This window comes from Vidua chalybeata, chromosome 2 (genome assembly GCF_026979565.1).
Source record: "Vidua chalybeata isolate OUT-0048 chromosome 2, bVidCha1 merged haplotype, whole genome shotgun sequence".
Lineage (NCBI taxonomy): Eukaryota > Metazoa > Chordata > Aves > Passeriformes > Viduidae > Vidua > Vidua chalybeata.
In genome coordinates this window covers 114,434,946-114,554,078 of record NC_071531.1, presented here as the reverse complement: position 1 = coordinate 114,554,078, position 119,133 = coordinate 114,434,946, and the positions used below count along the sequence as shown (strand labels likewise).

At 39.8% G+C, this 119,133-nt stretch overlaps 1 long non-coding RNA gene across 3 annotated transcripts; it reads right to left on the bottom strand.

The window, feature by feature from the left end:
* Positions 1–22,826: 22,826 nt before the first annotated feature.
* On the bottom strand, positions 22,827–69,072 carry LOC128784712 (uncharacterized). Of its 3 annotated transcripts, XR_008429588.1 has the most exons (8): positions 68,770–69,072; positions 33,511–33,814; positions 33,273–33,416; positions 32,373–32,515; positions 31,393–31,468; positions 29,673–29,761; positions 27,830–27,925; positions 22,827–24,975 (listed from the first exon to the last, which is right to left on the bottom strand). It is a non-coding gene; the product is annotated as an uncharacterized LOC128784712 (long non-coding RNA). The 3 variants fall into 3 exon arrangements; XR_008429587.1 differs by lacking the exon at positions 31,393–31,468; XR_008429589.1 differs by lacking the exons at positions 31,393–31,468; positions 33,273–33,416; positions 33,511–33,814.
* Positions 69,073–119,133: the final 50,061 nt, after the last annotated feature.

Genomic DNA, 119,133 nt, shown 5'->3' with positions numbered 1-119,133 from the left:
AATAAAGCACTTTACTCTTCTGGATGCTTTCTGGACAAACTCAGTTTGGGAACAAGCTGGTAGCAGGGGCACTTTTTCTTCCTCCTATCACTCAGTCTGGGTCACAGCCTGTAGCCCTCACAGGTGACCCCACAATCATAACCACAGTGTTCTGCCATTCCCAGGACTGGAGATCTCAGTCAACATCTTCAGGACATTCAATGACTAAATTGATTACAAATCCATTACAAATATGCAATTTTTTTTTTCAAGGCTGTAAATGTAAACACTTTTGTAGAGTTTTGGTACATGAAGAGAAAGAGTGTTCATCTGAAACAAAGGCTACCACCTTTTTCCTCTGATAACTTTTCGCCCTCACCCCAGACTTTAGGAGAGACAGGTTTACCACAGTGCTTTGAAGTCTTTTTTGTACCTTGAGAGCGCTGTTTAACAGCCTCACCTCTAGGATGGCTCTCTGCCAGAGAAACTGCCAGAGAGCCGAGCCCCGTGGAGACAAAGGCAAACTCTCACACAGCTTCAGAGCTGCTGGGAGAGGAGAATCTGATCCATTGACTTGTTCCCAAAATAGCACCCGCTGGGAGGTGCCTGACTGGCCAATACCTGTGGCGTTTCCATCACCGATTTTGATGAAGTCCAGTGCCAGGAGTCCTGGGGTGGTTTCCTTGACAACCAAAAGAAATGCACAAGGGGCGTGCACATGACTTTTCAGGCTGTGTTTTAACTCTGAAACAATGAGCTGCACCATCAGAACTCAGATAAATAACACCTAGGTGTACAGCCAAATGGTGAATGGCATTTATGTTCAAATTTGAGCTGAGCCTGAAATCTGCCATGAAAAAAACCCTCAAGAGAGCAAGCAGGCTGGAAGTCTTTCTCCTATTCAATAAGGCAGAGATCTTGCAAGATTATCTACTCTGTTATTTTATAGCCTTTAGATGAGAAATTTCAAGAGATGAAAGGTATTTCTATGAGATAAATCTAACATTGAATTAATTTGAATGTCCCAGCTAAATCCAAAGGTTTCAAATTTCAAAGTTGATTGCAGACTGTTCATCAGAAGCACTAGGGGCATTTATTAAAATCAGAATGTATTTTGAAATTGTTTTAACAAAACAGTGTAAATTTTAAGCCAAAGCATACAACACCAATAGGAGTAACAGTATATTGTTACTCATTGTTTGTATGTAGGCATGGCCACAAATTTTCTATGGACAGTAAATTCACTGAAAACTTCATATTTTCATGAATTCAAGTTACACTGAGAAGCATTTTAAGTCCTATTATGGCCAATATTTTTTCAAGGAAGAATTCCATTATAAAATATCAAAATACAGAATTTCAAAAGGAAATATGTGCTTTTAGGTTTCATAGTTTTGGCATTTTGTTTTACAAATTACCTACTCTTTGAGGAAAAAAAGGAAAAAAAAAAAAAAAAAGAACCCCAAGAAGTATCATGTACAATAGATTGACAAGTAGTGTTAAGACTGAAAATATGTTTGGGATGTTTTTGGCTTCTGTTTTTAACTCTTTTAGATGAAGGACCAAAATATTGTTATTCCAGTTCAACACAGAGTTTTATTTTTCAGCTTAGTAGATAGTCATAAACATCCATTTCCTTGCTTTGTGCTTGGAAGGAATAAGCACATGTGAGGAAGCTAGGGAGAAATTGAAGGGATTGTCATGGATGAAATAAGGAAAGCAGAGGGAGTAAAGAAAGGACTTATCAAAGGTGACAAGCCAGATGACCAATGTAAATGTTTTTGAACTCTCTGCTGACATCAGGATACCTCATAATAATTTCATTTCAGACCTTTCTGATAACTCTGCTCTTTCATTAATTCCTTTTTACTGAGGTAATAGTGAGTTACGTTGTTTGATGATTCTCTAAAGATCCAAGAAGGCAAAATATTCTAATAAGGCAACTTTATTTCACAAATAATATTGCATTCACCAATATAATTGAATTCTAGTGTATTCTGCAGTAGGCCATGTCCCCAGCAATGGGGTATGCAACACCCTAATTCAGAGGAAATTTTGGAAAAATGAGTTTGTCCTTTCCTAGAGCTAAGTATCAGTTAGTGGAAAATCATCAGACAGATGGTTTACTCTGAGAGAATATTTAATAACCCAAGAAAAAGAGAGAAGAACCTGATCATCACTGACTTCCTCTGGAGAAAAATTCCCCATGCCTGGGGTTTTGCAATAGTTGGTATCCTACTTTGATTGTAGGTGTAGCCTCAGGAAAGGAAATTATTCTCAAATTGTCTTCCTCCTTATCAAAAGCTTCCCTTCTTCATGACAAGAGATGCAGACTCTGAACGAGGGTGTCAAAGATGTCTTGTGGTTAAATGACTCTCTGATGCAGCATCAGAAAAATCTTGCAAATAACTTAATCAGCTGTTCTTTTACCTATATTACTTAACAACTACTTAAACATGTAATATGAAAGTGGCCTTTAATTTGCTGGCATTCAGGAGATGTTTTAGGGCAAAGCAAATTTTCTGCTTAGTCCAGTTTACAGCAGGTTACTGCAGCAGGCACTGACTCAAACCCTGACAAAGTGCACTGCCCCATAACATCCTGAAACAAGCACTGAGAGGTCCCACAAAACCCCTTCAATTTCTATTTCTGTGGATCCCAATGGTTTAGAGAGAAATTAATATGTGCTTTTCCCTCAGTGTTAGGGCCTTCTATTCATTTGCAGAATGAAAAGCTTTTAATGTAGGTCAGACTCAGCTCTTCACAGCGTATTCAACCAAGATGCAGCTATTAAGCTTCCCTTTAAAACATTCTCATTTCCCAAGCCAAGAGCCCTGGCTCAGTGTTGTAATTATAAACTGCAAGTTCCAAAATTAGCAAGTGGTAAAGGTGAAAAAGGATGGAAGCACAACACACCCACAATTCATTATTTGTTGAGTGAGGTCCAACATTGGATGGGAAAACTAACAAGCACTTTGTGCTTTGAGCTGACTCAACAAAATAAAAATTTTCTTTGGATGCACAGCGAGCAGAGCTCCCACTCCAAAGGCAAAGATGCTCCTCTTGCATCAGTGTGGAACTCCAGTGGCTTCAGCAGATGAGGGACCTCTGCCAGATCTCTGCAGGCACAGACACTGCAAGTGCAGGCATCAGGTGTTCAGGCAACTCAAGTGTCTGGCAGAGACCAAAGCAACGATTTCACAGAAACAATAAAACTTCTGTACACTGGCAGCTGAAATATTGTGGTATTTTTTCACTTAAGACAGCAGCTCTTTCATAGCAGAAGAGTTCAGGCAAAATACAACAATATATCCTGGGAAACGCTGATGGATGTGATGGAGGCCTTTTCCTAATCTAGAAGTGAGATTTCCTAATCTCTCCTTTATTCTTCCACAATAAACCGGCATTGTTAAAACAACAAGGGAAATGCATTAATTTCATGTTTTCCTTTCTTGCTGCTTAACTGCATTCCTTTGCTTTTATCATGAGCAATAATTCCTCCTCACACACCCCCTGCTTCAGCCAGTGAGTTTCCACATTAGTATCATAGGGCTTGAGTGTTGTTTAGCATGGAAATAGCATCAGATTACCCAGCTTAAAATAATATTTTGCCAGCATTCAATAATTGTAGTCAAAGGATGCTTTATTTGTATTTCAGGTAGTAAAGTACTAATTTTTCCTCTTTATACTTGAGGGGAATTTTAAAAACCTGGGTTCAGAACAAGCTAAGCCTTTGTGTTCCTTGGGAGATCTGAAGTGTGTTTAAAAAAAAAAAAAAAAAACCCAACACAACCACCCAACATTAAGAATCTTCAAGGGTCCAAGTCATACCTGTCCTGTCAGAGCTGGGGCTCAGCACAGAGAGCAGGAGGCAGCATAAAGGAGCCATTGTGTGGGGAGCAGCAGGACACAATCCTGCATTTATGGAGGATTGACTGTGCTCTCCGTTTTTTAATCAAGCTTCGTCTCAGAGCACCACGGTCAAATATCCCAGCGGCACCTTGGCCTTTCAAGTGCATCCTTCACTTGATTGTCAACACAATCCATCCTTCTTAAAGACACTCCAGGCTTTGTTTTATTAATGAGATCACCTTCTCTCCTCTCCACCTACCACCCTCACTGCCTTGACCTAGGCTGCTTTTTCAAGTTACCAGACTGGCTTCTAGTGCCATCTATTATAAGACATTTTCTCTTTCTCAGCATAAGAACAATGACTAAATAGAGCTACATTTTTTAAAAGTTTAACTTTTGTGTCCTTACAAATTATCAGTTTCTGGAGGCATCTTGGAACTTAAAAAACAAAATAAAAAGGGAGGGGTAATTGCTATGTTGCTTCTTTCTAAGCATTCTTTTTCATAAGCAAATTTGGGAGAAAAAAATGTGATGAGAAAAACCTGCTTTCCACAGGTGCTGAGTGTCAAGGTGCTTATTACCACAACTTTGAAAATTTGATTGTTTGAAACTGATTTTCTATCTCTCTGCAAATATTCTGTGATTCATGAGTAAATTTTCTGTATATTTCTTGATCATGCTACCTACCTACTACCTGTATGAACACACAGTCCCTGCTCAGTTAATGCAGTTCTGCTTAATTCTGTCTTTAACTACAGACAGAAAAAGCAAAATTTCAGCCATCACTTTTTTAGAGGGTCATGCCATGGTTTGGGAATGGTATTCTCCGATTTAGTTCTCCTAGTAAAACCACTCCGTCCTCCTCGGGGTGGGATGGAGAGGAGAACTGGAGGCACAAAAGGTAAAACTCTCAGGTTTTTGTCTTCAGCTTTGAACTTAAATTATATTAAACATTATGCTTTTAGTTTCAGCATCAAGAAACCGTAATTAAAAGAACAATTTAAATTATATTGTGAAGATACAAAATAGCTATGTGTAATTTCTTAACACGCCTGGGTTTAACTGATATTTTTCACAAAGTTTGCAATAGAAGCATGAAATAATTCCAAAGAGTTCCTCTACAGTGTGTTTATCATGGGCCAGCCTCCCTCTCTCATAAATAGGCTGTGCCTGGAAACTGGAATTACTCACTTAACACAGCTTTGTTTAAAAGCCTTTCCTTGGCACCTCCATCCCCCCTGAACCTTCCAGCAGGGAGAACGAAGATGTTTTGGCCTCATTTCACTCAAGAATATGCCTAATTTCATCATAGTCAGCAAAATACTTAGGCACATGCTGTGCTTTATCTTTTATTTTCTTTTTAAAGTGGCCTCTTTAACTTTGTTAGCCCTTAACTCCTTTCTCAGAAAGTAGAGGGATTTACAAGTGGTTTTATATCCCTTGGAGTTCTGTTAAAACATAAATGAGGGTTTTACTTGTGTGAATCAATCCTGAAAGTGAAAAAAAACCAACCAAAACAAACAACATAAATACACTTTTTTTTTTCTTTTTTTTCCTGAGGAGAAAGATTTGCAGGAGATAACAACTTTTCCTAGAGCAGCTGGCATAGCAGGAGAAAAAAAAAACAAACAAAAAAAAACAAAAAAAAAAAAAAAAAAAAAAAAAAAACAAAAAAAAAAAAAAAAAAAAAAAAAAAAACAAAAAAAAAAAAAAAAAACATGGACAAGCTTTCCAGACTGCAAACACTTCTTTAATTCCAAAACAGGAGTCCTGAAAAGCACAAGGAGTTTTTCAGTTGAGTTTTATTAAGTCAGACATTGAGACAGATCCTGTAATACCTCAGGAGCCCCAGGGTGTTCCATGGACCTGGAGGTTTTGTGTGTGAAGTCTTTCTCTCCCATTTCTGGAGTAGGTTCTACAGTTCCTTTTCTTTTATTTTCTTTTTTTCCCCTTTCCCTCCCCTGCCCCGCCTTTTACTAGAAATAAAACTCTTATGCCTTCCCTTGAACATTTTATAATAATTTTACAAAGCTGTGCTTTGGGCCTCTTTCCTCCTTACTCCCCTTGAAAAAATGAGTCATAAATGGGACGTACAAGCACCTGGTTTCCCTGAGAGAACACAAATTTTAGGTAGCTGCTGCTAATTTCACATGTCCTAAAGTGCAACCCTTATCAGATTTAGCTGAAGTAAATCAAGGTGCAGACAGTAGGAAATAGCCTTGTTTTGACAGGAACAGGAATAACCTGGAGTGTGTTTGTTCCTGGATAAAGCAAAGGCAGCTATTGATTGAGTCCAGCTCACTGGGATGATTCAAATTAAGCACAGATTTAGGTCTTGCTGCTCAGACCTGTCGTAGAAACTTCTCTAAGAGCTTGCATGCAAAGCTGCTTGTATCACTTGCAAATATGCACTCAGGGCCGTTTTTCTGCTTGTCAGAAGACAGAAACAGCTCAGAAATAGCTCAAAGACACAAATAAATGCTGCCAAAATTGTGTTTGAAAGACACAAATAGAGGATGTCAATTGTTTGTTTGTTTCCAAGAGGGCAAACAGGGACAATACAAGCCTGGGATAAGGGTCCGAGAGAAGGGTTGGGAGAAAAAGGCAATGAGAGGAAACTGAAAACAGCAAAGTTCAAAAGAAAATAAATTTGTAACCCTAAAGGAGATATTCATCAGAGCTGAAATTAATGCAGAACTCCTAAAACTCAGCAGGCCTTTGCTCTCTATTCATTTATTAAACCCAGTGAGAAAAGGCACAGCTCATTTCCCTTGAAGGTCTGGGCTCGCATCTGTGCTGAGCAGTAAAGACAAAGAAATTCCTACTCCTGGTCTGGAGCTGCTAAAGAATTAGAACAATCTTATTAGCCAGCATGCCCTCAAAAAGCTTATGAAATGTCATAGAAAGAACCTAACTTATATTTCTGACTGTAAAGATGTTTATTTAAACAGATACCATTATTCAGGATTTATTTTTTTCAATGGGAGTAAGAAACATAATCAAACCCATTGTAAATGGCATATTCTCTTAACATACTCTCGCAGTTGTTCCATGATCTGCTGTTCAAAATTCTCCAAATTTCAAAAAGGCTACATGCTCTAAAACTCTAAGACCAGCCTTTGTAAAAAGGTTTTGAAATACTGAATATTTTCAAATATATGATCTGCTTTTCCCACTTACATTTTTGCATTCATGGACTATAAATATCAAGGAACTCTTGCTGCTTTTGCTTGTTTCTGCCAAAGTTTCTGTGTGTGAGTGTGACACCTAAAATTAGGTTAAGGAAAGAAGATGCAATCCCTTTTCCCTCCTTGTCAGGGAGTTTCCCTTCTCAGGAATATAAGAGCTATTTTCATTCTAGAAATGATTGACTTATCCCCTTCAAGTGGTAAGTATCAACTGGAAACAATTACCTTTGGAAAGAGGAAGTTTTCAATTGTAGGATGAGTGAGCACCATCTGTAATTTTGTGCCTTCAGGCTGCCTTAACTAAAAAGTTCAATAAGTTAAAGCCAGGAAAAGGGAAGAGGGGGAAAAAAAAACCCAAACCAAGACAAAAAAAGCCCCCAAGACTTTAATTATTTCCAGCAAAATGAGTCTTTTAGCCTTTTGTTTGCACACAGATAGTATGCTTGTGGAATGGTTGTAAGTTGTGCTTTTTTTTTTTTTAGTGTTTTCTGAGTTTGTTTGAAGTGTCAAAGCTACAGCATTGTGAGGATGAAGTCCAGATGTCATCATTTTGAAGTCCAGGGCAGATGATGGATGATCCTCAACACTGTTTATAAACAGAGGGCAAACACAGAGCCAACATAACAGCCTGGCTTGTCTTGCATTCTAGAAACATTAAAAAATACAAAAGATATTGCTTCATTCAGAAGAGAGTTCTAGAAATTCCATTTTTAAAAAATATCATTTTACATAAGAAAAAAGCCCCAAATATTCACAGAGAATTACTTGCCCCTCACACAAAGGAAACCTTTCTTTTTTGATCTTCATACAAAGCATTTCAGCAACTGGCAAACTGCAAAACCCATCACTTTAATTAGAAGAAATAATTGAAAGTGGGGGTTCTTATCTGAATTTTATCCTAACCCCAGAATATAAACATATTGTTGGTCTGCAAAGAGGGCCTGGCAATATCACAAAACACAAAACCTGATTTTCTGAGATGGCTTTCAATCCCACTGTTTAGGACAGGACTGGAATTACCATTTTCATACACAGAGCATGGTTTTGAAGTGTTTTAACCCTTCACATCACCAGAGGTAAAACAATTTTTATTTTCTTTTTAAATAGATGCAAAGAAATTAGCTGAATTGTATGCAGTAAGGCAAAGGTGTTTGTTAATATTTTATATTATATTATTATGTTATATTATTACCTTATAATTGCCAATCTTATTCAGGCCTTATTTACACCTTAGAATTGCTGATTTTATTCAGTCATCAGTAGTATTTTCCCCCCATCTATTGTTTGCTTACTTTTTCTAAGAACGTTTTAAATTTCTGGATGTCTTATAAATCCCATTCACCCTCTACTTTCTCCAAATGCAATTCTTAGTTAAAGAACTGCATAAAATTGGTTGACATCAAGGTTTTGATGCTACATCCAAGCATTCTTTATCTGATCATGCATGAAATTCAGCTGGTTTGGATTTTTGTTGGGGTTTTTTTGGGGTTTTAGGTGTTTTTAATTTATTGTATTGTTTTTCCTGTAGAATTGATCATATTGTCTCGCTCCCAAGGGTTTTTTAGCACAGCCACAAAGTGGAGTTCCCAACCCTCAGACATTCAAGGGTGGGGAGCATGAAACAAGAGGCAAGTACAGAAGAGATGTGACCCAAGGGCTGCACAGCCCTGTTCTTTCCTGGGGAAGTGGAAGACCTTGATCCACAATTAGGTACAGAGACCTTGTAACTTGGCAAAGAAAACAAGGCCAGAAAAGATAAAGAACTAGGCAGGATTTCTCTGTTCCTTTTGTTTGCATGCCATTGTGTGGCCTGATATATTCCATTTTCTGCCAGTACTTTGCTTCATCCTATTATCATTACCCTTGAACTTAATGGTGTTCATCCCATAGCAGCAGTGCCTCTAAAGGAACACCTCTGCACATCAAGACACGATTTGCTCTTTTGCTGATGGTAAAAGCCTCTTAAGGGAACCAGGAAGAAGCTTCTTAAAACACATATGGAAAGATTAACGTGTCTGAATGAAAGGAAACATTCTGAAATTTTCAAAAGCTTAGTTCACATTTTAATCTGATTTGGCTGTATAGTAGCTTACTTGTCATTAAAATAATGCAAGAAAAGCATCAAAATATTTTTTTTAAGGTTTTATCCTGCTTGCTTTCAGTGAGAGCTGCTTTCTAACCTTCCAAGTCAGCTGTGAAAGAGTATAATGTTACCATCTGGATAATGCCTTGAGATTCAGCTCTCTAACTCCCTCTGTCTCCACAGCAGCTCTCCCAAAACCCCAACAATGCCCTTTGGGTCCTTCCCAAGGACCCCTTACCCCGTTCCCAGGAATGGTTTGGGGTGGTATAGAATAAACTCCAGGCCACTCGTGGCCACTGCAAAAAATGAAACCTCTCCTGGCTGGAACCAGGACTCCCTGTTTTATAATTTTGCATTTTCACACAACCCCAAGAAAGGTTTGGGACAGTCCTTCCAGACTCCCTGCCTCCCTCTGAGCCACTCTGTCACCGTGCCCTTCCTCACCCAGACAATAAATTGGAAAAATTCATTGGGCTGACATTAGGACAGGGAGATTACCAGTTACCATCACAGGCAAAACAACCTGGGAAAAATTAAATTTATTGCCAAATAAAATTCATTTGGACAGAGAGAAATCAAGACAAATTGAAATAGCAGCTTCCACCCACTCCATACCCACAGCTCCTTCAGGGATGTTCACCTGCTCCACCAGGGTCTTCAGGCAGCTGAGGCAAAGCTTTCAATGTATGAAAGCAGTGCTTGAGCTCAGCAGTGCGTTTTAGTGCTTTTATCAGAGGCATCTGAGAACAGACTGCACCATGAACACAGCCCCGTTAACACCACTCTTCTCGCCTCCCAGTCAAAGTGCGGGGAGAAGAACAAAACCAGGGAACTTTCCCTTACTTTTTACTCTCAGCATGCCTGGTTTACATGAATTCCTTTTTAAGAACCGAGTATCAGCTGAGACAGAAGATCTGACACTTCAGAGTGACCCAGCATTCAGCTCTTACGTAAGTTTTCACTTCTGTTTACACGATTTTCCTCTCCTCCTCCTCTGCATCACTCATCCATATCCTTCTGCAATTCAATTTGGTTTCAAGTTATGTAAAATGTTTTCATCACTTACTGCTATGAGCTATCATCTGAGTGTACAATCCTGTTCCAGGCCACAGGGTCCCTGGAGAACACAAACCCTCAAGAGAAATGGGATTTCTTTGATGTCAGTGCACCGGGAGGAGGAAAGTGGCCAAGGCATCCTTTGAAACCGCCCCATTCAACCAGGGTGCTTCATTTCCAAGTGTCCTATATGCAGCCAGCTCACAAGGACATGAGGCAGTTCTGAAGCCCTGGGTATTTTCTTTTTGAGTACACCACATTTATTCAAACCAGCCAAATATTTTTCTCTTATTGATAAGCGCTGAAAAAATTAGAAAACTTGCTACAAATAAGGATGCAATGAACAGTGAGCAGACAATCCAAATTCCATGGAAATTTTAGTAGTAATAAGGACATTAATAATCCTCTCACAGAATTCTAAAATCAGTGAATTTATTGCATTTCCTGAGTAGCTAAGATTCCCAGGAAGCACAAGTTACAACACGAACATAAACTGTGAGTGAAGATTAAGACATTAGACTGAAAGTTCAAAAATCTGTTCTCTGTGTTTTTCTTTTTTAAAGGATTAATTTGACAAGATCAGCTTTAACACAACGATCTTAAAGACAGGGACACAGATCATGAACTCCAGAATCTCCTCACAGAAGCTACTCTGGGCATTTTATTCAGGAGCAGAAAACATCTATTCAACACGTCCTTTTACCTGTTGCTAAAGTACAGCCTCCTCCCCAGTGTAACAGCACAAAAAGCAGGAAAAGACCTGGCTCTGTATGAGCCCTGCTCAGCAATAACAAAAACATTTCTATATCATCAACACTGTGCTCTGCACAAATGCAAAATGCAGCCCCACACCAGCCAGTGGGAAGAAAAGTACCTCAGCCAAAACAAGCACACATGCAAAAAAGCTTCAGAGGATGAATAATACATGTACATAAACACGTGCATATATATATATAAAAATATCTAGGATTTGCTGGCTCTTTAAAATGCTTTAACCTTAAAAAAGGCTTTCTGTTGTTTTTGTTTTGTTTTGGTTTTGGTTTTTTTTTTTTTTTTTTTTTTTTGTTTTGTTTTGGTTTGGTTTGGTTTTTTTTTTTTTGTTTTTTTTGCATATGCCAAAGGCTTGAAAAGGCTGGTCTGATTCATGCCCTCCTAAGAAAGAGCTGATCATATTGTGAGGTCTGAGTGCCTCCTCGAGAGCTGGCAGTGGTGCAGAGACCCAGGCAGGGATGCAATGAGCTGTGCTGCTCCAGCCCTGCTGTCCTGGCAGAGGATGCTCTCCTGCCCATTGTCCCGCTGGCAAGGAGCAGCTGTTCTCCCAGTTCGTGCTGGCCTCTCAGCTGGACACCAGCCCAGCCTGGACAAACCAAGTGAGTTCCAGCCTCCCAACACATTTTACATTGTCAAAACTGAGGAAGAGACCAAGTTTCTGCATTTCAACCTGGGCAGTTCACAGCTATTTCAGTAAAGCCTGGGCTCATTTGTGATGCAGATCATCTACTTGGTGTTTTCAGTTGGCACCCTTTACAGTGGAGAAGAATCAGCCTTTAGCAAAGGAGAGTAGAGGCCAGAAGTAACTTCAGTAGGCACAGTGAGAGTTACCTGAAGTCACAACTTCAAGTGGAATGAACTGTGCAATTACAGGAGAGAAGTTGCTAAATTGGGAGATATTGACTCCCTCCGAGGCAGAGACACCTTGCAGAGACACCCAGACAAATGAGAGGGCTGGGAATCCCAACTGTGATTTTAGGAAAAGTTTCTTCACTGACAGGGTGGCTAAGCACAGGGACAGGCTCCCCAGGGAATGGTCACGGCACCAATGTGACAGAGCTCAGGAAGTGTTTGGACAGCGCTCCCAGGGATGCACACGGTGGGACTGTTGGGGTGTCTGTGCAGGGCCAGGACCTGGATTCAACGATCCTTGTGGGTTCCTTCCCACTCAGGATATTGTATGTTTCTATAATTGCATGATTCTCAGTTTTGGGAGCAGCCCCCCTGAAACTTAACCAGGAGGATTTTTTGTTGCTGTACGGAGTTTTGCATCATGAGATTGTTGTTATTGAGTGTTATAGATTTGTTTATCCAAAAGAGAGGCCACTGCCCTTGGCACTGCCCAGAGTTTGCCCTGGTTTGCCTGGAGCAGGATGTATGTGCATACCTCTTGCAGAGAACCCACGTGCTCCCACCTGGCACAAAAGCAGAATGTTTCATCCGGGATCTTGCTTCACCCACCAACTTGCCATGTTGACAGGAATTATCTTGTTAGAGGAACAGGCAACAAAACCATAAATCTTGTCTTGCAGAGAGAGCTCCATGCCTGAGGAAAGCTGTGTGACCTCTCTTTCTGCCATGAAGGATCCCATGTTTGGGCAAAACATCTGCTTGGAATGGCTGCCTGCATGTCAGAGTCCTTTCCCCACACTATTTCTTGAACATTTTGACAGGCTATTATTTTTTCCCTCATCCCATAAGATTTTATGGTGAGAAGAGGGGGAGAAGAGGTGATTATGTGATTTTGTTTGAAATTTCAGAGCATATTTAATACTGATGAATTTGCCAAGAAAATTGTATGACAGCAAATATAACACAGCATTTTTCCCCAGGTTTCATACGAAATAACATAAAACAAATTTCTAACCTGCTAATCCATGTCTGACTGCCATTCCTGGGTCTGAACAAGCAGGACACAGTGCTGTGGAATTCCAAAGTGCCTGATGTTTACAAGCAACCTGTGTATGACCTTTTGCCCTGTAATTTTTCACAAGAAGAAAATGCATTTTCTTCTCAGCTGGTAAAGATGTTTCTGCAAACACTGAACTCTTTGCCAATCTTTTAATCTAGTAAAACCCAGTAGAAGGTCGTTACCTTGTTATTGTATATGCACATCAGCTACTGTAAATTATAATGTTTATAAATACTCAATTCTTTCATTTACTCTCTCAAGTTTGAGTGATGAAAACCCAATGATGACTGCACACGCAAGTAGATCAGCTGTCTAATAAGTCTGGAAATTGCAGGAAATTTATGACTTCACTTTCTCCTGTGCTTTTTGTGTTTTTATTCCCGTTAACAAACTCTCTGTTTTCAATAGTTACCACTCACCTCATATTTGCCACTGCAGACAAGAGGAAACTACAATTCCATCATCATCCATTAACCAAACTGCCTTTCTCCCTTGCAGTGATTCTTAACACATTGTGCAAAAATAAAATATTACCAAAGATCTTCTCTAAAGCATGGTTTAACATTGAAAAAATACCACTTTTAAAAATATTAACATTATTAAAGCATGGCTGAGCGAGGTCTGGTTTCCCAGGCAAACTCCAATTTTGAACCACCTCATTTAAATCCACATAGGCCAAGAGATGTCAGTGGGAAAGAAACCAAGCACAAGAGTGGAGCTTTATGAATTTTGATCTGTGATTGAAGCTGTTATTTTACTTAAGTTTTCAAAATATTTGGTCACAATGCATAAAACAAATCTGGCATTTAAAGTGCGGGGCCTTCCACACTGGGCAGATCTCCTGAGGCTGACATAAGAATACATTATTTCAAGCCTCTTTTCCTTCCCTATTTCAATTCATTATATGTATGTATTTTAATGTACCATTTAATTTTTAATGTGGAGACTCTATGGTTACTGCAATATGAGTTTCATTATCAATACTGAATTAATTCTAATTAATTAATATAAAATATGAGGAACAAAAATACTGGGAAAAAATAAAAGCTGCTGGTAAAATGGATGAGGCAAACTAAATATCCATAGAAGACAGATTTAACCTCTATCTCCATGGCTGTGATAGCAATACTGGCCATAAATCTCACTTATGAGATTCCTAATAAGGGATATCATTTGTTGATGGTTTGAGCAAATTAATTAGGAGCAAGTGAACTGATGATGTGAATGGAGCACCTCTAAAACTAAGCTACAGATCAATGACAGAAAAACCATTTGAATTGCTACTCCTCTCTGTGTGATGAAGAGCAGCTGGCCCTGCCAAGGATCACAAAAACAGACTGGTATCATTTTAAACAATGCCAAATGCTGCAACTCAGAGCAGGATGGATGGAAGGTGTTCCAATTGTGAAGAAGGAAGTTACAGACAGAGCATTCTTTGCTCAAGGATGAAACATGGAACTCTATGAGAAGAAGATTGCCCATAAAGAATTATATGGAGAAGGAGAACAGAGCAATTCTGGGGCTCTCTACCAGCAGGATCTGGGTCTGTCACTTAGGCACTAATTCATGCTCTCCAGTGGCTCTCCAGAGGTTCTGAGAGTTATGGAATCAGAGGTGGCAATGGTCAGTGTTCTACATCCCCCCATCAATAATCAGTGTCCTCTATCCCCCCATCAACTTGCATCATTTATACACTTTGTATTTTCACCTGCACAGGTCAGTGGTTTCAGGAAAGAGATAGCAGTCAGTAGGAACCTGTCTATAAAAACATCACTATTACTCCTGTAGATCAATCTAATATATGATTTCTTTCTCAGGAGAAAATGAAAAAAGTGTGTAAGACTTTGCTTTAGATAAAGGGGGATAATTTAGATATAAAGTTCATAGGGATGGTGCCAATCTCCTCAGTTTTGATATCTGACCTGAAATATTCTTATATACAATGACACATTTATGATCCAGGGACATGTTAGGGTGGTCCTCTCTGAGATAGGAAATCACGTGTCTATTCTATCTTCCAGGCTAAACATTTTTCAAAACTAGGGGAAGAAAAAATCTTCTTTAACCTCTTCCTGTGCTCACAATTTAAATCTACCCAGTTTTATTTCTTTCTCCCTTAAAAGCACTTGAGCTCTGCCATCTTTGCTTAGGATGAAGTGCAGTTGACTTCATTAATAGTGCCAGTTATTTTCCATAGAGTGAAACACAAGTAAGACAGATTATATTGCCTGTCCTCAGCTGCACTTCGTACTGCAGCTTTTTTTTTCCTCTTTTCAAATGCAAGGTGTGAATGCAACACAATTGCTGAGTGGACTGTTTTGTATCCTAACAAAATATAGCAAGTGACAAGGGAGTTTTATGGTATAAAGGGAAAATAAATAAAAGAAACATACAGTTTGGAATGGAAGGCGCTATAGAGCAGCAGAGAAAGGAAATTGTCCTTTAGGAATCTACCACGTGTACTGTTATGCTGTAAGTATTTAATAATATTTCTGGGGAGAAAGAAAATTACATTTTTCCAGTCATTTTGCTGGCATCTCATATTTCCAATTAAATTTTAATAACAAATGGAGTTCCTTCAATATGCTTCAGTCGATTCCATGGACACATGTCATTCCTGTTTTAAATTCCATGTCCTCTAATAAGACTTTTAATACATCTACTTATGGGAAATGGAGAGGAGCAAGAGTTCAGATCATAAATTTGAGTTATTGTCTCATCATCAACTTCGACACAGTGGCAACAATTGACATCACTGGTAGTTTTGTCCATGTTATTCATTGTTCCACTCTGTGTGGTTGGGAAAAGGGGATGCTTCCCAATTGACTAATGGCTTTAGTAGCCTCCCTTGCATATATATTTTTCAAGGTTTCCAGAAGTCTTCAGGTTCAGCTGCCAAAAACTGAAACCAAGCTGAAATTATAATCATCGCCTGTTCCAAGCCTAGCTCCATTTCAATATCTCCTTAGGAGAGGATAAATAAAACAGCAACAAACAGAGCTGGAGGGAGGAAGATGAAGGACCAGAATCAAGATTGCCAGCTGTGGGCACTCACTGCAAAAATATTTAGACAAAAACTAGAGACTACCTCTCAGTTCCTCCAACCTGGTTAAAAATTTTCCTTTTGCCACTGACATATGAGACAGTCTGACAAATTATTGCTATTGTGATTTCCACTGTGTCGTTTCTATGGCTGAATATTCAGTCAAATCAAATAATTAATCAGTCATGGTAATACTGATGTGATCAAGTTCAAGCACATCTCTCTCTTTCCAAACATGTTCTTTGTGTGGTGGCATTTTGAGACTGATAATAAATAAAAATTATACCAATATATAAATATATCAGCAAAGCTTCTTCCTTTTTCATACATACTTCCTTCTGATAATTCAGCATCTATTTCAGGATAAATTTCTGTCATCAGAATGCTATTGATTTTCAATATTCTGAATTTTGACCATGTGGAAATTTTCCCTTGAGGTAGTTCAAGACATCTGTAGCAGTGGGGTGGGATGCTGTTATGGATTATAAGGCGATTAAGTTGTATGAAGAACAGAGGAGAATATGTTCTCTCCTCTGCCACATAATTTAAAAATATTAAAGTTCCTTACAAGGATTTTTAAGAGCATATTTTATACAGCATTTTGCAATACTGAAATAGCTGAGACAAATGTAAAATTAATGAATTTTCATGACTCTGTGATAACTTGCAAAAAAGTGAAGGGAATTAAATATAATCAAAGAATGATGAAAAAAATGTTGAAACCCAAAGATAAAAGCCAAATAAGATTTGATGTCTCCTGTAATAAAAGGTAGGGGGTAATTGGATTTTGTAATGAAAACAACTTTCTCTGAAACTGACAATTCTTTGGTTATAAGGATATTTCCAACAGCACTGAAGGAAAATGCCAGCTTAAAATGAGCCAACAAATATATTCTAAGTATCAATTGTTAGTGCATTAAGTATCAGATGTCACTCTCATAACAATATCATAACAGATTACACTTCTAATTGTCCTACAGGAGAAGACACAAATTCAAAAGAAATATGAACTGCAGTTACCAAATGACAATAACCTAAAAAATCAGACAAAATCATTTGCAAGATACTGGCAGAAATATTGAACTGCAGATAAATAGTCTCATATCTTCTTAGCCAATCCCAAATTTAGAGGTTTGTGATTTGATACCAGAACGAAAATTGTTTAAATTGCAATTATTAGTATTATGGACAGGAGATGTTCTAAATTATTGAAATTTGACAAAGCCAGGCACCTGCTTATGCCGCCAATAAATATCTTTCATCACTATGGTTGCAAAAACAAATAGTGACTAGCAAAATGTGGTTAAGTGAAATGAAATGATTGAGAAATGGAATGACACAGGGTCTGAATTGCATTAGCCTGCGGAGTGCTTGAGCAAAAGTGGATTTAACTGGATGAACTGGTGGAGTTTGCTGTCTTAACTGCTATAGCAAGATCTATTTTCTTCTAATTTAAACTGCAGGACCTGGGAGCAATTCCTCCTTCCTTGTTCAGGGACTCCAGTCCTTACTGCCACATCAGAGTGAGATCTGTTCTGAATCACCCCCCCTCCTGTAACTTCATTTCCATTGAAAGAAAACCTAAACATGTGTGCATGAACTGAACCACAGCTTTATGATATTCATCTGTTCCTCATTCTGCCCTTCCATTGCTCTTCATTTTCCCTCAGTAAGTCCTTTTAACACTTACAGAAAATAACTTACAGTTAACTATATGTTATTCTATAATTAAACTGACAAACAGAAAGGCAACTTGTTTGGAAGTTGAATGTTTGGACACAGTGGAGTGTAGTCAATTTTTTTTTTTTTTTTTATTTATAGTTACCCTAAATTTTTCCATTGATAGACAGGACACTATGCAATAAATCTGGTCCACTGACAATAAACTCTTGTTCCATATTCACTGGTGGGCCACAGGTGGAACAAAATCTCATTTTTGCCTAGCAGGTTCCAGAGTAATTTACAGTTAACCTGAGGAGCACACTGGACCTCCAGTGCTTGATAGGAGTTCCGCCATCACCTGCAGTTTTATGGAGAGTCAGATGTTTTCTTTTGGGGGCAAATCATTCGGTAGGAGTGAAGGAAAGTTTAGTTTGAATAATATGTATGTTTTGAGTCTGATCCAAAGCACACTGATTGTCAGAGGGAGCATTTGCCCACATATTCCTCTGCTAGCAAAGATAACTTTTATACGAAGCAATCATTTTAATGACTCAGAGTATAAATGGATAGCATGAGGTCATAAAGGTATTTCCTTTCCCTCCCCTGCAAATCTATGGCTCTTGCATGGCACAGCAGTTCATACTGAGAGCCAGACAGGCTGCTCACAGAGGTGCACTGCCATCCTCCATAACCTGCAGTGTCAGGATTCAGTTTTATGTGAGAAAAGGTCTATTTAAAATCAGTAGACGTGTAATGAATCCAGCAGTGATCTTGAGGCCAAGAAACATCTCAGCAGTGACACAACTTCAGAGGAGAGGTGATGGGTTCTCTGTCTTGTAGTGACATCACACCCAGGCTGGACTGCACTGTGCACCCAGAGTGATGTAAATGCGCACTTAAATTACAGGCAATGAAGTGAATTTAGAAACATCTTGCTGAAAATAAACCCAGAGTTTCTGCTTTCTGTAAAATGATGTGTTCCAACACCGGTGGGATTAATTTTTTAAATTAAATTAAAGAACAAGTGGAGTGTACTGAAAAAAAAAAATTCTTTCTCTCTTAGTGCCTGCACTAGTAGAGGGTGAGAGAAGGAAAAGTTATGTAATTCCTTAGCACACATAACTGAGCCTTTCCCAGCTCAGGGGTACCTGGATGCTGTGGATCTCAGTTTCCTCAGGGCATGTCAGTGTCCCAACCAAATTCCATCACCGTGCAGTAATGAATGGACAGGTTTTCAGCCTGTAGTATGAGATCACAGGTTTCTCCTAACTTAAAAAATTGCTATAAATTACCCATGAGCACCACGGCTGTTTGTTTTTTCAGCCGATGTCTTCATCCCTAAAGAATGTCTAAGAGCTATAAATAACCCTTAACCACCTCATGATTGAACTGGTGGAACCAGAGCCAGCAGTCAGAAGCCAAATGCTTTCACTATACACCGTAAGTATTCTTCTCAGTAAAATAAACTCCACATACTTCAGGACTTAGGGCACAGAGGCTGAAAAAATCCAACGTGAGGACAGCCCACTTTGGTAAATAATCACATTTTAGAAAAAAACAGGATAAATTTCAAGATGGGCAAAAGTGTGTTGACCTTCACAGGCATTTTGTGTGAGCAGAGGAGTTACACCATTGGGTGTCAGAGGGATCTAGACTTGAATCTCCTCAGGGGATGGAGCCACTGTCATTTTTGGCCTTTGCCATCCCACCAGAAGATGGGAGCAATCCCTGCATTCCCAGAGCCTGCTGGAGTAGCAGCTTGTGGCAGCACTTATTGAACAGGTTTAGCTGAGGAAAAATCACAAATCTCATCTGTTTGAGGTCAGAGGGGCTGATTTGGACAACAATTACACAGAGCCCAGGAGTTTATCTGGCCTTTTCAAAGGCCCAACAAATGCAAGGAACAAATTTCGATCCCATCAAGTGCAAGGAACAAAAAGAATTCATGCCCATAAATCCAGTGTTTCAGGATGTTGTATCTAGGAGCATCTATTAGCAATTTAAAGAATCCAAGGTCCCAAATTAGAACTTTACTCCCATTTATCAGTGAATTACTTCAATGAGAGCTCTGCTGACTCTCAAGAAAGCAGGGCCTGAACTGAAGAGTTTACAACCTGAATTAAAAACAGCAGCAGAACAGAGGCAGCCAGGAAAGGCCAGGGAAGGAGAGATATAAGTTATTTACATTAATCAGCTCTGGAATGAGTTAGCAAAAACCTAAAAGCAGAAATATTTTGCACTCCTTTAAAATAACATACAAAGCCAGGTCCAAGTGAAAGCAGAATTGACCTTTGTTCAGCACTTTGAGATCAAACTGTGGGATCTAGATCTAGAATATGGAGCTTTTTCTTTAGAAGAAATGAGAATCGACATCCACAATCAATAAAAAAAAAATCCCTTAAGAAAAAACCTAAACACCACCAGGCTCCACCCACCCACAAGAGGTCTTTTTTATAAGACAGATAAAACCAGATTGCTATTACCTTCCAAAGTTGAGTTACACTTTGTAAACAGTTCTGGACTGCAGCAGACTTCTGAAGAAGGGACATCCCTCCCAGCAGAGCTCTGAGATGGGATTTGATGGCTTCTATTGGTTACTTTTTTGGGGACAAGTGAATATAGGCTGAGGTTCAATTTTACTATTTCATGGCTTCTCATATAATTTTTAGGTAGAATAACTCTAATTGATTTATAACTGCATAATTTTGTTATCTGATTTTCTATTTCTTTTAGGGGATCATGTAAATACGATTCTTTCCCTAAAAATTAAAAAAAAGTCCTTTGTGGAAAGAAGTGTGGCATTGTCACAGATCCTACATTCAGTCCAAAAGTATAAATATAATGGATACATTTTTAAAAATTTAAGAATTTTAAATTTCCTAGGCGAGCTCTTTTCCTTTTGCTTTAAAAAGGGGAATTGTGAAAAATTTTCATCAGCTGGGCAATTTTTCTTATAGATTAAAAAATTCTTCCCTGTGAGGATGGTGAGGCCCTGGCACAGGGTGCCCAGAGAAGCTGTGGCTGCCCCTGGATCCCTGGAAGTGTCCCAGGCCAGGTTGGATGGGGCTTGGAGCCACGTGGGCTGGTGGAAGGTGTCCCTGTTTATGGCAGGGGTGGGGTGGGATGATCCTTAAGGTCACTTCCAACCCAATTCATTCTGGGATTCTCTAAAACAACCTGAACCACGGCATGCTGACCACTGCATCATAACCCAAGGGCTGCATACATCAAGTGAAGCTTTACAAACACACAGAGAGCCAAGCAGAGAGCACACATATAACCCCAAATTTACAGGGGCTGCACTTTTCCACGGAAATACACCCTGTACCAAGATAAGCTGAGAGTTCTGTTTTCTTGTAAAAAATGTGTTGGAAACAGCTTTTTTTTTGGGATCAACCGTCATGGAAAAAGGATCCAACTGAGGTGTTGCAGTTTGAATTTTGTTGCATTTCTTTTTCTGGCTTTCTGGAAGGAGGGAACAGGTTTAAATAAACATTTTGATTTGGGTTCTGCAGGGTTTTAGAAAGCTGCACTGTGTGGACACTGACGTCTTTGGACTTTACATAAAGATACTTTGCCATTTTTGAAGCCAGATCTAACCTTTGTATCAACAAATCGTACACAAAAACTTCAGTCTGAGCCTCAAGGTAAGAAAACATATACTTAAAGGGATTCTTTGTATTTGATTTTAAAAATACTCTCATTTACAAGCAGATTTTGAATGCCTGCCAGCAACTTTGAAAATAACTTTTCCATTTATTTCAAATGTTCTTAAAGATGGGTCTCTTCTAGCAATCTATAATGATCATATAGTATAGAAAATAATGGACAATCACGTGCATTGTAGGGTCTCAGTAAAATCCACAAGAGGATTTACAGTTAAGGGTTGACTTAATCTCCTTCAGAAGGACTTCATGGCAGTTAGACTGTATTTTACGTAAAAATCAAATTTACAGCTCATGCAAACAAGCTGAATAAGTGAATAGAACGTATTCAGTCACATGAGTTTATTTCAAGCTGACTTTTTTGATGCATATCAAGTGATTACTATGGAAGGATTGAAGAGGAAGTGATTGTCACCCACTGCTGAGGCCACACCTCAAACCCTGTGTCCAGTTCTGGGCCCTGCACTGCAAGAAGGATCCTGAGAGGCTGGAGGGTGTCCAGGGCAGGGAACAGAGCTGGGGAAGGGGCTGAAGCCCCAGGAGAGGCTGAGGGAGCTGGGAAAGGGGCTCAGCCTGGAGAAAAGGAGGCTCAGGGGGGACCCTGTGGCTCTGCACAACTCCTGACAGGAGGGGACAGCCAGGGTGGTCGGGCTCTGCTCCAGGGAACAGGGACAGGAGGAGAGGGAACAGCCTCAGGCTGGGCCAGGTTGGACATCAACAGGAATTTCCTCATGGAAAGGCTGCTCAGGCCTTGGAAAGGGCTGCCCGGGGAGGTTTGGAGTCCCCATCCCTGGAGGTGTCCAAGGAAGGCACTCAGTGCTCTGGGCTGGGGACAAGGTGGTAACTGGTCAAAGGTCTCTGCAAAAATATTTTGGGAATATAAACAATCCTTTCAAGATCAAAGTGACAGATCTGGTCTATCAAATCTGATGCAAAAGTGTATTCTTAATATTTAGTAGTTTAATATTTTCAGATGACTCAAAAATCACAAAGGTTGATGAATAAAGTAGCATTAACAACACAGCATCGGTATCCTGCCCCTGAGATGAGTGGATTTTAGAGATACACATCAGCAAAGGCCTGATATTTACACCTGCTTTTCTCACCTGTGCTGTGCACCACTTTACCTGGAAAACCTGGACTTGGAAAAAGCCACCAGAAAGGCAACAATGAAAGAACACACATCTGAAGAAATGCTCCCAAAGCTGGGAACATAAATATGTTAATATTCCCTTCGTCTAACGTCAGATGTGGTTTCACAGCTTCAATTCTGGATCCCATTTGTTTGTGGAAAAAATGGATGATTTAATTATTCCCAGATTCATATAACTTCTATTACCCCAAGGCAGTGGCAAGCCTGCATTTGAGATTCTTGTCAGCAACTATCAATTATTCTACAATTTATGAGATGCTTTTCTGTAGATACTCTCCAAAACCTAGAAAAGTCCATGGAAAAAAATAAAATCCCACTCAATTTTAAAAGCTCCTCTTGACCAGACTCTTGTCCAGTATATTCTGTAATAAGAAGTAGTAAAAACTCACACTTGCTGAAAAAACAAAAAAAAATCTGCTTGTGAGAGTGGGCAGGCCCTGGCACATAGTCATTATTGTCAGATTAAGATTTTAAAAATATTAATTTTTTATTAACAATTTTTTTTTCAAATCAATGGAAAAGAATTTGTAATGATCTCTCATCCATGGAAGCTGGAAAACCTTAAAGTTATGCTTTAAAGCTATGCTAGGCCAAAGAAGTGATTTAATGAAAACTGAAAGCATGAAAATATGTTCTGTTTTGTCTAAGTGTTACAGATGAATATAAAATATAGAAAACTCATGTCATTATTAAACCAAAATACTTTACTGAGTTTTACTTTGCTGAAAAAAAAAAGCATCTGAGTTTCTTCAATGCACAGCTCTTTCCATCAGAAAGTCTTTTCCAGCAAAGAAAGTCTTGGCTGACCAAAATATTCCTGAGAACCACAAACCTCGGGGAAAATCTGGGATTAGCGCAGCTGGTCAGAGCATGGTGCTAATAACACCAAGGTCATGGGCTCCATCCTCTTATGGCACATCCATGAAAAAGTTGCATTTAATAATCCTTGTGGGTCCTTTCCCATTCAGAATCTTCTGGGAAATCTGTGGAAAATTTATCGAGGAAAAGAGCTTGACTTTTTTAAGTAAAAGTGAATTTTCACAGGAAAACCTGAACACATCGGATGAAGAGCAAAGATTTGTTACATAGGAAATATCACTGAAGTGTTTCACAGAGAGTCTACACTGGGTTCCTGATTTCCCACTGGTTTTGGGGTTGGCATTCTGCAGCAGAAGAAGTTTGCATTCCAGCTGAATCCTTAGAAAACAGTTCCTAGAAAGGGTGACCTAAAGTGCCATGCAGATTTAAAAGAATCACAAGAAAGTCTGGTAGCAAACACCAACAAAATTGGAATAGTGGTGGTCATTGAACAACTGCTGTGGACTTCTGTAATTTTATAATTTGAGGGTTAAATTTGTGTAACAATTAACTTTTCTTCCTGTATTATACTAATTAAGCAGTTGAATCTCACTCTGCCTTAGTGCTGATAGCACAGCTACTGAAGATGATGTACATTGTATTTAACTCAAGTGCATTTTGGATTAAATATTGCTTCCCACATTCAGTTTTTCTGGCCTTAATCCCTTTTAATAGAGGGTATTTCCCAGATATTCCTAAATCCATTGGGATCATTAATGTTTTGAGAACTAATATATTCCTTATATTTTAAACTGAATTTGGCAGTGACTTCTGAACTGTGTGTAAGAGCACTCTGGTCTTATAAAAGCTGAGTGTCTCTAATGAGCTGGATATTCCCTGGTTTTAGTATTTCCAATGAGCCAAATCCTCAATTTACTACAAAAATCTATTAAGGGGCAAATTTATAAATACTGGTGAAGGTGATTTTCACCTTGTTCTACTCACCACAGTTACACAAAATCTGATAAATTCAGAGGTACTTGGGTGAGAGGAGAGTTTGAAGAGTGACTGAATTAAAACCATTTTATACAGGCAATCTATCCATCTATTCTGAGTGCAGGTCTAGTTTTTTTCTGTGCAGTTTTGCACAGTGACAGGTCACCTGCAATTACAAGTTCTCATAAAAACGACCAGGAATCTCAAGGCAATTATCTTGTCACTGGTGCAAAAAAACCCACCCCAAAACACAGCAGTCTTTTTTGGTCAATCTTCATAACAGTGATTTCACTGCTGAAGAAAATGAGAACATAATACCCTTTTTTTTCTCAAGAAACCTTGCTTTTACATAAACCTCCCTGATCGGGAGGAATTGTGTTCTGTGCCACTCCTCACTTGTGCACCCCAAGGGTGATTTCCCACCTTGGCTTTCCCAAGCCTTGTGGAGCTTTCCAACTGTAAATCCAAACCCATCCTGCTCTCTACCAATTTACAGTAAATCTTTGCATAAAGTGACCTTTTCCCAGCAGGCTTGATGACAAACAGGGTGTTATTTACATCCTGGTCATTTTGGGCAGTGTTCCTTTAGACTGAAACCATTTTCCTCTGTAAGTGATGATGTCACTGCATGAAACCACAGTGACATCAATCATTTGCAAGGCAAAGGATGTGGACGGGCCAGAGAATTCCAAATCCTCTCTCAGAAAAAGTGGAGTTTCTTCTCTTTTCTCCTTCAAGAAGTTCTATTGTATGGCAAACACCATCCCAGAGGTGTGGAAACTTGTGCTTCAAACCCAAAGGGTAAAAAAATAAAAGCCTAAAAAGAAAAAGAAAATCACTATCAATTTACAAAATGAGATCTGAAGTTCTCTCATATGATTATGATTTCTGTTGCTGGCAATCATCCTGTGAGTGGTTATTAAAAAGCAGCTCTTTTTTTTTTCCTTTTTTTTTTGGCAGCCTTATTTAGTGCTCTGTTTATGCCCTGATATGACAGTTCATAGAGTACAAGTTAAGGAAATATATTTAAAATGCAGCTGTGGATTTCCTCAGTATTCCACCTTCCAGCAGAGCAGGAATCCAGACCTTTAGCAGATCTAAACAGCAGCAAGTGGCTGCACAAATTTCTGGCTGTCATATACTATCAAGGCCTAAACATTTTCTGGGGGCTCCTTTCTGCATTTTAAAAGAATCCCTGAGCTCAGAACACAGCAACCCACAAAAAGACAAAGGAAAGGGATGCATGAATTGCAAACATTTTCATTTTAATGAAAAAACCCAGGCAAATTCCATCTTCTACCTCAGTTTTCAGTCAATAAACTGATGTTTAAAGGGTGAGCAAGAAGCAGTGAGGATCCATCACACACATGACTTCATGCTTCAAGCCCAGATAAACACCCTGAACTCAGCCTGGGACCATCTGTCAGGGCTCAGGACCCACTGGTGGGTTTGGGTTTTAAGGTAGGGTTTGTGAGAGTGAGCAGAGCAGTGAACACTTCTTCATCAGTGAACTGCTTCTTCATCTGAGGAAGGCAAAAATTCCTGCCATTGTCAAAGAAAACGTGCTGTGAGAGGATATCAGTAAGAAACGTCCAATTTCTTGGCTTCTCTTTTGATGGGTTTGCTTTGGCAGGGGAGGATGGCACTCAAGGAACCTAAATCCCTCTGAATAAAAATGTATTTTTAGAATAAACAGAGCTGGGTGCAACACTTGCCCAGATGGGTTTGCAAGGTTAATACTGCTCCACATATGTTTCGAGTTTCATATTTCCAGACTACAAAGCAGTATGGGAGCATGACTAAGTGGTATCACCCTATTTTACTAATAAAGATTAAACTCCACAGTGATTCCTGACACAAACCTAACAGAAACTCTTTCGTTTAGTTTTTGTTTTTTTTTTTCTTTATGAGAAAGTGTGTGATGATCAAAAGATGCTTCAATATTAGTGAAGAAGGATGAAGGAATGGACCAAGATTTTTACTTTCATTATTATTATTTTCACTCTGGTTTAAACATGCTGATCTGTGTTTTGCCCTGAATAAATAAAACTGTATTGGAGGGCACCCCTCTCTGAGCCTGCATTGGGATCAGCACCTACAATTTAGGACAGGATTTAAGCTGCAGCAGGGTGAGACAACTGCTGATATTTTAGGGGAAGGGAGCTATTCTCAACCTTAAACCCTTCCTACTTTTTCCTAATACTGATTTTGATGAGTATCAGCCACAATGAAGTAGAAAGCAAACCTGTCTTCGGGGTGTTTATTAGTTCCATTCAGCAATTAATAATTTCCATATCTAGATGGAGAATCTTAGCACTGGTGGTTTCTCCCAGCTCCATCTTTGTGGGAAAAGTGGGGGAGACTTGGGCTAGTTCATCTATGAAATTAATGGCAACGCGTCCTATGAAAATAGATTTTCATAAAGAAGTTGTGAGTTGAAACTGATTAATCTCATTTTAGTTGATAAGAATAAAGAGGACTCAGGTTTACTGGCTTAAAGGGAGAGAGTCTAGTGGACTCCCAGTTGTACAACAATACAGAAGTACAACAATAACTAGAGGATATTTAAAATAATACAGACTTTTACACTTTTGAAAGAAGAAAGAACACATGCAATGAGCTGTTCAGGCCACAGTCTAGAGTTTCATTATATCACTGCTGTAGAATCAAACACTATTTAAATAAATTTAATTTTAAATGCAGCAAGCTGATTGCTAATCTTTGCTGAAAAGGGCACTTTGAACGAGATAATATGGATTGCTGTTAAATCTGGAAACATGCAGACATTGTTATTCAGCCTTTGAGTGAGCATGAGTGACTGCCCAGAGGAGTTAATGTACAAAGACCAGGGTCAAAAATGAGAAGTGTCAGCTAAAATGTGAATTTAAGGTATTCTGTGAGCTCCCACACAGCTGACCAGCCCTGGATGTCATCTTGCCTTCTCCTTTTTTTATTTTCCAGCCTGGTGAGTTGATCCATAAGTGAACTCCAAGAAAAAAACACTTCTCAACAGGGCATCATTAATTTATTTTCCCGATGGCTCCTGTTTGGTTCCCACATATGCTCTGTGACATGCTCAGTTACACTGAGCTGAGGCCAGAGTGCTGATATTGCTCTGTGGTTTGGTTATTTGCTTGGTTTTCTCCCATAAACGACCTTTTAAATAAATGTAACACGTTCTGAAGTCACTCTGGTGTTCAGGTACCTGAATGCCACCTGTATCAGCACAAAGAATTCAGTGGCTCAGCATGAAGCCAACACCCTGAGGGTGGATACATATGTTTGAATAACAAAGGAAATAAATGGGTTTAGCATCTTAATGCCAAACACTGGAAGGAATGTTTCAATTGCCTACCACTGAGAAAATCAGAACTACAACTGGCATGTTAAATGTACCTAATGTGCCCAGGCTTCTTATCCAGCACTTGGAGAAATTCAGTGAAAACCTTTCCCATTGTCTCTCCACCTGCAGGACTGACAAAAGAGAACAGCTGAGCACTGGATCCCTTCAGATCTCTGCAAAATACCTCATCAAGGAGAAGCAGCAGCCCCATTGTTGGTGAGAAGGCTGTGGAAACAGTTCCAAGAGCCCAATTTCAGGTGGCATGGCAAGGCTAAATTTACCAAATCAAGCTTTGAGCAGACTTTACCCACATTACACATCAACTGACCTGGGCAACTTGCATACATAACATCCTTTCTCCAGGAACAATCATGTAACCCATAATGAATGGGCCATTCTGTAACTGTAAAAAAGCCTCACTATTCTGCAAAGAAAAAAATAAGAGGATTAAAAAGGTAAAAAAAAAAAAAAAAAAAAGCCCAAGAAAATAACCCTTCTGTGTGGAACTACTTGTCTGGGTGTTGTGATCTGCAGCTTATTCATAGGATTTGCCCTCAGAGGCAAGCCTGCATTACTGGCCAAATATTCACTAAAAGAGTTATTTCAGCCGAAATAAATAATTGTACACATTGGCAGCAAATGAGCTTCAATTAAACCCTTAAAATGCAAAATACTCCAGCAGGTTATACTGAGATACAGATAATAATTTGCATCTCATTCTTGACACATATAATAGCAAATTTCAGTGGCCATGGCAGAGTTCACGGCAAAGACTGCTGCTAGGAGACAGCTCTTCCTTCTTTCCTTCTCCAAGCCTACAAGATTATTTCTTTATCCTTCCTCCCTCCTCAACTGCAATTAGAGAAGCAGGAGCTTCATATCACAGTGGTTGAAGTAAACTACCACTAATCTTTTAATTGAAAGTAAATGATGGAGAGATAGCAAATAAGCAAGGGAAGCTGGAAAACACAGCTTCCCTATGTCCCTGTCACTCCACACTTCATCAGCAAACAGAGAAGTATTAACTGCAGAGTCCCTAATCTGTTCCATTAAGGCAGGATGCTGAACCCCTGAAGAGAGCTTTAAAGCTTGACCCACACCACTGCCAAAAAACTTTCTTCACTGAAAGGGTGGGAGAGGTTGAGAAATGTCTCAGAAAGGCATGGAGTGCTCTGGAGTGAGAGGCAGAACCCAGGCAGGCAGAAAGTCATTTCTCCCTGTCCCTTCCATCCTAAACCAGCTCCAGCCCAAGCCTGGTGGGCATTTTCTCCCTAAAAGCCTCCCAGGAGGTCACTTTGGACCAGCACCAGTGGCAGGGTGCTCTCAGGGGCAGAACCACACTTCAAAGAGAGTTTATTGTGGAAATTACCAGTTTGCTTCCTAGGAGATAGATTTTCTTTCTCCTAAAGTGATTTTTCACGTGTATATACATTTATATATTTATATATATATATACACACTCATGTTTAATTTATATCAAACTGCATTTAAATCATCACTACTTCTATTAAGAAAAAAAAGTGTTATTTGAAGTAATTTTATTTGGGTCACAGTTTAGTACTCCCCAAATTTGATGTCATAATTTAAAATGTTCAATTATACAGCGGGAGGCTGTAGGAGCTATTTTGGTTTTTTGTTTAACATGCACTTTTAAAACTCAAGCCATTTTTTGACTCTCTTGAATTTAGCTGTCTGTATTTCTGATCTCTTAAATTACTTGTATGCTTGTTCTCATTCCTTTTTACATTCACTAATCCCTTAGATTTAATTAAATTTTTGTTTAGTCTCAAACCAGCCAAAGGCAGTAGTTTTTTCTATGCTGTTTGCTTTTGGGAAGCATGACATGTGCCACCAACACAAGAGGTTTAATTCTACGAAATAAAACACCTAAATTGCAAATATTAAACATTTTAAATAACTGCTGAAGCAAATACAGGTGTAAATCATAAAGCCAGAGTAACCACTGTAGTAACTGAGGCTGATCTCCTGTACACCACATATCACAGGACATTCCCAAGTTAATTATTGTCTTTTATAAAATATTAGACTTTGATAGAAAATGCTGGTGGTGAAAAAGCCACCACAACTCATGTGAGGGTAGTCCAGTGATGGATTATCTTGATTGTTAAAAACCACCACTCACTGCTGACTCATTTTTTGCTACATTTTACCTCAGTCTATAATGGAGAATAAAAGTCTTAATTTCTGGAGGTCTAAAACAGCTTGAGGTGAGTCCTTCTCCAGAAACAAGGGGTTCTTCCTGAAAAAAAAAGAGATATAATTTAACAGGATTCTCCATTCCAGCTTGGCAGGAACTGGACCAGGTCCAGCAAACACCCTCCTGATAATCATCCTAAAGCTCCCAGGTGGGATTCCTATTCAAATTTCCCAAAAATACAATTCTGAGATGTTTGACCCTTCCTTTATTTCACTTTCACTCCTTTCTGAAGTCATGGTAGTTAAAATGGTGAGGCAATGTACAAAAACAATAAAGTATTACATTGTTATTGAGCAACTTTGAAATGAATCATGTCTTACATATATGAAGAAACATTTGCCTGAAGTACCTATTTTTTACAAAAATATTAGATTTCTGGTCTGCAAATTCAATATATGTGCTGGTTCTCTGCCACTGCACAAATCTAATTTGGGATGTGATCTGTTTATGTCTAATAAAATCAAGTCTGTAAAAGCAGAGTGGCTCCAGCTTATCTGTTCTCATTATTGCTGAAAGACATTCAGTTCATGGGCTTTGATCTGAACTATTTAAGAGCATGTTACACAGAGAACACTTTCAGTACTAGATCCTGTTAAAACAGAAAAGTATTTCATGTTCCAACCACTATAAATGACAACAGACCAGTTAAGAGTCTTTTGTTTCATTGCTGAAATAAAAACTTATTTTAAAAAAAAAATTGAGCATCACTGTTTCAAAATAACTGAAATTCTTATTGTTAAAACAAGTGCTTTGTTTCACTAGGACATTTAAGAAGGTTACAGGTTGAGGAGTTCAGCTTTAGAGTAAAGCAAAAATGCTCTTTTTGATTTGATTGACAATACAGGGAAAATAATGCTAATTCTTGATTTTAGCTGCCTGGAGGTTTTGTCTTCGACCTCCAGACCTGCTGTTGCATTAATGACAATGGTGGAAACTTTGCAGCTTTTCCACCAGCACGGAGTAGGGGCAGGAGCTGTGAAAAAAGGGCCTCTAGTGGCACTCAGGGCAGGGAAAAAATGGGAATTCAGCAGTGCTCAGCTGTTATTGCCCCCGAATTTAGACACACAATTTAGGTTGTGTACACCTACAAAGCACAGTATTAAGAGGTTTTTGACACAGATTCAGTTAAATAAACCTTTGCTCCTTGCTCCACACCACAATTGTGTAGCATTCAAATACCTGTGAATTTTACCATCCACTCTGGAAAGAGAAAGAACCTAGAGGGGGAATTCAGTATTCAATTTTGTATATGCAAAAGAGAACTTCTGGCACGAATCTTGTTTTGTTCTATTTATACTCTGAACAGGAGTCCAGTGTGTATTTTATTTGTATCGCCCGAGAGTTTGCTGCAGATTTTTTTTTTTATTCTAAGAAATTACCATCAAAATAGGTTATTTTAAAGTAAGTATTTACATGGCTTAATTTTTCAGATTTGCCTTAAAGTCTGAGTAGAGTTTGAGCAAAGGCAGCAGTATCCTCCTGAACATGGCAGCATTATGGAGCAGCAAACCACAGTAATTTGGCTATTTAACTTATTTTAGTGATCAGAGGACTCTGCAGCCTAAAGAGGTAGGACCAAACTGACTGAAACTCATTTTTTTTGACAGCAGACGATTTTTTGCAGTGCCATACAATTATTGTGCCTATTACATAATCCCAAATATTTGTGATACCTGCCCAGCTCCCAGGGGCCACTTGATTCCTGACAGGTGTCCAAAACTCTGTGGGTTTCTTCAAATGCTGTTACACCTTCAACGTATTGAAAATTGGAATAAAATTCAACATATAACAAACGTGACATGTAGATACAGGAGCTATTATGTGCACACACATAATTCCATTCAATTAAATTATTTTCAGCTGTCACTAAATTTTCAGCTCATGTCTCAGGTGAGATATTCACATCTTTTGAGTTCATTCTGCCAAAAAATCCAGAGCAGAATTTTCCCCATTGGTGGAAGGAGAAAGAGCCTTGAAAACAGATTTTTTTTTTTTAAGGTGTGGAACCCCCTAAATTCTCATACATTTGTAAGGGTATTTTCCTACAGATGACCTTGCACGAGGACAGCACCTTTCAGGACTGGGACCTCCAGTCACATAATGGCTAATGCACAAGAAATATGAATACAGTAAAATGTAACAGCTTTGTACCTCATGATTATGTTGGGAATTATTGGTGGCTTTGCTCGAATAAGAAGAAAAAAGAGAAACTATTTTTCTTTAATTTATTTAGTTTCCCGATAGTATGAATTAATTCAAGTAGAATAGTGACGTGATTCAGGAAAACTTACTGATCTGAGCTGCTTTTGTTAATTATTCTACACTCCTGATGTGTGTGTGTGTGAGTTGTATTCTTAAATTTGCCCTGGCCACCTTAAGTGAGGAACACCCAACAGAGCCTGAGAGGAACTCATGCATATTTAATCACAAAAACCACTTCGCAGTCTTTTACTGACACCCAGTGGTCAGACGGAGAGGGTTTGTGAGAAGCAGGAGAAAAGACAAAGCAGCCTGGAGACATCTCAGAGGAGAACATTTATCTCACAGGATAAACAGTTGTTTGATTAACTGGATAAAAGCACACATGGAACTTAAACTGGGACTTGTGAAATCAGCAGGTCAAGCTCTGTGCTTAGTTCCACTTGGGAAATACCTGGTGTACTCAATAGGAACCACATCCAGAGGATGGATCTGGTCCTACAAGAGGATGTGGGGTTTTTCAGGCTGGTTCTTTCTTTTCTTGGCCCACAGCACCAGACATGAACAAGCCCTCCACTGGAAAGGACACCAGAAACCCTGAAAACAAAACAAAGAGACAACTTACAGCATGATTGTTGTTCAGGATTTCTGAGCAAACTTTATTTATGCATTGCAGAACCACATTTCCATTAAAATGAAAGCCTTCTCTGGCCTTTTCCTGCACAGTAAACTGAACTAGCTGATCAGCTAAGGCTCTGTCTTGTGCAAGCACTGCAGCTGTCCTTGATATTAAACAGAGCTGGATGCTAACAGGCAAATCAGACTTTGATTCCCAGCTCAATTCCAAGTCTCTGATAAACAAGCAGCTGAAAAATTCCCTCTGCACGCTGTTCCCTCAGCCATGGCCAGGCACAGGGGGCATTTGCTTTTCCTCTCAGTAGAGGCACCTGGCAGGCAGGACTGGGAACAGGTAAGCAGCCAAATGGGGGAGGAATGGACAGGGAATAAAAACAATCCTTCCTGAAATCCCTGCTGTCTGCATGAAGGTACCACCACACAAAATACTACACCATAATTATGCTTTCTGCACAGTGATGATGGCAGCAGTGAGGTCATGGCTGCCACTCACAGCTCTGCCAGACTGCAAAGACAAAGTTTTTTTTTTGGATGTCATTTCCATGCCAAAACACATCTGCAGTGAAACACTCTGGCAAAAGGATAACTGGGAAAGCCTCCTGGCAGCACAGAAGAGTTGAATAGCAGGTGTGGATAAAGCATGTTGTTGAGGATAGATAAATGATTTTTCAAAAATCAAATGGAAAACCCCCAGAAACAAACTTTTTGTAAAACCTACCTGGAAGTTGGGGACCAGCATCAGATGACCCACTAATGGCAAGTTGGTTGTTTTTAATTTTTATTTTTTAATGAACTGTAGATCAGCAAAAACTGCTTTGTACTTCCCACATGACGTCCTCAGGCTCGGGAACAAACCAATTTTCTTTGGACAGGGAAGTAACAAGAATATTAATTTATAATGCAAATACTGCAAACACTTTGCTCCCTTTCTAATGCATTATATTTCTTAAACTTACCTTTTATTTAAACTTTGTGTGTCTTTCCAGAATAAAGATCACAGAAATCAGCTTTCCTTGAACTCCAAATGGGGACTGCTGAAGGTGCTGAAAACCTACTATTGCATCAGAAATGGAAATACAAGTGCTCCCAATGACATCAAACACTAATTCCTATGGAAAATCGCTGCTGACATGCCTCTTCCTGCCTTTCTTGCCAAAGTACAACATACAGATGAGTGGAAAGGCTGAGAAAATTGGGATTATTCAGCCTGGAGAAGGCTTCAGGGTGACCTCAAGCAGTCTTCCAGTACCTGAAGGTAGCCTACAAAAAAGATAGAAAGGGACTATTCACAAGGGCCTAGAGGGACAGAACAAGGGGGAATGGTTTGAAACTGGAAGTGGGCAGGTCTAGATTAGATAACTGTGAAGAAATTCCTGTCTGTGAGGGTGGGCAGGCCCTGGCACAGGGTGCCCAGAGAAGCTGTGGCTGCCCCTGGATCCCTGGCAGTGTCCAAGGCCAGGCTGGGTGGTGCTTGGAGCAGCCTGGGATAGTAGAAGGTGTCCCTGCCCATGGCATGGATTGAATGGAGATGAGCTTTTACCTCCCTTCCAGCCCAAACCATGCTGTGACACTATGAGTCTATGAAAAGAATGACCAATGAACTGATAGAAAATTTGATTTCCCACTTACACTTTTTCTTCAGCACTTGATGTATTTTAGGACTCAGGATCTCTGTTACAGTTTCACAGGCTTGCAAGAAATCAGACACGACATTTTACAGCAAACTTTCCTCCAAAGGTATTAATGAACTTATTCAACCCATCATTTTTTCTTCTTTTGCTCCTGCTCATCTTACTATCAGCAATATTAAATGTTTTTTCTTGTGTTTCTTAAAAATTCAGGTTTTCCAACTCAATTTCAGAGCACAGAGAAACCCTTTTCCCACCCCTGAAACAAAGCCCTTCTTACTTCAGCCTTGCTCACTTGCTTGTCCTGCCCTTTCTAAAAGACTAAAGAAGTAACTGAGTGATGCAGTTTGGCTGCTGTTCAGCTGAACTCAGGGACACAGAGAGAGAGTGCAAGTGTTCCCAAATGAAAGGAAGAGAAAGTACTTCTAGATTATACAAATAATCATCATTAGTTGTTTCCTGTCAGCTGCTGGATCCAAAGGCTTCTTTCCTCAGGAAGATGAATGAAATTGTGGAAGAATGAGGCACTCTGACAGTTCTAACAAGCCAAATTTAATCTAAAATGATTTTGTTCTCATCTTCAAGAAAATGAGGCCCATAAGAGAGGTGCTGCTGTCCTACAGAATATCACATCCTAACTCCTCCCTATTTCTGTCTGGAGATAAATCTTCATCTGCAGTCTCAGAGCCATGGCTGAGAGTCTGAGTTGGAACTACAACTTTCCTCACCTGCTTGTGAGGTTTGCACCCACAACCACAGCACACCCTAAAAGCTGTAGATGTGCAAAGTCACTAAAGGAGAATTCCATACAAAGCCATGCGCTGTAAGAGAAAGCACAGACCCATTTTGGCAAGCCAAATGTTCTGGTTTGCTAAGTAGGCTACATTAAAAAAGATTATTTTGCATATTTACAGAGAGCAAGCAGATATAAGCTAATAAGCCCCAAATTCTGAAGAAAAGCAAGACTGACCACACCAATTTGGAACGTTGTGTTTCTCTCATGAGTCTGTAACCATCTGACCTTTATGAATGCTGGGGCAGCACAACCTTAGCAAGTCCATGGAGCTCTGCCAGTTCCTAACAGATCTGGCCCTTATATTACATTTATTTTCTCACAACCACTGCAAAATTCAAGAACTACTCCATGCAATTTGGTAAGTGGGGAGGAGGAAAAAAAAAAATCAGCATTCAAATGGTCAGAGCATCAAGTCACAGTGTGAGCTTTCCAGAGGGAAATCCTACAAGACATGTGCTGGCTAAATCTTGGCTCTATATGAGGTCACAGTGAGGTCACACCAGAATGACTTGTGACAGAATTTTTAGTCCAATCATACTTAAGGAATGCTTATAGGTTCTTGTGAATATTCCTGTGAAAATTCCTGTGAATTCCAGCCTGGTTTTTTAGCCAGTGAGATGAAGTGTTTAAATTTACCTCATCCTAGGGATATAGGACAGTAACATGTTTAATGTTTGCCTCACACTACACACAGCTGAGTAGCAGGATAATGCTCCCAAGTGTCTGCTTTGCTTTTCCCATTTAGACTGAATTTGAGGATGCTTGGAGGGAAACCTGCCCCTCTGCCATGTTCCTGTTTTGGACAGGAGCAGGAGAGCACCAAGAAAAGTGATGGGGTGCTGCAGGAAACAAGGTTTGTGACTGGATAGCTTGGCTCCCTCTCACTTTACTGGTGCCTCTCTCTCACACAAACCAGGCTCCATTCCAGTCCCATTCTGTGTTCCACTGCAAACTGTGCTGCAAACCAGGCTTCCAAATCCCAGTGTAGGTTTTATAAATCATGATAAGGCCGTGGAGTTAATTTTTATTTACATAACATTTCAGGCTATCTACATAAACATTTGTAAGCTGTGTGGAAGAACACACTCTTCGGCTGCCCAGCAGATGAAATGCTGCAAAAAAATGTTTGGCCAAAGGATGCCAAAGTCAGTGCAATAATCAGTGAGCTTGGTAGTTTGTTTCTGAGGGCTTTTATTATTCCAGTGTAGATAATGCACTGGAATGTATTATCTACACTGGAATAAGTAGGTGTTAGATATACTTTAGCTGCCACTCCTGAACTTTCAAAAAGCAGTGAATTCCTGACTCCATTTTAATTCAGCAACTTGAAATTCAATTTTGCTGATGGAAGGAGACGTTCCCTTGCATAGGGAGCACTTGAGACATAATCCTTGCTGTGTTAGCCTTTATCACAGAATCTGGGATAACTGCTGCTCACAGTCTACAGGTCTGAAAATCTCAGCATTCTCTTCTAAGTAAGAAGAACAGTAGAGCAAAAAGTGATTCCTAGGAGAAAAGCCAGGTTACAAACTATAGGTGCTCAGGGAGTCACCAAGCAAATCCTGCTAGGAGTTATAGGAATATTTAAATCTTGGGAAATCCACTAAGTTTAACAGAGACACATGGGTCTTAGCATTTGGAAAAACCTGGGAATATTTCTTCCCCCCTGGTTGAAGGCCAGTTACCAGTGGAATTCCGGCAGGATTTTGTCCTGGGATCTATAGTTTCATAGAATCATCAAGGCTGGAAAACTCACCACAACTCAAAATATGTGGGTCTTCTATAACAGTGACTGAAATACTTCCAAACTCCCAAAGTGAACTCACAAAGTCTCCAAGTATTCAGATATTTTAGCACAAATTACAGGCAAGTCTGCCAAAAACCTAAGTAATTATTTATGTGTGTAAATGCTGTATATGTGTGTAGGCAGCATTTGCAGAGCTAGAATTTAATCAGTTATCAATGTTTTCCTTCCAACTGCAAAACTCTACGTTTTTCAAAGGGATTGATTAATCACTGCTGTGGGAGGAAAGATGGAGAGATGATCAGACATTTCCTGCATTTGACTGAACAAAATGAAATAGTGTGACTCTCTTCATATGAAACAAACATGGCAGGTCTCTGCAGAAAACATGTCTTACATGAAAGCATTCATTCAGTGTGCTGGCCAATAGGTTCTTCTCATTAATAAAGGGAAAAAAAGCCATTTCCTCCCCCACACATAATTTCAATACACCAAAGAGAAGTCAGATTTGGGCTTGGAGGACTCTTTTATCTGCTGAGAGATCAATAACAATAATTAGAGGCTTGAAGGTACTGCAGGGTTTTTAGTAGCACAACTGAAACAAATGTTTCACAGCAACAGAAGAATCACAGATGGCCTGGAATGAAACAGAAATTCTGCAGGATTTAGAATGCAGCAGATGATCACAGAACTTTCACTGCTGACATTATCATTAAATAACTCTGATAAAACAGATTTCCAAAACCTGCTCAAAACAGTGCCCATGGTAAAGGATGTAATCCAGTGAACCATTATCAGCTTTTTTTTCCACCACCTGTTAGAGGGCCAGTGCACCATGAAGATAAACAACCAGAAAACTCAGAGATTGTTACACCCAGAAAGGAACTGGTGCTGTGACAAGGAGGTCAAATTTTAGGAGAAAGGCAGAAAGTCTGGCCCAATAAATGAGGATGGCAGTGAGGTACATCAGCCCTGCCAAGTTTCTGTGAGCAGAAGTGATTTAGGACAAAACTTTACCCTGATCTCTAAGAAATTACTGCACTTAAGGACAGTCTGTGTTCATGTATGGAAGAATCTTCTTGTCGACCCGATTTCAGGCAAGAATGAAAGGTCTTAAGGGTCTTAAACAGAGATCTGAGAAAATTCTGATTTCCTACAAGCTGAGGAAAAGAGGACAAGGGAAGAGTTTACTAATACCACTTCTGAGGCAAGCGCTCCCTAACTTTCCTTTTATGAGACAAAAATGTGGGAGGAAACCCTAAATGGGACCATTACTTTCTACTACTCACTAAATTTTTGTCCAAAAGTCAAAAGAAAGCCATAGACCTTGAGGACAGAACTTTCTGCCTTCCCTATTTCTGTTATTTAAAATACACAATACATAAATCTTAAAAAAAATTACTCCTTATTACCTACTTGATTATTTCTTAAATCTCTTTGTGTATTTTTAGTCACTTGGGGGTTTTTATTATTACATTATGAAGCAGAGCACAGGGTTTTCTGCTTAACAGTTTGCAGTAGTTAACCCTCATTACACTAGGAAAAAATACACATAAACACAGTTCAGATGCCTAGATGTATTTTTTTTCTTAATAACAATATTTTTTCCATTTTACATTGTCTTAATGCAAGACTATGCTTTATTGAGAAACTAAGAAATGTATCAGGTGTCGCATAAATCTGAAGTGAGAGTCAACAAAACAGAAGACTTAAAACAAGGTTGCAGTTAATTTAAGATTGCTGTTCATTGCCAATTTTCCCCATTTAGTGTGCTTTCTCTTCCAAATGTTCCTTGTTTTTTTTCATTCCCTCTAGAGTAATTTCTGTGTTCATCTTTGCCAGAACACTCGAAATTCTGTCTACAGGCCAATATTTTTTGTTCTTCTGAGTCTCTACTTCGTTGCTTTGAGGCTTCTCTCATTCTTTTTGGCTATATTAGTGCTAATTTAAGAGTTGCACACCCTCTCTGGACAATCTGTTCAGGGCTCAGGCAGTGCCCAGGGAAGAAATTCTGCCTCCTGTGCTGAGGAAATTCCTGGGAATCAGTTCCTGCCTGTTCCTCTGGTGCCACTGTTGGTGCTCTCTTGAGAGAAACTTGAACTTCTAAGTGATTTCTATGTAGATATTTTGGTTTAGTATTAATTATACTTTGATTTATTTAATAGCAACTGCCACTGCAGCAAGGTTTGTGTTAGCTGTAAATCATATTCAGTCAGGGACTGGGCATCACCCTGCTAGACAAAAACCCAGCTCCTGGTCAGCCATATGGCAGAGCTTCCATACAAAAATCCTCCAGACCCCACAGAAATTGCCAAGTACAGAGCACCTGCAGCTTGAGTCGGGGGGGCTGACATAAAGGACAGGTCCCATCATAATATTTTCAGTGAATTTATTGTTTCTTGCTGAAATTTCATCCAATTTATGCCACATCTCCATTTTCAGGCTCAGGCACAACAGCTCTGAAGCACACAGCTATGAACATGACCACATGCACAAACACATAGAAGCATGGAAAGCCAGTCCTTTCCCATCACTCAAAGACTCTATGCACTATTTTTGTACTGATTTTTTTTCTGCAACATTTTCCATACCTTCTGCCCCAAATCACCAGTGTTTCTTTAAAAGGGACAAATCAACCCCAGTCCCCTGCATCTTACTCTGACGGGGAGAGGGACTCCAGTCTCAGGCCCAGAGCAGGCACCACACCAGCACTCACTGCAGGAGCAGGATAAAGGTTTCCACTATGATCACAATAAAAATCTAGGGCTCAAAGAATCCTATCAAGGTCACTCAATCCAAACAAAACACCCAGTTGTGAAAATCCTGCTCACACACGGCCTGAAACACCCCTTGGATGCACTAAGACCCAAAAGACTGGACTTAACTGCAGGTACTAAAATTTACACGTTGGATTTTATTAACAACTTACAAGAAATAACATGAAAATAAAACCGGATTGTACAAGACCTTGCTCATAGCAAAGTATAAAAGAAAGAAGCCTCAACTTCACACAGGTGTTACTGACTGCAGTAGAAGTGCAGCTCCAGTTCTTATCATCTGTTATAAACATTTCAGTTGTTTCCAAACATTGCATAACGAGGGCTGTTAATGTAACATTTTCCAAGGGAAAAAGGTTCATAAGTAGTTTTCAGGAACCTCAGTTAAAGCTGCCCATGTCCATGATCCCAGCAATATCTGAAGAGCCAACAAAAGGTTGCATTTCAGGAAAGGTACACATGTTCTCCAGAGTACTGAAACACTTCCAGCACGCTGGAAATGCCCATGACAGGTAAGAGATTTCAACCCATTTGTTGAAAGCCTTTGGAAAAGACAGAGAATAGAGCTGTTAAAGGAAAGTGAGCGCTCTTTCACACCCCTTTCAGCACTGTGCCTTGGACAATGCAGCTATTTAGGAAAACAGGCTTGTATTTTCTTGTCCAGTGCTTGTTCCATTTGATCAATAGTGGATCAGGTGCAGCAAACATCTCATTTTACACCTGTGTTGCACAGAAACTTTGGCCTTGGAACACCTGTTAAGGCTGTTTCAAGATCTTTCCCCTGGACACCAACTCTCTCAGCTGCTAGTAATTAGAAGAAACAAAGCAGAACTACCACATGGACACGGTCCCTGGGAGGGGGGAGTGCCAAAGAAAGCAGCACAAGTTTTACAAGGATGCATGTCATATTTTTTCCCTTGGCAGCAACAACCTCAGGACACCAGGCTGGATGCCAAGTGCTCCAAGTGTCAAGCAAACAGGATTTGCTACAGGTTCTTCTAAGCTTTGATCATCTATTTCTGTAAAATAACCGAGTTTGTAAATATGGTCACAGAGAAATTCTGTGGGAAAAGTAGTTACAGATTTTGATCAAGTGGGAGATGCTGGTTTTCAAAGTTTTTGAAATCACAGACTTGCGTTAGCAATTATTTATTTACCATTGCCCTCGTAAGCTGTGTCATCTAGCTGGCCTTTATTTGTTCCTGTAAAATACTTCAGAGGGCATTTTTAGATTATGAAATTAATGCATCTGTAGAGGATTATCTATTTCAGTAATGTCATCTGTGTGCAACCACAAGATTTACTGACTTAGAGCACATTTTCTCTGGCAACATTTGGCCTTTCCTGCTAAGACTCAATCCAGTTAGAATTGATTTCAAAGGAAAAAATATGATCATAACAGGAAAAGAGCCAATTAGTTATAAACCCACTACAGATAAAGGTTGAAAATTCATGATGAGATAAGGAATTCTGTTCCTTAACAAATAAGGATGGCAAAACTATATAGAATGCATATATTAATAGAGGATGGAGGTGTATTTAAATCCTTTTCTGTCTGATGAGTGAAGGAAGTGATGGGAGTGGTATCATTGCCTCTAGCACCTGGGAAAATGTGATTTTCTGAAAGGCCCACTACTGTCAAGAAGCTGGGATTAATCTCACAGGACATGGTGTTGTGATTTTTTGGTACCAGTTTTTAAGGTCCTGTTCACATCTGTAAAGATTTTAAGAACTCCTTGTTTTGGCTACTGTCACAGAGGGGGAATAGAGAGCAGAAAAAAATCCCTAAAGGCAACTTGACTTAACAAGGGGAAGTTCAACTACTGCATGGAGAAGGGCTCAAAATTTGATAACCTTATCACTTGTGCAGCAAATGCTACCACATCCACAGTCACACTGAATGCCATTCTAAAACAAGCTCAGGGAAAAGATGAAAGAGCTGACACATCCCCAAAGATTTAGCAGGTCCAGAGACAGAAACCAGCCTTCTACATGAGAATAATATAAACAAAGCAGGTTATTTGTTTAATGGATCTCTGATGGAAGGCAAAAATTCCACCTGACTGGCACTACATTAAAATGAATTTAATAATCCTAAAGGAGGAGGTAGATGCTTTGGGAAAGAGAAAATCCATAATGGTACTTTTAGAAGGGTACTTAGTCTCTCTTTCCTAAGCAAAAAGACTCTGCTTAATTTTTTTTAAGCACATGAAAAAAGAAAAAGTTGTCCAGTATAGAATGGGAACTATGAATAATTCCAGGTTATGGAAAGAAAGGACACAGGAGAAAAGATAGATAAAAAATTTCACTTCTGTATAGTCTGAGGTTTCAGTTTAATGTTAAAATTGTTTGGGGTTTTTTACCTGAAAGTCAAGTTGTGCTTTGTCTGATCTCCACTTCTCAACAAGTAGGAAAGTATTTTATGAAAACTCCATCCTAAATATTTTGAGGCAGAGTTCACATTATGAATTTTAGGGTCAAATTACCTTGTCTTTACCAGTTGCTTTGCTTTTGTTATCTGAAAAAAAATTACAGATCCAGTCAGATTACTCACAACAGTTTCAAATGAGAGGACTGTGGGAAATGTCCCCATTTCTTGTGTTTTTTTATTACCAGAAGCCACACAACCATGGTCATATAGGTAGAGACAGTGTAGGAAAGGACAGAGGAGAGATCTTAATGATGGACCTGACTTTCTGTGTCTTGTGGGTCAAGAGGTACAGGAGGCTCAGGCTCTACCAAAAGAATTGAGAAAAGGGGTGACTTCCACAGCTTTCCTCAAAAATGCAGCAATTCTGTGCATTTCACAGACACAATAAAAGCAGAAAGGCAAAGACCTACACTGCTGGCTGGCTCAGCTGAGTGCTGCTCCTTTCCACCTCTTTCCCCCTCTCCTATCTCATCCTAGAAATTGTTTTTGCTCTCTGCTTTCTCCTGGCTGGTGGCCAGCATGAAGGCCCCACATCTGGGGCAATGTCTCACATTGCCTCGCTTGCTCTCCTCAGCAAAACACAAACACTGAGACCAACAAGGCTGGGGACCACCCTGCCTGACATCTTCTCCTGCAAGTGTTTATTTCTTGGTTTTCTTTTTGCTGTAGTGCAATCCTGAATTGAGAAGCTTCTGCCTTCACGAGAGACGCTCAAAGTCCAGAAACCTCCACTGGTTCACTGAACCAAAGCCACTCCACAGTCACTTGGAGTTTTAAAAGCAGTTTATTACATTTATAATAAATCTTTGTTATTACTGCAGATTAGGTCTCATTGCACAAAGATAATAAATAAAAACATCTGAGGAGCAGATGATTCCCTTCAGCCCTGGTATATAAGGCAAGGACTCAATACTGGCAATTGCACAGACCTCAACTTTGTCCTTCTCTACTTGGCTGCAGAGACTTCTGAAAATCATAAAGAAATTAAAAACCTGCCAAAGTGAGTTCAGAACCTCACATGTTCTACACCAGATTTATTGTCCCAGCACAAGCCTGCTCTGGATTCCAGCTCTGGGGACAACAAGAAGGCCCCTAATGACCTGGATAATGGATATGAGAAGGGACCAGGGAGGTTAGAAATAATCTTTCCCTCAGCCAACTGCACAGCCAGCCCTCCCTTGGGACTCTGCAGGTGTTTGACTGAGCCCTTAGATTTGGAAGGATTGCTTGGTTTGTTTGTTTCCTTCTAAAACTGCAAAAACTTTAACACTTACCAGCAATTTTGGAAGATGGTTTTGTCAACCATTTGAGGTCATAGCTCTTAATTTCTGTGCAATAACTGGGCTCTCTGAAATAAACTTCACAACAAAATCCAAACAAGCATTTGTTCTATGTTTCTTCAATCACTGTATCCTACAGTCCTGCTTCTATTATTTAGTGGTGTTCACAGTAAATTGAACAAATTACTAATGGAGTTGTTTTATGGAGTTTACAGTTGGACTCAATGATCTTAGAGGTCTTTTCCAACCTAAATGATTTTATGATTTCTATCTCACATAGCATTTTCTCTTAAACACAGTAACATTCTGAGCCAGGAACCAGGCCCCACTGATGACTGGGTGATGTCTTACAAGTTGAGTACGATATCAGAATTAAATTATGTTGTTTTATTACTCTCTTTTAATAAAACCAGCTAGATTTCTTGCCTGAGGAAAATGGAAGGAACACACAAACTTTTACCTAGCTCTTAACAGTTGTCTTTTCAGTCTGGCTCTAATGGTTAAGGCCTGAGTGGTAAGGCAGAATTTACCCCTTGTCCTATCCCAAAAATTCCCTCTCAGCTCTCTTGTAGGCTCCTTTCAGGTATTGGAAAATCCTGTAAGATTTCTCCAGGGTGGATAATCCCAACTCTCTCAGCCTGTCTTCGCAGAAGACATCTTCTTTCAGAGAGTTTCTGTGCTTCTGTTCAGAATAATGGTTTCAATTTATACTTCAATTGTTTCAATAATTTACCAAGGGAAAGAGAAAGCAAGAAAAAGACAGATCCTCTGGAAATGCACAACAGATGCACCGGTGCATGTTGGGACTGAGGCAGAACAGACTGGGAGCTGTCATCACCCCTCGGAGCCACATTCCTTCTCCAGCTCATGTGGTCCACACCTGGGACACGCTTGGGAGGCTCCCAGGTTCAAAGCAAATGCTTCTACCTTTGTTCCTGCCTGCAAGTCTTTTTGATTTCAGCATTCTCCCTCCTTGTCATCACCGTGCTCTTTCACTAGGAGTGTCTCTGACCAAATACCAAGACACGTTGAGGGTTTTTTTTGGTTTCTTATTTATTTGTTCGTGTTTTAGTATATAGGAAATAACTGGAGGTGTTTTGTTTGTGGGTTTTTTGTTTGTGAAGTTGGATTTTTTTTTTTCCTAGTCAAAAGAAATATTGGGAGCTAGAGCTAAAAGTTAGATAAAAGTCACATTAGAGAAAGTTCAGTAGGTGAAAGTTTAAGGACTCTTGGCAATCTCTGGGCATTTGTTACATTGCAGGATGACATTGCAAATTTTTCTTTAAGATGATGTGAAAATAGTAACAAATAATTGCACCAAAAATGTGTGGCATGAACTGCAAATAGATTTTATATCTTTACCGTTAAATTCCTAATCCAAGTGTGAGTAAGGACAAAACTGAGTCAAACATGATTCAGTTATCCTTGAATTTTATTATTTTATTAAATATTTCTGGATATGACTAAACTCCCATCAAGCATGACACTGATGCAACACTAAAACTAATAAAGGACTTTGCCCATTTTATCCTGATTAGTCTCTATATACTTTTCTCACTAATGCACCATCAGAGCTGCAGAACTTCTCACGAGCTGCTGAATCACCAGCAGCTGAAATATCTCCCACAGGCTGCTCTTGAGCAGCATAAATCTGTTTTTCCTGTCTGGATAAGACAAATTATGCAAAAATCTGAGATATGTCCTCGCATTAGGAGGACTTTGAAGTGACAACACAAATACTGAACAGTAACTAAACCATCAAGAGATGGGGTTAAAAAAAGACTGAGGAAAGTCTGGTCCTGGCAGTGCTGGTCTGAAGTGTACCCATCCAAAAAGTGCTCCTATTTGGGGTGGACAAAGTGTACTGCAAGATTTGTTTATATTTGAGGCAAACATGTCCTGGACCGCATGGAAAGCTGCAAGGCTGACGTACAGAGATTATCCCCGCTGATAAAAGCAGCACTCAGGAACATCACTAATTATCCAAAGGAACAGAAAGGAGGATCAGCACAGCTGAAGGGGGAAATTCCAGCTGGAAAACTTGGCAGTGCTTTGCTTTTACTTTTACTGTACTACGACCTAGTGGTGCTACAAATAAATGTCAGTTTTTGCTTTTTGGTCAAAAACAGGAAAAAAATGGTTTGGAAAATGCTTCTGATTGCTAAGGAGGTATCTAGACTTCAGATGAAATGTGCAATTAGCTTTAAAATAAAAACAATAAAATAATGTAACCCAAGGATTCAAATGAATGTTGTCCACTATCAATAAAAAAGTTAAAAAAAAAAGTAGAAAAGAAAAAGGAAATAAGTTGAGATATCTACAATTAAGGCGCACTTTAAACCTATGATTAACATTATTGAAATTCAGTATCTTTCAAGTGTCATGGGAAAAGTTAAAAATTGAATGACAGGAGAGGGAAAAAGGAAGAGAAAAGCCAAACAAAACTCATAATGGGAAGAAAGGGAAAACAAAAATTATGAAGTGAATAGAAGCAGTAAAGAAAACCCTGTCTGCTCCTTTTGGCCAGCACAGGGTGTGGGGTGTTCCAATGGGAACACTAAACTGGAGAATACCATTCCTAAACCTCAACAATCCCTCCACAGCACTTTAAAATATTGCCCTGGAGCTCAGGGAAGGGAAAAATGCGAATTAATCCGTAATTGACAACAGTGATGCTGTTTGTGTAAAACAGAGGGTCAGACTATAACCCACAAGGTCACTTTTTTAATAGACTACATCACTGCTTTTAATGTAATATAAATTAATATTGCAGCAGGCATCACAGGCATGATGGGCTGCTCTATTTACACCCTGTTGCTGATTAACAGTGACCACTGAAGCAAGACCAAAGGATGAAAAGCTCCTGCAGTCCTTCTGCTACAACCAAGACCAAGAGCCAAGGTAGGAATGCCACAGGAGGACTGCTCAAGTTAAACAGGACTGGGGTCAAGTGCCTACAGTACACTGGATTTTTCACCTGGTGCCTGAGAGAACATGGGACTGGTGTAGCCTAAAGCAACTGTGAGTGCTGCTAATGCCAGCAGATATCAGGCAGCTGAATTCCTAACATGAACACCAGGAAAAATGTCCTACAACATCACAGACTTCTGCTCATGGGCCTCAACAGGATCCACACTGACTTTCATGCTCTATCTCAGTCCAGCAATGGGCAAATGCTCAGGGTCCCAGGTTGTTAAAAGCTTGAACCGGGCTAAATTAGGCAGATTTTCAGCCTTTGCAATGTATGAGAGGACACAAAATAATCAATGATGCACCTCTGCCTGATTCTGCCCAGCCACCCACATCACACCATTAGAATCCAAGACTCAGGTCAGCTTTGCCTCTCTTCGTTGTAAACAATTTTTACACCTGACCAAATGAAAAGAGGTGCTGTACTCTAAAAAGGTGGAACTCAGTTCAAGCATAAACACACACATCTGGCATCTAAATTTCCATTTCTAGTACCTGACTGCCAAAATGACTGTATTTGAACACCCAGTGTTCAACTTTGCCCTCAGAGTGTTTCTCTCTGCTTACACAATAAAGTGGCCAAGAAATCTGTTCTTGATTTTTGTCTCTGTCCAGACCACATTTGAAACACATTCCCTCTACCTAGGTAGATGCTGTTAAACAAAAATACAAGAGAAGACAATGCATTCTCTACAGCTGCCTATCTGATGAGAAAACCATCCAAAAATTACAAAGATGCTACATATTTATGTTCACATGAGCAGGAAGGAGATTTAGAGCTTATCTTTGAATTTTGTAGCACTAAATTGCACTAGTAGCAAGCTTTGATTGCAACCAGACAGTGGTGTGGATGATTCACATCCCTTTTCTAAATCTGCATACCCCATTCCTTGTTCCCCAGGATAGGTAAACCCCTCACTTTATACACTTTATTACTGTATCTTACTTGCTAAATTCAGTAATAATCAACCTGTGCAGCATTTATTCCAAAGTTAGTAATCAGGTTCATAGCAGTTTGAGTTTTGCCACAGAAGTGTTCCTTGAATGTCTTTATTATGAAAAAGGAGAAGGGCAGTGCTTTGGATTAAAGGAGCCAGATCTTCAGCTGTGGAAGGATAATTTTGTTTCACTCCAGTGGGACAATGCTGTTTGAAAGCCAATTCCCCTGACCTAGAGAATCTTCCCTGATTTCATCTCTCCAGTTGGACTTTTCCAGCTTGTAATTAAGTATTCACTGGGTACCAGGGAAACAAAGAATAAAGAAAAAGGGGAAAAATAAGCCCTTTGTAGAGGTTCCAGTCCTCTGGTCCAAGGAATATTTAATTATTTCAGCAAAGTGGAAATGCTTTTCTGGAGAGGCTGAGAGAGTTCTCCCATGGTGGTTATGGAGAGAAGAGAGAAAAAAAAAGAGAAAATGCACCTAGGAAACCCAAGGGATCTCTATGGGGGAAAGAGGTGCCTGCTTAACTCTTTCAAACAACATAAATAGTTATACTCATCACATGAATTTACAAGGAAAAGTGTAGTTCAACAGAAAAATAATTTTCTTTATCTACATGTTTACTATTCGTTTAAAATTGTTGGCTTATCCTATCATTCAGGTAGTTTATCCAGGAAGGAAAGCAATGTGAAATTCATCAGATTTAAGGTGCCTGCTCCTGTGATGAATATGGGATGTTTGCTGTGATGGTTTGTGCTAAATTATGCTGCACAAAGCTACAAAAACCCGAGGGGGAGGTACCCTAAAAAGAAGGTGGTATTTGTGACACAGGGATATTTTAAAGCAGCAGTGCATGAGCCATGTTGCACACACTGTGTACCCCTCCCAGGAACAGGGGCTGGCTCCAGCTGCCAGCTCAGAGGCACAGGGAGGCTTTGCTGGGAGCAGATGCCCGGGGCATCCTGCAGCAGCCGCTGCTCGTGGCTCATGTGCAGAACACCTTCCCTGCTCCATGTGCAGAACACATTCCCTGGTTCCTGGTTCCATGTGCAGAACACCTTCCCTGGTTCTATGTACAGAACACCTTCCCTGGTTCCATGTGCAGAACACATTCCCTGGTTCCATGTGCAGAACACCTTCCCTGCTCCATGCAGAACACCTTCCCTGGTTCCATGTACAGAACCCCTTCCCTGCTCCATGCAGAACACCTTCCCTGGTTCCATGTACAGAACCCCTTCCCTGCTCCATGCAGAACACCTTCCCTGGTTCCATGTGCAGAACACCTTCCCTGCTCCATGCAGAACACTTTCCCTGGTTCCATGTGCAGAATCCCTTCCCTGCTCCATGTGCAGAACACCTTCCCTGGCTCCATGTGCAGAACACCTTCCCTGCTCCATGCAGAACACCTTCCCTGGCTCCATGTGCAGAACACCTTCCCTGGTTCCATGTGCAGAACCCCTTCCCTGCTCCATGTGCAGAATCCCTTCCCTGGTTCCATGTACAAAACACCTTCCCTGGTTCCATGTACAAAACACCTTCCCTGCTCCATGTGCAGAACACCTTCCTGCTCCATGCAGAACCCCTTCCCTGCTCCATGTGCAGAACCCCTTCGCTGGCTCCATGTGCAGAACCCCTTCCCTGGTTCTATGTACAGAACAACTTCCCTGGTTCCATGTGCAGAACACCTTCCCTGCTCCATGTACCGAACACCTTCCCTGCTCCATGTGCAGAACCCCTTCCCTGGCTCCATGTGCAGAACCCCTTCCCTGGCTCCATGTGCAGAACACCTTCCCTGGCTCCATGTGCAGAACCCCTTCCCTGGTTCTATGTACAGAACACCTTCCTGCTCCATGCAGAACACCTTCCCTGGCTCCATGTGCAGAACACATTCCCTGGTTCCATGTGCAGAACACCTTCCCTGCTCCATGCAGAACACCTTCCCTGGTTCCATGTGCAGAACCCCTTCCCTGGTTCCATGTACAGAACACCTTCCCTGCTCCATGTGCAGAACACCTTCCTGTGCCTTCCCGGCGCTGGGCTCTCTCACTTCCAAGAACCCGGGGGCCTCTTCAAACAAGGCTGAAAGGAGAGAGGCTTTCGAGTCAGCTGGCAGCATCTCTGCATTTTTGAGCGAGCCTGGATACAGAGAAGGAGAGCTCGGTTTGTGCTGTGTGCCTGACCCCTCTCAGCCAAGTTCAGAGCAGTGTGAGCTATCAAATGTGACAGGCTCCTGGCAAGCAGCCTCAGGCTTTTGGCTGGAATCTCTTCCAGGCCCAGCTGGGTTTAATTAAACTAAGCAACAGTTCTTGCAATAACTAGTTCCTACCTCATTCTTCAGAAATTGCTTAGTGTTCAAATGTAAATACCTTCAGTTCATACCTTGCTCACCCTTCCCCCACTTTGGATAAACTGACACCGACAAATGCAAGATTTTTAGAACGAGCCCTTAAAAGCTGAATCAGGAAGGAACATGGCACGTGCAGGCCTGCATTCTTGTCTCCTGGGTTGTCATCGTGAAATCCATCCTGCTTATCCAACACTCTAAATATGAATAAAAACCCCACCACACATTTATTTCTCTAGACTTTTTGGTAAATGGAGGAGGTGTCCATAATTGACTGGCAGGCTAGTCCAGCCAAACTGTTATCAAAGCCTGCCTAGAAAATTTGGAGTAATTGTCCAAAAAAAGCCTCAGCTGTGCTATAACTCAGGTGTTTGCAGAACCAAGTAATGGCCACATTAGAGCAACGAGCATTTAAAATCAAGATCAGCTTTTCCACACTATTCTACTACTGCAAGAGATTTGCTGTGAGCAACATGAATAATCCATCCCAATCTTTAAAAGATGCAAAACAGAGTAACTGGAACAAACACATGAATCTTTTTCAATGTGAATGAAAACAGTAATTATTTTCCACTCAATTATTTAAAAAAAAATCCTGGAACACAAACAACTAATTTTCAAAATCCAATAATCTCCAGATCGTTCCTGAGAGGAGCCCAGGTTAAAATTATGAATTACAATAGTAACTTTCTATGAAGCCAGATGGTATTTGCACAGTTTTAAAGTCCCTGATCATCCTCTCATTTGCAGAGGAATACAGCTCTCTACCCAAATAAAAAGAAATATAATACTTTCTTTTTCTTTTTAATGAACTTCACATAGTTTTGCTTGCTAGATTTCCAAACCCTAATGTAACACTTGTTCTGCTAAGCATTTGAAAGTAGTTGGATCATTCAGCTGCTTAAAGGCCCTCATGAATGGAAGCCAAGATTTTTATGATCCTGCAAAATGTCCAGTACTACCCTGGAATACTGAGCTGTTTTGTCATTGCATTCCTTAGGTAATGACTCTCCCCACCAAGAATTCTCCCCTTTTCTGAGGAGCTGGAATAACCTCCCTGGCCTGGGCTCTCCACATTGTGCTAACCTGACAATCCCCCTGAGGAGCCTGCAGGGCTTCTTCAAGCAGTCACAATTTAAACACTGTTCCATTTTACAAGTAGGATTTCTGCAAATAATGTCTTGCTTTAAATAGTCAGTATGGACAGCAGAAAGGCTGGAATGCCAGTTAACTTCAGAAGTAATTCCTCAGAGAATGGCTGAAGGTACAAAGCTGGTCAGTTAAGTCCCACTGTCTAAAAATATCAATAAACATGACATTGCAAGGTCCTAAATTTATTGTTTTTACTCCCCCCTTGGAAAAAAAATGCTCATTTCTCTAGAATTTTTTTATAGTTGCCAGTACAGAATGGTGCAACAAGAAACTTTATGGGTTAAAATCTAGAAAACCACTTCTGCTCTCAAGAGGACACAGAATTTGAGCTCAATCTCCAATATCAGCACATTTTAGTGATACCGTTCCACCTATCATAGCCTGTCTGCTGGTCCAAGTATTTCTTTTAAAAACAAGTTAAAAAATCATCACATTCCTTTGTGAAGTTAATTCCTATTCCAGTAAACTTTCTATTGTAGGACATACCTTGCAAAGTCACTGTTACCCTTCTAAGGGGAAAACCTCTGCAGTGACTTTGTGGGGTAATCTGACTAGAAAACCTGACAGCAGCCAGGGAATTCAGCCCTGTAGTTGTCACCACAGAGGGAATAACCCTGGAAAGGTCCCCCAGTTGTGGGCTGTGCACACCACAGCACCTCTGCAGCATCATGTGGGATCTGCCCACTGGGCTGAGCTGAGCTGCTCTGTGTCCTTTTGAGGAGGGCAGGTAAATCAGGAGGAGAATTCCAAAAGTGTGAGAGAGAATGTATGTGAGAGAATTCCAAAATCAGGAGAGGAGAATTCCAAAAGTGTGAAGGGCATGGAAAGGCTTTCAGTGTTGGGGAAAGAGTGAGAATAGCAGAATTCAGGAAGCAGAGCGAGACAAACAAGCGGACACACATGTGACAGGGGGAAAACAAATCCACATGGGCTTTAAGCACTGAAACACAGATCTGAGATGGCCAAAACAGATTGCTTAGCTGTATAAAGCATTTAATAAGTTATTATTAGGGTACAGCCAGGAACCACGGAGAGGGAAGGGATTAGGTTCTGCTATAAATTACCAGAGATCACACAGCCTAAAACACTCACTCCAGATTTTCAAAACCTGGGAGTGTGTGGGGATGGGGGACGAGGGACAAGGGCAGGAGGATGTGAAGAGGAATCAATTCAGGAATGCAGAAATATGCAACAAGTCATCTGCAGTTCACAACCAAGACAGATGGACAAATGGAAAAGGCTGAACCAGTGTGCTAATACCCAATAAAGATGGGAAGAGAGAAATTCAAGGATGGCCCAAGCTACATCTGCTGGGGCAGGCTTTTGGGAGATGGGGTGAGGAGGGAGAGGCAGAAACAGCAGGGGAAAAATGGACAGGGAACAATGAAAGGAGCAGGAATCTTTCAAACCACAGCAGAACTTCCTTAGACCGAAGCCAAAGCAGAAAAGCTCTCAGGCCACTGGGCAATGTCAAGCCAAAGGTGTGCTTTACCTAAGGGAGGTATTGACAAGGAGGCTGGAAATTAGTTGGGAAGCTACAGAATACTGCACATCTCTGGAAAAAAAAAAGCTTAAAAATATTATCTAATTAATGCCATCTGTATTGATCTATGTTCTACATTAACTCTTCTAATAAAAGACCCACGTTTCACTCTCAATAAAAGCAGAGTTTGTAATCTCAAAGGGGTTTTTTTATATATTTGCTTATAAAATATTGTTTACAAAAGCAAGAGTTTATTTGATTTTAATATTTACGCTCTTAAGGTGGAAAATACAAGTCCTGAACAACAGTGTTTTATTTTAAACAGGAACCAGCCACCACAATGCCAAAATACCTTCCTGAACAGCTAAGTGTAGTGTAACTTAAAACACCAGAAACAGTCTGGTGGAAGGAGGCAGGTTCCATATGCATGAAAGGTATGTTCTGAAATTTCCTCCAAGCCTGTGAAGTGCAAGCTATATTGAAAAAAAAATTAGAAAATCAAACCAAAAATACATCCATATTTTAGATTAATTTCTTTTAAAAATAGATTTGCTTATGTAAAGTATCCTTAGTGTTCAGAAAATGATTAGGAGAGAGTAGTCATCCATAATTAGAACAAAATAATCACTCTGCTGCACACATATCCTCCTTTAAGAGGAGAGGTGATAACTACTAAAAAGTCATTTGGGAAAGACTTAGGTACCACAGTGATGACAGCAGTGCACAAATGAGGGGAGAACAGAAGATGCATAAATTGGGTGGGAATGAAGGATTTGTTACTGCAGCCTTTAGCAATTTAAAGAATATTAAATATAAAAACTTGCAACAGGAGAAGTGTAAGACGCTCCTGCTGCATCCCAGAAGGGAACACTCAGCAGAATAACAAGAAACTTAAGCTGGAAGCTCTGTGACAGCCTAAAAACCATCAGTCTGAGATCCTCTGCTTTCCCCAAAGATTGTTGAATACATTCTCTGTAAAATTCAATTCTACAGCAATTTGTATTAATTATTAATGCCCTGGTGCTCCAGGTAAATAATTTAATAAGAAACTTCATAAAGAACTGTATCATTATCAGAATAAATCAGTTATTCTGGTATGCAAGATGTCTGAATGTTAAATAAGCCAAACTTTTAAAGCATAGTCCAGTATTTGTCAATTGGAGTGCAAGTGTGAAGCTTTTTTTCCCACAAGTCCTGAGATGTAAATTAATCTTGACATCTATGGTGACAAAATGAACAGAGCTCTGTTTAAATCTCTGTTTCTCAGTGCACAATATAACTCTGTTCAGTGGTTTCTCATCCAGAGTAGGTGGACTCCCTGCAGCGTTGCAAGAGAGAAAAATATGACACTGACCATATAGAGATGTGGGTGTTCTAGAAATAAAAAATGTGATTTTCTTTGCTTAACCTCATTATGGGAGTTGTGTACTTTCCTCTGTTTCTTCTAGCTGATGAAAGTAAATTAAGACTGACACTCACCATTTTACTCTATGAATTTTATTCCAGAGATGTTCTTTTATTATTGATGTTTATTACCTATGGAGGTTGTTTCACTAGTCTGTAGTAGACTTCTCTTTTTCATTACAAAACCACAATAATATTCCTGCTCTGATGGCCTCCTGGAATCCCTGAACATTTCCAGAACACAAACCTGGCTATTGAAACATAGCCACAAAGTGCTCTTTAGTGAGCAATAAAATATTCCCAGCATCAGCACTGGATCCAAGCTTTTGTACACAATTACAGGATCAAATAGCTGCAAGGCACAAGATATTTTAAAGAGTGGCTGTGGCTACCTCTGTCTGTGAACACCTACTGTAGATACACCTGGAAATAAGGAAACACAGGTACCTCCACAAATAAATGAGTAGAAATAAGCTGAAGACTTTGTGAAACCCAGAGCCAAGTCCTGTCAAAGCCATCAACAGCACTAAACAAGTATCTTCTTTCCTTTAGTTAATACCTAATTTTGTACTTAATTTTTTCAAAGTTCTACACTGGAAGTAAGTACTAACTCCTGGGAAGGCACTGAATTGTATTATTGTCCTTAAAACACTCAGATTTCTTTTTTTTAAACTTGATGAGTTTATTTCAGTTCTGCTCCTTTAGAAAGTGAAGAAGTAAAGCTTATCAGTGGAAGGTATTTTTCAAGCAGCATCTTTAGCAAGTTTGTCTATCAAAGCACTAACTCTCAAATTAGCTCTGAATTTCATGTCTTCATATTGCTTTTGGACACACCAAATTACCCCTAAATCCATCAGGATGCTAAAAAACCATGGGGAGATACATGCAAAAGTAAAGAATCATTTTCCTCGGCTGAAGTATTTCACCTTGGAATTCCCCAAAAGGTGTTTTTCACATTAATCTCAAATACACAATTCTAAATTGTTTTCAAAGATGTGATGCTTCTGTCCCACTCAACAGAGAGTATCCCCAGCAGAGTGAATTAAATCAGAAGTGGAATTACCTAAACAATAAAATTACAACTGAATTATCAGCGCTGAGATGACAATGCTACATGGACAGTTTCACTCTAAGAAATACAAGAACTTGATGGGGTTATTTTGAAATGAAATGATATCATAACTTTCGAGGTGTGAAAGTTTCCTGCCCTTTTTCACTTTAATAAACTGAAGATTTTAATAGAGATCTTTTAGGAACACATGCTGTACTCTGAGGGTGTGAATATTTCCTGACTAGCCAAGTTTACATACAGCTCACACAAGAAACTCATAGGTTTCTTTAACCTGAGAGTGAAGTTTAGCTAAAAGTGAGTATTATTAATTAAAAAAAAACCCAAAAAACAAAAAACAAAAACAAAAAAAACCCATCAAAACAAACAAACAAACAAAAACAAACAAACAAACAAAAAAAAACCCAAAAAAACCCTTTGGGACTGTTCTACTCAGTAAAGAGTCACACTTTAAAGGAAGAAAAATAGGTTTTAATTCCTCATTTAAGATAAGTAATTCTTTCAAAGATCCTAAGTATCTACAAATCCCAAAAATGTCCTGGCCATCTCACACTCTGGTATTGCAAACTACTTCTTTTAGTAGCCATAATATAAAATGAAAACCTAATTTTAGGTTGCATTAAGAGCATTGTGAGAGTGATCATGTTGGTATCAAAAGGGAAGCATTAGGAAAGACAAATGTAGGAAAAAAAAAGAGCAGATTATATAAATTCCAAATATATAAATTAAGAAAAAGCAGCATTAGGCTGCATTGGAGGCCTCACCTGCAGCTGAGGGTTTGGCTCTGTGTAGGTACAGACACCATCAGTGTCTTTTCTGTACCACAAATGAGAAAAGAACAAATCACAATCCAGGAAAATGTCCTGAAAAACTCAAGTCAGGAAGGGTGGATGAGGGGAGGAAAAATTATAAATGTGTAATTTTAATAATTTTCTTTTTTTCTTATTGCCTGAGGTGTTTTAGATGCATAACCTATTTTCTCATAGCACTATTTCCCATCAGCACTATATTTCAATATTTTACAGAGTAATCAAGCTGGGATCTCTGAGTTATCAACAAAATGCCAGCTGAAACAAATCCATCAGCTATAAAATATGTTTTGTGTATAGCTGGGCAAACTAAGTGGAAAATAAAAAAGAAAAAATAATTCAGTTTGCAATCATATCTGTGGGGCTCCTCTGCTATCTCTGATAGGGTTATACTCACCACCATGTGCTTAGAAAAAAGGTATTTGCTTACAGTCTCTTTGCAAAATATAACAGAAAAACTTGAGCAGAGCTGAGTGGCTTCTGTTGCTGCCCTACCAATCCAACATTATCCATTTGTTTCATTCCTCAGCTTTCTCTTGGGCTACCAATTAATCATCCAGGTTTAACTTCCCAGTGAGGTTTCAAAGATGGTTCTAACCACCTTTGCTGTCCCTTAATATGGTGGGGGTGTGGTTTAATTTTCGTATTTTGGCGCTGACATCAATTGGAGTCTCCCAGGGGCTGTCCTAAGGGTGGGAGACTGGTGCTACAATAAAGGACAGACAGAACACTTCACAACCCTGTCCCCCTCACATATTCTTCCCCTTTTTGGCCCAAACCTGTGGGGAGGGAAGAGCCACCTTGGAGCTCAAGAAGGAGGGCAGGGCTCACAACAGTGATATTAGAATGGGGGAAGTGGCATTTTGGTACTGTGCTTCAGAACCTTAAATCCCACTAAAACCCCACTAAAGCTGTTCAAATAATTTATTATAGCTGGTCCTACAGCCTAGCCTTTCTTACTTAGCAGTTCTCCTGCTACCTTTCCAAAAGGAAAATGAGCCTTATTTGAAAAGGGAGTGATTTCAGCTATACCAGGGAAGGACTGGCTTTTCAAACACCTTAAAGGCAGCTGTGCAGTCCAAGCAGAGGCTTTGGCAGAAGCCTGATGCAGTGGTAATACTTCCCAATCCAGACTTTTTTTCTTTAATGGAAAATGATGGAAAGTCCTGCTTTAACAGGATTCAGACACTGGCTCTTGGAAACAGGATTTGGTAACCAAAATAAAAAATATCTCAGAAACTTTAATGGCCTCCTTCACTAAAGCCTGGCCAAGTACTTGCATTTAATAATTGAAGCTATCAGTTTACTTTTACATAGTGGATCTAAATCCTCTCTCCAAAATAGACACAAAATCCCCTTGGCTGCACTATCTGTAGCTAGAATTTGGGGCAATATATTTATAAAAATGAGATATAGTGATGGTAATCAAAATTATTTTGTTATTATTTGTCATAATGGTTAGAAGAGGAGGTGACAGCTGATAATCCCCAGATCCTGGTGCCACTGTGGTGTTTATAAATGTTTGTAGGTGTGAATTTAACCAACATGACCTCAGGTAGCTGCTGGAGTCCCCTGAAAGAGCTGCATGGAAAGACCCTACATCAATCCCCAGCTGCTCCCATGAAATCCCCTGAGCTTCCTGAGACATGAGCTAGAACTTCACCTTAGACCAAACACATCCTACCAGTTAAACTCAGATTTTGGCCCAGGAGAGTTTGGATCTCGATCCCCAGCCTTTTAGAGAACATCTCTACTGCTGTGCTATAAAATTAAAAATATCTGAATTTTCTAGCTGAAGGCAAACATGTAAATTTTTGTTAGAACAGCTGTTTCCTATTAGTTCTAGAGAGAAACATTAAAACTCAGATGTGTTGCAGTGACAGCAAACTGCCTCAGTGGGTTGTATGAAAGGGTCTGGGTGAGAAGTAGGATGATGGACCTCACCTCCAGCAAGTGGAGAAGGATACAGAAAGAGAAAATAATCACCCTGGAGGAGTGTGGAACTCCCCAGGCTGTCTTTATTCCACAAAAAGGTATTCTCTGCTTCTGGGACACAGTGCTCATTTTCTGCACAGCCTGGCAGGGTGATTTACTCACTGGAGCACCACAAAATCCAATGTGCAGTTTTGTGCTAAGTGTGTGGTAAATCCATGATGGATGCTCTGGAAGCCACAATTGCTACTGCACAGTAACTTGTGGTGTTGGTACAATATGAGATAATAGCAGGGGGCAAAGAGCTGCTTCAGGAGGAGGCTCTGCTGAAAATAAGGCTTCGCATTTCAGCCGAAGCCCTTATCACTCTTATCAGCTCCAGATCAATCCTTTTCCAGTCCTACAAAGGCAAAGCAGGGCTATGAAATGTCAAAAATGGGAAAAATTAACCCTTGCTCAAAAAGCCATCATGAGCCATGCAAAATTCTTACATCCCAACTTAAATCAGGGTTTTCCATGACACATCTGAGAATTGTGAAGTCATATATGTGTTTTCTTCACAATGACTACAGTTCATGTTCTGCCACCAAAGAATTGGGACTAGATTAAACAGCTAATGAGGAATTACAAAAAGATAAAGAAAATAAGCAAGGAAAAAGAAGAGAAACAGCAAAAACATTGGGGATCAGATATTTGTCCATTGTAAACCAACACTGACCTGAAGATTTGTATGAAGTTGCATCACATCACCCTCACCAATCCACTCTGTTTAAACACTTTCATTTGGGAAGGTTACATTTGTAGAAATCTGATGGATTAATATGCTGATTAATCTGTAATTATCTTAAAGGTTCTCTTGTTCCTGTTAATAACTTCACTTTTAATAAAGGAAACAATGGGGTTATCTTTGCTGAACCACAGAAGCGGAAGTTATGCAATATTATGGTTCTACTTTAGGCCAGCAAGGACTTGGAAATATGTATCCATCACTAAAGTTAACACCAGATTTTCAGAAGGAGCTGTCCTGTGAAAAAGAAGGGAATTTCCACCCTGTAAAGGATTACATCATTTTGACAATCATTACTGCAGTGGAACAGCACAAGCTCATTCTCCACCCCTTTCCCCAACCCACTTTTCTCTGTGTTTAATGTAAATAGAAATTCTCTCAAATATTTTGACCATTGAAAAAAAAAAAAAAAAGTAATGTTTTTTCCACAAGTTCAATGTGGAACTGCATCTTTTTGAAGCGGTATGACCCTTCCCTGGCTGCACCCTCCTGTCAGGGAATTGTGGAGAGGGAGAAGGTCTCCCCTGAGTCTCTTTTTCTACAGGCTGAGCCCCCCCAGCTCCCTCAGCCTTGCAATGACCATAAAATACAGGGATACTTTGTGGAGAACAAAGATTAAAGCAGCTTTTCTTTTCTTTGGCTGGATTTATTGTCAAAGGACTGTTAAAAGGAATGATTAGTAGGAACAAATTGGAATGAATAAGAAGTCTCCATTTGTTAAACAAGAGCCAAGGAATAGTTTGGATTGCATATTCCAGTGCTGTGGGGGAAAATGAAGAATATGGTACAAATGAATTACTTGGCTTTGGAGGAATGGAGCTAATTGGGAGACAGGGTAGGAGAAAAAGTGATTCAGGGGATACAGTGAGCATGAAAAATATCTATGCATGGAAGGAGATGGAAGCAGAGGGCAGAAGGGAGGAGAAATAGCAAGCCAGGCAATTTGTCATGGAAGATTATCAGGTTTGTCAAGCACAACATCCCTGAGGTGAATTCATGCTGACCATTCATGACTTTCCTGTCCTTCCTGTGCCTGCAAATGGCTTCCAGGATGAATGACTCCATTACCTTTCCAGGGACTGAAGTGCTGCTGTTGTTCCCTGGGTCCTCCCTGCCCTCAGTGAGGACAGGGGTGACACTGGTTCTGCTCCAGTTCCTCCAGTCACCAATAATTCAAATTCAATCATGCAAAGACTGCCAAGTGCAGTTTCATGATGACATCAGTGAGGTTCCCCAGTACCTATGGGTACATCCTGTCAGGGCCCATGGATTTACATTTGTCCAGCTTCTTTAAGTGCTCCCTGACCTGGTCATCTTCCACCAAAGGTAGATTTTCCTTCCTACAAATTATCTCCTGGTCTTTAGGGCCTGGGATTAATGAATCCATATCCTGTGTCTTCACATTCCCCACCTCACTCAGGATTACTGATGCAGGGGCACCTTTCTAAGGAGATAAATCATAACTTGAAAACATGTTTCAGCTGTGGGATAGAGTAATAAGTATGCACATTTTATTGTTCTGAGTGCATGATCTATAAAACCTTGAAAGACAACAAATCACAAATATTTCACACTGTTTTTAAAAAATAGGTAGATTAAAAATCTAAACTCCCATTCTTGCATGGGGCAGGCAGCTTTTCATTCCAAACCAGAACAGATGGATAAGGGGTTTTTTTGTGCCTGGAACTTTTTTGACAATTTTAACACAGAAACCCCTTGCAGGACCTCACCTCTCATGGGAACTGTACTTTGGGTGAATAATACCCAGACTTTTAGCAGCCTGGAAGTCCAATGTGCTGCTTGGTTCAACTCATATGTGTGATCTTGGCACAGCTTCACTGTGAAAATTGTGCTGTGAGGACATAAATGAACTAGAGCTGGGCAAGATAAGCAGAGTGAAAGCCTACATAGAGGGCAGTTGTTGAAATCCTGACAGTTAGCAGCTACCAGAATCCAGAGAAGAAATGCTGGCATGAAAAGGTGTCAAAACTCACAGGAGGGAAAAAAAAAAAAAAAAAAAAAAAAAGAACAGAGGATGGAATAGATGGAATAGTCTCTACTATTTTGCCCACTCCTCAGGGGGAAATAGTAGAGACTTTTATTCTTAGCTATCATCAAATGGTACAGCAGGGGATACAGATTGATATCAGACTGAACCATTTCCAGTCCAAGCAGTCAATCCATAATGTTTAGCTATTTTTCAATTGAAATTGAAATTTTCACACATAAAAAGGCAATGCCATAGATGCCAGATGCTCAGTGAGGAAAAATTTATGGAAAATATCAGATTTGATCTAGTTTCAGGGTGGGGAGACCCTGGCACAGGGTGCCCAGAGAAGCTGTGGCTTCCCCTGGATCCCTGGAAGTGTCCAAGGCCAGGCTGGACAGGCTTGGAGCAGCCTGGGACAGTGGCAGGTGCCCCTGCCCACAGCAGGGGGTGGAACTAAAAAATCTTTAAGGTCACTTTCAATCCAGACCATTCTATGACTCCATGACCCAATTAAATAAATTTATTTGCCTGCCTGGCCCCAAGCTGGTCCTTCATCCACACAAGAACGAGGCTGCAGCAGCTCAGCTTCATTCTCCATCACCAAGCCAGCTTCTCCTGCTTCCTCTCATGTAAAAGACCAGCCTGGCAAAATCCTGGTGCAGACAGAGTCACAACCAGCCTTCCCCAGCACTGTGGCCTGCTGCCAGCAGGGACTTTTCCTGCCTGGGGCTAATTGACATAACTGGATGAGGCAACCTTGTGCAAAGTGCAAAAAAAGATGTTTTGTGAAGCTGAAATGAATGGCCACAGCAAGCGAAAAAAATAGCTCATTGCTGAGACTGGTGTAAGGCATTTTATGAGTCATTACCTCAGATTTTATTTGGGTTCTGGGAAATGAGGAACTGGGGGCTCATCTGTCAGGATTTCAGAGCTGCAGGTGAAATGCTTCCTTTGATAAGTGGATTCCTGGAAGTCCTAACTGGAGGAGGACACACCAAAATAAAACTTCTGGAAGTAGTAGATTACCCTTTATTTTGGTAAAGCAATGCCCCAGGGAGATCTGAATGTTCTTTCACTTTCTGTGAATGAATTACATGGTTCATGGTAATGTTAAAAATGTTAGTTAAACATTTTACTAAATGCAGCTTCCTGATCCTGTGCTCGTGAACAAAAGTCACTTGTTATAATAAATACTGAAGACACATCAGTAACCTTTTTCTCCTTGTCCTAGTCTGAGTAATTTTAAATGTCAAACGTTTCCTCATTAAAACTCTTTCATAATCTTAAGGGAAGGGGTGAAGAGGGCAGGAGATTAAAATCTCGTTGCACAAAGTGTGCTGCAATCTCACTTTATTGATACTTATAGTACAGTCTGGGATGACTCAATCCACCACAGGACACTGAGTTGTGGTCACAGCAGAAACTAGAGAAGGAAGAAAAAGCCCCTTTCTCTGAGACAGTGCTCTACTGATACAACTATGACTCCCTGGAGAATTCCTCATCCATAAGCTATGACAGCTCAATTTCAACTGAATTTCTATTTTCAGAATTTTGAAGAGAAATTTCTTCCTATACCATTCAGCTAAAGGGAGTGATGGAAGTTGTCATTTCGCTGATGTCCCAGGACAAGGGGGCAAAGCAACATCCTTTGCACTCCAGCCCATGAGGCAGCTCTGTGGAGGCTGAGTTTGATCAGTGCTGAGGCAACTGAACAAAATTATCAGCTGAGTGTTCTACGAGTTCTACTGCCATACAGATGTGCACTGCCAAAGACTAAATTCAAAAGAATTTCCTTGAGAATTGCAAAAGACATTTCAGTGCATCAGGTCTTCTCCCTGTCAAATTGGATGGTCCTCCTCCAAACCACAGAGGTATGAGAGTAATCTCTGCACATCGGTGGACCAGCCCCAGCTTTTCTGACCTACAAAATGGTTAAACCTTTGCCTTCAAAAGACTCAGCCTAAGGCAGAGAACAATCATGGAAAGTTTCAGCCCATTTCAACCCATTAATTTTTGGCAAAGCCATAACCAGCTTAAAACACAGGCCTCTAATTAGAGCGGGTCGGAACATTCTCAGCTAAATGAAACTTCATTGAAATACGCTGCTTCATCCAAGCCAAAACAACACTTTTCCAGAGACATATCTGCTTCCACTAGGTTTTTGTGGGGAGAGCTGAGAGGGAAAGCGTGCTCACACACTACAGCCTGAAGATGAGGTCACGGGTTTGGGATGTATGAGGATCTAGTTGAGGTCCTGGCTCAGAGAGCAACAGTAAAGGGACTACAAAATACCCAAATGCCACAGCATCTCCCTGGCTATGTTATCCACAAAAAATTCCTTATCATGAGATACATGCCATGATTATGATGTTCAAGAGATAATATGTCTTCAAGCACCACACACAAAGTCATATCTTTGAATGTTATAGGTTGACCTAAAAGAGGGCTGATTTCTTCCAGAAGTCTGTGCTTCTAACAGGAGTTACTCAATATTTAAACTTGAAAGGTTTCATCAGAAAGTGCAGTTCTTGGACAATAAATATTTGTTTGAATAATTACAGGTCATAAAAGGGGGAAGAAAACATTATTATTATCAGGTGGAAAATCTTTACTTTTTCATTCTTATGGATTTCACATTTTATACATGCAAATAAAGCAGGGAATAGTAGGAGGAAATAGTATGTTTGCAATTAAAATGTATTTCATACTGTGGTAGGTCCTCCCATCCATTACAGTGAGGTTTGAGGCCTACAAGTCTTGTCCTAATAAAGGACAGAACATAATTTTCCATTCCTGAAGGTTTAAACAGGAATTGAGCTGATGCAAACCTTTGCTTTCATGCACTATTACCTGTCTTCAGCTTGTGCAATTATTTTACTTCCCAAACATCAGGTTTGGTGAACACCTGCTTTTTTGGAAGATTATCCAAAGGGTCTTTGACATAAATGTTTGGCTTGTGGTGTTCACTACTCTGTTATTGCACATGTCAGCACAAAGGAGCCATGTGACACAGAAGACTGGGATCATATTAAGCTAATTCAATGTAAAGAATGATTTAAACATATATTTTTCTAAAAGCACATTTTCTCACTTAGAAGCACTGGGTTTTCTATATTCTTTTTTAGTTCTTAGCATATAGTTCTCAAAAACATTTAATTTCTGTTATTAGTGCAATCTATTTAAAAACAGAAAACAAAACCAAAGATTTAACTTCAAAGAGACAAACAGATGAAGTACTGAAAACCTGGGAGTCCCTTCTCAAACCACTGAGACTTGTGGCAAAGTTTTCCTCACTGAACATCAAAATTCTGAATTCAAGGAATCAGGGTCACTGCAGCTGAGGATTGAGTCTTCAAATAAAAAGTGCAAATTTTTCTTCAGTAACATTTGTGGAAATAAAATTCAATGCTTATCAGCTGTAGACTTTTTCTTTCAGTTAAACTTTTATTGGAAAAACTCTGGAAGTTACTGAGGCCACACCTTAAAATGCAGCAGCTGTGTGTTAATTATCAGATTTTGCTAGCTAGGAGGAATAGGACAGTAAATACTTGGTCAATATCTAAGTTAACCTATCAAGAATAATTGCATTAGTTTAAATGATGGGCCCTTCCAATTCTCCTCATGGGATGCAAATTAAAATGTTTTGAGGTGAAAACCAGAGCAATGGTCAGATTCTAGAAAACAAATAATTCATTTAATATTAATAACCTTTTATACTTCCTACACTTCCTGCTGACCTCAAAGCAGGTCTTATTTTTTTTTTTAAGCCAGGCACCCTCACAAAATTAAAACACAGTAAAGAAGAATTCAAAATCCTAAAAGCTCTGTGAAACCACAAGCATTCCAGAAAGAAAAAAAAGAAACTTGCAAATTTTAACATGCTGAACCAGATTGGTGTGGTTTGCTTTCCATTACTGGCTGGCACTTCTCACAGGAAATGAGGACAGTGGATATAACCCAAATCCTGGTGTCAAGCTAATGATTTCCTTGGATTTTGTGGTGATTCCACTATCTCCAGCTGTACCTTAATGCAGCCATCCAAACACACATCCCTGCCGCTGGTGTTTTCCTGGCTTTCAAGTACTTCCCTTTGCAAGGGTAATGAGGAATTTTAGCACAGACTATTGCCATTTAATCAATGCATTAACTGTAATATATGAATAAATTTTAAAGTATGTGAATGTCTACACAGTGACTAGAAATATAAAACTTATATAAGTTCTACGTATCAAACTTACAATGATTCAACTATCCAAAGAGTTCTCACATGTTCCTGAAAAAAAAAAATCTGAATTTACTGACTTAAATTTTCAACCAGACTCCTCTGACTTTGTATCAAAAAGGAGGTGAAAACTCCTTTCACATACTGAGCACATACATAAAAGAACATGTGTTATTTATTAACAGGAGAAAGCATTTATTAAAATCTAACCTGGCTTTTGCAAATAAGATTACTTCATGCACAGGAAAGAGCTGTATATGATAAGCTGTTATTTCAGGGCTGTTTTGAAAACATTCAAAAAGGGGGCTAAAACTAATTTAGATGCCACTTTTAATTAATCTAATTTCCAGAAGGAATTTGACCAGTCACAAAGGAAAGCATAATCTTTGAGAAAACTCTAAGCCTCACTCATTTAAAACTCTTTATGGCACAGTAAATGCTTCTAGTTCAGTATTTTATGAACTGCAGAAGTGTCAAAAGCTTTTTATGGTTTGCACTGGACATTTTGACGGTCTATCTCAATTCTCATTGTAAAATGTCAATATTGTCTGGAGCAAAACGAGCAGAATATCTCTTACTACCTGATCTTAATCTTCCAGTCTGTTCTGCCAAATGCTAAGAGAATTTAAGAGTAATTCACAGTAGTCACAAACACTCAAGTCACTTCATCTTCCACTGCAAACTCACCTAAAGTGAGATATTATATCATATTTTCCCTACATTAATATCCTGCTCAGCTCACCGTCAGATTATTTCTAACTTGGCTATTTGAAATTTTTCCATTGTATTCACCACCTCCCTCACCTAAATGATGGGTAGAGTAGGGATTTTCCTGAGGGTTATAAGGGAAAGCTGAACTCAGTAGAACCTTCCATGTTCCAAAATGTTGTGGAAAGAATAAATGGAAGTGCTTGAGCACAGCCAATGGACAAACCAGCAAGAATATTAAGGGTAAGTAAGAATGGAGTTAAAAACACAGCATCGACCAGAACAACTTGATGATTTGGACATGGGAAGAACAGGGTGTGACCAGTCACCTAAAAGGCAGCTGGATTCACTTCCTGCATAGTTCATATTCATCTCCCCACGTGCTGCTGACAATCAATGTCTCCTCCCTTCAGGATGCAGCTCCATTTGTGTCACAAATGGTTCTGTTCAGTACAACCCCACTGAGTATCTTTGAAAATGTTCAGGCTATAGAATGGCCCTTTTGGCTCTCCAGGCCATGGATTTTCAGTGAGCACATCTATTTTTCCCCTCCACCTATTTCATGGCAGGCAGAACATTTCTGAAAGAGGAAAGGGTTTTCGCAGATGAGCACAGGATCAGTCTGGAGTCCGTAACTGCAATTAAAGTCAGATATGTAAGAAAATAGAAGATGACACAGGTGCTGGTTGGTTTTAATGCAAAAGTCCTAGGCTTTTGACACTGCCTATAAAAAAATCTATCATTAACTGCCATCAGTACTATTGAAAGGTTTTGTTTATGTGTGATATGCCAGTACTGAACAATCCTTATTCTATCTGAACAAAAAATGAATTAACAAGGCCCTGATTCCAAGAAAAAAGACAAATATTTATATCAACTCTTGCTTTTCATTGCAAAAAGGCACAGTCACTACGCTTTACTCTTCCTCTCAGTTTTCCTTTGCACACTTAGTCACAAAACCATTCTGCACTCCCATTGCCTTTCTTTCATTTGGCCGTATTTTCTCAACCCCCCCACCCCAGTACACAAAAGTCACTGGTCTGTAAAATCACCTGTGCACTGTAGAGAAACCAGGGAGGATTTCTCCAGCAAACAAGCCTGGTGATGGAATTTTTAGGCTAAAACTGCAAAATACTCTTTTAATTTAGCATGGCACTTCATAGGCAGTGCATGGAAATATTGTTAAATTCAACTTTTTACTGGTTGAAAAATGAAGTAAAATCAAGTGACACAGCAGAGGTTGGAATGAAATAATATTTAAGGCCACTTTCAACCCAAACCATTCTCTATTCTATGATATCTTATTGTTAGGAAAACACAAATAAGAGATACTAAACTTTAGAAGTCTCTTTCTGGAAATCATTAGCTTTTCCTCTGATTAAATTCAAGTGAATTGCAAATCAACATTTTAAATGAGTTGAAAGTCTTTATTACTCAGTATTATGATTCATTTCCAGTCAGAATATTGTTGAATTAGTAATATGTTGTAAGATCATGATGATATTATTTCACAGTTGAGAAGTTCTCCTCCAAAGACACACAAATTCTTGAAAATGATAAATTTGCAAATAGTTAGATATCAAATTATTAACCAATGAATGTTTCAGAGAAGTGATGGAAGTGCAAGCTATGCAAAGAAAAAAAATTTAAGAAACAAAGTGCAGATTAAAACCAAGGGTCTACAGGAAATATCTTCTAAGACATTACTCAGTGTCTTGAAAAAAATTCTATTCTGGCTCCTGAGATTGAACACTGCATTAAAAATGTGTTCTTCTATATCTAGTCTGCAGAAAAGGGGAGTTTGGAGCCCTCAGGCTGAGCTTCCTGCTGGTGCAAGCAACACAGCTGGATTTTCTTCACCAGTATTTGCCTCCATGTATTATTCTGTGAAATTCTTCAGATTTTCTAAAAAGAACTGACAGATACCCAGGGTTTTCATCACACAGGAAATTCCATTATTGAAACACTTTGTCCTGATACCAAATCAGGACAAAAACTCAAAGTATCCCTTTGGGCTTTTTCACACAGGAAAAACATTCCCAGCTCTGTTTTTAAAAATGCCAACTGTTTGGAGCTGGTTTGGTGAAGAATGTTAACATTTTATGACAAACTCTCATGGGGTGAAAAAAAAAAATCAATTTTCATTTCCCACATCTTCATTTTAACTTTCCTGTACAAATTTGGTTCCTAAAGTGCTGCAGAACTACTTTTCCTTGGTGACTGGATACTGAGCATGCTAACACAGAGGTGGATTTTGGTAAGGTGTTTGCTGTCCTGCAATAATTATCCTTGATTTTATTAACAACCAAATAGAATTGGCTATAGAATTTGTGAAGACAGACACAAAATAGTTCAGTAGATTTTGTTCCAAATACATAAATTAATTGCTGCTTATATCTCAACCCCAAATATACATTAGCTCTATAAGTACCAGTACTACTTTCATGATAATGACATTTATTTTAATTTAGGCAAGGGTTGACCAATGAATCTACAAAATACTTCATTAATGATGATTTACAGATGTACTGTGCTACTGGACTCTTCCTTTGCACCTCTCACCTGTACTTTTGTTTAAGATTCTCCTGACTCTCAGTTTAATTTTTCACTCTGCCATGTATCTTGCACATGAAACTAAAGATATAAATAACCCCTTTTTAAATACAGTGTTGTGAATAGTTTATACTCCCGAAGTTTCAATAACTTAAATTATAAGATGTGGCAAAATTTACTTTGCAGTCATTAGAGTTATGTTAGGCATAGATGCGCAGTAACTGATGTTTTTCCATTTAGCTGGGGAAAGTTTCACCTTGGAGAAGCGTAATTTTTTCATATATTAATTTCATTTCTTACCTTCCTAACTCTGGTGAGTTTAACAGTTTTCCAGATCATTATAAAAACTGTTATTTTTAACACAAATGTGTATTTTGGGAATAAAAATCATAACATAAGAAGACCACAAAAATAAGCTGATTTCCAATATTAAAAACCTTCCTACTTAAACCTAATCCCTGTTAAGAACTATCAGGATTTTTACAAAAATCCTGTTACCAAGAGGGGAATATCCCATTTGATTTTTATAGGATCAGATGCATGCTCATTGCATTTGTCTGCTTTTCAGAATTAATTATGGTCTTAACACCTCCCATAAAAATACTGAAGGTGAAAGGCAAAGTGAGAAGTTACTGCAGTGCAATGTCATGTTTGCTGTGATGGGCAGAGGTGTTTCGAGAGGTGATTTACTTTGGCCTCAGCATTTTATCCTGCCTCATTCTGCAGCCAGTGCTGTTAAATCACAGAATCATGGAATGGTTTGGCTTGGAAGGGACCTTCAGATCATGCAGTGCCATGGTCCGAGGAGCTGATTTAGCTTTGCTTTGCCTGTCAGAGGCACACAGGGGAGGGGGAAACCAGGAGAAGCTTGGTCTCTGGGAGGAATCTGCCTGGTGACATCTCCCACGGGACAGGGGACACTGAGCTGCCCCCAGGGACTGCTCCCATCAGAGGGCCGGAGGTCGGAGCTGGCCGATGTCCTCTGTGAGCAGGGCCAGGCTTTGGGAGCAGCCAGGGGCACACAAAGAACACAAGCCTGGCGGCACTTTGGAGATTACGCTCTTGCCTCCCGCTGGCTTTTGCCTTGAGGCTTTTGTGATACTGTGATTCCAGGGATTTCTCAGAGTCGCTTTTCAAAACTCGCTTTTGAGCGGGGGATTTTTGAGCCTTACGCTCTGGCAGCTTTGGCATCTTACCTCTGGGCTCTGCTGCCCTCGCTGGCGTCTGTCCTTCCTCCCTGTGTCCCTGATCAGCGCCCTGCCGCCTTCGTCTCTTCGTCCCGTCCTGAGCCACCTGCGTCCAACCCTGTCCGGGCTCCTGACCCTCCTGCCCGGGCTCCTGGCCCTCCTGCCCGGGCTCCTGACCCTCCTGCCCGGGCTCCTGGCCCTCCTGCCCGGGCTCCTGGCCCTACTGCCCGGGCTCCTGACCCTCCTGCCCGGGCTCCTGACCCTCCTGCCCGGGCTCCTGGCCCTCCTGCCCGATCCCCCCGACACCGTGCCCGGCTGCTGTCCCCACAGTCCCCACAGTCCCCAGGCCGGCAGCACAGCCCCGCCTCAGGGACACGGAGGGCACACCCCGAGCTCCGCCGGCGGCGCCCTCCGTGTCTCTGCTCTCTCTCCCTGTAGCCCTCTTAAGTAGGGCGAGTCCTTCTTATTTTGGTGGGTTTTTTGGGGTTTTTTGGGGGGGTTTTTTTGGTTTTTTTTTTTTGTTTGCTTTTTTTTTCATTACCAATAAACTGCCCTCAGATACAGTATTTGTCTCGTTTGACTTAATTCGTTTTAAAGGAGTTCTTCGCAGTTCCCCACTGTGGAACACGACGCATGGGCAGGGACACCTTCCACTACCCCAGGCTGCTCCAAACCCCGTCCAGCCTGGCCTTGGACACTGCCAGGGATGGGGCAGCTTCTCTGGGCACCCTGTGCCAGGGCTTCACCACCCTCACAGCCAACAATTTCTTCCCAATATCTGATTTAAACTCACTCTCAGTTTGAAGCCATTTTCCCTTTTCCCATCACTCCAGTTCCCGATGCAGAGTCCCTCTCCAGCTTTCCTGCAGCCCCTTCAGACACTGGAAGGTTCTGTGAGGTCTCCACACAACCTTCTCATCTCCTGGCTGAGCAGCCCAAATTTTCTCAGCCTGTCTCCATAGGAAGGATGCTCCAGTCCCTTTATCACTTATGTGGCCCTACAGAATCCTGACATAGTTCCAGTGTCCCACTGCATGGGACATCTTGAGTGCGGAAGGACCATTTCTGCCTTGAACAGAGCAACTGGACATGAGATATTTCCTGAGATGTCACCTTCAGAAAAGCACAAAACAATGCAGTGGGCAAGTTAGGATACAACTCCCTGTAAACAATCCCTAGTTGGAATAATCATTCCATCGTGTGCTTTGGAATCACAGATTTCTGTGGAACTGGTTCTCACCTGATCTCCTCAAATAGCCCAGCACAGGAGCACTCTAATCTTGCTTGGGGTCTTCCAAATAAAGGCCTGTTGCCAACAAGAGCTGATTATTAATCTTTCCTAGGAGGATTTTGAATGACTATGAGAATATGCAATTTGGACTAACAGTGCAAAAATACTTTCTGTTTTATCTTTTGGTTGTTCTTTGCTACCATATGCTTAAATAATTCAAACCGTAAGTGCCTCCCCCTCTTTCTGCCTGCTAATGACATCTGTTCCTCATGAATTCACTGAATGCATGCATGATATTTGCTGTGCCTGGACCCTTTCATTTGAAACATGCACTAACTAAAGAGGATCTTTTATTCTGAGACTAAACAAAAGTTTTGTTCACTGAGCAAACAGGTCTGCATTGGGCAAGATTTTAAGTCAGAGTCTGGGCAAAATCTCTGGGGTTTTTAACTGAGAACGTTTATCTGAACAGAACAAGAGGAATAAGAAGATGCTTTACTGACTCATCAGCTCCAGTTCATCCAAGAACAAGGTAAAGCTGCTTTCATTCCATGTTTTCCGCAGCATTTTTTATGTTACTCCTCTTATTGAGCTTTCCAAGCCAAAGACTCAAAAAGAAAACAAAATATGTAGTCACAAAGCACAGCTATTTCCCCCTCCCCCAAAACCTATAGTGTTTAGAAGTCAGAGCTCAGAGAGGCTGTAATCAATAAGAATGACAAAACTGCAAGGGCCAGGGCAGGAAGGATTTTCTAGCTTTCATGTCACCCAGGCCAGGGTGGTCTCTTTTTGTCAGCTGAAGGTCTTGGATCCATGGAATTCAAACCACCCCTGTGGGCAGTGACTGCAGTGCCTGACCCACAGGGAAAGGTGGCACAACTGTGTCTTTTCTACCCCAGAATACACAGAAGAATTTGAGTGTCTTGCCTTGCATTCATGGGTGCTGCCCAGAGCTCTCTCTCTTCCCCAAACTAGCAATCTATGGAATTTTTGCTGGCAAGCAGAGACTTTGCATGTCTAGGCTTTTTTCCCCCCTTTTTATTTTTTTTCCCAGCGCAGAAGAGACAGAATGCATCTTACAAAAAACTCTCTACTTCTTCAGAAACCATTTATCCCAATGCCAATTATATAGATCTCACCAGGTTCCTCTGTTCTCATTCTCACTTCCTCCGTGGTGTCCTTTATCTACAAACAATTTTATATAACTTATAGTTTTTGTTACCACACTCTCTGAGTTGGTTCATAATGGCACCAGTGTTCATGAACCACCCATTAATATCTCATCTGGGCACACTGGTTTGTTTTTGGAGTCCCACAGGCAAGAAATGCCTAAGAGTTATTAACTACTATTTCCAGAGCAGATGAAAAGTGTAATTTTGTCTGCAGCCACCTGCCAACTTAGAATTGTCAAAATTGCAACCAGCTTTTGATTTTTAAAACCCCACATTTTAATGATAGTCTCTTGCAATCTCTGTTTTCCTTTACAATTATTTAAAAGCCAATTTTCCACCATTCATTCTTCACTTGGCACTCTCTATTCCAATGGCTGGCACAGAGAATTGAGGTCTTGTCATATAATTTCATTCCATGGGGCACTCCCAGCTTTATGTTTCATAGATTTATCTCTTCGTTTGCTTTTAAGTTGTTATAGCATTGTTGAAAAGAGGTAATATCCTAGAACAATTTCACAATCCACTCATGATCTTTATGTTACTGAAATAGTAGCACAAAATTCCTCTGGGTCAAATTTCAGTGGAATTAACAGCAAATCTGAAAATAAAAGCAGGGCTTTAAGAAACAGCTGAGCTATAAGAGCAGAGTCTTTCTGACATTTCATTATCCAAGTCTGCAACTTTTATGACATGAAAAAACAATATAGCCTCATTCTGCCTTCTAAATCAGTCTGGTGCTGTAATGGACTGCCCAACCTTACTCATTTCAAGCTCTTTAATTATATGATATCTAGTGACTAACTGCTACTTCTGGACAGGTTTAAATTTTCTAATATTCATCCAGGATATTCCAAATGCAACTACTTTTATTTACTTTCTTCCCTGGTACTTCAAAACTGTGGAGAGGGTGTAACTCCATTGTGTCTCTGTCAAGGAAAATGTCATTTACATGACACTGACATATAGAGCCCAGGTTTTTTGGATGCCATTGAGCATCTGGAATCTTGGATATATATAGCTTTTATAATGCTGGAAAACAGCTATTGGTTGCCCCTGTAATTGCAGTCATAACCACTGTGTTTTCTTCCTTGAGTCTCTTTGCTCTGTTGGCATAATTATTCTTCCCAAAATAATTTCTCCTACAATATTTTTGCTATAATCACAGCACCCTTCTCCTGGCAAAAGTTTAAGCCGCCTGCATGCACTGAAATTTGGTTTCTGTCTTTTCAGAGAGGAATTTCCTGCTTCATCAAGTCCAAGGGAGCTCAAGACTGTGATCCACCAGCAGTGCCTTTATAAAACACTGTGCAGAATAATTATTATATCTGTTATTGCCCTGCAAGGTGCAATTTGACCATGCAATAATAAGAAAACATATTTCCAGGAATTCCTCTTACAGCTGTACATGTTCTACATAACCTTAGATGACTCTGGGAAAGAGATTAAAAGTAAGAAAACAGAAACATTTTGCATGAGTGTCTTCACATGGCTCTGAAATTTCCAAGCATTTTATCCAGGTACCTTGAAAGCAATAAATACCTACTTGAGGGACAGGTGAGGGGAACTTGGCCTTTAGTTTATTGAGGATCTCACTGATGGCGGGTCACAAGTTTCCTCCTGGATTTGAACTTTAAATGGGAGTCTAAGCTCACAAAGCATAAGGAGCAATATTGCAGCAGCACTGCTGCTTCCTGATGTCTGGATGCAGCGTCCTGCAGACACTCCCCACCCACTCAGCCTGCCTGCACCTGGTATTTGGCCCTGAGAGAAGTAGAGGCTGCTCTTTTGAACAGATATTTCCATGACTGGCTGGGGACTGAGACAGGTTCTTTTTTCATCTTGTTTTTCGCCGAGATGCGCAAGGAACAGGGTGTGATTCTGGAGCTGTCATTTTGCCTTGAAATGTGTCTCAAGCAGCAGAAAACGTGGAAGCAGCAGCTTCCCATTCATCATTTGCTACCCAGTCTGAATCCTTGCTGGCAGCCTCATGATCTACAGGGATTGCTACGGAAATGGAAACCTCTGATGATACCAAAAGCTCTTTGTGGGTGTGAGAGACACCTGGGCCCTCACTGGAGTGCTTTGGAAAGGTTTTTAACATGACAGTGCTGGCAAAGCTCCTTTGATATGTCCGTGTTTCACTGACTCTGAGACCTTTTGAGAATTATTTGTAAAGTGTTTTAAGTACCACAAACCAGCAAACTTTCAGACATCTGGAAGGCTGCAGTTCTCCTGCTCACACTTTCCACTGGGATAACCTAGCCCAGGGAAATCTGCCTTGAGGACTGATTTGCAAAGAAAATAAATATAAGGCTTCTTTCACTACTAAAAAAATGATACCTAAAACCTTTCTTGTTTCACCATGGTCTGTTTGTGGAGTGTTTGCAGGGAAGCAGGTGTGTCTGCTCTATAAAATGTTAACAGAAATATTCTCTGGGTAAGGTGTCACCAAATGAAGTCCGTACAAAAAAAATGACCCACAGAAATGTCACCAATTTATATCACTCAGCTCAGCTCCTGTGAACCACGAAACAATACTTTCAGATCAGTATTTTCTGCAGACACCTCTCACAAAAAATTCTGCTTGTTCAAAAGAGCAGATTTTCTCCTAAAAGGCCATTTTAACTGGCCTCTTTATTAAGCCAAAGTTGCAAAGTTAAAAGATCAAAGACACAGAAGGGATTGGCAAGGGACAACTTGTAACATTTGGAGACAAAATGAGGCTTATTATCTTTCACCAACCCATCAACAGCGTGGTTTAAATGTCTAACCACAGTTTCCCCAAAGTGTCTGGAAGGAATACAAGTCTCCTGGGGTTGAACATCAGAAGTGGCTCCACACAAAACTCAGGGCAAGGGACAAAAGGCTCAACCTAAAAATGAATTGCCTGCTACCAGGAGGCTCTGTGCCTACGTGGCTCCTGTTGTGTCCTCATATTTCAGCAAATTCTGCAGTAAAGTATTGTTCTGAGAATGTTTTTTCATGCAGGGAGATTATGTTGCTTAGAAATGATCAAAATTATAGGACAGGACAAAAAAAAAAAAAAAGACAGTATTTCCATTATTCTTCAATACACAGTCCAGAAGACCTCAAATTAGAAAACTAGGTCTATGAAGATATTATATTTCTCTTTAAATAAAGTTAAGAACACTAATTTTTGGCAAATAGCAACTATTTTAGGCAAAATCAAAGCTATCCTTAATTTTTTTTCAAAAACATAGTTGCTTTAAAGAAAATTAGCAGATTTTGCTAATTAATTTTTTCAGAGCCAAATCCCCATGACAGACTTTTAAGATAGCTCTCATGATGCAGTTCGTGATGTCAGAATACTAACCTTATCTTTGGAAATATTTTATCTTAGAAAAAGCTGTAGCTACAAGATAAGAAAAAAAACACACTCCTGGAAAAGAACAAAAGAACCTTACATATATACATTTCCTTTCTTTTCTTTCTGGAAGCAGCAGTGGCTGATAGTAATTTTTTGCAGGACTTTTGCTGGGATCTCCAGTTATTATTTTTTGCCATGGCTTTCAGATTACACTGCTTTCATACTTTTCCTACCTGTCAAAGGGTGAGCCTCTTTAATTTGTAACTCTTTGTGTAGCTTATCTCCTGACACTGAACTCACAGAAGTGCCTGTTCCTAATTTCCTCTGCAGTATCTCCCCTTTGTTTGCATCTGTAAATGGTTCCAGGAGAAAACAGGGTACATCTGCCTGGCTTTAAGTGAAAATAATCTGTTTATATGAGAAACAAGAAAGAGAGACTATTTACAAGGGCCTGAAGTGACAGGAATGGGGGAATGGCTTCAAATTGAAAAAAGTTGAGCTAGAAATGCCACAAAAAAACACCTCAAGTGGCTGAGCCACTGTTGTTGGGCATGAACACTTACACAGAGCTGTGACTGCATCTAATCCAGCCCTGACAAAATATTTAGCAATATTCTCTGGACATTTCTGCCTTGACAGTCTAGAAAATACAAGCCAGAAGTTCAAAAGATGTAGCTGAGCAAGGCAGTGTGGCTGAAACACAAACCCCAGCATCAGCCAACAAAACAGACCTACAGATAGATTGCAGCCAGAGCTTCTAAGAGGAAAAGTATTCCCCTCACTGGAAATTTTAAGAGGAATTCCAGGAAAGGGAGAAACTGGTCATAAGAGAAAAGCTGGCTCAGCTGGGCAGCTGCATGATACACACAGGGGCCTCAGGTCAGGTTAGTGGGGTTGAAATGTGGGAGGAAGCACTAATTCAGGGATAATTAAGGCTCTCCTGCAATTTGTTACCTCCCATACATGATTATGTGGAGCAAATATACATTGTAATTGTCACTGACCACTGAGAAAACATAAAACTCTCCCAGTTGTACAAAAGGGACTCAGACAAATAAATTCACAGGTGATACAGTTCTCTCCCAGAACAAGCCCCACACTGAAAAGTGACTCTAATTAATCCCTCTGTTTTTAATGTGGGCATCTCTCATAACATTAGACAAGGAAACCTTCACCTTTCATTGCTGAAATTGAGTATAAGAGAGGAGAGTGTGGACAAGTTTACCTTGGATTAATCTACCACTTATTAACCACCACGGGCCATGCTCTGAGCCCATCTGGAAAAGTCCTGAGCAGCTGATGGCCACACTTGCCATAATCATACTGCAGCTGGCAATCAAACCAATTAATTTTAAAAAATGGCTTACAAGTGTCTTTATGATTACAGTAATACATCTACCAACTTAGATTCTGCATTCTGCTAAAAATAAATAATACTGTAGCTTCCATCTGGTTTGGCATGGAAACATCTGGCAGAGTGCTGTTATTTCACAGACGCTACCCCCTCGCCCTTATCTGTGTCCACTTAATCTACTGCTTTTTAAATGCCATTTACATTTCTAATAATTTTGATGTCAGTTTGACAGATATGATAGCTCGTTCATTAACTAAAAAATACAACAAGACTTGTCCCAAATGCAGCTAATTCCAGTTTTATCACATCCAGAGCTGTCAGTTTGGTTTGGTACACTTATCTCTGGTGTTGGTTGAAGTCAAACACTGAATATTTAATTAACCAAAATGACTGTGGGAATGCACTTTTTTTGTCATATAACAAGCCATTTCCATCCTTTAATAGCTGGCTTGCATTTTGTGCAACTTTGCACTTTTAGAAATAGAAATAAAGTCATAGGCTTTGAGAGAGACACAGAATGGTACCTGAGGTTGATTGCTGAAGATGGGCAAGACATTTTTACTGAGGCTGTAATAGGCAAAAGCACTCAAGGCAGAGTTCTGACCCAAAGAGAAGCTTTCCCCTGTTTCTGTTAATTATTTCTATAAAGCTGTGTCAGCAATCTGCTGCCCTTAGATGGAGGATGAGGAGATGGAGTGCAGGAGGAGGGGTTGCTTCTAAGGTTTGCCCCTCCAGAGCTCTGCATGCCTTCAGCACTGAGAAGAAATATCTTCTGTTTAAGATTATACTTTTTTAAAATTCCAGGTATAATCTTAAACCTGAGTCTAGGGAAGCACCGAATCATGGAAGCACAGAATGGTTTGGATTCAAAGAGACCTTAAAGATCTTCCAACCCCTCTGCCATGGGCCACTTCCCACTAGACCAGGTTGATCCAAGCCCCATCCATCCTGTCCCTGAAAACTTCCAGGGATGGGACATGCCCGATAGTAAGGCAGCTGTTCATGGGGTCCACTTCCAGCATCCCATAACTGGTGGCTATCCAGAGGGAAGCATCCATGTCCCAGTCCTGCTCAGAGCCCAGGGCAAAGGGAGCCCTGCCCTCCCCGCTCCCAGGTCCATTCCCTCTCTCCCAAACAGACAATTCCAACATATCCCCTGCCTGACATGCCCAGCCACCAGCACAGCCAGGGGTGCAATGGCCCCGTTCCCAGAGGAAATTTGATCTCCCCCAGGATATCCAGCCAGGCAGGACTCCTTCCTGTCCAAATGCATGTAGCCCAGAGCTGGGAGTGAGTGCTCAAGCTGGAACTAGTTCTTGGTGTGTGTAGTGTAAATCAGCAGGGGATGGTCTACAACAATCTGTAGCACACAATTTATGCTTTCACGGGCTTTTATCTTTCTAGGTCCCTAAGGTAATGGAGTAATTGCAGATAATTATTGCAGAGATTATTATCTAATTCATACTGGGAAGCTACCTGACAGATATTATTCATATATTCACGAGCATGGCTAAATTTAATTCCTATCTGGTCTCAGTTCAGATTTCAAAATAAAATAGCAATTCCACAATTCTTTGTGCTACTGGCAATGTACTGAGAAAATTAATGTGGATAAAACGCCTGTGCTTAGTAAAATTATGAACATGCTTGCTCTCCAAATTAACATTGAAACCTAATGAATATATTCACAGAGGTTTTAAAATTAACAAGGATGAAACTGTATTTAATTTTTTACTCCTGAAGGCAGAAATAATATTTATCTATATGTTTTCTATTTCTGTCACAGGCATTCAGACAATTTTGGACACTTTCCTTACAATCTGTCTTTTTACTTTTTTTCTCAGAAAGTATTTATTTTGTGAAAGACATTTTTATCTAGAAATGAAATCAAAAATTATGTTACAACAGCCATTTTGACTCTATATCTAAGATGATTGATTGGTTTGGCTTTTGAAGCAATGAATTTACTAAACGTAAACAATAATTGAATCTATTTTAACAGCTGTCTAATTATTTATGTGAGAACTATTTTGGATGACTCAGAAATGTTTACTTAGAACTCTTAGGATGTGCTTGGCTTTTCCTTCCCTGATTACAATTGTTTCATTGCAAAATAATTCTTTCCTTTCATGGGTATAAAGGCTACCCAAAATTTTCCTTTTGCATCTCAACTATGACATGATGTTGGACTTAAAATTTCCTTTCCTTTCCTTTCCTTTCCTTTCCTTTCCTTTCCTTTCCTTTCCTTTCCTTCCTTTCCTTTCCTTTCCTTTCCTTTCCTTTCCTTTCCTTTCCTTTCCTTTCCTTTCCTTTCCTTTCCTTTCCTTTCCTTTCCTTTCCTTTCCTTTCCTTTCCTTTCCTTTCCTTTCCTTTCCTTTCCTTTCCTTTCCTTTCCTTTCCTTTCCTTTCCTTTTCCTTTCCTTTCCTTTCCTTTCCTTTCCTTTCCTTTCCTTTCCTTTCCTTTCCTTTCCTTTCCTTTTCCTTTCCTTTCCTTTCCTTTCCTTTCCTTTCCTTTCCTTTCCTTCCTTTCCTTTCCTTCCTTTCCTTTCCTTTCCTTCCCTTTCCTTCCCTTTCCTTCCCTTTCCTTCCCTTTCCTTCCCTTTCCTTCCCTTCCCTTCCCTTTCCCTTCCCTTCCCTTTCCCTTTCCCTTTCCCTTTTCCCTTTTCCCTTCCCTTTTCCCTTTTCCCTTTTCCCTTCCCTTTTCCCTTTTCCCTTTTCCCTTTTCCCTTTTCCCTTCCCTTTTCCCTTCCCTTCCCTTTCCCTTCCCTTTCCCTTTCCCTTCCCTTTCCCTTTCCTTTTCCTTTTCCTTTCTTTTCCTTTTCCTTTTCCTTTTCCCTTTTCCTTTTCCTTTTCCTTTTCCTTTTCCTTTTCCTTTCATTATAATTTTGATTTAAATGACCAAAATTCCTCAAGCAACTGGGAGGCAATTCCAAATGACAATTTTTGCAGCACTGATATGTATTTGGGAATACTACTGGAAGCACATTATTACTTACCCATTTTATCAATTAATAAATTAAATTTTTAGTAAATAGTTATGTAGGATGTGACCTGGAAAAGCCACCTCAGTCTCTGCTGTCTTTGTCAGACAAGGAGCGGACAGGACAGCACTTGTCAGGCTTTACTCACTGAGTAGAACGTGGTGCTGTGCTGTCCCAGTTTACAAAAGACCAAACAAAATCTCTGTTTGAGTGGATTAAGAAGTCAACACACTCTGCTCAGATGCAGTGGCTCACTAAACCCAGCATTTCCTGGCTCCCCACGGCACCGAGCTCGTCTTTCTGACGCACACAGACGCGTGTGAGCCCACCCTCCTTCCCAGTCTCATCTCTTCGCTACAGTCAGCAAAATCCGACTCAAACTGTGGCTCCTTGGCACCTTTCCAGTTCCTTGGGGAATGTGTCATGCTAGTGCAAGCTCCTTGTCCTCCAGAAAAAGGAGCTCCAGCCCCAGAGGCTGCAAGTTTCAGCAAGCAGTGTTCCATTTTGGGCTCTGTAAGGCCCAAAATTTACCGAACCTGTTCCTCTCAATAGCCAAGCATTCTGCAGCAGCACAGGCCTTGTTCCTGCATAGATTTATTTTTCTCTTTTCCCATGAATTTTCTTAGGGTATGTGCCTCCTCACTTTTGTATTTGAAGGGAGTGGGGTTTCTCTGGCTACAATTTTTGCCAATTTCACATTCAAAGCTCCGTGAGCAAAACCTGCAAACAATGTTGGTTTCTAAGAGTTTTAACAGGGAAGTCCTTCTCTTCCCCTCAAGCTTTGCACACTCAAGGCTGTGCTCCCTTTCCACCCACGTCCATGCACTGAGCCATTGCCTTTAAAACCAATGCAACCTATAGATAATCTATATAATATGTGTACTGTAAAAACCTTCCACCAATAACATCCTCCATTACGAAGAGAGAGAGTTTTAAAGTGGCTGAAGTGTTTAAAAAATATCTCATCTCTAAGCTCCTTGTATTGTCACTAGACAATAAAATACAATCCTATATAACCTCTAGTTTTGAAGAAGCTTCTGTCTCCACTGACTGTACCCTCCCTTTCCCTCTTTAATACTGAAATATGGAAAGGGTTTTTTTTTTTATAATTTTAGAATAAACTGTGAATCTTCTAAATGCCTCACATCTGGTTTTTGGAGAAAGATGTGTTCTAGTGACAGGTCATGAGCATAGGAGCTGATCCAAAGGAACAAGGATGTCTCTCTCCTATTCTGCCACTTTACATTTCAAAATTATGCATGATCAGCATCCCAAAATCAAAGTGCATCAGGCAAGAAAAGGGAGTGCCCAAATCCAGTGTAAAAACAAAAGCATGATGCACCTAAATTGCAACTCTCTATAATACTGTGAGGCAGATTAATGAAGATTTGGGTCAAGGGGAAAGCAAACTTGTATTTTCCAAGGTTGACTTAGACATTTTAAAATGTGAAATGCAGTGACTTTTCATCTTTCACTCACTTCTATCTTTAACCTGACCTGATAATTTTTTCCAAGCTGACTTGCTTCCAAAAGTACCTGAGGTAATCTGGGCAAGTGTAAAAAGCTCCAGTCCCTCAGCACCTAGAAATTCAAAGAGCAGATGAAAAGCCTTACACATGATTTCTGCTGAAGAGCTCAAAAGGTTTCGGGGACTCCCAGCTGGGTGGTGACAATACAGCCCAGATTAGTCCTGTGAACATATGACCTACTAATTTCAACAGTGAAGTGGGAAAATGCTCCACTTTTACCAGCTGCAATGGTAATTTATTGTCTTATTAATATCTGAGTTCCTGAAGTGCACGGTGCATGTGTGGGTTTGTCCATACGTGCCTAATTTGATAGATCTCTCTCTATAAATATATATAAACATAACAGGTAGGAAAAATATACTGTGTATAGATACACACACAAATCTGTTGAATATTTTAGTAAAAAAAAAGTTTTTCTAGTCCTAGGTGACACCACTGATAAAGAACAGTCTGACGCAGATTGTATTACACTGTATATAGGACAATGTTTTATAACTACTAGACCTGCTCTGGTTAAAATTTAGAGCCAGAAACAACCACTGGTTTTATTTTACACTGTTTTGCTTTTGATTGTAGGGATGTCTTTGGGACAGGAATGGTGCCATCTTCTATGTTTGATTTCAGTATAAACATCCCTGAGCACAAGGCCAGATTTTAAACAAATGCAGGGCTTCAACATTCCATGGAAAGCAGGACTTTGTAGCTGAGATTTGCACACAGCCAGGCAGTGGTATGAAAATTGAGCATTCCCTCTCCTTCTGGGACCAGAATCCTGTTTAAGAAGACCAAAGTTTGATAAATGGTCAGGTGAACAGCTCTTCTTTCTTCAGCTGCAAATGAAATCCAACATCTTACTCCACATGGAACAGGCAAAGGACAAGCACAGTAGTTGATTTCCATGGCCTACCCAACAAGTACTAACTCAATAATTAATGCACCTCATCAGCTTGCACTGACTTTGGGAGTACAGGCTGTAATTTCAGTTTAAGTAATTGCTGGGAGTGTGCAGACTTTTGGGTTTTTTTTCCTTTTTTACTCATTTCCAGACAAGACATCTCACTCTCCACGACTTCATCTGTCAAGGGCTCGCACATCAGAAAAATAAGATGGAAACAATGTAGAATATGATGCAGACACAAGGGGTTCCAGATGTCTTCCTTCACAAGTTCAAAGCATTTTAAGTGTATTTTCTCAGATGCTGCGTACAGATAAATCAGTGTATTGAACTACGACGATAAATTGCTTATTGAGTGGTACTGCTTGTTTTAAATGCAACAATAACACAAACTTGTAAGATATTCATTCATGCAGCAAGGTGCATGAGCAACTGCCTGTGCAACTGCATCACAAAGCATAGAATTTGGAAAAAAGGCTTTTTTTTGAGGGTGTTCATGTTCATAGCACACTCTGTGCCAAAATGCTTCAGTTTTTCTTATGTAAAAGCTCTTGAAGAAGGCTGCACTTTGCTAAGAGGACATTTAAGGGAAGTGCAAATGATCAGTTTATCCCTTGTGTTGATGATTTTTTCAATGACTTAAAGATAGAAAAGCACTGAAACCAACATGAATCTTTCCCACGATCTACTTTAGAATAAATCAAATCCAATTTTCTCACTTTCAGTGTATAAATAGTTACCGTTTTCTATTTGACTTATGCACTATAGAGAGCACTTAAACCACTTTCTAGCTGAGACCTAAATCCCAGTTTTAATCACCGGAGTTGAAAACATAATGCTTCACAAACATCTGGTGACAGTGACGGGAAAGAAACGAGGAGGGAATGAAAAAGCACATGAAACAGAGTTAACGGAAAACCTCCTGAATCACATTTCTTCTAAAATTTAATTTTGCTTTGCACTGAGAGAACCCAAGAGGTATTCTCAAACTGTAAACAACTATGATTCCAATGCAGCAAAGATGTCCTGAATTTGCTGGTTGTTTTCACCAGAAAATCACATTGACATAGCAGTTTTAGGCATTCTTACAGCCCTGTTGTGAAATTCCTGCCACACTTCACACGTGAGCATCACATTTACCTTGTTCACTCCAGTGGGAATGTGTTACCTCCTTTTCCACTAGATCACCCTCAGGAGTCCCCAGTGAAACGAAAATATTGCATTCAGTGCTTTAGGTTTTGTTGATTAAAGCAAATCACAGTCTGTCCCTTAAGATGATACAAAAATTCTAGATATAAGACACATTTACAGCTTATTTGGGAAGTAGGTGAATTCCTTATAGTGAATTTGTTCTTGGGGGTATCAAACTCTCCTTTTTTTACTCTAAATTGTCACCAGCACACTGGAAAACAACAGATGATTACATTTTGGCAACAAATCAGAGAATAAGGACCAGTATGTGCTTTGTAGCCTCAAAGGAGTGTTCATGGGATTGAAACCCGAAACTCTCTGCATTTCAGAATAATGTTGCAGCAAACAAAAAGTATTGCTTTAAAGCAGTGACAAATAGTCAGAGACAAAAATGACTAATACAAAATTAACTCCAAAAAAAGTCAAGAGTCAACATCAGCAATTTCATTATCAGCAATTCTATTTATTGTCTCGGTTTTTAGAAAAACTGGAGGCCCCAAATCAGACTTTAGAGTTTTGCTGGTTATTGTACAGAGAAAGTTCAGTCTGGTGTGGTGACAGAGGCCAGGAAAAGCAGTAGCTTGCCCCTCTTTTATAAATGGGAATTGATCCACAAGGAGACCAATTTGCCCAGAGAAATTGAGGATGCCCCATTCCTGGAAGTGTCCAAGGCCAGGATGGAGCAAGCTGGGGTAGTGAAAGTTGTCCCTTCCCATGGCAAGTGTGGGACTGGATGAGCTTTACACTCCCTTCCAACTCAAAAGCACCATCCACTACTGTAGAGACATTAATATCAATTTATGTCTTAGTGTTCACAAAGGACATTCTTGGAAGAAACTATTTTTTCTCTACTGCATATTTATTCCCTAAAAAAAAAAAAAAAAAAAAAAAAAAAAAAAAAAAAAAATCAAACTTCTGTTGTCTTTTTGGTTTATCTAAAGCTATTTAAAAAGTATTTTTCCTCCTACTTATGAGAAAAAGTTATGCTGTTGTTGGTCAGAACCTTTGTTGGCAAGATACATGCTCACATCATCAAGAAATATATGACTGGTAAGTTATATGTTAGTGGAAGAAGATATGGTGCTGAAGTATAAAATTTAACTCTTGAGTGCTGCAAGAAATAATCAGATCATGATACTATTTTAAATTAAAGGCTTTTAGAATCACTGACTAGGCTTTTACTGTTATACTGGCATTATGGCCACATTCCTTTTACATTCGTTTAACCCCCAGAAATATCACACAAAAAATTATTATCAAGAAGTGTTTGTTTATAAGACACTGGCAGCATTTCTATTGCTAATTGTCATCATTTCACTGATAAAGCATATTCCTAAACTGGATCCTGCTGTCAACTAAAACACACACCAGGGGAAGCAGAATATCAACCAACAAAGAGAAAGCAAACCCCCCAAACACAGCTTTTTCTCTCTCTCTAAGACACTGTTATCCACTTTCAGAACCACTGTACATCACCAGAAACACACATTTTTGTTATGCTGACTTACACAGCCTGTCATCCTTTCTAGTCTAGCTTTGTTCATGCAAAGCTGCCAGAAATTTAACAAAACAAGAATTCATTTGAACTCTGTGTTCCTCCAGCCTTTGTTGGACAAAAAACCACAGCCAATAGTACATGTTCCAGCTGCAGGGATTTTTATTCTCCAAATATATGGGAGGATGACTAAAGGGTTAGCAAAGACTGAGCAAAGGGGATTTCAGATTCTCTGCGTTTAATAAAACAAGACAGCACTGATAATTTATGTCAGGTGTGAATTGTAAGCACAATACTTTGCAAGGTAAGGCTGTCCAAAAGTACCAGCCACTTCCCACATCCTCTCCCCTCCTTCTTATTTCCAACAGATTCAGGTCTTTCTGTGCATCCTGATTCCCTTGACACCTTCAACTTGCTGGTCCTCAGATTGCAACAGCCCTTCAGCACATCCTGAATATTAGCCAATAATATTCATCATTAGTTCACAAGCCCATTGTACAAAACATCTGCTTAAACATGTGCTTAAGTCTCATTTATTAATGAAATAAATGCAGGCTTGGGAATATGCATAGGTGCTTTCTGAAGTAAAGGCCTGAGATTTTCACCTCAAGGAGAGGAAGAGTTTTCCTTCTTCCATTCAAGTTAAATGAATGATGAGAAAAGAATTCAGAGAAAAAGGACTTCAAGGTATGGCACAGGAGCTCTCTGAAAGATTTGGTTTATTTGGCAAGCAATAAAATTAATGTGATGCACGAGGTGTCACTGCACCATAGTGGTGTCTGCAGAAAACTATTGAAGACCTAGTGAAGTTCCAGTAGCTTTAGGGTGTTTTTACTTTTTTTATGTTATGCATTTTGCTTCTATGCAATAACAGCTGCACAAGGTTTTTATTGCACCTCCAGTTTATTGCACATCATGACTTTTAACACACTTACTCCTTGGAGAGGTCTGGGACTCTGTGGGCAGTGCAGCCCCCTGCCTAGAACACTCTCTGGCAGAGTGGCTGGCAAATAATCTCTCCTTAAATGAGAAAGATGACAAATGGAAGGAGAGCCACAAAAGCAAGAGGGAGATAGATGTTGTAAATGTGCAGTAAAAAGGCTGGGATAGCTCTAGGTGATTCTTGTACTTCCTAAGCTAATGGATAAGCAGCTGACTGGAAAGAACTGGGCATTATGAGCGGAACAAACGACCACAGTTTCCAAGTCTTCTCCTGCTGCCGGGCTGCCAGCAGCAGCACTGCTTTCTGCAGTTCAGAAAGACCTGGGAGCTGCACTTTCCCTCCCACCTCTGTGCTCCTGTTTCTCCAGGAACAGCACCAAGGAGACATTCAAAGGCCAGGATGGAGATTCCCTGGGTTTGGTGACTCACAATGATCACTGAATTCTCACTTTGGACTCTGCAAATGTTTAGCACAGGGACAATGTCAGACAGTGTTTCAAGGACATTTAAGTGTCACTCAGGCTCTGTGCCCTTCCCATTAAAAATGGATAAGCTGGCCACTGCCAAGTTGGAATTTAACTGCTCTCTGTCAAAAATGAGCCACCTTTTTCCTACCTGACTTTCCTCTTGTCTTATGATCTAGCAAACTTTACAGCTGAGCCATGACAGGCAGGAAGAAGAACAAATTCTCCAAGTTATGCTCCAGGGATAACTGCTTAAAGTTTGTCCTTCCCTGCCTGATCCTATTCTGACACAAGAACTTTCACCCCAAAGACACCTGGTTGCAATGTGATGACACATTGAGCAATATAGGGTACAACAGAAAGAAAAAGAGTTCTTCAGAGCCCTAAGAACAAAATCCTGCTTGCACTCTGTACACCAGTGAAGCTCCAAAGAGAGGAAAAGATTTAAATCAACTTTGAGCATCTGACTCCTTCCAGCATTATGGAAATAAAGTTGTCATTCCCTCTACAGTCCCTATCACAGCCAAATCTATCCAGCACTGGAAAAAACTCCCTAGAATGGTACAAAATGAAAGCAATTATATTTCCAGTTGTCACAATATTTTCTCAAAATTTTCTCCCTGACAAGCAAAAGAGATTTCTTTCATACAGAACTGCTTCCAAAAGAGCAGAGAAGCCAATGCTATTAATTCAAATTGTAGTAGAGGTAAATTTAATGTTAAAAGTAGTTCCCACACTCTAAAAGTGGTCAGGTTTATTGGTTGGCTTTTTTATTTCTGTTTTGTTTTAAAAGCTAATTATAACATGATATAGATGGTTATATCCCAATAGTGACTGTAACACCATTTCCTTGGACTAACAGCTGTGTATTGCTTAAGACTGCACTGATCACAAGGCACTAACCTGGGCCTGGTCACACAATTTTCAGGAACCCCAACTTCTCAGCAATTCTGGTGAAACGTTTTCTGACTCAGATAAATCTGATTTTTATCACAATGCAAGACGTAAAAAATGAAACCCCCACAAGCCAAGAGCCCGGATGGGCTCTCCAAAGTGGGGAAGGATCTACAGAAAATGGATATTGCTTTAAAGAACTGAGGATAAATTGCTGTGAGTGTGGCTCTCTGCAGGAAACCCTCCAAGTTCCATCACTGCTGGTGATGCAGCAAAAACCAGAGGCCATTTGTCACTGTCCCCTTCAGCCGCACCTGCAGATTCCCTGCCTTCCACAGAAATCCAGATTGCTTCCCACAGGTGCCTCGTGCACCAGCAGAGTTTTGGATGGATGTTCCAGTCACACAGTCCTGTGGGGAGAGCCACACTTCAAACTGCTCACAAGCCACACAGAAACCAGAGGTGGCCACTGGTTTAAATAAATTATTCCTAATAACATTGAAACACTCGAAGGGCTTCAGGGAATTGCTTGGAAGGATAGCAGTGGGTAATGAGAGCACAATGAGAATCACCTATTTCACACTTCCTATGTGCCTCCAGGTGGAAGATCTCTGAGTATACAGTTAAAACCTGTCACAATAGTACCAACAGAAGAGAAAAAAAAATTAAGGACAATGGAAATCAGTACATGTTTTTATAAAAGTAAAATTTCTTTCTGGTTGTTTTCCTGTCGTGTGTTTCACATATGTCCTGGCCACGGTAGTATTTAATAAATGAGACAAAAATTGTGATACACAGTAACTCCACCACTTTCCTAGGCAGCCTGTAAGAATTTGGATGATAACACCAAGCAAGAACTGAACAAAAAGCAGAGAATGACAACTCATTAGTCCAAGCAGTAGGATTAATTTATTGTGCTGCCCTGAGCTGTTAACAGCTGAAGAAAGCTAAACAAGGATGAGCAGGAATAACATGCTGTGCAATATAGCGTTAACTACTTCAGCCTGTTCCAGTCAACCAAAATTTTAAACTATGTTTCATGCTTCACTAAGCTGCCAAATCTTTTTCATCCCTGAGTACAAAGGCATATTGAATTTCCAGTATACACCTGCAGAAGTCTAGAACCCACAAGCCTATCCAAGATTTCATCTCTACCATGAAAATACATCAGTCTTTATAGATAGATTGAAAAACTAAACAAAACAAAAAAGGAGGGCACTCCCCCGATGTGCAGTCTCAAATATACTGAAACAACAGCCAGGAAAATGAGTGCAACACCTTGTTTTGCAGGTTTCTCTTCCACATACTTTTGTGTCCTAATGGACTTTTTCCAGTATTTTGCTTTCTGCAAATAAACGAATCAATTACTGCCAGTGACCGTAGCTTCACACTCAGAAAATGTAATTTTTTCACCCCCAGGATTTAATCCTAACAATGAACTTAACATATTTGAATCTCTGTATGCTTTTCAACACATGGAGCTTGCCTTGAATAACTCATAAAACAAGAAGAAATATGTGCATTGCATATACCAAGCATACATCAGCAATAAATGCAGCTTTCAGTGAAGAAATGTAGACATTTAAATAGACAATTATTTGTAGCATTGTATGATTTTTCAGTAAAGAAAATAAATACCTGCATCCAAAAAAAACCAGCAAAACAGACAGAAAGGCAGAGCATCAACCTGGAGTAGGAGAGGGCATAAATGTAAATAATTCACCCATAACTTCAGATTAATTATATCCATGCAGTTGTGTCCAGAATCTGCTGTTAGGAGTTTTCTAAATATTTTTTCATTTTTAAGAAAAACTGAGAAAGCAGCTCTGAAAATGTCTTAAAGTCCTTTAAAAGTGTTTAAAATTGATAGACCTCAGTGGAGAAAAGGGAAGCACAAGTAATAAGGAATACAGTTGAATATTCTCAAGGATTTTTATCAGGAAAGTGTTTTGTAGTTGAGCTGGTGGAAAAGCCAGGGGGACCTGGTAGGTGTTGTCTGGCCAGTGGCTGTTGTTATTATGGAGCTTGCCCAGGGTGCTGTGGCCCACACCATGGAATTCCAGTTCAACTGGGATTTGCTGCTTGCTCTGGATGCTCCTGTTGGTCTAAACTGCCTCTTGCTTGTCCCTCTGCGTGCTCCCTTCTGGAGGAGTCCATCACACCTCGTGTTGCACTCCAGATGTTGCTGCTGGGCAGCCATCCAGGCCCTTCTGCAGCATCTCCAGAGGTGACTCATCTCCCACAGCAGATATTTATCTTCCGACGGGATGGGCTGACCTGGCATTGGCACGGGAGTCTCTGAAGGGCCTGGAGCCTCTCTGTGCCCAGGAAAGGCTGAGGGAGCTGGGGCTGCTCAGCCTGGAGAGGGGCCCTCAGCCCTGCCTGTCCCTGTGGGCAGGAGGGGCAGAGCAGGGCCAGGTTCTGCTCCAGCAGTGCCACCAGAGCCACAGGCAGGGACTGATCCCAGCAATTCCCTTGCTCAGGAGGCAGAACTTCTGCCCTGGGCAGTGCCCAGCCCTGAGCAGAGACCAGAGAGGCTGGGGGGTCTCCTCCTCCCTGGGGATGTTCCACTCCTGTGCCCTGGGATGACCCTGCCTGAGCAGATGCCCCACTGTGGTCCTTTCCACCCTGACTCATTCTGGGATTCTATGATTGGTGAATTTCTTTCCCTTCACTATGTTGATATTGATGTGTAATATGTTGCAGAAATAATTTTTAGGGTTTTTTTTTTTGTACCTTTACAAAATGCCCAATACAGACTGGACTCCTGGAGGAGGTTACTCTCTAAGACACATTTCAGAGGTGGTATTAACACATGAGTTCTAAATTTCATTAGAGAGAGCTCCTTTGGTTTCCCACATTTCTCTTCTAGATGTCTTATCCAAGGTACCTTTGAAATTGAAAATGGAAGTTTTTGTTCTTCTTCCAGCTCTCAATGCTTTCAGAAGTCGACCACCTACTGTGGGACATTTGCTTTGATTTAGTAGCTTAAATTTACTCCACCTGCTTTTTTTTCTTTTTTTTTCTTTCTTCTTTTTTTTTTACAAATCAATAAAGCCCAAAATTTTTTGCAAATTGTCCAGAAACCCCCTAGGGAACGTATTTCTGTAACTCTTCCTTTCCTTCTCCTGCAATTTTCTTGATTCCCACAAAGGGAATGACAAAATTGTTTTCATTATGATCATTGTGTCAAAGACACTGAGATGGTCACCAGAAGAACAGATCTTTTTTGATATAAATGATACAAAAACAAAGTAATAATGATGAAAATATTCTAAAATTTATGGCACTGCATGTATAAATGCAATTTTTACTATTTCCAGAACTATTGCCATATCAAAACCATGGGGTTTTTTTATCATTTCAATGAAAAAAGATTTTGTGATTTGTGGATTCTGCCAATTCTCTTCTGTCAAGGAGCAGAGTTATTCTGTTCTTTCTTTCATCCTCCTGGTTGCTGTACAACCTCTGCCCTCACATATTTCACCTTCTCTTTCACTCACTCACTGACAAGTCCAAAGAATTTCTAAGGTCTGCTAGACATGAACTTTCTAAGTTCAAAGAATTTTTACTTCTAACACCATACCACAATAAAAATCTGCATTACTATTTTCTGATTAAAACATGATAAAGAATTCAATTAAATCTTCACAGAGATATTTACAGAATATAAAAATCAATGGGTAAATTTAGGTATGCCAAAGGAATGAAAGGAATAATGAGGTTATGGAATAATTTTCCTCAATGCTAGGAACTTCTAGGCATTATTTCAAACTTCCCTGGTGTTTGAAGAAGTCACTTGCTAATACATATATGTCCTTTTATGGCTTAATCCTTTTTATGACCTTTGCTATGAATTCAGGCTTCATTCTGTTTACCTTCCAAAAAAAAGAAAGTGTGTTTTCAAAGGAAGCATTATTACTAATAGAAATAGGTTTCCATGTTTTTCTGGGAAATAGTTGTCTTTCCTTCACAACATGATTTTATTTTTCTTTCCCTTTCTCAAAATCCTTGAGGACATAAAGTGCTTACGACCCATTTGACAGCTAAAGCATTTTTCCTTGCTCTGTTAGTAAGCTACATGGCATTAGGCCATGAGCTATAGGTAAATTAGATGGCAATTGAACTGGAAGAGCTGTTTTTCCTACAGTATGAAGGGATTCTGTATCTGTTGCATGCATTTAAACCTATATGGGACTGGATTTTTCTTCTCTGAACTTCCAAACCAGTGGCTTATTTCGAGAGAGATCACTCAGCAACGCAGCTACAGGACTGAATGAAAAAGCCATTAAAAAAATTGAAAAATCCAGTCCCTATCATTTCTGAAGAGCAATTTAGATCTCTTTAGAGTCTCTTTAGGTCTCTCAGGTCTATTTAAACTGAAAATGCCAATTAGCAGGAAAATACTCTGATGATGCATGACAGATTGAAAGCAGAGCAGGCCTAGTGAGACATCCATGTAAGCACACACATGCAAAGCAGAGAGAATTCATAAAACTGGTCTATATTTGATTTTTCAATTCCAGCATCACAAGAACACTTTGGAAAAGAAGCCCTGAGCATAAAAATGCTGTGGAAGCCACAAAAAAGTTGAGGTAGAAGCAGAGCCAGATGCTGATAGAGAGCTGGGGATTTTGCCTCCCTTATCTCGAGATGCAAGGTGGCTTTGTACAGTGCTAACACATGCAAGCAAAACCTTAGAGGAGTGCAAAAGCTCACACCTCCAGCCCTGGAGTTGGGCTGGGTGCCACAGATCTATTAATAGAGCTCTCAAAGCCCAGGAAGGGTCTCTGCACTGTCTAAGGCACTGCTCCCAGAGCTGACAAGGTCAGCTCCAATTCCCGTGTGAATTCAGCGACTGCAACCGCAAGGGCCACATTCCTCCGGGCACATCTGAGGTACCCTGGCATGAGAAAGTGATAAAAGAGCCACAAAACTCATCTTATCTCCTTCAAACCTGAAAACAGCCTTTGAAAACTTTTTTTTCCCCCCTCACGTTCCCTTTCATTTGACCCTCAGCCAAATCACTCCATAATCTCCACAGCTCCTGTGAGGGGTAAGTGGATTTACGTCACTGCTTTCCCCAGAGGAAACCAGATCCCAGCAGGTTGCTCACATGCTTTCGAGAGCTGATGATCAGGTCACAGACAACAAAAAACCCTCCAGATTTTATTCAGATTTCCCTCTTTCCTCCTTTAAAATCTCTACTAAGTTTACAGTGTTTTCTTTCGGTAATAGTGAACATCTGTGACAGTGGAGGAGCCAAAATAAACCCAGTCAAGGAAATTCTATGTAGTTATGCTAAACAAGTTTTATTCACAGGTTTATGTTTCGTACTAAAAGGGGTACAATGTCATCCCACCCTGGCTTCATGTGTGATTATACACATTACTGAGACAAACGTGTACAAAACCAAAGGATTGCCGTGTTCTTAAGATGATTTTTCAGTCCTATGCTCTTGGAATAAAAAGCAGTTGTGCAGCTTTCAAGTCACAACAAGGGGCTCAATGGTTATTGTGTGAAATGTTTTCCTTTATCATCATGATGAAAACCAGCCCATGCTGGGAGGGAACCCACTCAAAGCAATTCAAGCATCAACCATTATCTAGGGCAAGTGTTGACCTGGCCTCAGACAAAATCCTTATTGTTCCCTTTGTTGTTCCTCTCCTCTCCCTCCCTATGTTTATTTAGGATATGCAAATTGCACATGGAAAGTAAAATCCCAGGTAACTCACTCCTTTTCCAGCTTCAACAGCTGGAGCTGGCACCAGGTCCTCATGAAGTGATGTTGAGCTTAAGCCTTTTTTATCTTGCTGCTTTTGCAATGCAATGTGGATTTAAGAAGGGATCAGTGGTTTGTACACCTGTGTAATTTCTTCAGAAGTATCAACATGCTTTCCTTTTTTAATGCTTTTAAATGCTTCAGTGCTTTTTGCCCATGACAACCACTTCAGATTTTTAATACAACCCTAAAAACTTATTTCTCATGTACTGTGTTGCAATACCCAAGCAAAAGAGTCCCAGGCATTTCTGAGGACATTTTAACAAGAGTCAGTGCAGCATCTAAACAAACCATTTATTATTATTCCTATTTATTGCCAATAAATCGACTTGGGGCTATCTCATTATAACACAAAAATAGCAAAACAAACAACAATATAAGGCAACAAAAGTCTCCTATAGTCTCACCTTTCTAATTGCTTTTCAGAAATGCTGCACCATGAAAATCTCATCAATGCTTTGAAATCTCAGCCCCTGATAAATGTAACCTTTCCATGAACTGTCTGATTTAGACAGAGCTCTTTCCCTCTGCTTTGCCCTTAGTTTTTTGCCAATATTTTGCTCACCAAGGAAATCTGCTATCAAATGTGATTCAGACAAGAGGGGTTTTTGTGTGCTTTTCCTCCTTACTTTTAAAGAGCTCTTCTTTTTATCCTAGAATTCAATGTATCCACAGAGACTTCTTGCCTCTGATGTGAGGTCTTTGGCAGTTGGTAATGAGAGACCAACCAGAGCAAAGCAGAGGAGTCCATCCCTAAAAAAAATGTGGGGTTTTGTCTAACTGATGCCAATCCACGAAAAGGAACTGTGTTTTAAGGATCCTAGAGGAAGAAAAAAAGAGAAGCCTTTTTTTATTGTTAAATGCTATAGAAAGTGTTGCTTCCAATTGCTCTCAAATTCTGTGGGAGTACTGCAACAAACTAATTGTTTTGAAAAATATAAACTAGTGAGTTTATGTGCTAATCTACACTAATATTAAGAGATTGCTCAGAGAAATTTATGGGAAGATATAGGAAAAGACCCTTTCTGTCCTAGAGAACTTAAAATATATATTGAAAAGAGAAATTAGGAACTTGAATTTATGGATAATAATCTAGAACAAGCATTCCAAATTAGTCAACTTCTAACAGTTACCCTGACATTAATAGTCTTGGGTGCTTTGGTTTATACAGATGACATAAAGGGGTTACTCCTAAAGACTGTTTTACTTTGGTTTTGTGTGTTTTTTTTTTTTTTTTAAGATTACTTTCTCCTGTTAAAGAAAAAAAAATATCTTGGGATGGACAGAGAAAGCTCCCCTGGCACAAAGCCAGCAGTGACTGCTCACTAAAGTTAATAAAATTGTGATTACACGAGATGGAAACAAAGCTGAGTCCTCCGACTCTATTCCAGCACTGGTTAGTTTTCAAATGAACAAATTAAAAGGTATCATTCTACCCTGTGCTCACAGGAAAACTTGTGTGGATTATGCAAACCATAAAATCCACATGTTCCAGAATATCAGCCAACATGCCCTAAATGGAGGGAGACAACATCTCTCTTTGAAGAAAGGAGAAAATGAGGACTTTAAAGTCTTTTAGGATGAATGCTGAGATAAGGAAGAGAAAACAAGCATGCTTCCCACCCCCAGAGCTGGCTACTGATGGACAACTAGGTGCAAGGAAGAGCTGCATCATTATCCATAACAACCAAACCCTGCTTTTAAAATTGCCTTCCAGTTCACATCCACAAAAGTAAAGATCTTTGTAATATGAGAGACAAAGGCTCATATCTGCTGCCATGCAATTTGACTGAATCAATTCTAGGGATCTGCAATGAAACAACAGAAATAAATGTAACCCTCCCATCTTAAATTGTACCTTTGATGTATGAAGTGATTGATTAAACTGAAATAGTTAATTGTTATGGTTAGCTCAGTTCACCATTAAAAGAAAATCTAATTAAAACCAGGCTGACTTCTTAGTTCCTATCCAGAAAAGGATTTAACATTAGGAAGGTACTACACACATTGCTTATCAAGGCTTTTGTCCTAAACCCCAACCCAGTAAAAACAAACAAAACCATTTTATATTCATCTTAATTTTACCTAAGTGGAGTCTAATGGCAAATGGAATAATCTTCTACAGGGATGTATAGAAGTTCCACATATTTGACCTTTGGCTTCCTCGAATGTCATGTTTTCTAGGCCTCCAGTATTGAAAGAAACAGATGTAACCTTTTCTGCATCAGAAAGAGCAACTGATATACATAGATAACAAAACTTCATCAAGGAAGTCCTGTAAAGTTGTCCCAGCCACATTTCCCAAAAGAGCTCCTTCATCTAGGAACTATTAGTTTGTCATTTTGAAAACTAATTAGCAAAGAAAATATCAGCTTGCAAGGTGCTCTCAGTTATTACTCTGTGGGGACTCCAGCAAATTTCAGGGAAAAGGGGGCAATTTTCCCAACAAATTCATGAGGTTCTCACAGGTTCCAGCAGGATGTACAGGCAGTAAATGCTAATATTTCATAGTGGAACAGGAGATGATGCAATTTGAGGGGACTGGAAATGATATAGATTTCATGAAATATGCCAAACACCATGCAGGGTGCATCCCTGGGGTTATGGAATTCTGTGGTTTTCCTTGCAGTTTGCTTTTCAATAAGGTTAAATTAGAACCATGGCTCCTCTAGGGAAATTTGGCACGACAAGATATATAATCAAAGTTACATTATGTTCTTAAAAATCTCTATAGAGGGTAGGCTTTTAATTTTTGACAATGGGCTCGATGTTCATTAGCAGGGCACTGGGTATTTTTCTTGGGCAGTTCTTCTGAATTAGAATGTGTGTGGAGATTTTTACTAGAAAATTAGAGAAGTGTTTGAATAATGGTGCTTCAAATATGCTGAAGTCATTGCATGGCCCCACACATTCACCCAAGAGCAGCATGACCCTGTGGTTACAGCATTAGTTTGGGGATCTTGGAATTTTTTTATGAACTTCTTGTGCAGATGGGAAGAAACCATTTATGCTCTGGGCTCTCCTTCCCACCAGGAGTAATATTTCCTTCTCCCAGCTGTTCCATTTTGATTATCCACATGCTTCCAAAGAATTATAGCCTAAAAATATTAGGATTCCTTGGTAGCCAGTGCTGTTTAGGCCTACAGAAATATCCCTGTGCTGGACTGCAAAGGAAGCTGAATTTTCAGGGGCATTTTCAAGCAGAGGAGCTAAGATAGGAACCAATCTTCAGGTCAAATCTTCAGTTTTGCAGGACAAATATGCTAATAAAAATAATTTATTTGATGAAAGTTAGTGGCATTTAAGCAGCAGCCCAGGAGCAGCAATCCACTCCTAAGGGTTTAGAGCCACAGAAAGGCAGAACAGATCTGAACTAGGGTTAAATGACTAAAAGTTCTAAAAGATTGGTTTTCATTTTCACACGCTGTGGAGTTCCCTGCTGCTGAATGGCAATAACAGTTGAAGTGACGAAATATTACAGGAAAAGCCACTCTTTCAATATGTCTGGCCTGAGCAAAACCCAAAAGAACCACAGGAGTCAACATTTCTTTTCTTTTTCTTCCAGATTAGTGACTCTGCAAATCCAGCACATGTGTTTAAGCATCAGGGTCCAAGTTCTGAGAAGTGCTAAGCACACACAAACCTCCCCTGAGCTAATGGGAGTCACAGGTGCTCCCAGCAGTGGCAACACCGAGGTATCAGCACAAGGATTGTAGGCTCAGGATTTTGTCCAAGTCAGAGTGGATCTTTAAATTCCTCACAACAATCTTGTTGCTATGTTAAACTCAGTTTTTTCCTGTACTTTTGTTCCCCCTCCATTAGGAACTTCTGCTCCCTAGCAACACAACTGGTGATTCAGGGAGCAAATGATCCCCTTTTCCACATTTCAGTGCTCTGGAAAGCACTGCAAGCTCAGCACTGAGCTTTGCCACAACACCTCCTAAAGCCTGTGGAAACACTACCACTGCCTTCCAGAGGGTCACATTAAGTCATTGGGCGGGCAGATTTTTATGGTCTCGATCCTGAGCTGCTGAAAATTCACATCCACAAGTTCAGCAGAGCCTGCCAGCCAGGAGCACCATTTTCATTGCCTCCACACACTACTTAAGAACAACCCCTTGCCTGTTAATCATAAATGAATTTCAAAAAAAAGCACCTTTGCCTTGAGCTTCTATATCTCTATGAGCAATAAAGAGCTCTGCTCTGCTTTCCCTCTTTCCAATCCTTCAGATCTTTAAAACTTCAATCCCTGCAAGGTTCTTGTTCCCCTAATTCAAAAGAAGGGTTTCATTGGTAGTTCATGGAGACTCCTCTGCTTCAGACAGAAAAAAAACAAAAGTAAAAATGCACAATAATAATGCACAAAGTAAAATGTGCATTATCACAGCCAGTGTGAATTTACCAAATTATTCCACCATGGTACAATAGAATTGCAAGTTACTTATACTCACTGAGACAACCAGACAACAACTTGGTGATGAGTGTCAGACCTCTCCTAAACAGCTGATCATGTGTTCCCTGCACACATTATTTTGGCTTTGTCTTTGTGACAACAGAACCTCAAAAAAATTCATCAATATAGATCATATTGTGCAAGCATCCATAACCTGAAGGATGTGGTTTTGTGTGTTTTATTTGATTGTTTTTCCTGCATGGCTGAACAGTCTGTGTGAAGGATTTGGCCTAGGAGGAGAATAATGTTTTTCATAATTTCCCAGTGGTTGCTCATTTCTAACATGTTAGCACAGGAAGGACAGCAATACTGCAAGAAATATAATCTTGGCAGCATTTTCAGCACATCCCAACTCATTAGGAATTTCTCAAACACAGCAAATACTTATATTGAATAAAAACTAATGGTGCATAATATTCAAATAATCTGATCATGCTATGTTGACTTGAAGTTTGCATTTCCACTTCTACATTTTGTTGTGATTAAGCCTTTTATCACAAGGGGCCTGAGATTTCTCTGTGCTTTGTAAAACACTATGTCCAGTGATGAACAGGATACCTGGTTTTCATTATTCATAGGTGCATTGCTTTCCAGTGGGACAGATTCAGAACAGTATATGTAAATCAAATAGAAATATTTAAATATAAATTAGTGAGGCAGGAGATGGGGAAGAGCCCAGGCGTTAAAGTAAAGCAGTGAAAATGTATGTGCACAAATTCAACTTCATAATCTTTAGAAAATATTCTGAAGAGTAGCTATTGGATTTTTGGTTGTTTTTTATTATTTTTTTTTCATGTTTATGAAGGAAACTTTTAATTCAGATTTGTTATCTCTGGTGATAAGAAGACATTTAAAACAAGGGTCTTTCTAAGTGGTCCCAGCTCTTTAAATTAGCCAGGGTAAGTAAAAATGTACATATTAAGATGTAAACTGCAGTTCTAGTGCTGTTAAATTCAAGTATCCACAAAAAGAACAGGAGAGTTTGTGTATCACTTAAGTTTTAAGGACTTCAATAGAACTTAGGATCATAACTGAAAAAAATTGGCAATCTGGGGCAAAAATCTCACTCATCACAAGGAGGTTTGAAACAGATCTGACCATCAAAATTATACTGGTCATTCAAATGTCAAAATTGATGCAGGTACGTAAGCCAGGCTTAGAAGTCAAGATTAGAAACATTTTCATGTTAATGGGAGGACAGACTGGGTAACCAGAGCAGATTTAGAAAGCCCAGCTGGAGCAACAGGCTCTTAAACACAATAGTATTAAAATAAAACAAAACAAATAGAAACTGTGGCGAGGTAAAGTTACTGCTTTTGCTGAGAAAGGAAGTATGCATACATGAATGTTATATAAAAATGAAATAAGTTTTCTTTGATCTGTTAACAAGAAAACTAAACAAGCTGGTGGATATTCTCCAAATAACTTCTCATTATTAGAATTATTTTTGATGACTAAATTCCTTCCCAAAAAGAACAAAGATGGGTCCTGTGGGAGAGGAGACCTGAAAGCCAGAAATAAGCACTGTCTACGCATCCTATTGTTAGATGGTGCCCAGTGTTAACAGTTCTGTAGGACTGAAGATAAAGGCCATTTCCCTCAAATGACTTCACATGAAGAAATGAGTACAATTCACTGGTCTCAACATATTTTAGACCTGAGAGCTCTAAGAAAGCACTTCAACAATAAGCAGAAGGAAAAGTTACTGTCTACAGATCAGGGAATCTTTACTGTAAACGGTGGGTTCTACATATTTCTTTCCCTCTCCTCATCTCAGTCTCCACCAAGAGGGCAGGTGAGCTCCATGGACAGGAATTTCATGGACCAGGAAATGGCAAGGGAAGTAGCCATCTTCTCCTGGAACTTCAAATTAACTGCCCAGGTTTGGCACTTCAGAGTTCACCTGAGGAAGTCTCAATCTTGGAGAGCTGATCATTCAGGGCACGTGGCTCACTGAGACCCGTGGCAGAGAAAAATATTCCAAAACACTTTCAGTAGATGGATGCTGTCACTTTACAGTCTGGAGTGCCAAACAATATATTTAAAAATGCTTTGTATGCAACTAATTATCAGTCAGGAATGTGAGATTAGGGAAAAAGGTGTTGGAGTGCAATAATGAGTACAGAAAAGGCAGCATTTATTTAAATACAAAAAATGAACCCACCAAAGGTTCAATTCTGCAAGTGTGGTTCTAGGAGTCTTAAACTCACCCCTAATTAAAAAAAAATGCTGTATATAATTCCATTTGGAAATTCTTTTATTATAAACAGGGAAAAAATGTATGTAGTATGTTCTAAACAAAAAGATTAAAATTAAAATCACAGATGTGTATAAAAAGGATACTTCCATAACCTGTGTCTTCCTTCAAACATTTCCTATCTGCTGCCAGTTTTAGGAATGCTTTGACAATTGTAGAAACCTTATTTGATGAAAAGGCAATGAAACTGAGAAGGAAACTGTCTTTATAATAATGCTCAATCATTTTACTCAAAACTTAAGTTAAAATTTTAAATAAAAGCCATAGTTTTACCTATTTAAAAAAATGCTGAGAATTGCAGTAAAGATAATGAGGATTTATAATTTAGTCTCATTTTATATAATCAAGTCAAAAGCATAAATTATCCATCAAGTGAAGAAAAGTTACATTTGACTCAAAATGACACTTGAGTTATAAACACATTGTGATTCATGGTTTTAAAAAATATTTCTGAAAACTATCATAACAACCTTAATAATACCACTACCATTAAAAAAAAAAAATCTTTAAAGCTTTTCAAGTCGTATTAAAGATGATTAAAGTCTTTAAAAACTCTCTGTGAAGTCCTGCAAACTTCCAGCTTTTGTTCAGTACAATATTTTCCAGTATTTTTTTTTTGTGAATTTACAATACAACAGCAACAACAAAAATAACAACAAAGCCAAATCCTTGAGGCCTTTGGTTTTTCCTTCTTAGGATGATTCTTGTTTTGATTGTTGTCTTATCCCAGCAGAGTTAACAAACTGAGATAAAAAGTTTGCTTCATAAACAATGGAAAGTTGAATGACATTTTTTATCAGATATTTTTATTCAGGTTAAAAGGGGTTAATTTTTCTAGAACCTATCCCAAAAGAAAGCATCATCCATTTTCTTTGGGCCAAGATATGATCATGATCAAAAGCCTGGGGCATGGTGGGAAAGAAGCCAATCTTAACATAAATGAGCTTGAAATACCATCTCAACCACAAAATCAGCATTATTAAATCCTGGGGATGTATCAAGCTGGACAACTAAAAATCAGATTCAGATTAATTAAACCAATCTTGTTCAGGTTTCTCTTATGTTCATGCTTTAAAGCTTATAATTAGCTGGAAACATAAAAAATCAGAGCATTTTCTATTTTTCTTCAGTGACTTTCTTGTGAACCTCAAACTGCCAGAATAACTGTGCTCAACACAACAAAGAAATGAATTCTGTGGTCATCTAGAGATCATCTGCAGCATTTTAATATGGCTAAATCTGTATCCCCTTGCTGCTTGTGTCTAAATTTAGCACATTGTTTTGGTGTTAAAAATAAGTTGCTTTGTTGCTCACGTACTCAGTGCGACGGCGACACGGTGTCTGTTCTCCTGCACATAGAGCGTCATGTCTTCTAGCAACCAGCAGATCTGGGGAGAAAATAAACCTGAGGTAACTATTTGCAGTGACTGGCAGCAAGCACTCCGTGCTTCTTGTTTATTTCCAAGCTGGGAAGAGTATTCCCTCTGCTCCGTGTACAAAGGGATTCCTCAGAAGTGATAAAACTCCGGCACTGGATAACGTGCCACTGGAAATACGATGTACAATTGGTGAGCACTGCCAGCATCTCAGCTGCTGTCACTCTCCAGAGCCAGGGGAATGATGCCAATATGCAATTTTTAGGGATGTGGTCCCAGGGTGTAAAATGCTAGAGGATAAAATAAGATCTGGTATTGTTGAATCTTTTTTTTTTTTTTTTTTTTTTTTTTTTTTTTTTGGATGTATAATAAACAGTAACTTCTTCAGAAGTTCTTATCCACTTCTCCCTAGAAATATGGAAGTGGTGTATTGCTCACAGCACTACATTGGAAGTTGGTCTCTCATTTACTTATAAACATTTTCAGAGGGGCAGCAGAATGCCATGTCAGAGTTCAAAAAATTGAAATGCCTAGAGCTGTAATCAGAACAGGCATCTTTATACAAAGTTTGATTTCCTGCTTTTGTAAAATGATGTCACAAATACCCTGTGATCCTAAACCAAAAATTAGAAAGAATATTCTTAACAAGGAAAAATAATCTGCCTTCAGCTTTTACTGCACAGAAATGACAAACATTTACATTACTATTAACCTGGAGACAGAGCTTTTGGTAATAAAATTAGATAGTAAATCAGAAACTTAATGCAATAATAGGGAAGATGTCCTTTGTTTTTCACAGTCCACACTACAGCACTCTCTATAAAAAAAATAGATGACAGCAAGTCCAAGCCCACTAATCCAACATTTAATAACATTTGCCTGCAAATCAGGTACACTTTGCTGTAACTGATGCTGAGACAAAGCAAACCTTTCTTGAAGTTTCCAGCACAGACCTTTAGGATTTGTTGCCATCCCAAAGTAAGTTTGTCTGACAGAACAGCCATTTTGCTCTAGATTTTGCAGACGGTTTTAATTTAAACACTGTGTCACCAGCAGATATTAAACCAGTGAATCTGCCTCTACTTAGCATGTGTAAAAGGAAAATTACGTGGAAAACATCCAGGAGCTGTAAACTTCTAAAGTCTTTTTTTCCTGTTTATTACCAATCATTAATCTGGGAGATGTCACCCAACAGGTTGTTTACTTAGCTCTTGATCTTTAGTGAAGTGTCATAATTTTATAGATGATTTTTAATTTCTATTTGGGTAGTGCTTATAGAGTTACTGAAGTAAATGCTTTTATGGCTTTTAGGCCTAAGAAATCTTTTTCCTGCAAGCAATTGTATTTGTGTAAAAACAGCTGCAGGACTGGAGATGAGATTTTGCCTGTATTCTTTCCAAAGAAAGCTAGCCCCAGAATAAAACAGGTTATCTCCAGAGAAATGTGGGCTTATTCTTGATCAGGTTGTTGTGCCTAATGGTAAGTAATACTCAAATACTTGAGTTTACCCTTAAAGGCATGGAACAGAAAAAAAGATTATATTAAATACAAGAAATCCTGTGCTAAATATAGCTATGCACAAAGAAGTCCATAAACATATTATGGGCACCTGTGTTTTCCAGTACACTCTATGAAAAATTTAACCTAATATTGCAGTAAGTGGGTGCAATATATAGGCTAAACTGGGAATATCGTTGATCCATTAGAAGATTTTGTTTAGAAAAGCAACAGAGGTGGGAATAAATGCTGCAGATTTTGATTTTGCCCTCTGGCGCTGTGTTGTGGCAGGGCCAGGCTCCCTCTGTGCCAGGGCCTACTTGGAAAGGAAAGATGGTGACAACCACAAAGCACTTGGATTTTCCAGCCTGAGCCAGGGCCTTCTGCCAGGGCACTGCAGAGGATGAAAGGGGGAGGAAGCTGGAGGAGGAACGAGGATATTTACACAGAATCAGAGAATATCCTGAGCTGGAAGGAATGCACAAAGATCATCTGATCCATCTCCTGGCCCTGAACAGGGCACCCCGGGAATCCCACCCTGATCCTCAGAGCGTTGTCCCAGCCCTTCTTGCACATGGCAAATGTTCTCTTGATGGAGCCACTCTTGGAGCCCTGGACTAGTGAAACCTTGGGATAGAGAGAGCTGCTGCTACATCATGGGGGAAAAACTGCCTACATTTTGTAGGAGAGGGAAATCCAGACCTGGGTAACAGTCAGCCTTCCTGCAGGACACAGGTGCCTCAGCAGCTCCCAAATCTAGGAGCTGTGGCTGCATGAACACATCAATTTCCCCACCTAACCGCAATTTAGTACCAATTTTTAAATTCACACTAAGGTGAAGCCATGCTGCTGAATCTTTGCCTGTTCAGTGTGTGGGTGCACAAGCAGGAGTACATTCTCCACACAGCCAGCCAGCATTACATCACTGTCCTAAAGCATTTGCAGCTTCATGAAAAGGAAGAAAGGCAATATCTCCTCATTTGGAGCAGGAAGCCAACTCCTCAATGGTTGTTTTTCCCAAGAATCACTGACAATCATGCAGAGCAAGCAATTCCTAATCAAGTAAATCCTTTGAACACAGGCAGATCCATAAGCTTCACCATGCATGCCCTGATTCTCTGCTCATTCTTTCCTCCATCCCCCTGTAAAGGCTTGTTCTGCCTCTTTGCCACCACAGGTTGCTCTGTTTCTCCATGGTAAAAACAAAGGGGATGTGCATAGGGAAGGAGGGTTGGCCACTGTTGGGATAAGGAAGGAATAAATAGTTTCTTTTCTCGGAATCTACAAACCTTACTTCTTTAATAAGTTTCCCACAAATCCAAAGTTTACTCAAAATGCACAAACTGACCAGCAACGACTCTTCTAAGCAGATCTGGTTGTCCTTATTTGGTGGGAACTATGACTGCCCCTCAGTTTAGTCCCTAACATGTCCCTCTGCCCTTGATGCAGGGAACAGCCTCTTCCATAACTCTAATGATACATTTCCTGCTTATTGCTTTAGTCTGCCTGTCCTTGCTGTGGGTTTTTCTTGGCAAAACACTTAAGAAATGTATAAATCTCCTTTATACACAAATATTGTGGGAGGTTTATGGCCTTACTAGGCCAAATTTATCTCAGGCATAGTTCTTTGTGTTCACACAATAAAAGGTTACTGGTACTCGACCAATTTGCGTGATGAAACGTGAATTACTGGGTCAGAGGACACTGTGGCTACAAAGAAGATGTACAAAGTAATTCTGAAAGCTGCAGCACAGAGCTTAATTTGATAATGACTGGGGAGGATAATGTTCTTAATGAATTTAGGCCAATCTGGGAGTTTGCTTTGACATAAATACTCCCACAAACCATTGAAAGGACCATGGTGTGGCTCTAAACATGGTGTGGGACCACACTGAGGAGACAGCAGACAAAGCAAAAAGAACAGGCATTCCTTAACATCCAGAGGGAATTCAGAATTCCCAGAAGCTGTTGACTTAAGGAGGAAAAGAGGGCAAAAAGCTGGGGAAAATAATCCTTTCCCTGTTCTCCCCATAGACTGGGTACAATTATTAATATATAGAACATCTCAACACATGCCAGGAAAAAAAAAGAAAACCCAGACAAAGCTTCTACATCTACTGCCACTACAACAGAATGGAGAATTTAAAAAATATTTACAGCTTAGTAAAAGTTTCAAAAGAGCAAAAGCTAAATTTTGTGCCATCTTCCAAACTGAATGTTATTACTATGAATTACCAACTAGGAATCAATAATTACTACTAGGAATTAATAACGAGAAATTACTAACATGTGGTGTTACAGTGAGGCCTATGCAGCACTCTGTGAGCTACAAACAGCATAGAATCAGCGAAACACAGAATATTTGAGTGAGAAGAGACCTTTTAAAGGGTTTCTAGTTAAACATCTTTGCTATGAGCGAGAACATATTCAACTAGATCAGGTTGCTAAAAACCCTGTCCAACCTGGCCTTGGACACTTCCAGGATGGGGCAGCCACAGCACATCTGGGAAACCTGTGCCAAAGGTTTCTTCCCCCTCACAGGGAGGAATTGAATCTACATATGTGACCTCATTTTCCCCTTTTTCAGCTGGAAGCCCTTGTCCTGTCACACAGTTCTGATGAAGAGCCTCTCCAGCTTCCCTGTAGCCCCTCCAGACTCTGGAAGGTGCTGTGAGGTCTCCACACAACCATCTCACCTCCAGGCTGAAGAGCCCCAGCTTTCTTGTCTTGTCTTTATAGGTGGGATGCCCACAGGAAAATAAACAAATGAGGCTTGGCTGTTAAGGTACTGCCCTTTTGAGCCAAGTCCCTGTTACCACAAATTCTGCCCATATAAAGATCTCACAGGAATTTAGTGAGATTTCTTACTGACCTGGGGATATGCCTGATTAGGGTGGTTTTTCTGCCAGATCAGGACTCTATTGTCAGTTTACACTTAGTCCTGTGTGTGTAGGAGTCCACCTTTCATAATCCAGCTTGTTAAATGACATTTTAGCCTATGCAATAACCTTTTCAGCAGGAAATACTTTATAAGGTCTACATCCTGCCATCAGCCTAGGCACTGATCATCTCCCACTTGAAAACAGTGGAGAGGTCTGTGTAAAATATCACTGTCAGGATATGGGTAATCACTGATCTTTTTCTGGCTTGCAGTAGGAGTAGAAATATGCTGTTTTTCTCATATTTAGCAGTTATTTGGTCTGAACTCATTATTTACCTGTATGTTATTAAGGGTATTTGAAAAGGCTTGTTTTCTTCAAATCCCTAAAGGGGAAGAGATCCACGCCAAGTTCTACCCACACATAATTATATATTTCTACAGCAGAACTGCTTGAAAAAAAAGTCCCTTGTTTCAATCCAGGGATGGAGAAAAATCTGTCTCTTTGCCAATTCCAGGAACCTGAAAAAAATTAATAACTTTTGCTAACTTGAGTTCTAAAAAACTGTTGCTATCAAAATTCTGTATTCATTTACCAACTTCTTCCAAGAGGTGAGAATAAAGTATTGATTCCTTAGACCTGAGACTCTAGTAATAAATAAATTGTAATGGAAACATTGACAAGACAGGGTATGGGGTTATCAAGGCTTTTATGGAAAAATATTTATCTAAAGGCAGTCTTAGATTATCCCTGTCCACTGTTGGTTTGTGTGGAATCACTTTGTGAAAGCAACTGGAGAGGCCCAAATACAATGATCAGTATCTAATCACAGTGTGTGATCTACATTGAAAAAAAAATATTCAAATACTGCTTACAGTCAGAAAAGGTAAAAGAGCAGAGAGAGGAAAAATCTCCCAAGCCTTAATTTCAAGTCTATAGGACAAAATAATTTTAAAGAAGTTACCAAACCTCAGAATTACAGAAAACCCTTGGAAGTACGTCTTCACTACAAAGAAGGAAAAATTGAAGGCATCCCCATGTTTAAAAACTGATTTTTACTAGAGGAAAGTAGATGGAGTAGCTGACAGATATTTACAGGGCTGAGGTTAACAGTGCAGGATTTACACTCAGCTCTCTCCATCTGCAAAATTACCCTTCTGAAAGCAGACTTCATAAAATAGAAGAAGGGGGAGAAGGTGAAAATTGAAGGAAGCCTTGCTCTTATATTCAAGAATAAAATCACAGAATCATTTAGAAGGGAAAAGACTTATAAAATCACCAGGTAAACCATTACACAGAAACAGTGGTATCTTCTGTTCTGTCTTTCCCTGACAGGACACCCTATCCTAAAGCTGGCACCAAATAACTTGGTGAACCAGGGTGGCAAAAGCAGTGCAGCTCATGCAAAAAAACCCAAACAAAACCAAACCAGCAAAACCAAAACAAACAAAAGCCAAAACAAAACCCAAACAAACAAAACCCCAAATGAACAAAAACCCCCAAACAAATCAACCAACGTATCTCTACCTATATCTATCTTTTAGGCATAACCAGCCAAGAGAACCAGTTTCCTGCTGCATATGGACTTTTACTCAAGCAAACACAACCTAGACACAAACTCTCCATGTGTGTTTTACCATACAGTCACCTTACTGAAAAACATAGACTAAAACCTGTGGAAAACAGAGAAGGAGAGATGGAATTGATTAGATCACATCATCCACTCGTGCCTCATAGTAGAGTCTAATTTCTCTTCCTATATACATTCGCCTGGCTTTTCAGCTGATTCAGGGAACAGAAGTGGCTCACTCAAGGTAGGAAAAGCAAACAGGAGATGTGAGACAGGTCCATGTTCCAGTGTCTCTGTTCATTTAACCTGATTGAAAAGCCACTTCTCCCACCGTGCAGGAACCATTCTCCAAAACCCCTTGGGCTGTGTAAGTTTGAATCTGTGCCTTTCCTATGGAACCTTGAGTAGCCCCAATTTAAGCCATTAAATGGACATTTGAGGTAAGGAAATCTGGCCAGTTTGAACTCCCCTCACCTTGTAACACTGCTAGAAAAGACATTTTTTAAATCAGAGGACAAACACTTTAAAAGTGATGGCATTTTGAACTAACTTACAGGTTTATTGTATTGAGGCTGCAACTGGTGTTTGCCCAGAAAACAAATAATATTGTTCTTTCCCATTTACTGCAGGAGATATTGCAAGTATCACAGATTTGAGATAAGGGCCATGTTCTCTTTATTAATTTTCCAGGCTCCCTTCCCAAAACTCTTATGGTTTGCAGAAAGACCTTTGACCCCAATCACCTCTGGCTCAATTCTGAGCCTCCCAGTCCTACCACTCCCCCTGAAATAATCTGCAAAACCACGACCACCTTCCTTTATCCATTCAACTGAGACAGAACAATCCCAGCCTGCTATGTGAACTCCCAGGTTTTGCTTTGGTGTTTTGAATTAACTGGTTTTCAAATCCAAGTCATTAAAAATCAACTTTTCAGCTGATTAAATTTTACAACACTAAAACCCAACCAACCAAAAAACAACCAAACCCCACAAACACTGAAGCTACTGTTGGCACAAAAGTATCACCATGACATATCTGTGGTATAAGTAATACACAAAAAGGAACCAACACAGTTATTTGGAGTAAACAAATCAGTTAAATGATGCAAGAACTTCCATGGAGCCTCCAAAAGAACCTAAAATGTCCTTTATGTCTGCGAGTTGTTCTGAAGCACCAGGCCTAACAAAGCTCACTTTTTTCCTGGTTTATGTTTTATGCTGGATTGGCTTCAATGCAGGGAAGTTTCTGACCCATCCCTGCTTCCTTGAGCTCTTTCCCCACAACTCAACATTTAATATTTAGGGGTTGTGTGTGTGGACTTGTCAGTGCTTGAGTGAAGAATGTGATCAATTTAAACCAACATCAGGAGTGGAAAATGCAGGCCCAGCCTTCTCTTGTGCTGGTACAAACATCCGTGGCAAAACACAATGAAAATGGTTTAAAATTAACCTATTTTTCCTCATTGTTTTGTGGGTTATAGTGTCTTTGAAGAGAAGAAAAAATGAGCCCAACTGTGACTCGGACATATAAAATAAGTAAACCTAGAGTTAATCAGATTTAAACAAAAACTGATTTAAATAGATGGCAATCACTATGAAATACATTAATTTTCTTGTTTCCTTGCAGAAGTATTTGGAGCACGTGAAAATAGCAAGCATGTGAGATTAGAGATAAACCTGCACAGTCACACACATTAGGCTGAAGGCCATTTTCCAGTCTTAAGAAAAAGATATTTAATCATTAAAATAAACTTGCCAGGGCATTACATGCACGTAATTACAATTAGCACAAGATCTAAAATGCCATGGTTGGATTTGTGCAAGATGCAAAGGCTGGGGCTATAGTGGGCAGATTTGTCCTCTCCAGCAGGTCACCAGCAGGATGTTTTTTGGTGAGAATTTAAATGGCTTGTGGCCTATACATGATACTGCAGATACCTTTTAAAAATTCTCATGCACCACTGTCGCCTCTCAAAATCAATACCTTAATGATAAAAATTGCTAAACTCCATGATAAAAAGGGAGAATAAACTACTGTTGTTATTATTATTGTTGTCATAACTGACAATCCCTTTTCATGACCTGAATCATTATCCTGCTTTATCTAGCAAAATTCAGAGTAGATAATATGAAATCATCCTGTGTGTACATTCATTAATAATCAGAAAGAAGCACTTTCCAGTAGATGGAAATTATGGAACTTTTTTTCTCCTGGCAGGCAATAGATAGGAAAAACTTAACTGCGCCAAAACAAAAATGTCAAACTGTTGTTATCAGAATAATAAAAATGTTATGGAAAGATGGTTTTCATTGATTTATGATAAGGAATGGGATTTTTTTGTGCTTTTTTTTTTTTTTGTTGTTGTTGCTTTGGAAATTACAGTGTCAGGAAAGGATCTCCACATGAGTCCATGAATCTCCCCTCCTTCTTCTTGTACAAATTTCAGCCTTGTCATTCGATGCAGCTTAAAGAAAGTCCTCCAACACAACTTGGAAAATTCATTGCTGAAACTCTCTGAATTCATGGCAGTCAGTAAATGCTCTGGGAAGACTTGAACTTGGCTTTAATCTACATGCCAATCAGGTTCCTTGGCCTCAGCACAGAATTTAATTGGATTCACTCTCAGGACAGAATGACCTTTCCACTCAAAGCCCTGAAAATTCCTCCATCCTTCGTACACTGTTTTGCATTCATATATTTTTGTGTCTTTGTTGAAACGAGTTACTCGTGTATGTGGCAAAACCAGAATTAGGACTACTCATTGCCCATCCTGTGGATGAACTTTCAGCAGGAGTATTTTGTCTCTGTAATCCAATTTCCCTATCCATAACACACCTTTTCAGGATTCTTTAAGACCTCTAACTTCAAACGTACATTATTTCATTCTTCCAGCAAATTTAGTTCTCTGCAGCACACAGAGCTTCCTGCAGCCATTCGAGTTTCCACATTGATGTGAAAAATCATGCATTTCTCTTTCCAAATTTGAGATTAATTCTGGAGAGCTCTATTTGTTCAATCCCAGCACAAATTTGGAAGGGAAAAAAAGGACAAGTTAAGACCAGGGCTGTGTTCCATACCTTTCAAGTACCAGCTCCAGAAAGGTTTTATGATATTGAATACTGAGCAATATTGCATATTTTACAACATATTTTTCAGAAAAACAAAAGCAAAGGAGCTCTCCCTTCCTCTAGCCCTTATTTCAGTGCATTAAATACCTAATTCTTTCAAGATCTCTAGCTAGAAGTACAATTTTTGCTTTCCAAGTTGTCTGGAATTCTCATTTTTTCAAGGATGGGACTGCAGGTAAAGCCATTGCAGAGTGAAGAGGTTATGTTGTGTACTTTACACTCATTCTGGGTTTTTAGGATGACCATAAAAATAGCAATTTTCCTAATTATTCAGTTCTATGAGTAAAATGCCACCACTTCTGCCTATTTGGCAACATTAAGTATAATTAAATACCCAGCTTCATAGCAAAGTAACATTAGGTGTGCAACATCTTGGTGGAAGTGATGAATTTGGGAGGATTCATTGAGAAAATGCTTTCTGTTTATACTGGAATGTGATAAGTTTATCAACTTTGTTTGATCCTTGGTTGGTCAGAAAATGATTGTATTTACATATGGCTGGATTTATCCAGTAAGCTGGGAATGGTTCAATGTACTTGGCAAGAAGGGAAGCTTTTGGCAAAGAAAGATTGCATCTGCATTTGTAGATCTTATGGGGAAAAGTTGTGTCATCAGGGCAATGTAATATGACACACTTCAATGTTTCATTAGCACCAATACAAACACATGCAGGGCAAAGTTGCTATTTTTCAGTTTAGGCTTTTACAACTCTCTTTTTAAAATTTCTTTTTCTTCTCAAAGAAGCGTTTATTCAAAGCCATTTGTCATGTGTCTCAAATCACTTTGTGGCTTGGTTTCCAACAGAGGAATGTTAATAGTTGCACACATAGGGCTGGTACCTGGCTGCTCACACATCCCCTAAAACAGATTATATTGAATATAATTTTTTCTTATAGATCCTGCTGAAATTAAACAATACATCCGTGGAAATGTCCAAGGCCAGGCTGGACAGGGCTTGGAGCACCCTGGGATAGTGGAAGGTCCCTGCAGTGGTATTGGAACAAGGTGACCTTTCAGGCACCTTCCAACCCAAACCATTCTATGATTCCAATTTTTTCTTTCCAGAACAGTACATTATTCACACAGACAACATTAAAATTTAAGGAGTGGGTTAAAATTCAAATTAGGGAATGTAGGATATAAAAAAGCTTTTTAATGTAGAAGTCTCCAGTGCTTGTAACAAGGTCCTTTGCCAAGATGTCCCATGTGTGAACCACATGAGCAAGGATAAACACACGGGAGAAGAGGCTGTGTCACATTAATTTTAAGTGTTTTTTTCTGGTCCCAAGCGATATTTTTAAAAATAGCTTTAAATGTAGTTAATATAGAGTAATTGTGAAGATGTCTACTACAAAAACTTAAAATAAGAAGCTAAAGGACTTTAGGAAATAGGTGACATGATAGAGTCATTTGAGTGGGAAAGAGAATGGGAAATAATCACAGAGTCACAAGATCATTATACAAAACCATCTATGGATATTCTCTAATGTTCTTATGAAAAAGATTTTAAATACATCTCTCCTTCCTCCTTCCCATAAAACTTTACAACAACTTTTCTCGAGATCCCCAGCAGTGACAATCCCACAGTCTCTCAGGGAAATCCATTGCAGCACTTAAGCACTTTCATTAAGGAAAGAAAATATTTGTAGCAGGTAATTTGTTTTGATTATGTGATCCAACAGGTGAGCTTATCTGTTCTCAAAAAATCCTTCTCTAATATAGACTAACAGCAACATAGGACCCAAAAAAATGCCATTGGAGTGAGATTTACTGATTTAATCAAATTTTAGGCTCAAGGTCACAGTATCTCATTGCCTGCTTCTCCATGTTTTACACTGGGTGTGCACAGAGGGCACCACACACAATATAGCCAAGGGGAAAAAAAAGCTGAATATTAGGATAAAGAGGTTGGAACTAAATGATCCTTAAGGTCCCTTCCAACCCAGGCCATGTTCAAAATTAATACTAATTAATAGCAATGAGGTAATACCAGAGGGCATCCCTCACAATTATATTGACAATCCAATGCTGGAGCTCAGCCTGTGAGGTGCTAGAGGATTTTCCACCTTTATTTGAGTAGCATGAACAAAGTGCTGGCCATTTCCCCACTCACTCAGAATGGACAAAACTTTAATGACTATAAATTCTTGCTTCCTACCCACACAGAGGTCCCTCTCTGATTTCAGATGGATCTGTAGGGAGAGTCATCATTTGTGCTCAGTGTCAACAAATGAACCTTTTCATCTCTCCTTCGGTTGTGATTTCTCCTCCCCAAAGCAAAGTTCTCGGAACAGTCACTGATTATCTCCATGCCCTTCCCAGGAGGTGAGTGGGTTGATGGCTTTCCCTCTGCTTCCGTGTGTGTTTCCTTGCTGTGCTTTGCCTTGAAGGACCCTCAGCTGCTTTTCCCATCTTCCAAAGGGCCACCAAGAAATCTCCTTTGTGCCTTGTCCTCACTCTGCCAGAAAACTGGGATTCTGTCCTGCCCTCCTTCCCTCAGGGCTCGTGGGATGCAAAAGAGGAAGGCTGATGGAGACATCTGGCAAAGATCTGCCCACCTTACTGCATGGACTCAAGGTTGCATAAAGCATATTTGAAGCAGCAACTTATTTAATTCAAATGGACTAATTTATGTTTCCCATGGGGAAAAAAAAAAAAAAGAAAATAAAAGGAAGAAAGGGCAATGGCTCAGCTTTACCCAGACTAAAGTGAAATTAAATGGTATTTCTGCTGTGATTTCAAGGTGTTACACTTCCAGCATCTCAAGAATTGAATATCACATCAAACCCTAAGGAAAGACAAAAAAAAAAAAAAAAAAAAAAAAAAAAAAAAAAAAAAAAAAAAAATAAAAAATGAGGCTGGAATCCAAATCCCATTATCTGTTATTTTTCAGACATAAATTTCTATTTCTCCTTCTCTCCAATATGTTTTTAGTGGATTTAGTCTTTATTCTAGAAGTCTTGAGCTAATTACTACATGTTGAGCAGGTCACCCTTATGAAAACATATTGGTAGAAGAGCTGGGAGCTCCTTTTGTGGGGCTCCAAATATATACATATTTTATATTTTATATATATATATATATTGATGTACATCAGCATTTCAAGTGATCCTATGAGACTGGACTCAGTGTCACTCCTTATAAATTAAAATTCCTAAGATTTCCAGCCCTTCACTCTGCTTGCTGTTGCTTTATTCAACACTCCAAAACGGCCATAATGCAGGTGCTGGAACTCCTGGATATATTATGGGACACGGTGGAGTCCAGACAAGAAACACTGCAGGTCATCCTGCCCTGATTAAGAGATCATAAACATCCCCAGTTGGGATGCACTAAGGACACAAACTTTCTCTTAAATGAGAGGATTTTTGATGTAAATGAACACAATGAATCTGTTCTAGAACAACTGAGGTAATTTCTGCACTGAAAGTGCTTAAGGGATATCCTCTACTTGGAGCAGAGCTCCTGTGAAAAACCTCATCCTAACTTCCCTTTTTCAAGTTTGCTATTATCTCTAAAATGGATTTTGAAGTTCACTCAAGATCATTGAAGAGCAGACAGTTCCTGACATTTCAGTGAAGGATACTTCAGAACAGAGAAGGAATCATTACGCCTCTTTTTTTGGTACATGACAAAAAAAAAAAAAGGAAAAAAAAACCTTAAAAAAAAGACTCTCTTGGTTATGCAAGACTCTGATTCTTGGCCAGCTTTGGATCATAATTTCTATTATTTCAAAATATTTTGCTGGAAATTCTGCTGGAATATTACTAAACAAATGGCTGCACTGTTGGACTGCAGCTTCCCTGCTTCTGGGTGCAACCTTCTCCATCATACTGGGGACTAGGTTTCATCAGAGTATTCACCAGTATTTTTATGAAAACCCTGAAAGGAAAAAAGGTACTATTGTAAACAGAAAAAAATAGAAAACCAAACAGGTTTAAGTTTAAGGATTCTGTATTGTGTAGACAGTTCAATGAAATTCTCCACGAAGTATTTTTCAGTCCTAACTGGTTTTTCTTTCTGAATTCTGAGGAGAAGCTCAATATAGAACAACTTGGCAGCAAAACAAAAACAGACTAAAGGTTCAGGTCTGCAAAATTCTCTCTCCTGTGAGATCATCAGACATGACTGCAGCAGAGAGCAGCATGTTAATCTGGAATGACAGGAAATTTCAAGTGCTTGCCATATAAAACCCAGTAAAGCACCTTTAATGAGATAATTCATAGTGTTGGGACCACTTCAAAGTACAGTCTTGGTGAATAAAAATCCTTATCTAATTTTGAACACAAATGCATACAGGACACAGCATTGCTGTAACACTTCTGTCCACAGGCTTCAGTGAGAGAAAGGTTTGCCCTCCATTCAAGACAAGATTTATAGAGGGTCCTTTGGTCTATCATAAATCCGTCTCAAGTGGTTGAAAAGTTTAAATTATATTATGTGCTATTACTTTTTTAACAGCCATTCTTTAACACTGAAAATAAAACATTTTTATTCTGTACATTGAAAATCATAAAGCTGCCATTTACCATCAGCCAAGCAAATGCTATTTGGCCATCAGAAGGGTCAGTATCATCAAAAGAAGTGTTTTCTTGTGAGAAACCTTTGTCTTCCATTTCAAATTGCACATTTTTACCTGATTGCTTCCTCATGACCAGCCACAGTCAAGTTGGTTGCAAACAGCATAAATATCCCAGAAGTGAATCACATCTCAGAGAAAAAAGCAAACAAACATACAACTGAAAACAAACCTGTTTCTTGCCTTGGTTTTTTTTTTTTTCACTCTCAGAAGATGGAAGCATTGTGACACAAACACATCCCATTGGTTTCTTCAGGTGCACAGAGCCTAATAGCAATTTAATCTAAACCATATTTACTGCACAAAGGGCCTAAACTGAGTGCAACACTGGGCATAAGAATTATCATGCCCACTTCAGGTCAAAATTTATCTCCTCAAATCACTGTTATCTGAGGACACTCTCCCACATCCTCAATGCACAAATTTGCTTCAACGTGATTCGTGCAGCCCAAAAAGCACTGGCACAGGGTGCCCAGAGTAGCTGTGGCTGCCCCTGGATCCCTGGAAGTGTCCAAGGCCAGGTTGGATGGAGTTTGGAGCAAGCTGGGACAGTGGGAGGTGTCCCTGCCATGGCAGGGGTGGGAATGGATGGGCTTTAAGTCCCTTCCAACCCAAGCCATTCCACGAGCCAGTGAACACTCAGATATTGGATCATCTAAAAAAATGTTCATGTACACGTGCCCCCCACAGCCATGTTCACTGTGGATAAAAACTTTGAGTTTCAGGAAATATCCATGCACAAGCAGCACACATTCAGACTTCCAGCACAGCTGCTCCAGACAGTGCTGCTGTAACACAGAAGATGATCTTGGCTGTGCAGGAGGATTTTTCTTCTGTGCATAAGGACTGTATGTGCCTGAATCTAAAAATGCACGTAATACTCCTGATAAAGTCAGCATGCTGGGCTCCCTTCCAAATGAGTTGTTTAAAACACACAGTATTGATGGATTGAGGATGCATGAACTGAGAACTATTTGGACTCCAACACATCTAATCATTTTTTTGCTTGTAACAACATGTCTAAAGCAAAACTCTTTTGACATCACTGAGTGTGCATTCTAGAATGTGGCTGTGCAATGAAATCTGATAACAAAAGATGAAGACAGATATGCAAAAAAAAAAAAAAAAAAGGTTACTGCTCTTTCTGCTCTGAAATTGAAAAAAATATGTTCCAGAGAAAGGCATTCTGGCTGATGAGCCAGTGCACACTTCCAATCCAAGAACAGTACTGAAACTGGAGCTAAACCACAATAAAGATTTTATAAGAACGCAAACTCACATGATTGTTGACGTGGACTTTGCAAAACATTAGAAAAAACAAACCTGCCGTGGAAAATTGTGCTGTTTCTTAAATCTCTTGCAAGCAAGAGTTGCAGGAGATTTGATGACTGATGTCTATTCAGAATCTGTGTTTTAGCCGTTTCCTAAGTGCTTAAAAAATACCTGCAGTACAAGTTTCAACATAGAATCTGAAAATCCAACTATGTTTGCATTTCTTTGTGAGCCAAATTGCAAATATGTGCAATAAAGAGCCTTCCCAGTGATGCCTACCTAGAGCCCCAGACTCCCTGGGCTCATTATCTGATCCTGGTATGAATCAATTAATTTTTATCAATTAATTGTGCTTGTGGAATATTTTTATAGTTGATAATGTGAAGAACCTCAGGTGAACTTTTCAGTGTCAGGAGGAAGACACAAGACTGTTCTTGTAAATTAAGTTGTGCTTGTAAAATAGCCAAACTGGACATAACACAGGGTTACAGGGACTGGGGGAACACTAGGAAGAAAAGGAAATTCCAGTGTCTCTTTTTTTGTTAGTGGATAAAAGGTACCTTTGCTGAAAAGAAACATTTTATCTAAAAGTCACTTGTCAAATTACATATCTTTTCTGACATTATCCTTTACCCTGTTTTCAAGGTCTTTTTCACAGAGGTCCTCTCAATCCCTTCATTCCTTAATCTGTACAGACATTTTGCTCTATTCTCATGGAATCACATAATCTGCTGAGTTGGAAGGGACCCATCAGGGTCATCGAGTCCAACTGCTGGCCCTGCACAGACACCCCAAGAGTCACACCCTGTGCCTGAGAGCATTGTCCAAACATTTTTTTACCTCTGTCAGGCTGGTGCTGTGCCCATTCCCTGGGGAGCCTTTTCAGTGCCTGACCTCCTTCTGGGGGAAGAACCTTCTCCTGATACCCAACCTAAACCTGCCCTGGCACAGCTCCAGCCCTTCCCTGGGTCCTGTCACTGTCCCAGAGAGCAGAGATCAGTACCTGCCCCTCATGAGGATGTTGAAGACCACAACAAGGTCTCCCCTCAGTCTCCTCCAGGCTGAACAAGTCAAGTGACCTCAGCTGCTCCTCACAACCCTTCCCTCTCCGGACCCTTCACACTTTTTGCTTGCCCTCTTCTAAAACATCAGTCTACCAGGGCAGTCATGCTTTATATTGAAGGAGTCCCTGATTCCTTACTGACCTTCCTGCAGACCTAAGTGGGTTGCAGAAATCCTCAATATATGCTACAGAAACATGGAATGGCTTGCTTTGGGAGGGACCTTAAAGCTCATCCAGTTCCACCCCTGCCATGGGCAGGGACACCTTCTACTACCCGAAATTTCTCCTAGCCCCATCCAGCCTGGCCTTGGACACTTCCAGGGATCCAGGGGCAGCCACAGCTGCTCTGGGCACCCTGTGCCAGGGCCTGACCACCCTCACAGGCAAGAATTTCTTCCTAATAGCCAATCTAAACCTGCTGGTCGCACTTCTGCAAAGCTTGAAATCTTCCCTGAGTGAAGATACTGAAAAGTCAAACTTGGCTAAACTGTTTCTCCCATTAAATGGACTTTGTTTTTGACACATTTGGCTGCAGCAAGGCCTCATCCCGTTACTGGTCATGACCTGGTACAGAGCTCACAGGGTACATGGAGCTCAACATCTGCCTGGAGAGGGAAGGAGGTGCTAATCCAGCTCTCCATCCCCTGTGTTGTGTGCTCGCTCCCAGTTTGTACAGTATGTACACAAAGCACAGTTGGCCTCAGGTAGGGCTTGTGCTGTACAGCTGCATTTTCCCTGGCTTCATGTTTTTCCAGAACGTGTTCCATATGCTTTAGCAATGAGCTTATTGCAGCTGCCCTCTTCTGGTGTGTCAGGGGCAGGCATTACAGACACACAGGGAGAGAAACATCCCCAGCAGGGCAAGATGAAAAGCAGGAGAAAAAAGGAAAAAAAAAAAAAAAAAAAATCAAAACATCTTCAATGAACCCGATATTAGCTGCTATTGAAATTTTAATTCAGAGCATCCTTCTACCTGAGGAAAAAAAGTTGAACAAATAGGTTCAAATAAAATGAAAATATCAGGATTTAAGTGCCTCATCCTTCTCAAACAGTATAGCAAAAGCCAGAAGTTTGGACGCTGGGTGAAATCAGTTGTGTTTTGTTAAACATTTGCAGTGCCAAAATCAGGTTATTGCCACAAGATCCAGGAGAAGTATGATTATGTGATTGTCTTTACTCAAACTGCAATCTCAATCGATTAAAAAAATTAAAATAGGGCACTCTAGCTGTGCAAATAAAATAGTCAGGGGTCAGTACCAGACAAGATCATTCCATCATTTTTATATAAAAGTCACACATGAAGTTTTCTTGCCATAAAATGTGGTGGGGGGAGAAGAAGAGGTGAAAGAATACTCCAATCTCATTTAATTTTGTTTTTTAATGTCTGATTAAAAAGATACTGTAACAGGTGTTTTATAAGAAAAAAAAAAAATGCTTTTCTTAATTAAAGAAAATCAAGGCTCTAGGAGGAGAACCGTGGAACAACACACTAGATTTTCTCTACCAATTTTTTTTTTCTCAAAAACTGAAAAAGGCCTCTTGTATTCCCCACAGAAACTTAGCTCAGGGTAAGGAATTCCTCATACTTTAAAGACCACTAACATTTTTATTACACAACAGTCAGGACTCTATTTTAAATGCATCCCAAAGGCATACCCCTCTAAGTAAACAAAATTACAAGGTAAGGTGCTGACAGGTGACAAATGAGCAATGGTGCATCCTAGCTTAATTCTGAATTTTGTTACAGCTGTATCTGGTGATATCATGCTTTTGGAGAGGGAAGGCATTGGGAGCCACCTTGCTACCTGTGATCATCAAGAACACACAAAATGGACTTTTCTCACCCAAGTGTCAGCCTAGGAATAGAGGAATTGTCCACAGAAATAGGGGCTCTCAGCTATTGCAGGAAGAATGGACTGAACATGCCAGGATCCAGCTGTGGATCCAGAGGCTTTCACAAATTCCCATGTTCAGGCTTTGATCTCATCCCTGCCCCTATCACAGTGAGAAAGAGTTGCTCACCATGTCCATTGCCTGAGGAGGAAACCTGAGCAAGCAAGCTGGGAAGAAGCTGTAGGAGACAGTGGCCAGGCTCCTGGAGCTTTAGCCCAAGGGAACAAGTCACAGGGTGGGAAATGAGTCATGCCATTGAGTTCTTGAAAGGAAAAGAAGAATCGTGAGGGAAGGCAGAGAAAACATTTGTACAGCTTTTCTCCCTTGGCCAAAAATAAAATCCTAGATGGAAAGTAGTGTTTATAGGGAAACAAAGGAGTCACAGGATTTGGGTAAGCCTTAGAAATCTTGGAGAAACTGTCTTAGCATTGGAAAGTCCACTGATAGGAGTTCTCCTACAGAGGCCCCAGGACAGTTCATCTTCAATTTGTCCAACTGGGAAAAATGGCTTTTATTACTGTCAGCAAAGCCCCAATAGTCCTGTACTTCACGTTGCTAAGGATTATTGCACTACCTTGCTAGCTAGGTTTTACTACAAGAAAACTATCAGAATACTTGAAAAGGCTAAGGTATTGATAAAATATTTCCCATTATTCCTTTGTGCTGGTTTTGCCTGGGGTAAAGTCAGTTTACTTCCAAGCTGGTATGGAGCTGTGTTTTGGATTGGTGCCGAAATGCTGAATTTGTGGCTTTGTTTTCCTTGAGTGCACAGCTTTTGCTTTGCCTATTAAGCTCTTCCTTCACTGAACTGCCCTTACACAGAGTCAGGGATTGGCTGAGGTTCAAAGGGACCTCTGGAGTCATTCTTTCTGTCCTGCTCAAGCAGAGTCACCCAGAGCACCATGACCACATCCAGACATCTTTTTAATATAGAGAGGGAGACTCCACCATGTCCTTCAGCAAGCCGTGGCAGTGCTGGGCCAACCTCACAAAATAAAAATGTGGTTTCTGATATTCTCTCTGTATAGAACCCAAGAGAAAATTGCTGTGTGTTTGGACTCCATTAGAAATGCACAAAGCACACTAGAGACATATTTATTTCTATTAACCATGTGATAGATTCAGGTCTGATTTACAGGAAAAATCTG